Source organism: Rhipicephalus sanguineus, chromosome 4 (genome assembly GCF_013339695.2).
Source record: "Rhipicephalus sanguineus isolate Rsan-2018 chromosome 4, BIME_Rsan_1.4, whole genome shotgun sequence".
Classification (NCBI taxonomy): Eukaryota; Metazoa; Arthropoda; class Arachnida; order Ixodida; family Ixodidae; genus Rhipicephalus; species Rhipicephalus sanguineus.
The window spans coordinates 146,519,780-146,663,958 of NC_051179.1; the positions used below are offsets into that span (position 1 = coordinate 146,519,780).

The following is a 144,179-nucleotide window of genomic DNA, read 5'->3' on the forward strand; positions in this document are numbered from 1 at the left end:
AGTTGATGCAGCACATGACGTCTGAAATACCACTGTCAGTAGATGGAGCACAAGGGATTGCAAGAATGTCATCCTGCATTGAAAAATAAAAGGCATTGTGAGTGCGTACTGCATATGCACCTCGCACTACAGTGCAAACACAATGGTAAACGTGTGTTCGCTATTTATTGTGTCCTTGTGTGTTCGCGCACTAATACAACATGAATACACACAAACTTCCTCATACCCGTTCACTACAGTATATCGCTCATTAATGTCCTGTACACAGCAGAAAATTGTGTGGTAGTGTAATGACATGCATAATCAGTTGCGCAGGGAACAAACGGCAAAGGGAACAAAGCTGACGCTATGGGCGCTACTGGTCTCCCTGTGCATTAGAAAAAGAAGGCGCACACAGTGGTGCAGCTTTTCTACAGCTGCTTCTGTTTTACGAGCTGGAAAAATTGTTTATATGGAGCACCTACTAGCTATGTGATCAACCTAGGCGAACTATTGAGCTGTAATAACTTTCATATACGCAACGAATGAAACCAACAGACAATTAAAAAGTAATAACTTCTTTATTAAGCGATGGAAGGTTGATTTAATTGGCTGTTAGATTCATTTGGCTCTGTCTAACAAAGAAACTAGCCCTCGAACAACTACTCTCCTTCAATACCAATTATAGTTGTGTTTGATTGGTAGTACATATGTGTATGCAAGTATTCGGAATCTCGAATACGAGTCGAATATTTCCGTTATATATTAATTCCGCATATTGGACTAAAAAAAATGCGAAATCGCGCTTTTCCGAATATTCGGACAAATTCCAACAAAAGAACACTTTTCAGTGCTACGCATTCTTGTTTTTCAAGTAAGACATCACTAACACGTAATCGTTGTAAGCCTAATAAGGTTAAAACGTAATTGCGACGAATCGCGAACCAAGATTATACCCTGTCGTAGTAACTGGCCGTATGCCTACCGTTTGGCGCATGCCGCGATCACGATTTGTCGCGGAAAGATTAACCGCGCCCCTCAACTCGTGATATGGCCGACGCCACGGAAAAGGTCTTTCGTCCTTTGGGAAAGCGAAAGGACTATCAATAAGTCTGACTTCAGCGCCAATTCACGCGGCAACGCCGTTACAGATAAACACCGGAAAGCACGAAAAACGCGATTACGGCGATCTATGCACTTTCCAGTACGGCACAGCCCTATCACCATAAGAAAATGAAGCCATCTGCCACAGCGCTGTTGTATGCGTGCTGCACGGCTTCAATAGGTGACGAGCCAAACGCACCTGGCTGCCACCTTCTTTCGTTGTGATGAACCGCGAAGTGCGCGTCCATCGCGGAAACTAAAACAGCTGGGCTTCGCGGCGTTGACCCAACAAGATACTTTCCACACCCGCGGCACCTGCGCTCTGATAGGAGAGGAGCGGGTACGAGAATATTCTACAACATGGGATCGGCAACATGAGGCCCGCGGGGCAGTATTATGTGGCCCCCGACACAACGTCAGGATCTCTTCCCCCTCCTCTTTTCACCACCTATCTAAAGGCCGACATGGCAGTTTTGACCTCAAATGGGGTTAGAGGGGTTAGACAAGAAGAAAAATTGCTGCAGTTGGCATTACAACGATCGTTTGTAAATTGCAACCTGAGGAGATGCGTGCTAAACACAAACGTGAATTTTATTCCAGTTTTGTACAACATTATTGTTTGTTCCACAAATTTTTTCGCTTTGACTGCAAACCGTCCATAAAGCTGAGTCCATGGGCCGTCAAAATAAGTTGCCGGTGTTGCGCCGCGCGCTTTAGAGGCCGAAATGGGAGGATCAACCGGTTGGAAAACTCGAAACTGCACGTGTCAAAGTTCATGATGAATGTGTGTTTGTGCATGTGGGAAGCGACACCCGAAACAGCACAACGCGGAGAAAACACGAACAAGCAGCGGCAGCGAGTGTTTCGTTTACTTAAGTTTTTTTTTTTTTTTTTTTTCAGATTTTTCCTGTTAAGTGTGCAGCTTAACACCGGCGTTATGAGTCCCCAAGCAGGCCAGCTGTCGACCCTGTTGTATTATAAAACCTAGGTAGGTGTCCCGCCGCACTGTACGAGCTCAGGCATGCACATTCACTTACATCCGAGTATTACACACGCGCTTTGTGATAGTGACAAAATGGCTGTGCGCAGCGGTCTACAGCCAAATGAAACAGGAAACGCGTAACAGCCGCTACTCGACACCGCGGACGGCGCACTTTCGACGCTGAAACGTTTCGCTTCACGAAGACAGAACAAGGCGCGGATTCGAAGCGCGGCCGGCGCAACAGCAAACAACGAAAGGACGAGAGTTAAGGCTCTGTTATACTCCGACGTCCGACGCGAGCGCCCGCGAGGACGTTGCGTTTCGTCACGCCGAGCTGGCGACGCTACGCCAGGCGCAAATCAGTCTCCGCTACAGTCGAGCTGGCTCCAACGCGCCGGTGCGATCACATCTAGAGGAGCGCATGCGCAGTAAAGCGAAGAACGCCCGCGCCACCTGTCAGGAACCGACGAAACAGCCCGCGAAGCAGGCTCCTGTACATGCGAGTCTGGCGCGTCTGGCGCGAAATGCAGCAGGATCTATTCTGCGCCGAGCGACGCCCGAGCGCGCCAGCAGCCGTCAGCCGCGTCGGCGGTGAGCCGACGCCGGACTATAGAGGGCTGTTTTTTGCTGACGTAACGTCGCCGTGACGCGCGCGCTCGCTCGTCGACGTTACGCTGGAGTATATCAGAGCCTTTAAGAACAGCGAGTGCTGCGCCTGCGCTATGTTCGTCGCAGGCGGCAGCAGCCGCGGCCGCCAAGCTTCCATGTTCCATTTAGCAGTGAACCGCTCAGTACATACAATGACACCTGGCACAAACGTTAAGCACAGCAACATAAAAGAAGAAACAGGTACTCGCCTGGAACATTCGTGATGACAAGATCCCATACCGCCAACAATGGCGTCACAATGGCACGGCTGAATCTCGACGTATTTATTTTCGACAGCGTACAGCCACTTTCCCTGAGAATACGCATGGCTAACGCACAATGTAGGGCAACATCTTAGATCACACCACGCGCATATCAATCACAGCTGCGCAACATATAAATTAACACATCGCTGCACGCGAACAAAAACCAAACTATACCGCACGACGACGCACAACCTCAGCCAAGCGCGAACGGAGCATAGCGCGGCCGGCGCGGCTTCCAGGCTAAGAGCACCCCACGTGATTCTACGCGCCATCACGTGAATACCAATCGTTTTCATCGCCAGGAGCGCTAGGAGCAAAGGAGGGAGCGCGCAGCCTTGGCTTCCGAGATGGACGGTGCGCTATCTCGGAGGCGATGGCATAGTTTGCAAGAATGGCAGACTGGGCTTGTTGGTTAAGCAAATTTGAAGTGTAAGGCGCGGCAACGACAACGGACAGTACATACATACTTGTGACAGCGCGTGATGGGCATATAAACTGTGATGTTTTCGAAATAAACATTGTTGAAAGTGGCGCTCTGTGTGCGTACCTTCACTTCAAATACGATGTCATAGCGTGATAGCGTGCGTAGTTCTCGCTCTCTCCCGTAGTTGCCGTAGTCTTCGTCTTTTCTCACTCTTGAGCGGTGGGATGGGAGTTCGCAGTGCGTTCGTCGTGCCGTGCATTCAGGCATCATTGGTTTTACAGCATATGACTTGCACTTACTGTCATGCCGTAAGTTTTACGAGCATGCGCGGTCATGCACGCGCTGCGCTACATCGGTGCAGCATGTGAGACGGCATGTACACATGCATGGAGTTCGCGGTGTCCTAGAAACTCTCTCATTCAAAGGTGTGCGCACGAGGGGAGCAGGGGGAAGGGGGGGAGGGAGAGGGGCAGCCGCGTTCCAAAGTAATCTGTAAGCGGGAGCCGATTCTGCCCCATACATTTACTCTGTCGAACCTCTCACGTCATCTTTAATGCGCAGGGTTACGGCTGCGCATGCTCTTCGACAATAATGGCAACCGAGGACCTTCGACGTTGAATTCAAAGCACAATTTACTTCCTACCTTTATCCCCGGTGGCCGTAGAGAGAAGCACGCCATCGCTTCATTTTCATTTTTGCATCCATGGTTGAGCTTGTTTTGTTCCTTTTGGACTCGACAAAGAGGAAGGGGGAGGGGGGTTGCTGCGGTGAGACATGCCTCCACCCTCCCCCCCCCCCCCCCCCCCCCCCCAGATGGAGGACTCTGAGCACGCCTATGTTCTCATCTTCCTCGTTCGGTAGCAAGGTGCTAACATTATTGCTACTCATGTGTGTCCCCTTAAAGTGACATTGATTTCCTTCCGGATCTTGCTTTCCTTTTCCAAGTGCTTCTGTGCGGAAATCAATAACGCGGAGAAATTGTGCGGCCAGTTCTTGGCATGGTATGTGGAACCGATAATGATTTCCCTGCAGGTTTCCCTTGCATGGATGAGTGATACGAATTCGAGTGTCAAAGAGTTAGCTTCCATAATGTTTACGTTAGGTGGCTAATAGTACCGCAAGGCTAGTGTCATTGTGTCCCATCTTGTTTAATGAAATTCAGTGAGGCCTCGGCTTACTCTAATGTTTGTGGACGAAAAATTCATAACACAGATACATTTCCCAATGCACGCGCTTAAACAAGTGGGTCGTGAAACTATATGCATCAGTGTGTCATGTATGTATATTTATGTATGTTAGCATTGCGTGCTCTATATTGTATACATTCCACATGTACAATTGTACTATATTATCCTATATCTTGGTATGTTCAAAGTAATTCTTTTTTGTCTATCTTATTGGCTAAGTGAACAAGTAATTAAAGGTGTTCATACCGCAACTTGTAAACAGTGTTCATGCCGGCAGAAAGTTTTCTGTCCCACTTACAGCTTTATACCCAGAAATGCTTTGTAATGAATTCAACTTTTGTTTTAAATTGTTTCTACATTTGTATAGGTGCTGGCAATAGCTGGTATAAATGTTCATGCGGTTGGCATATATTGTGGAATATATGAAACGGTAGGGCACACCTGGAGCCTGTGCTAAAAAAATTGTTTGCTGATTTTCTTATACATTTACTCTAATCTTGTAGTATTTTGTGAAGCAATGATACTTCGTCGTTTGTCTATGTGAAAATAAAATATCACGAGAACTAACATTGTGCCAATAGCTCCACCATTTCCTTGTTTCTGTAATGTCACTGACATCGTAACCTTAGAAAAGGCAGTACAACAACAGACGCATGATGTGTGTGTATGTGTGGGGGGTGGGGGTGGGGCGGGGGGAAGGGCCCCCGAAACAGCACAATGCAGAGAAAACACGAACAAGCAGCGGCAGCGAGTGTTTCGTTTACGTAATTTTTTTTGTATTTTTCTTGTTTCGTGTGCAGCTTAACACGGGCGTTATGAGGCCCCAAGTAGCCCAACTGCCGACCCTGTTGCATTATATAACCTAGGCAGGTGTCCCGCCGCATTGTACGAGCTCAGGCAGAGATTCACTTACATCCGAGTATTACACACGCGCTTTGAGGTATAGTGACAAAATGGCTGTGCGCAGCGGTCCACAGCCAGGTGTAACATGAAGCGCGTAACAGCCGCTGCCCGACACCGCGGACGGCGCACTTTCGACGCTGAAACGATTCGCTTCACGAAGGCAGAGATCAAGGCGCGGATTCGAAGCGCGGCCGTCGCGACAGCAAACAACGAAAGGACGAAAGAGTTCAGAACAACGGGTGTTGCGCCTGCGCGAAATTCGTCGCAGGCGGAAGCGGCCGCCAAGCTTCCCTGTTACATTTAGCAGTGAACCGCTCCGTACAGTACATACAATGACATCTCACGCAAGACACAAACGCTAACCACAACAACATAAAAGAGAAAGCAGGTCCTCGCCTGGAACATTCGTGATGATAAGATCCCATACCGCCAACAATGGCGTCACAATGGCACGGCTGAATCTCGACGTATCCATTTTCGACAGCGTACAGCCACTTTCGCTAAGAAGACGCATGGCTAACGCACAACGTAGGGGCGACATCTTAGATTACACCACGCGCATATCAATCACAGCTGCACAACATATAAGTTAACACATCGCTGTACGCGAACGAAAACCAAACTATACCGCACGACGACGCACAACCACAGCCAAGCGAGAACGAAGCACAGCGCGGCCGGCGCGGCTTCTCCTGGCCGTCCTGGCTTCCAGGCTAAGAGCACCCCACGTGATTCTACGAGCTATTCTACGAGCTATCACGTGACTGCCACCTGTTTTCATCGCCAGGAGCGCTAGGAGCAAAGGAAGCAGCGCACAGCCTTGGCCGCCTTGGCTTCCGAGATGGAAGTTGCGCCATGGTTGCGCTATCTCGGAGGTGATGGCATAGTTTGTTAGAATGGCAGACTGGGCGTGTTGGTTTAGCATATTTGAAGTGTAAGGCGCGGTAACGACAACGGACAGTACGCACACGCTCGTGGCAGCGCGTGATGGGCATATAAACTGTGCTGTTTTCGAAGTAAACATTGTTGAAAGTGGCGCTCTGTGTGTGTACATTACACTTCAAATACGATGTCATAGCGTGCGTAGTTCTCGCTCCCTCCCGCAGTCGCCGTAGTCTTCGTCTTTTCTCACCCTTGAGCAGTGGGATGGGAGTTGGCAGTGCGTGCGCCGTGCCGTTCATTCAGCCATCATTGGGTTTACAGCATATGACTTGCACTTATTGTCATGCCGTAAGTTTTACGAGCATGCGCGGTCATGCACGCGCTGCGCTAAATCGGCGCAGCATGTGAGGCGACATGTATACATGCATGAAGTTCGTGGTGTCCTAGGAACTCTCTTATGCAAAGGTGAGCGCAGGGAGGGGGGGGGGTGCGGCCGCTTTCTCAAGTACTCTGTAAGGGGGCGCCACTTCTGCCCCATACATTTACTCTGTCGAACCTCTCGCGTCATCTTTAATGCGCAGGGTTATGGCTGCACATGCTCTTCGACAACGATGTCAACCGAGGACCTTCGATGGTGAATACGAAGCACAATTTACCTCCTACCTTTACCCCCGGTGGCCGTCGGGAGAAGCACGTCATCGATTCATTTTCATTTTTGCATCCATGGCTCATCCATGGTTGATCTTGTTTTGTTCCTTTCGGACTCGACAAAGTGTAAAAGGGGGGGGGGTGCTGCAGTGAGACTTGCCCCTCCCCCCCTGATGGAGAAATCTGAGCACGCCTATGTTCTAATTTTCCTCGTTCGGTAGCGAGGTGCTAACGTTATTGTTACTCATGTGTGTTCCCTTAAGGGGACATTGATTTCCTTCCGAGTCTTTGCTTACCTTTTCCAAGTGGTTTTGTGCGGAATGAAGGTGGAGAAATTGTGCGGCCAGTTTTTGGCATCGTATATGGAACCGATAATGATTTCCCTGCAGGTTTCCCTTGCATGGATGAGTAGTAATAATTCGGGTGTCGAAGTGTTAGCTTCCGTAATGTTTACATTAGCTGGCTAATTAGTACGACAAGGCAAGTGTCATTGTGTCCCATCTTGTTTAATGGACCTCAGTGAGGCCTCGGCTTACTCTAATGTTTGTGGACGAAAAATTCATATCACAGATACATTTTCCACTGCACGCGCGTAAACAAATGGGTCGTGCAACTTTATGCATCAGTGTGTAATGTATGCATATTTATGTATGTTAGCATTGCGTGCTCTATATTGTATACATTCCACATGTACAATTGTACTATATTAGCCTATATCTTGGTCTATTCAAAGTAATTCTTTTTTGTCCGTCTTATTGGCTAAGCGAACAATTAAAAGTGTTCATACTGAAACTTGTAAAAAGTGTTCATGTCGGCGGGATGTTTTCAGTCCCACTTACAGCTTTATACCCAGAAAGTTTTTGTAATGAAGTCAACTTTTGTTCTAAATTGCTTCTACATTTGTATACGTGCCCTTGTATAAATGTTCATGCGGTTGATATGTATAGTGGAAAATATGAAACGGTAGGGCACACCTCGAGCCTGTGCAAAAAAAAAGTGTTTGCTGATTTTCTTGCACAATTTCTCGAGTCATGTAGTATTTTGTGAAGCAATGATACTTCGTCATTTGTCTATGGTATAGTATGGTAAACTTTATTAAGGTCCTGCAGGGCGTGTGTCAACACGCAGCGGGCCGCTCCCACGTAGGGACCGTATGTGAAAATAAAATATCACGAGAATTAACATTGCGCCAATGGCTCCACCATTTCCTTGTTTCCGTAATGTCACTGACATCGTAACCTTAGAAAAGGCAGTACAACAACAGACGCATTATGCAATGCACGCGATTTTAATATGCATGCATGGATGCAGCTTAGTGCTTCAATGTGTACCCTTCACTTCTTCCATTAACACCCTTATGAAAGATATTAACACCCTTTTTCTGCGCACACCCTTCTCTTAGGGTGTATATAAAGAAAATTACACCATCTCCCGCTAAAGGGGACCATGAGGCGATGCGAAGCCGGAGCACTTGCACGATCGCGTTCCGCTGGCGTTCGTTGGGCATGCTACCGACCGCGCGTCGTGGAACGCGAAGAGGGACGCTACGCGCGTCGTATCTTCCATCTAGCCTGGCCGTTAATTCTCGCAGGGTGAGCGGGGAACGCGGTCGACAGGCGGGCGAGAGGGGGGCAGAGTGGGAGAGGAGAGAGAAGCGGAGGGGACGCGCATGCGCTCGAGCTCATCGCGGCGTTGCGCAGGAGAGAATTTCGGCATGTCTATCCCCCGTTTCAGAGGGAATGTGGAGAGGGGAAGGGGAGAGGGAAAGTGGAGAGGGGATGGGGAGAGGGAAAGTGGAGAGGGGATGGGAGAGGGTGAGTGGAGAGGAGGTGTGTGGAGAGGGTATGCGCATGCGCAGTAAGGGTGGTCACGCCGCACACCACCACCACCACCACCGGATTGAGCTCCGCCTTAAGATACTTCGCATCTAAAAAAGGGTGTTGTGCAATGGAAAAAAGGGTGTTAATGTCATTAACACCCTTTTTACACCCTTAAGGGTGTAAAAATGTTATGTGTGTACACAACCGTATGCGGGGCACCATGTATTGATAGGCACCGCATCCTGACTTGCCGTGTAGTACCAGTGGGAGGCTTCTGCTCTATGTGATTAAAGAACAAACATCAACAGCGTACGTGTGAACTTGATGTGGACTATAATACGTTGACCTGAATCCCACCGATCTGTAAGTATCAACCCGGCTGATCTGCAATACCTCTTTAGTTATCCCATTCCAATTATTCCGTGGCACACCGTCGTGTTCGCCGCACCCGCGTCAGCAGTGCTGATGTACAAGTCCGCAGACTATATCTAAGCACGCTCAAAGACAGTAGGAGCACATATTCAGCAACGCCGGCGAAGAAGAGCGGCACCGTGCCTCTACCGGCTTCTTGCAAACGGCATCCCTAGGCCTTTCCGAGGAGCACGGCTATGCAATAAACATCAGCTGGTGATCACAATATCCATCTCCTTTGCAACTTTATCGTCAGTGTTTTAGACTCAAATAGAAAATAGCTATCCGCGGCGTATTACGGTGCGATGTGGTTACAACGAACAAGACTGCTCGCAGTCCCGATCTCCGACGCGCTCGTACTCGCAGTGCACCGGCGGCCGCACGTTGGTTCCGCCCGCCTCGTATCACGGCTCGCCTTCGCGCTAGTTTTACAGCGATTGGCGCACGGAGCGAAAGATTTCATTCGAACTGTACTTTTCTCTAACAAGCATAATTTTCACTCAAACTCAATCTTTGCGACACTTGTTTCACCTTCTCCGGCGATGCACTCACACCGACCGCCGGTCAGCTCGGTGCCGAGAACGTAGCGAAGCCCTTTTCTTATCGCTCCGAAGTTGTAGCAGGTGACTCTCCGGGAAGAAACCACGGATGATCACAGCAGCTTGCTTTTGTTACCGCTGACAGTGTTCTTCGGATATCTCGTGGTTCGGCCTATTGAAGCGAGGCATCCGCAACGTCCGCGATCGGAGTCTTGCGCTCGTATGAGAACGGCCGCTCGGTGATGGAACTAACACCTGAGATCACGTCCGCTGTGCGCGGACGGCGCGACATGAAGTTGCCATCGGCGCATATGCAGACAAAGCAGCTAGTATATCGGCGTACACGTGGCTGTTGGCAGAACAAGCTTGTTACACTCGGTTGTCTCCAGGGCCACTACACAACCTACGCCCACAATTTAAAAAAAATCGGCAAGGCGGCATTTCAGCAATTTTTTTTAACCAAGCACTCACGTTCACAGACTGCTTTTCTCGCTCGTTGTACTTTTGTCGCTTTCAGTTCCAGTGAAAGTGTGTCGGCTGACGGTGAACAATGAGGCACGACATTACCATACTAAACTAAAAAAAAACAACATTTGTGAAGTTCGCGTACCTTCGCTGAAATTAGGAGCGGCACTCGGGCATCAGATGCATCACATCCTATAGGTGGAGCGGCCCGACAGGAAGCCTACCCTGTTGTGAGAAAAGAGCTCTTTATCCTCGATATACCGGGAGACCCTGTTGTGTACCACACGCTCACCTTCCCCCGCTTGTCTGATCGGGATTCTGCAGGACCAAAGAAAGTTCATTTCACCTTCACTGAGACATCGGCGGACAAAAGCCGCCAAAGCAGGGAGCTTGGAGCCAAGTGGTAAATAACTTTCGAACGGTGGTTGACAACACGTGATACAAAACTCCCCACGTAGTAAAATTCGACTGTAACGTCTTTTTACTACATTCCTTAGAGGTGGTAGTTAAAGTATGACATGCACCTCCTTTTACTCACAGAGGACGTAGTTATTTTAAAAGCGAGGGCGTTTTCAGAGTTTATAACCCTCGAAAGCCGCAATATCAGCTAACTTCTGCTTACAGTGTGGATTTCCGCAGGTACAGGCGCCCTTCCTTGGTCCAAATCTCCGCCAACGACTGCTGCTTAGCCTCTCCGCGGTCTTTACTTATGGATCCCCTAGCAGGGGATGCCGCGACTGCGCCCAGAAAAAAAAAATGCCGGACGCGCCTGGTGTCACCGGAGCACAGAGCATTATGAATATCCCCAATTGCATATTTCAGAAAAATTCCGTCTTCATGAAAAATTGAATTCCTAACATGACAATCGCGGGATGGTCCTTTTGCTGGGCCGTTCTGGAGGCTGACGAACGCTGGAAAGAACATGGAAGACGCCATGGCGATTCAGCCCGAAAAGAGCGTTGCGGGAACGGCCGCTACCTATAATAAAACTGAACGCTTACGTTAGGAGGGAGCAGTGCGCAATGCGAAAGGAAGGAAGGAAATCAGTAGGCCAGCCGCGCCCACTCCAAGCTTCTCTTGCTCCCATTTTTCAGTTGGGGCAAGGGCTCCTGCATTTTGTGTCTCCGACGCGAAGGCGCTGCGCCGGCGGCCGTCTCCGCATCTCGCCTTCTCCGGTTTGTCGCAGTGATCAACTTCATAACACATCAGCGCCACCACACTACCAATAGGCAAGTGCTGCCGCGTGAGAGGGCTCGCTCCATTCTTATTGCCTGTACTTTTTTTCCCCATTTTGTCCACATACGGACGCGACCCGCCGAAATTCGCCTACAAATATGCACTTGCATGCGTAAACTCCTTGGGTTCTGCTGAAAGGCCGGTAATAAAGAAATAAGAACCGCCGGCCATGCAGCCTTTTGCATTGCTTTTGCACATGTTCCCCTCAGGCATAATCAATCTAGCCAACGTGAAATTCTCTACAGTCTGTATTTAAGTACCGCTAACGGCGGTCGCGCTTTGCCAGATCGATCTGTGCAGTATTCTGGAGTATCCGCGCCGCGGTGGTGGCGCGACTTGGGCATGCTGCATTTAACTTTATTTTCATGCATTCTTCAATCCCTGCGGCACACTCAGAGAATAGAGTTATTTATCCCACGTAATGACTGAATAGACTCACTTCTGCAGTATGAGGAATTCACGCGTAAGACTAAGGCGTGGAAATAAATGTGGCGTGTTGCGGTGGGTGGGGTCTTATAGCTTGCCGCAGGCACGCAGACACGAATAGAAATATGTGGAAGAGATGGCTCTTTGCACAAACATAAAGTGGTAAAGTTCACCTAGAAAGTTGCATACGGCATCGAACACTTGTGCATTCGTTCCTCGAAATGTGCGCTTCTATAGGATTGCTTTTCCCGTACTACGCTTCTGCAGTGCTGCGCGAAAATAACAAAGAGCGGTACAGCGCTAAAGCTTTTATTTTTTGCTGCAAATATATTTTCAGGATGAGGGAAACGCTATAAAACCGTAAAATCTGACGTAGTCGCTGGCTGGCTGCAAATTCTTTTTTTTTTTGCCGATGCTGCAATCTCTCCACTTTTTCTTTCATATAGTGTGATAATGTAAGGTGAATGAGCGCATTGCGAAGGCACTTGATATATCTTCGAAAATGTACGTATAAATAGGCCGTTAACCTAAAAAGCACTCCAATGAAACGGCGCGTGGTTGACTCACCGCGTTATAGAAAAAGCCGCACGTTTTCCGCTGTGTATTCTATGAAAGGAATCATTTGAGAGTAGAGTAGAGTAGAGTAGAGTAGAGTAGAGTAGAGTAGAGTAGAGTAGAGTAGAGTAGATAGATAGATAGATAGATAGATAGATAGATAGATAGATAGATAGATAGATAGATAGATAGATAGATAGATAGATAGATAGATAGATAGATAGATAGATAGATAGATAGATAGATAGATAGATAGTTAGATAGATAGATAGATAGATAGATAGATAGATAGATAGATAGATAGATAGATAGATAGAGACCCGCTGCAGTGGTCTAGTGGTTATGGTGCTCGACTGCTGACCCGAAGGTCGCCGGATCGAATGCCGATCGTGGCGGCCGAATTTAGATGGAAGCGAAATGCTTGAGGTCCATATACTTAGATATGGGTGCACGTTAATGAACACCAAATGGTCAAAATTTCTGGAGCCCTCCAGTACAGCGCCCCTGATAATCATATCGCGGGTTTGGGACTTTAAATATCACATATTATATTGAAATAATAATGATCGTTGCTGCTTAATGTGCCAAAAGTAATATTGTTGTATTATAGGTAGATACATAGATAGTGGCAGCAAGTTGGGCAAATGCTAAATTATGCCAGTAAGCAATAATGGGTACATGAAAGTTGTAAATAACTATCTGCTTACTCCCAAAATTAAACAAAATATTCACAAAAATCATTTTAAATAATATAAGAGATACACTTCCCAGTAACCAACCTTGACAGCAAGCTGATTTTTAGTAAGGCTACTCCAGAATGGATCATATCTATGCGCTTGATGAAATAGCGATAGGCAGTCGGCGTCTCCGTGCCGGTTACCGCTCTTGTAGCGTACTGTGAAGTCGAACTCCTGCAAACGCAAAGCCCATCGCGCCAGTCGTCGAGATGGGTCTCGGAGGCCTACCAACCAGCATAGAGAATGATGGTCGGTGATTCGCGAGAAGCGACGACCGTAGATGTATGGGCGAAACTTGTGCACGGCGAAAACAACTGCGAGACACTCCTGTTCTGTGACTGTGTAATTTTGCTCTGGCGTACTGCTTCGTACTGCATCTAGACTGCATCACTGCAACTCAGCCGTTCTCAACGCTACGCCATCACCACCTCTCGTGACGGCGACAAAACCTGGCCGCCTCTCAAAGCTAGTTTGCAAACTGAAAATAATCTAAAAACGTCGGTTTCACTTGCAGAATGGCAATTCCCACTCTCGAAGGCAACAAGGGCGCACACGCAGCGCTCTCGTGCAGCTCGTTCCTCTGCTTTCTCATATTACAGATAAATAAATGGACAGATTACTGATACTTACATTGCACGTCTGAAGATTTTTAACGCGATAGCGTTAAACAGCTCGTATCGCAGAAATTCCGCTGTCGGCGTCGGCACCGTTGGTTGTGAGCGAAAAATCATCATCGTGTCCGTGACCGAAAAATCGAAAAAAAAAAATCACAGCATATCCACGTGGTGAATGATGATGAGTGGGGCGAAGCTCCGGAGGGAATCATTGGTAAACCGTGAATCTTCTGTGTAACGCCCCATCAATCATCACATAAAGAGTGAGAAACACTGTGTGTATATTACAAACATCAAACTTGTATTTTTCTTAATTATGTGATGCTTGGCTTGCGTTGTCCCTTCATTATCACGGCTTTATGGTCCGTGAAATGAAGGGATAGCGGTTCCTGTACGGGTTGCAATTGGAAATTTGAAAATACCACGTCTATACACGTCCCTCGGATGGTCGTTGGTTTCATATGATCAAAGGACGTGCACGTGAGAGCATGTTTGGCTGCCATATGTTGTATTAACCACTCATTGTTCTTTTCGGCAATATCGACATTCAGGTCACCAACTAACAAAAATGGTATAGTCTTGTACTTGTCATAATTACACAATGCCGTGTCAATGAATGTCTTGGTATTCCCACTCGACAAACTGGGTGCAAGGTACATGGTCATGATGATGCATTCATCAAAATCGATGGCAGCATATTCACAGTTGCGGCTCTGTGGCCTTGGTAGGAGTTTCATATTTTGTGCCTTTTCTGTTTGTTTGACGTAAACGGCCACACCACCTGCAGCACGCTCTGCATCATCTATGCACACGACTGGAACAGATCCTTTGATATACGGTCTTTTGGCGTTCCACGTCTCGGTATGACAGAGAACGTCCACCGCAGTAAGTATGGGGTCCCGTTCCACGTCGTCTACAAGCTTGACATATTGTCTTCGGGCGTCGTTAAAAACACGAGACGTAGTAAAGAAGAAAGAAAGCCACACAGGCGAACACGCACGAGTCTCACTCGTCAACGTCTTCTTCTTCTACTGGATACCAGAACGCGCGCTCCTCACGAACTAGAGGTGGCTACTACAAAAAACAAACAAACAAACGGAGGATGGACAGACCCACAGCATAAGGAGCTTCGGCCCTAAAAGCTGCAAATAAAATAAATAATAAAAATGTTCGGTCCGAGTGAGAATCGAACCCAGGTCGTCTGCGTGGCAAGTAGGTGTTCTACCACACAGCCACGCCTCTGCTTTGAGCTGCACTGAAAGTAACTTTAATGCTTCCCAAAAATACGCGTCCTGTATACAGGTGTCACAGTACGAGATGTAATATCGCAGTAATATTGCGTGGTACAAGCGTACGTTGCCATCGGGCGTCACACCATGTCAATATCCTAACGACTTGGTGGTTTAAAGACAGCCACCCATTACAAAAGGCACACACATTACTGCGCGTATTGCCTTAAGGCCACGTAGTGGGTGCATCGCAACTTCGAAAAAGTTTCTGGTTTAAAGCATGCTACCCATTACATAAGGCACACACCTTAGTGCGCGCATTCTGTTAAACACTCGTAGTGTTCGAAGTGCGCGCTAGGGGCAGGATATCGCTATCGTTTCAACTCCTAAAGGCGAAGCTCAAGCGGCCCCCATTTACCAAATCGGTAAAAACAATGCCGCCAGAAACAAGTAAATATTAACATTTCTCGCCGCAAGTGCGCCAGTGACATTTGCTTCATGGCTTTGAGTACATTGTACGTCGTGACCGCGGTGAAATTGAATGCAAAATATCGTAGCTACGTGATGATATAACCATTAGTTCTTCGCGCGTGTGTGCATAGTCTATGCGAAAAAGCCCATAGATTAATCGTGCCGCTCGCTGGCGTTCCGGCATGAGCACTGCTCTTCGGCAAGGAAAAACACGGTGGGCGGAGCCTATCTTCGCCGTGGGCGTCTGTCAATCAAACTGATTGACACCCGAACTCGGGTACAAACTCATTGATTCTGTAAAGGCCCCAGTTACACTCGTGACTGTCATCGTGCCGGTGTGCCTGTCAAGCATTTCATGCGGTGGACGCTAAGCAGCAGCTTCTTTGCATATAAAATAATTTGGTCCGCTTGCACTACTTGTGCAAGGCTGGAGCCATCGGAGGAGCTTGTGATCGCCTAGCTTCTTCCAGCTTTTTACGTGGCTCGTCTACTCAGCCAGCTCGGCCTGCTTCGGAGTGAAGATCACGTTACTTCGGTCTCAATTTTGATGCTAATAATTAGGTAGGCCTTAATTAGCATGATGTTGAAGAACCATGTCTTAAGAGCGAATGTTTTATAATTGCGGCAATAATTACTCAGTTTTAATCAGCAACGTTTTAATGAGCATGGGACGAATTAGCTCAATACCAATTAGCGCGATCGTAATGAGTAGGGTCCCAATTAGCTCGGCTTTTATTAGTGCCCCATAATTAGCATCGCGATAATAAGCATGGTCTTAATTCAGTCAGTCTTAACTTTACACGGCTTCATCAGCATGGTCTTAGCGTTCCGGTCGAAGTCCTAAAATGATGATCGCGGGATGGCCCTTTTGCTGGGCCGTTCTAGAGGCTGACGAACGCTGGAAAGAACATAGGAGACGCCATGCCGATGCAGGCCGAAAAGAGCGTTGCGAGAACGGCCGCTACCTATAATAAAACTGAACGGTTGCGTTAGGAGGGAGCAGTGCGCAATGCGAAAGGAAGGAAGGAAATCAGTAGGCCAGCCGCGCCCACTCCAAGCTTCTCTTGCTCCCATTTTTCAGTTAGGGCCAGGGCTCCTGCATTTTTTGTCTCCGGCGCGAACGGGCTGCGCCGTCTCCGCTTCTCGCCTTCTCCGGTTTGTCGCAGTGATCTACGCCATAAGGCACCAGCGCCACCACTTATCCAAGAGGCAAGTGCCGCCGCGTGAGACTGCTCGCGGGCTGCTTGTCTCCATTCTTATTGCCTGTAATTTTTCCCCATTTTGTCTACATACGAACGCTAGCCGGCCACATTCGTCTACAAATATGCACTTGCATGCGTAAACTCCTTGGGTTCTGCTGAAAGGCCGGCAATAAAGAAATAAGAACCGCCGGCCATGCAGCCTTTTGCATTGCTTTTGCACATGTTCCCCACAGGCATAATCAATCTAGCCAACGGGAAATTCTCTACAGTCTGTTCTTAATTACCGCTATCGGCGGTCGCGCTTTGCCAGATCGCTCTGCGTATAATTCCGGAGTATCCGCGCCGCGGTGGTGGCGCAACTTGGGCATGCTGCATTTAACTTTATTTTCATGCATTCTTCAATGGCTGCGGCACACTCAGACAACAGAGTTATTTATCCCACGTAATGGCTGAATAGACTCATTTCTGCAGTATGAGGAATTCACGCGTAAGACTAAGGCGTGGAAATGAATGTGGCGTGTTGCGGTGGGTGGGGTCTTATAAGCTTGCCGCAGGCACGCAGACACGAATAGTAATATGTGAAAGAGATGGCTCTTTGCACAAACATTAAGTAGTAAAGTTCACCTAGAAAGTTGTATACGGCATCGAAAACTTGTGCATCCGTTCCTCGAAATCTCACAATAACGCGCATCTATAGGATTGCTTTTCCCGTACTACGCTTCTGCAGTGCTGCGCGAAAATGACAAAGCGCGGTACAGCACTAATTTTTTTTTTTAAATTTTTGCTGCAAATATGTTTTCAGGATGAGGGAAACGCGTTGAAACCGTAAAAGTTGACGTAGCTTGTCGCTGGCTGGCTGTAAATTCTCCTTTTTTTGCCGGTGCTGCAATCTCTACACCTTTTTTTTTCCCATATAGTGTGATAATGTGAGATGAATGAGCGCATTGCGAAGGCAGTAAATATGTTTTCGAAAATGTACGTATAAATAGTTCGTCAACCTAAAAAGCAGTGCAATGAAACGGTGCGTTGTTCACTGACCGCGTCATAGCAAAAGCCGCACGTTTTCCGCTGTGTATTCTATGAAATGGATCATTTGAGAGTAGATAGATAGATAGATAGATAGATAGATAGATAGATAGATAGATAGATAGATAGATAGATAGATAGATAGATAGATAGATAGATAGATAGATAGATAGATAGATAGATAGATAGATAGATAGATAGATAGATAGATAGATAGATAGATAGATAGATACCCGCTACGATGGTCTAGTGGTTATGGTGCTCGACTGTTGACCCGAAGGTTGCGGGATCGAATGCTGGTCGTGGCGGCCGAATTTAGATGGAAGCGAAATGCTTGAGGTCCATATACTTAGATATGGGTGCACGTTAATGAACACCAGATTGTCAAAATTTCTGGAGCTCTCCACTACGGCGTCTGATTATGATATCGCGGGTTTGGGACTTGAAATCCCAGATAATGTTATTGGAATAATAATAATCGTTGCTGCTTAATTTCCCCCAAAAAATGATTGCTGTATTATAGATAGATACATAGATAGCGCCAGCAAGTTGGGCAAACGCTAAATTATACCAGTAAACAATAATGGGTACATGAAAGTTTTCAATAACTCTCCGCTTACTCCCAAAATTAAACAAAATATTCACAAAAATAATTTTAAATAATATAAGAGATACACGTCCCTTTATTCAACTTTGAAAGCAAACTGATTTTTAGTAAGGCTACTCCAGAATGGACCATATCCATGCGCTAGATGAAACAGTAAAAATCCTGCATCTTGCAACAAACCCTTTTGCAATAGCTTTCATAGAATACAAAAAAAACACATTCGACTGAGTAGAGATACCAAGTGTTAGAAGCATTGCGTCGCCAACAAATACATATTACAAGAGTGGACACCCTCGCTAATATCTACAAAGAGTGAATGTACCAAGAGTGGACGTACAGTGCCGGTGAAAATAATACAGACCACGGGAGTGCGTGGCAGACTAATGGCAGACAGCACCGAGGCGCCTTCTCACGGCTGCTTGAGAATCTCTAGAGCGCGCACTGCGCACGCGCATCCTTGTTTACCTGCCGGCCGGCTCGTTCGCTCGCGTCAAGTGCTCGCGCGACGGAAAGCCAGAGAAATCGCAAGATGCCACTTCTGCAGTGGCCACGGAAGCACCGAGCAATGATATCGTGACGAAAATGCGTAACTTGTACTGGCAGTGCTCGGAGCGCGCCGCACTCTACGCTTCGTTCCCAGACGCTCCGCAGCGTGGAAAATACACTCTGCGTCAGTTTGTCTCAAATCGACATGTGGGATAAGATTACCGAGCAGCTTCCTATGCATGCTGCAATTTTCTTGTGGTGCTCGGTGCAACTATCCTGTGCCCATTCATAAGTGCTATGAAAGAAATAACTTGGCATCGACTGGTTTGTAGCACAAACCTACAAGAAAATCCCACATGGGGAAACAATGAAAAAGGAAATTCTTGAAAGCTGACGAAAAATTCGTCCAGACCAGGACGATTTTTCGCCAAGTAGAGAAGTTTTCTTTGAGGCAAATCGCTCGTGGCTTCCGCGGCGACTGCAGCAGCAGCACCTAGCGCTTAATCTGGCGTTCTGCAGGGCGCGCACTTGAAGCGAGCGAACGAGAATGCCGGCAGGTAAACAAGGATGCGCGTGCGCAGTGCGTCCTCTAGAGCTTCGCAAGCAGCCGTGAGAAGGCGCCTCGGTGCTGTCTGCCACGCCCTCCCGTGGTCTGTGAAATTTTGACCTCCACTTTACGTGGATAGCACGTTTCGTGCACGATATTGAGGAGCCAATTGAGCACCATGCGTCTCTTAACCGCGTTCTTCACTTCGTTGCATTGTAGCTCACCAGTGATGAGCTGTGGGGTTTCCCCAGTTTCGACGCCACTTACGTTGGTGTCTGGTGCTCTTGGGTTCTCTTCTTCATTTTGAGTCGCCTAGTGGTGCCTAGTGAGGTCTGCCGAATCTTCATGGCACATGCCTGCTATTTCCGTAGCACATCCCTGCCGGGTGTTTCTGTTGCGTAGGTGCCTCGGTGTCTCGCGACTAGGGAACTGTTCGTAGAGGTGTGATATGGCCATACTTCTTACTATTCTCAGGGTCAACAGCCACGTCAACCACTTAGTGCAGTTTGCCAGCTCCCGTCTGAGCCTATAGTCTGGGCTGTCCCCCCTTTTTTTAAATTTGAAGGCAAAGACCATTCTTACGGTGTAGGTGTCAGAGGCGCTTCTTACGGCAGCAAGCAATAAGACACAACTGGAACGGGTCAAAAACGTATATTCTGACGCAAAAATGCACAAACTACATAAATACGAGGTGCAGATAGAGAATGAATAAGCGAGGCGTATTTAGAAATTAGTTCAAGCATACGCCGCGCTAACACGCTGGGGCTGTTACGATCGGCAAGGTGCACGTGAAGTTCGATGTTCACGTGCACCTCAAACAACCTGATCTACTGCATTGAGTTTGCCACCTGTAAAAAACAGTACATAGGCGAAACTGGACAACCAATTCATGTAAGACTGAACGGCCACTGCGCAGACACAAAGCACAACTTACCAAAAGCAGTAGCTAGCCATTTCAATCAACAAGACCACAATTTTGATCAAGCCAAACTTTACATTCTACAAACAAACTTCCGGTCACCACGTGAGAGGAAATACATGGAATCGTATTTGATACACAAATTTCAATCCCTACACCCATCAGGAATAAATCTAGCACGTGGTAATTTGGAATCATTAAAAGGCATAGCATGATTCCTATAATACTAAGAGACATGAAGTACGCTCAGCTTTCAAAAACCTTAACCTATTCGCAAAATAAAATCCCGACCAGCTCCCATAATACACTATCAATATTCTTTTTTAATATCTCTTAACCTTGCATGTATAAATGTGCACATACGTGTAGATATTATACTCTTAAGATGTTTTCATTTTCTAGTGAATCCGAACCACGGTTTCCTTTCCCCTTTCCGCGCTCCAAAGGCCGCTTCTGGCCAGCATTGTCACAGCGCTCGTCTTCTCAGGAAGTTCTACGAGTCTTATTGCGATTGTTCCCCCCCCCGGCCGCCCCTCCTTCCTTTCTCCTTTTTTTTTCTTTCCCTCGTAGTTGACGGACGCCCCATTTTTGGAAGCCACCGACGACACTGGATGCATATGCCAGCCACTTACTTCACCCATTAAGCAGGAGCTTTTCAGGCAACCCTTTCAATATCACTTAAAGTACGCAGGCGGAATTTTAAACGTACGCCGCCCGAATACCTTTTTTTTTTAGCTGCCTTCCCCACTACCTTCTTTTGCTCCTTGGCGGACATTTAAACGTAAGCCGCCCCGTTTTGCTCCCCGCCTGTAGTTTCCTTCCTCACCACCTTCTGCAGCTGTTTGTGATGGCTGCACTCGCCCTCTCGCTTGGTTGTAACCCCCCCCCCCGTTTTCTTTTTTTTTTTTGCAGCTTCCTTTAACTCTGACATGGCAGACCCGAACGTGTTTGCAAACTCTCTTGAAATGTGGCAAGGGCTACACTTCTCTACTTTCCAGGCAGAAATTACCAACAGCAACAGACGCGCCACCGCTGGACATGACGTCATCACTAACCCCATAAAACTAACACGCCAGGGATGACAAGGCGCCTTTGACAAAGATAGGTCCCCTATCGAAACGTCGGCCAGCCTGATCTGAGGCGCTTTCTCCTGTTTTGAAACCTATATTTTATTTCCAGTTATTCCTTTCTTTCCTTAGCCTTCATTTTCAGACGCGAGGTGGCGTCTGTGAAGGCGCGTGCCCGTGACGCATTCCAATATCGGTTCGACGCTGTCTCACGTCCACTGCGTAGAATCCTACGTAGACTCTCTATGATGCTATCTAGAATGGGAACACAGCCAACCGTCCAATCGCAGACAATAAAGACAGATTTACAGCCGCACTGCGAGCCACTCAAACGCACGTCCCTAGTCACATAGACAAGTAGAGGTACACTAGAAAAGGTAGTAAACTAGACAACTAGTACGCGAGTTTCCTTGGACAGGGAGTGATACATTGCCCTCTTGCAGGTGGAACGAAGCTTCGTAGTTCCGGTGGGCCCCGCTGGATTGAGCGCTGCGTTCGATCCGGCGCAACGGTGCTTCTACTTAGGAAATTTTCAAGGATATGCTGTCGACCACCTCGCGTGACCTCCAATACTAAATTTTCTTGCGGATTCCGCTGCACTCCGGGAAGCTCGGAAGAGACGCATTGGACTTACGCAGAAGCCGGATACCGCGATGCACTTGGACGAGCGATTATTAGCTTTGCTGAAAGGCTGCTAATAAAGAAAATTTAGATATGCCAAATGTCTAGTTTCAGGAACATTTCTTTCTAAGCATGAACTACTACAATATATTCAACCTAGGCAACCTGAAACTGTCTGTACTTTGCCACTAATTGCTGCTGAACGCTGTGCCAAGCCTCCGTTTTCAGGTTTAAGATAGAAAGAATGGCTGCTTGCTGGCATAGTTGGTTCATTGAAACACAGTGTGAAGAGCGCTGACTTTTAAGCTGTTTATTCCACTGACGATACCAGGTATATGTGCATACGAAGAGCCAGCGAATAAGGAAAATAAACAAAAGTAAAAGATATAATAATTGGAATGAAATGCACAGGGTGATATCTACATGGTCTTAATCATCAACTTTCTAGAAACCTTACATAGCTCACCTTAGGTCAATGCAATCGATGGCATGCTGAAACATCTCTCCCCCACACGAGCAACCTCTACAGCCTCAACTCTTTACCTGGCGCAGTGCTTTTTTTGTGGCGATAAACAATGCCGTTTTTTTTTCAAACTCAGGCTTGCAAGGCCTGTGCTCCTTGTGCTCCTTTAGCCTGGGATTTATGCATCTGGCTGTCTGCCCTATGTATTCGCCCCGCCAGACAACGGCATGCGATATACAGCGCCCTCGTCACGAGACACAAAACAATTTTGCTGTCGCATGCTGCACGAATTCTCTTCTTTGCTTTGGCACGGGTACGCTTTCTTACAATGGACGGAAACTTTTGTTGGAGCCAAAAACACGACATCAATACCTGCACGTTTTCCAAGCTCATTCAGGCTATGGGATGTCTTGTGAATATGCGGGATAACGGCTGTCTTCTTGCGTGCATCGAAACTTGCCACATCATTCTTGTCACCCTGCCGGAGTCCTTAGATTTTTTGCAGCAAGCCTTCAGCCACAGAGACCACAAGGGCTTCAGGGTATCCCTCCTGAGACAGCCGCCTATATTCAAGTGCTAGGTTTTCCTGGAGCATAGGCTCGCACGACTTTCATAGCGGATTAGTGAAACATTACTCAAGAATGCTACACTTCAGAGGTTTGGAGTGGGCAGACACAGCGGGTAATAAAGCTTTTCTTGCTCTGGGTTCATTCGGTCTCTGTCGTCGTCCTTTCCCGATTTGCACGCTGTTGTGACGTGGTTTATTGACGCGCCTTCAGGGAAAGTCGACAGACGTCAAGAATAGAGCGTCGGAGCGCGGCGGGCGTCAAGTAGCCAAAATCCGCGCACGCGCAAGATCGTGTTCCGTGCTACTGTTGACACTGCGGCTTGCTTGCTTGCTTGCTTGCTTGCTTGCTTGCTTGCTTGCTTGCTTGTGCCCGTTTGTTGGCTCTTACCCACTACGGGGGATCGGCCATGAAACCGGCGGTTAATTTAATAATATTTTTTAAAGAATGAGGAATAAATCAATTGCCGCAGGAATAAACGAAATTTTAAGAATGACTAGTCGATATGGAATAAGGAAGAGAATAATACCACAATATGAGAAACAATTACCGAATGAATGAAAGGAATTCTGGAGTATCAAATTTTGTTAAGGAATAAGTTAACAGGGAATTCTTCGTGTCTCACTGAGAAATTCGCATAGGGCTGAGCAGACGTTCCCGTTGCTGAAGCCAAGAGAAGACGCCCCAAGGGAAAGAATATTTTGAGAATTCAGATTAATTCTTAAGTTTCTGAATAAAATTTCGAAATGCTTTTTTCTATGCCTAATGAATCGACGGCAGGTAAGCAAGAAATGATCAATGTTTTCAGATTCCTGACAAAAATAGCGCATAGGAGATGGCACCAGACCAGACCTGTATAAATAAAAATTAAGTGGGGGTATCCGGCATCGCAATTTTGTAATAGCCACTTCCAGTCTTCGAGTGGGACACCATTTATTATTCCAGCCGAATGAAAGATGACCATATTCGGGAACTGGTAATTTCATACTTTTGGCATCTTGAGTTAGAGAATACTTCCGAAATCTCGAATCAGTAATAAAAGCTGTATCAGGTACAATGGACAAAATAGGACCACCCAGAGACCACCGCGCGAGAGTGTCTGCCATCTCGTTTATTAGTATGCCACAATGACCTGGGACCCATACCAATCGCACGGTGCTCAAATTTTTTGGGATTAAGGAAGTGAATGCATTTAGAACGGGAGACTCAGAAGCAGTAGAAGATAAAGATGTACATACTGTCAGCGAATCAGTAACTATAACAACTGATGACTCATTTACTGGTAGTTTTCGAAGGGCTAATATAATTGCGAGGAGCTCAGCTTCGAATATGGGAGTATAATCTGGGAGGCGCAAGGAGTACGACCATGATAAAGCCTCTGAAAATATGCCCACTCCCGCTTTCTCTTCGCATATGGATGCATCAGTGGCAATTATGTTATTTATGCCCAATCGAAGTAAATGATCCTCTAACAATCCTATTAAATATCTAGAAGGTAAAAGTTTGGCATTAGACGGGAAGATATCATCAAATTCAATTTTTGCTATGGTCGATGATTTATCGTTTGCTACGATGTCGCGTATGTTAACATTTAATGATTCTAGTTGGTCCTGTACGAACAAAACTTGTGGTTTATATATTCGAGATCAAGGCTCATTAAAAACCGTTGACGATTCAGCTACGAATATAAACTGTACTCGACTTTGTGAGGACGCAAAAATTTTTAAATATGTTTTGACGGTGAGAATGCGGAATCTGCAAACTAGAGTGGGGATTCGGGCTTCTAGGTATAGAATACTGTTTGCTGTAAATTTTGGTACCCCTAGACAACTTCGAAGGGCCTCTCGCTCTATGAGAACCAGGGGATGAAACTTGTATGCAGGCCCCCCTGAGTATAGTATGCAACCAAACTCTAAAATTGGTCGAACATACATCCGATAAATCATAAGTAGCTTGTCTCTGCGTAGCCCAGAAGGGTGGTGACCAAGCTTGCGTAACATCCCAACAGCGCGTGTTGCCTTACATTTGACGTGCTCAATGTGTTTGCGCCAGCTGAGTTTTTCATCATAAAAAACTCCTAAATATTTGACACAGTCATTTTGGGGAATTACTTCTTGGCGATACTGAAGGGAAATTCTAACTGGAGCATTCAATGGAAAAACAATCAAGGAACTTTTGCTAACGTTTAGAGTCATTCGAATTTGTTCAAACCAGAATTCTAAACTTCCCAAGTATGATTGTAATACTGCATACAGTGAATGAATATCACCTGCCGAAGCAAAGAATGCAATGTCGTCTGCATATACATAAACTGTAACGTTATTGTTGAAAGGAATTGAGCTTAATAGAATATTGAATAAAACAGGGGAAAGAACTGACCCTTGAGGGACCCCTCTACATTGATCATATTTTGAGGATGATAAGCCACGTTGGGAACAATAAAATTTCCTACCGTTTAGGAACTCATACAACCAATTGATAATATATCCCGGAAAATTCAAGTTTTTTAAGGAATTGAGCAAAATGACATGTTCGACACTGTCGTACGCCTTAGCCAAATCTAGAGTGACTAATGCTGCCAATTGCCGCTTGTGGCGAGCAAGCTTAATACGTCCCTCTAAATCTACATGTGCATGTCATATGGAGTATCCAGGTCTAAATCCTATCTGACATGGGCTCAATAACGAGTTATCTGCAATAAATTTAATGATTCTAATGTATAATACTCTTTCAATTAATTTAATGACATGCGAAGTTAATGCTATAGGTCTTATATTATCAATATGCATACCTGCTCCTTGTTTCTTAAGCAAGGGAATTATTTTTGCCAGTCTCCAGTCTGGAGGGATCCAACCATTTCCAAGTGAGTGATTTACAAGATTAAGAAGGTTCTGAGGAGACACATCAAATAATATTTTTAACATGCCTGACGTAATACCGTCAGGACCGGGGGTTGAATTCGGGAGTAACTGAACAGCATGCGCCAGTTCTTCTATGGTTACGTCAATGAAATCATTCACATCTAAAGGTTTTTGGAATTTTGTTTGTAATTGAGAGGCAAATCGCTGTTTTAGTCCCAATGCAATATCATCTAATAAATCAGCCAATTCTTTTGGGGTTGGAACAACTGATTCTACGTTAATAGGAGAAGGAATAGCCTTACGAGATCTAAGAAATCTAAAAAGAGCTTGTTTATTCTTGCTTTTAGATAGAAAAGTATAACGATTTTCGTCATGTTTAGCTTTAGCTTCGGAAACAATTCTCTTAAATTTAGCTTTGGCATATTTATAATTACTCCAATTAGTAGGATTCTGGTTAATTAAAAGTTTTTTCCATGCAGCCTTTCTGCGCCTGTACTCTCGATCACAATCAGAATTCCACCATGCACTTACAGACTTTCCATTTGTGGAAGGTTTCGTAAACTGTGATTTTTTCATAGTGCTTTTTAAAACAGAACACAAACTCATGGCTGTAATTTCATTTTCAGTGTTAGAGAGGATAGCGTTGACTGTAAGCTTTTTTTAAATTGTGAGTAATTTACAAAAGTGTGCGATTGACATTCCGTTGGGACCAAGGGGATATTAATGTCAATAACTACGGGACGGTGATCGCTGTTTGTTGCAGCATCAACCACAGCCCAAGAAGAGATAAAAAGGCTTGAGCTGGCGAATGATAAGTCTAAAACAGATCTCGTATTACATCGAATAAATGTAGCTACTTTAGAATTTAAACAAGTATAATTGTTTTTACTTATCCAGTTCCACAATAATTTACCGGGAGAGTCTGTGCGGTAACCCCAAGAGACGTGATGCGAGTTAAAGTCTCCTGCAAAAAATGTGTTTGGTCTACAAAAGCTCTGAGTGATGTCAAGAATACCTTCATCTTGTACGCCAATCGGAAAGTAGCTGTTAACAATAGAAAGTCGAGCACAGCCTGGTATAGCTAATTCCAATACCAAAACTTCGTGTTCGCCCGATATTGACTGATAAGCAACTTTCGCTTTATGACAAAATTTTGCCGATATAAAACACGCTAATCCTCCACCTCTAGAGTTCATGTCCAAACGAAAACATTTATAATTCTGTAAATGAAAATTATGATCCGATGACAGCCAAGTTTCTTGTAACAAAATTACGTGAGGGGACTGTTGGGAGATAAGGTATAGTAAATCTGTGGTAGCAGACAGTATAGACCGGCAGTTCCACTGAAGAACCTTAAGAAGACCTATTTTGATGATAGGCAAGCAGCCGCAACTGCTTGATCCAAAATACTATCTTTTAAAAAATCATTCTTGTTCAAGGGTTCCTTCACACACTTTTTTGATTTAGAATTAGAAATCTGATTCTTGTTTGAGGGTGACCTATTGCGTTTAGGAAGTCTAGCATCCATATCCATATCCTGAATCTCTTGTGAGCTAGACTCAGACAGACATTCTTGGTCAGTGCTTTGGGTATTAGAAGGTCGTTTTTCCTTATGTCTGGCAGCATCTGATTGAAACGCAGAGGAAGAATGAATTACACTGAAAGGATTCTGCATACTTTTGGCTAACTGTTCCGAAAACCCATTCAACTGCATGGATATTACTTGAGCCAGAGTTTCTGATAAATTCAATAGGAGTTTTTCTAGGGACTTTTCCACTGCTTTTTCTACGATTGAAGTAATGGACTGTGCCACTGATGTATCCATAGCAAGAGGCTGACGGGCTGTAACTCCTGCATATCCTTGGGTCCTGCTCTGAACTTCAGCTAGAGCTTCTCTGCGCGAACATCGCCTTCTATCAATGACTTCGAGAACCTGCATTTCTTTAGCCCTAGCAGGACAATCGGGGTGGTCGGCCGGGCGATTAGTTTGGCATAGGCAGCATGTCTGGATATCAGATTTGCAGTCGTCAACACTATGTTCAGACCCACATATACGGCATCTGACATTAGAGCGACACCCGTTAGAGCTGTGACCATATCGCCAGCATTTGCTACATTGCAGAGGTCGTGGAGCAAGGGGTTCAACCCTGTAGATTAGGGGCCATGCCTTTATCTCTGATGGACGCGATGTTCCTGCAAATGTAGCGATAACTGTCTCGGTGGGAATCCGCACATTATTGGATTGCCTGTTACAACGGTAGACTGACACTACCCCTGCATCTGCAAAAATATCCAAGATTTCCGCCGGCGTTAGACTAGCATCAACTCCACGGACTAGACCTTTGCAACAAGCAAGGTGGGGAGGAATGAAGCAGCTCACCGGATGATTGGCAAAAGAGGTACACTTTAGAAGATCTTGAATACAGGCCTGGTCTGGTGAGCAGCAAAGAATACCGCCGCGACCAAACTGCCGGACCTCAGTAATCTGGAGAAAGTGAGGGGTCACCGTGCGAAGCTCGGTCTGGATGGCCTTGGGGTTCTTCATCCGAATAGCTCCACCATTCGTCGGCACCAAAGCAACGGGAACGCTGTTGATTCCGCTACGCAGAAAGAGCTCCAAGGGTACATCCTGAGAGGGAATAGATGCAGACCAGAGGGAAGCCCTCTGGCCTGGCGATGAGACCGACATCAAGAAAAACCTGAAGCTACAATGAAATGCGCGAAAAACTCAAAGCAGGCAATAACCACCCAAGAAATATTAAAATAACCGCCGGTTACAGAACCTATAAAGCCCCCGTAAGCGACTTCACCAACGTTCCGCTGACTGAGCGCAAGCACGAGCAAGCTGCTTGCTTGCTCGTGCGCTTCGTCGTCGTCCTTTCTTCACTGCACAATGTGTTTAAATGCCCCCATTTTACGCTTATAAGCTGTAGTTATGAAATGCATGCTCTATCGCAGCCTCTCGTGCATATCAACTGCCTTGGATAGAAAAAAAAGAGAGCTTAACAAGCATTTGGAGTGATGTGTTAAACCATTACGATTACAAATTGAATAGTCTGGAAAACATCACCGTACACGCTTGTGTACGCACAGCATTCACGTTCTCGTAGATTTGCGAAAACCCTCGATAAATAAAAGCAGCTTACTCGGGAACTTTTTATTATAACTCTTTATAATAATAATAATAGCAGTGGTGTATTTTGATTCCTTACGTTACTGGTGCTGTTATCTCAATTAGAAGACAATATTCGTCGTCCGCATTATGTATGGTGTAGCTGTCACGTTGAACTTGGCACAAGTAACGTACCTATTTATGTTTCACCTATTCTAAATGCGAAGCATTTCTTAGCGAACCTTTGGCACATGGGCGTTTCTATCTACGTATCTATCTATCTATCTATCTATCTATCTATCTATCTATCTATCTATCTATCTATCTATCTATCTATCTATCTATCTATCTATCTATCTATCTATCTATCTATCTATCTATCTATCTATCTATCTATCTATCTATCTATCTATCTATCTAGCCCCCTACGTCAAGGGGCTCTCAGGATCGTCTGCTTAACTTGTTGCAGACGAACATTGGCATAAGAGGGTAGGGGGATTTGACGAATATGACTATCGGGTCATGACATGAATGACGTGAAAACTCTGTCCTGCACGTCGTCGAACCCTTTCCTCCAGACACGTGTGGCACATACCCGTTTACCACGGGCCGCGGTGAACGGGTATGCGCCACAGGTGATTGACAGCGTATACCTACCCAGGAACGGCGAGAATAGACATAAATGCGAGAGTGTTAAGAAAAACCGACATCGGCAGCGTTGACCCAACGAATGGACACAATGCAAATTAGTATCCCAGCAGGAATCGAATCCAAGCATTCTGCGTGGCAATCAGGTATTCTACCACAGAGCCACAACAGGTCTGTAAACTGGCAGTGAAAAACACCCTGTGCAGGCGTAATGTCGGTGCAACGTCAATTGCGGTATGGTGCTTGCTATCTAGTTTTACAAGAAAGCAATAAACACTATGTGATACTCCTACGATGTGTATATCATATATTATATGTCATATCAGATTAACGTCTGTGGTTCCAGTGTTGGCTCCGCTTTTATAGCAGACTAATCAACATTACATTTGTATTCCTATGATTCAGCAAGCTATATTGAAGCATTGCTAGACTCCGGAGGAATACATTAACGAAAGTTACGTATGATATTCACATCATCGCAGCGTAAAGTGCACTTACTCCGCCAGAACGACGCAGTGTCCTCTTCACTTCTTATGATGCTTGACGATGGCCTCATGGTGACCGAGGATGATGCCAGATTGATTGACAGCCACTTTGTAGACCAGGCTACGTACGCCACATACGCCCAGGTAGTCTACGAATATGACAAGCGCCATCCACTGCTGTTGGTCTACGTAGCCTTATCCAGGCCTACGAGCCTCGACGGCCTATAGCTCACGAAAGCGAAGAGTGACTTCAGATTAAGACGTGTCGTCTGCTCTATCGACAGACAATTTGTCGACGAAATGACCGAGGCATCCATTATTTCTAACAGCTGTGCTATTCCTTATACTTCACTGCACATGGACCCCTCGTCACCGCGATCACGACCGGACCCGATAAAAAGTCATGACGAGCTGCTGGTGCTCACTCATCACGGTGATGATGACCTTGTTCAAGAACTGTCAAGAACTTCTTCCACACATGTACACGGGTTCGTGAGACTTGCGTGCGTTCTCCATCATAAGGGACAAGTATAAGCACTACATATCAGCTTATACCGCTTCTGGTGTTGGTATAATACCCACGTTGCCATTGGCAGCGTTACGCAACTGTAAATAACTGGTTACATAACACATATGCGGCTCTTCAACATATGTGTGTGCGCATCAAATTTATAGAAATCTTTAGCGTCATTTTGTAACGTTTCGCTCAGTAAAAAAATTACGCCACAGTCACCTTCCAGCCGAATGCTTCGCATAACATCGACTGCCATCGTACGTAGAATGTGCGTTTTTTTTCATATTTGCGGGACAAGAAACGTTATGTAGGCGAGAAGTGTTAATTGCAAGGGCTCGTTTTCTTTGTTATACACAATATTAATGGGAACTTACAGACAATAATGCCAAGGCATTATTGTCTGTTAGTTCTCATTAATGTTATGTAGGCGAGCAATTCAAAATATGGTGTATCATAAGCATTAAATGCTGTGACCGAAAGACGATGTTGAGCACAAGATTTTGTTCCTGGCTCTAACGCAGCCTACCTTCCCACGTTTTCAGAATTGCATAAAATTAGCCTTCCGAGCAACAGTGTACTGTTGCTGGACCATAACTAACAAAGACTGAGAGATGTAGCGAAGAAGCTATGATGGCAGCTAATGCATCATCAAAAAATATGCCTATTGTATGTACACCAGGTGGAAGTCGGTTCCGATCTACACACATGCGAGGCGATAACAGACAGAAAAGCTAGTTTATCGGACCAAGGCTCATGCGCATTCGTCGTCACAGTGGGGTTCATAATGCGATCAAAACAACACGAATTACATTGTGAAAGCTGTTAAAACGGTCAACATTGGATGTCACAGTGAAGGGAATGGGAAGGTGCGATAGAGCTTGATTTTCATTACTCGTCGCCGAGCAAACCGCGATGGTCGCGCAAGAAACGCCGAAGCTAAGCGCCAACAAAGGGAGACTTGAAAAAGAGAAGTACGATGCAGCCTGATGAAGCACGGGCACAATATTCGCAGTTTCGACAGCGTTCGCGAAATGAAGCTGACTGGATTCTTTCACGTATTCAATTGCAGCATTCATATTGATGTTGTAATAGGCCTCTGAGCACTATGTACACCAATCTTACCCCGCTTTTCGCGTTTTTTATTTGTTCTTTCAACACCAGCACAATAAACTTCGCATGTCGCATACGGCAGGATGTAGAGCACTTGTAGCGAAATAAAACCCGAGCCTACGAAGCAGCATGTGCGCTACGAGCCGAAATAGATTACATGTTACCGTGCCTTATGTCACGAACACTCTTTCGTCCATGAATTTCTGCGTGGCATTGTATTTGAAGCACCTGCGATGCCAGCTGACTCGTAGACGAAAGGCGAAAGCTAACAACCCACGCCGAGCCATTTCCAACTGTGCAACGCGCCGACCGAGAGGAGAGGGCAGCACCATAGCAATTTACATAACAGCAGTCGCCGCAAATACCTCTGCTCACTCAGTAAATGCGGACTGCTCTGTGCACACATCACTAAACGCATCGAAGACTGACGTGCACTTGATCACACCATGCCTGACATCAAAGGAAAAGTGGCCATCATAATTGGTATGTTCTCGTAATGATTTGTACATAAGGAATTACTAACCTATCATTTTAGAAGATAGCTCCGTAGCCTGCCGAGTCTGCTTTGCGGGAAATCTGACGGCAACCAAAGCACACAAGGCGTCCCTTGACACCCTTTACTGAAGAAGTCATGGTCTCGTGAGACGTTTTAAAATTATGAAGCATTGTTGTTAAAACCTATCATTATCCATTGATCTCGCAATGAAACCTGGAGAAGCGGGTGGATATTGCAGGCAATGATAAAGCAATCGCGTCTGGTAATTCCAGTGCATCTAACTGGCCCCATTTTATGCTTATGTGCTGCATTTAAAAAAATTCATGGTCTATCATAACCTCTCCTGCATATCGCCAGCATTGAATAGCAACTATCAGAGCCTAACAAGTTTTTGGAGTCATGTGTTTCACCATTATAATTACAAATTGTAGAGTCTGCAAAACGTCACCGTACACGCTTGCCAACGCACGGCATTCATGTTCTCGTACATTTGCGCAAACTCTCGATAAATGAAAGTAACTGAAGCAGGAACTTTTTTGCTAGGGCTGTTTTCCCTTCCTTGCACAAGGAACTTTTAGATGCGAAGCATCTGATGGCGGAGTTCAAACCGGTGGTGTGCGGCGTGACCACCATCACTGCGCTTGCGCAAACCCTCTCCACTTCCCCTTTTCCCCTCCCCTCTCCATTTCGCTTCCCTCTTCTCCCTCTTCACTTCTTCTCTCCCCTCGCCCTCTCCACTTCTCCTCTGAAACGCAGGCTCCACATACCGAAACGCTGCTTCGCATCGCCTCATGGTTGCCTTTAGCGGCAGATGGTGTGATTTTTTTACAACTTTTTATAGTAATAGTAGTAGTAATGATGATGATAATAGCAGCAGTAGTGCAATTTTTATTTTACATGTTACTGCTGGTGTTATCTCAATTACAAGGCAGTATTCGCCGTCCGCATTATGTATGGTGTGGCTACCACGTTGAACTTCGCGCAAGTAACCTAACTATCTATTAATGAGAACTAACAGACAATAACGCCAAGGAAAGTATAGGGGTGTTATCTGTAGTACTTAGAATATAAATGTGAAGAAAGTAAAGTGGACTAAAAGATAACTTGCCGCCGGCAGGGACCGAACCTGTGACCTTCGAATAACGCGTCCGATGCTCTACCACTGACTAACGGCGGCGGTCATCCTCCCGTCCACTTTGTGGGGTATATATGTTGATTTAAACCTAGGAGTGTTAGTCAGCGCCAATCACAGCCATGGCGGCGAGTGTGGAACACTGTTTTTTTGCCTCTTGGCGTCACGTAGCACGTGATCTTTTTACGAGCTGGCAGCTGACCAATAATCCCTCGCATACTACCTGAAGGCATTAAGTCTTCCAGGACGAGACCGTCGCTATGAATGAAGGAAAGGCGATGATTTTTTTAAGGGCTCGTTTTCTTGTTAGACACAACATTAATGAGAACTAACAGACAATAACGCCAAGAAAAGTATAGGGGTGTTATCTGTAGAATTTAGAATATAAATGTGAAGAAAGTAAAGTGGACGAAAAGATAACTTGTCGGTCCCTGCCGGCGGCAAGTTATCTTTTCGTCCACTTTACTTTCTTCACATTTATATTCTAAATACTACAGATAGCACCCCCATACTTTCTTTGGCGTTATTGTGTGTTAGTTCTCATTGATATTGTGTCTAACAAAGAAAACTAGCTATCTATGTTTCGCGTATTTTTCATATTTACGGGACATGAAACGTTATGTGGGCGAGTAATGCCAGATGTGGTATACCATAAGCATGAAATGCTTTGAGCAAAAGACGATGTTCCACACAAGATTTTCTTGCTTGCTCAAACGCAGCCTACGTTCCCACGTTTTCACAATTGCATAAATTACCCTTCTGAACAATAGTGTAACCTATATGACAGAGCTAACAAAGTCTCGAAAACATAGTGAAGAAGCTATCATAGCTAATGTATGATCAAAAATGATGTTTATTGTATGTACACCAGGTGGAAATCGGTTTCGATCTACACACATGCGAGGCGAGAACACACAGAAAAACTCGTTTGTCAGACCAAGGCTCATTCGACGGGGGTTAACACAGTGGGGTTCATGATGCAACCGAAACAACACGTATTATAATGCGAAAGCTGTAAAAATGTTCAACGTTGAATGTCACAGTGAAGGGAATGTCAGAGTGGGATAGAATTTGATTTTCACGATATATTCTTCAGTTTCCTTACAGTTACAAAATGTAAAACGAAATGAGAGATAGGAGTGAGAAATTGACGGGCATGTTTCAATGAAATTTCGAATCCCGCAAGACAGCCTCAGTAGAAAACGGCGGGCGGAAAGCTGTGTGTGAATTGCACAGGGCGATCAATGAAAACACGGTGCGCAGAAAAATAAACAGCATCTGTTACAAAACAGTTCTTACTCGTATGATGGTCGAGCAGTATCTGGCAGCAGAGCGGGGGGGGGGGGGGGTGAGAGTTTCGTCTGAGCAAAGGTGTGATGTTGATGGTATAGGACATAGTAATGTCTACCCTAAGAACGCGCCGGCACGTCTAAGTTTAAAAGTGTGGAGCAAGAGACCGCCCCTGAGACGGAAAACTTACAATGCAACTTACAATGCAAAACTACTTTGTTAAGCGGAATCACACGTTCCAACTGCTGGTGGCAAGTTGCAACCTTACGTGAGAAAAGCCGGAGGCACATTGCAGTTGGATGGAAGATGGAATACCTCGTGTCAATCAAAGCAGCGGTGCTTGTGTTGTACCTCACTTTGAGGTTTTTACATCAATTGCCAAAACATGAGGTACAAGACATTTTCAGCGGAGGATTGTAGGCAGTGAGGTAAGAGTTGCTGCAAACAGCGAACGCCTCGCGGTTGAGTCGGCGACGAGCCAACCGCGATGTTCGCCCAAGATAGGCCGAAACTAAGCGCCAGCGAACCGAAGACTTGAACAACAGAAGTGACATATAGCCTGATGAAGGACGGGTATAAGCTGCGCTACTGCGACAGTGTTCGCGAACTGGAGCTAGCTGGATTTTAACGCGAAACTGTTTTATGCCGGGGCCCACCAAGACTTTCATGACGTATTTCCGTCACGGAAGCACGTCAGCAAAATGAACGCCATCAGTTGGCAAAGAAACAAACCATAACAAAAAGTTCCGTTGAGGGAGTCGAACCCATGACCTCTCGGTCAGCGACGGTGGCTGGCGGGCATTTAGCCCACTGAGCGACCGCCAAACACATTACAGAGGACTCATGAACACGCCTTTTATCTTTCGCATTTTCTTCTCATAGTGCTCTTCGATGGATGGATGAACATCCACTTTGTAACGCGGTAGTGACATCTGTGCCAGCAGGCTCGAAAAAAAAAAGAAAACGCGCGGTTGCTCCGACCATCCCATTAGGCGGGTTTCCAATACAAGTTTAATTTTGTCAACGATTTAACACACTGTGAAGTGGCGCCTTTAGCCAAAGCCTCGCTCATAGCATCCATCCATATTGAAAAATAGCTTTCCGACACTCGCCTGGCTGTCGCACCGCGTTCCCCGCTCGCCCTGTGAGAAGTAACGGCCAGGCTAGAGGGAACACATGACGCGCGTAGCGTTTGTCTTCGCATTTCACGACGCTTTCAAGGAGTGCATATCGAGTATCAGTGTTACTTAGGTGCTTGTTGATGCCAGCATCGCGCGGGATTCATCATATGCGGTGTCCACGTACATGTTAAGAGCTTCAACTATCGCAAGAGCTAAATCATGATCACGGGCGTTAGTCGTCGTTACGGAGATGTTCCACTAGGCGTCAACGTGAGTGCGATGCGTCCACATCCAGCGGTTCCATATCTGCCAAACAGTAGACATTGTAGAAGCTCTGATATATCAGTGCACTATAAATAATGAACTACTCTTGTGGCGACACATTTCGCTTTCGTGTTATACCAATTCCTATGATGGAGGGTTTAACCAACCATCTTTTTTCATCTATTTAATCACACACGTTATTAGTTGTTGTAATTGTAATGTAACACATTATTAGATGTTGTAACAGGCCTTACAGCACTTTGTACAACAACCTTACCCTGCTTTTCGCATTCTTGTTTGGTGTTAAAAACGAACCCAATACACTTCGCATGTCGCATACGGCAGGATGTAGGGTAGTATGGTCGAAATAAAACCTGAGCCTACAGAGCAGCACGAGCGCGTAGAGCGGAAATCGATTAAATGTTGCTGTTCCTTCAGTCACCACCACTGTATCGTCCATAAATTTCTGCTTAGCTTTATATTTGTAACACTTGTGACTCGTAAACGAAAGTCGAAAGCTAACAACGCACGCCGAGCCATTTCCAACTGTGCAACGCGCTGACGAAGAGGAGAGGGCAGCACCTTAGCACATTATATAACAGCAGTCGCCACAAATACCTCTACTCACTAAGTAAATGTGCACTGCTCAGTGGACACATTACTAAAACGCATCGACGACTGACGTGCACTTGGCCACACCATGGCTGACTTAAAAGGAAAAGTGGCCATCATAAATGGTATGTTCTCGTAATAACCTGTACATAAGGAATTACTAACCTATCATTTTAGAAGATAGCTGCGTAGCGTGGCGAGCGTGCATTGCGGGAATTCTGACGGTAACCAAAGCACACAAGGCATCCTTTGGCACCCTTTACTGATCAAGTCATAGTCTGCTGAGACGTTATAAAAATGTCGCGTTTTGCCATAAAACCTATCACTATCCTTTGATCTCGCAATCAAACCTAAAGAAGCGGGTGGACATTTCAGCCAATGATAAAGCGGTCGCAGCCTTATGTCTATTCTCACAAAAATTTTCAACTATCTTGATCGTTAGAGTTGCAGCGAGATATTGAAAAAGCGTAGCATTTCAGACATGCGTGGTTTTCGGGCTCATCTAGAGTTAAGATCCCCGTAGATGTATTCGTATTAACTGTTGGCCTGCTTATAAACGCATTGTAGCTTTATGTAGGCGTAGCTTTCGCACAAAAAAATGCTTACCTTAACGACAACGTCCGACAGATGATGGGAATCTTCTCGTGCTTGTGTGTATCTCTCACATCCGCCTTGCTGTCTGGATTTCTGTCCGGCATTTTGCTGTTTCACACTATGCTCTCTCTTTGCGTCCCGTAGGTGCCTCGGCAGGCATTGGCGAAAGCACGGCAAAGCATTTTGCCTCCCTCGGCTGCTGGCTCACTCTGTTTGCACGGAACGCAGATAATCTAGAAAAGGCAGCAGAGGCTTGCTGCGCATTGGGCCTTCCTCGAGACAAGGCAAGTACTTTTTGGCGCCCAAACTAAGGTTTGTGGAAGCAGGTGGCGAAACGAAGCAATAGCAACAGTGGACACCAGTTCTCAGCAATTCGAATATGAACTTTCGTTGATCTTAGCAAAACCGCGACTTGTGACCTTTAGGTAAAGAAAATAAAGCAGGTGAATTATGAAAACAAGATTACAGGTGTCCCTTATAAAGTGTACAACCATTCTTCGGGAAGTTCGCATAGCCCACAGTTTGCTTATAAACACGGAAATACAGAAAAATAGGTATTAAAGTGGGTAAGTAACGAAAGAGGATTTCCAATCGCTGTTCGCCCTTCGAGGCAAGATATATTCTAATTTATAGCCTGTTAAGTGTGACGCGTAATACAAGGCAATTGGCAACCCGCAATTCCCAGGTGCCAGTGTTCTGTTCTACAATACAGAGGCACCATCAAAGGTCATTTTTAAGGTATTCGGCGCAACTTGGCATCCGCTCGAAAACACACTCACATACAAACACGCATCCACTCATGAACACACCCCACACACATGTGTGGGTGCGTGTGTGTATGTTAGTGTGTTTTCGAGTGAATGCGAAGTTGCGCCGAATATCTTCAAAATGACAAGTGACCAACTAGCCCAACCACTAGTCATTTTAACCATCAAAGGATCCACAGGGGACTTAGTAAAGAAAAAAAAAGTGCATCGGCGCACGTTACTACACTAACAGCACAAGCAAGAAAGTTTTGCCGGAAGGGCGAGGAATTTTGAATGATGGCTACACACTCGAATATTATCCTCTTCGCTACCCGCGTCCACGTTCGTGGATATGACTTCTGAAAGGGCCAGTAAAAAGGTTCCGACTTTTTTTACACCTCCCAAACAAGCTCGCCTATTCGTGCTCACAGCCGCGGCGACCACATTTTGTGAATATTACAGCGCTGCGCGCCTCGTAGACTCTCCATATCGAGAGAGAGAGAGTTCCAGTGCACCTCTCCAGCGCCTGTTCAATCCTCCTCGAACACGAATTGATGTAGTCTTGCTAATGCGCAACATTACGTTGCACCAACTTCGTGGATTGGTCCGCTACACTACGAAACAGCGCCCTGGCCCTGCGGTGATGCGGGTTTGGCCGCGAATTTACCGCGCTTCATCACCGCATCGCTGAGGAGACCCTAGAGCCGCTCTGACACGAGCGCCACGTCGAGGTAGCCTTGCTCGATCGTTGGCAGGGTGCCGATGGGGTAATCGCTGACGTGATCCCTGACGTCATGTTACGTAGACGAAGTTGGCGTAGTCCCGACAGCGGGTTACGCCTATCCCTTTTGGCTGCCCAGAAGGAAGGGAAGGCCGAGCGAGAAGCCAAAACTAGCCGAAGAGGGTAGTTCTAAATTGAAGAAGTGTAGACAGCTAGGCCATTTGGTATGGATCCACGGAAGTAAGCAGCGCGAAAAGAAAGACAACGCACACAGGGAGGAAAGACGAGAAAAAGCGCTGACTTTTACCTAAGCTTCTTTAATGAGGAGTAAAACACATATACATCACACCGCGCAACAATGCATGCGCAAAGAAAATCTTCAGACCCTTTCTTTTCCTTTCCTCATTCAAAAACTAAAGCACATACTTGGCACATGTCTCATGTTGTTCCAAGATATGAAATTTGCTTGTCATGTAGTGTCACCGACGCCTGACTGACTGACACATGCTTGCGACAGTTTAGAGATGTGGGCGGCCTCAACAAGTTCACGTGCCTTCTGGCTTGAAAGCACGTATATATATATATATATATATATATATATACGTTCAACATAACGGTCATGAACGAGCAGTAATCTCCCGCAGACTCACATTTTGCCCCACTACTGGCCGATACAATCAGTCTACCTTACTACAAGACCTTGATAACTTCCCACGGAATCTTCGCCTAGAGGAATACTTTTTCGACAAACCCCGGAGAGAAACCACTACCATAATACCCTCCAGTTCAAGGCAACAGTGGACACCAAGCTCTCAGCGGGAGAAGCACCTAGATACCTACATAGAAGCCGTCGAAAAAGCATACTTCGGGAATATAACACACACAGACCGGCATCAGCTAAAAATCTCTCAAGAAAGGAGTATGACTCACTTAAGGCACTCAGTGAACGAACGGATATCGTCATAAAACCAGCGGATAAAGGGGAGGGATTGTAATATTAAATAAATCGGACTATATCCAAGAGGGCACCCGCCAATTAACTAACACCTATTTCTACAAACCACTTTATAAAGACCCAACCCTGGAACATCAAGCAATAATAAACACCGCACTCCATGATCTCGTGGAGCTCGGAGAGTTAGATCCTAAAATTTCTAAGGCCCTTACCGTAGCACGTGCTACACCAGGACGGTTTTATATGATTCCGAAAATACACAAGAAAGGAAACCCCGGCAGACCAATTATTTCGGGAAGAGGTACCCTCACCGAACCAATATCAAGCTACATAGACTCCCTAATTAAGGACATTCCGCCTACACACTCCTCCTACCTACGTGATACCAACCACTTCATGCGGATCATCAACGATATAAAAATCCCTGATGGTGCCTTTCTTGTAACTCTTGATGTAACTTCCCTTTACACCAATATTCCCCATAAAGACGGCATCAAAACATTAGTAGAGTCCTATAGTGAGCACAAATGTGATGACTCGCCAAGTCCAACAGTAACTGAAACCCTTGCGAAGCTGGTACTTCAACTCAATAGCTTTGAGTTTCATAACCAATACTATCTAGAAATAAATGGCACTGCTATGGGGACTCGAATGGCACCCAACTACGCTAATATTTTTATGAATTATCTTCAAACTAAGTTTCTGTCAACCCAGAAAATTAAGCCCCTTCTTTACAAACGCTTCTTAGATGATATTTTTGTCATTTGGACGGATACACAAGAGAACTTAATTAATTTTATAGAATCCTTCAACAAAGCTCATCATGACATAACTTTCACTCACACATACTCAAGAACTGAAATCAATTTCCTCGACGTCCACGTAAAAGTAAAAGACGGGTCCTTGACTAGTACCAGGGGCGTAGCCAGAAATTTTTTTCGGGGGGGTTCAACCATACTTTATGTATGTTCGTGCGTGCGTTTGTATGTGTGCGTGCCTATATACGCAAGCAAAACTGAAAAATTTCGGGGGGGGGGCCCAACCCCCCCCCCCCTTGACTACGCCCCTGACTAGTACCGTTTACAAAAAGCCTACAGACAGGCAGCAGTACCTTCACTTCGATAGTTGCCACCCTCGTCACTGCAAGACGAGCATCCCGTACTCGCAGGCCCACCGATTCAGGAGAATTTGCCTTTCTACACTCTTCCGGGACTTTTACTAAGATTTTTTAGTTGACTGCCTTTAAGCGCTTATCCCTTCTTGTGAAGCTTCCTTCCCTCACAGGCTTCAGGAGCAAATGTGGAGGGGGGGCGCCGAGGACGTGAGGAGTGACAATGGGCTGGAGGAATGCACCCCTGTTGTGTTGGGGCTTCAAAGCATTGGAACTAGTGACTACGGGAATGTACCTCACCTGGACGATCTTTGTATATCAGCGTAGTTTTTGTTCTCTTTCTTTTTTTTTTTTTCTTTTTTCAAGAAAGACGTGTGTATCGTAGGCCAAAGTATGTGCACGTTGGGTGTTGACGACTTTTTTTTTCCTCTTCTTCCTTTTTTTTTTCAAGAAACACGTGTTATTAGTATGTCAGTCAAAGTATGTGCACAAGCGTACTCGCGACTCTTTTTCGTCAGGTTTCTTACTTCTCTCTCTCTTCCCTTTTTTTTCTGTATGTACTTTTTCTTAACCTTTTTCTCTCTCTCTCCGCTCGGAGAGCGATGATATAAAAGCGCATCTAAGCCTGGTCAATTTCATCCTGATGAAGATCGGTCTCCGATCTAAACATCGACAAATAAACAGTTTTTTAGAAGCGTATACCATTTTCCTAATTATTTTACGGCAACCTTCATAATCTACGTATATATATATATATATATATATATATATATATATATATATATATATATATATATATATATATATATATATATATATATATATATATATATATATATATATATATATATATATATATATATATATATAATTTCGGCCTTTCGTATTTCACCATGAAATCAATGTACAAATCTCATATTTAATAATTGTTATGGCTGCCACGGTGATATTTATTCATGTCATTCACCGAATATTATATATATGCTTGTTGTTTGTTAACGGCAATTGAGCACTCTTTTCTATTGTTTTCTTTTGCGCAACAATCAATCTTATCATTGCACGACCATTACTCTGTCAGAAATCGCTCAGAGCCATCCACAAATTATTTCAGCTCTAGCGCCATTCTTCCTATATTCATCAGTATTTTCCTTCTTCGTGTTTTGCAGGTGCTTGTTGTGCCCGGAGACATCACGTTCTCAAAAGACTGCGAAAATGTTGTGCAGAAGACAGTGAATCACTTCGGCAAAATCGATATTCTAGTGAGTCAGTCTTCCGCGAATGATTATTAAATTTCACAAATTATGCGTTGTCTTCATATCTAAACCCAAAAAGGGCTACGAATATTGCAATGAGTAGGCCAAAAGTAAACATCTGCCCTTACGAAGGTTTATAAAATTTTTTTTTGCTCAACATATGAAATTCCTAAGCAAAATGAGCTATTGATCCACGGTATCAAATGGTAACTCTGTTTATCTCTTACATGTCTTGATAATGTATTTGCTGAACCATGTACTTATGTTTTCTTTTGATAATGTTGCAGTGATTTTTGTATACGTGTGTAATATATATGCGACGCGATCTTTGTTTACTGGTTATGTTTTCGTTCCCCCTCTACGTCTTATCTCTATGGGTTTAGTTAATCGGTAAGTAAATAAATAAATAAATAAATAAATAAATAAATAAATAATGTAAGCATTCTATGCATACTTGAGGTTCGGTTGCTGGAATTGTGTGTTTCCTAATATACCTCATTGTATAAAGATACGAAACATGTCATCCGCAACGCAACGAAACGCAGCCACACTGTACCCGTTTAAGAACTTCAAATATTCCACTTCAAACTGAACTCCCTTTGACGTTTCCCTCGTTAAGTTTTGGCGCAAAACGAGCATAATTTTTTTATGGTCTAGTAAAATGAAGCGACTAGCCCACTGAGGTGTTTTTTTGGATGAACACAGCTTCTGAAGCAAACTGAACTAATTTTCGGCAAGGTTGTTAGATCATTACGACAGAAAATATGCTTGGGCAATAAAGGTTGGTCCGTTGGTCCAATACATTTCTCAGTTGCAAATTAAATGCTGAGATATTTTTCTTTCGCATAATACTGTGATCTTTTCACTGCGCAGCAACTTCATTGTTATCAAAAAGTGAAAAAAAAAGAAACACGATTACATTTTGTGGCACCTTACTCTTATAAGTTTGCAGAAAGTACTGCTGTGCTGAAAATTCCTTTCAGGCGGATACACTTCCTTATCTGACCGGCTGCGCTTCATAAAGTGCAAGACGTTTCGGAAGGTAGCTAGTCAGAACTTACCTTATGGAGGCACCCTTCGAATAGGCGTTTGTATTTGCTGCGCAAGCAGTCGGCGTCATCGAGCCATCTAGTTACGCGCTCCTCATAGACGAACACAAGGCGTGCAAACATGGACACAACCCAATTCGATGTTTGTCCCGTCACCCATTCTCATAATCCACCATTATGATGCAACGTTTGCCAACGTAATGGTGGATATTGTAGTGGACATGGCGGATACAAGGTGGATGGTGTTCCGTGCCTCACTGAAGGCCCAATGCATCCGGCTTAAGCCGTACCCCAACCCCCTGGGCAAACGCGAAACCTAAGAGCAGTCGTTCACAGCAACAGCTGCGGACGGTAAGTCTGCGTCGGTAAGGAGACGTGTGCCGTGTACACCTATCGATGTGAACAACTGTTCTTTTTCAGTCCCATTTCAGAGTAGTCAGTTGGAGCCAGAGGTAGTGATTCCTCACTTGCTTGAAGGGGGAAAAACATCACCAACTATAGGCGTGCGCACAGGGGGGGGGGGGGGGCGGCCGCCCCCCTAATCATCTAAGAGGCGGGGCGCAAAATCTGTCCCGTACATTGATTAGAAGGGTGGGGGGGGGCGCTGCGACGACCATTTGCCCCCCCTAATGGGGAACCCTGCGCACGCCTATGTCAACAACTGTGCGTTCACTATGTCCGCTACATTATCCACCGCTACGATAAAAGACATTCCACCATTACGGTGGACTATGGTGCTGGACGATCGACATATCTTAAATAGAGAAGGGAAGAGAACAACACGGCATGAACGCTGTTCATTTTCGAATGTTCTTATTGCCCAAAAAATGGCGTTTGTGTTGCTTAGTTATTTTATGTCCGTGTTGGCACACGTTTTGTTTTTCATGGTGAATCCTTATCAAATAGTTAAATTATGTGTAGTTCCAGCTAGTTGGATGAGTAAAATCTTGATGTTTGCCGCACAGAATTTTTTTACACTTGACATATCCTGACGAGGGCGGTGATTCGGGCTAATTGGTTGTTAATTATCGTGAAAAGAGAACATAGAGAACGGACGAATCCAAAGAGACCTACGAGCGCTCACTTCCAACTGGCTTACATTTCCGAGAAACACAAAACCTATAGCGCTGGCATCATTACAGCATGCGCAGAAATCCGCTTTTTTTGGCAGGATAGAACATTGAAGGGTTGATTACACAGTATCACAAAGTTTGTCTACCATGTCAGCTTTCATTATCTCACGTGTAATCTCTTCCCGGATTCTGTTAACGGAACACGACTAGAGAAACATGAAAACGCACCTACATTGATGAGGTAAATCGCATTGCTTATATTTTTCTACATTGCACTTGTGCTCAGATAGTCTAGAATTGACGCACGTGCCCGTCTGACCTACGTATCGATAATGACACAAGATTTCCAGTGCCCGTTGCAACATATTTGCAGTTCGGTTCAGCGACTGCGCAAAAGTTAGAAGAGATGAAAGTTAGATTATGGAAGCCGACATGATAGACAAACTTAATGACCGTTGTGTAAGCACCACTTCAATTTTCGCAGCGAAGCACATGTGGGTCTCAGCTTGTCGGCGTGTCATGTCGTCGTCACGGTCCATCATGAGTGGGTATGAGCCACGGAAATTGGGCAAATCCCACGACTCACCTCCGGTATATTACGAGAGTAAGGTTCGTCGTTGCTGCCTAAAATATTACATTTGGCTTAGCAGCGATATCAGAATCCCTGACGAAATTTACCAAGACGCTCAAGTTTCAGTTCTAAAACCAGACACAAAACCGTGAATCTCTACGGTAAAGTTATCTATTTGGAACGCCACTTCTTGAATCATACCTGTTAAGTGATGGTGCTTTACTCATCCCCGGTCCACTAAAAATGTAGAAGGCAACAGTTAGAGCAACAATGCCGACAATGTTAGTGTAGCTGAACCACCCTTCCCTACATGACGAAGGAAACAGAAATCGGGCATGTAGGAATGAACAATAAGAAGAAGGTTAAGAAGCACCTTAGGGAAAGCTGCATTCCGGTGCAGTTTTCCGACGACGTTAGTGGAGCTGAAACACCCTTCAACACATGCTTCACTCCTCCCCAGTTTTTTCTTCTTGTAAATAAAAGGAAATTCCGCGCACGCTGCGATTCCGTTCTCCTCGTGGTGTCACTGCTATAAATTGTGTGTTTCAGGGACAAATTCACCAGTTGGAAGCCAGCGCTCGTATGTCCCTTTGTGTTCGTCGGTTGTGTATACGCTGTTTTTACGATCTTCATATGCCGACAATCACCCCATGTTTGTTTTCGCATGAAAAACGGATGAGCCAAAACAAACTAAAGGAAGCAGACTTGCGATTTTCGGGCAGAAATGACAAGAAGTAGTGTGCAATCAGAGATAAACAGGCGAATGTGTGCATAGCCAGTAGTCTTAGCGCGGCGAGCGTAGAGTGGCGGTTATAAAGTACAGATAATAACATTGCCTGCTGCAGCCAGAGAGTTTCTCTTTTACAGGTGAACAATGCTGGAATTCTCGTTAGAGGATCTCTTCAAAGCGCTTCACTGGAAGATTTTGACAAAGCTTGGAAGACTAACTTTCGCGGTCCCCTCTGCCTGATGAAAAACGCTATACCCTACTTACGTCAAACCAAAGGTACGCTTTCTGTTGCATTATTCCATCTGCGAATACTCTATATGCGTGGAAAAAAAACTTTATCGTGGTCCTTTAGGTCGCGCTAGTGTCCGAGCCCGAAGCGGGTCGCTCCAACGTTGGGACTGAAAGGCATGACCTTTCGGCCGCTTCGCGGCTTTGTTGGGCTGCCCATAGCTGTTCTTTTAATGCGAGACTGCCTAGAGGGGCATCCCGCAGATCTTCGTAGTTGTCCTTGTCGCTGCGTATCGCGGAGTAACGCCAGAGCATATCACCAATATCTGTGCATTTTTAGGAGTCAAGACCTGTGGATAAATATTGTGCATTATACCAGGGGTGCCTCCACAAATACAGTGTTTACGAGCGCGGTGCGAAACGTGTGAGCGACGCTGCCATGCCTTACACCACCGCAGCCACGCCTGAAGCTGTGAGCGGACAATATAGAACAATTGAATAAATTATGCATATCGTGAAAGACTGGCGCAGTTGTTCACACTTGCCAATGACATAATAGAAAAAAAAGTCACAGTTTCGCCGCAACGCCGAAGCGATGAATGCGATAGCAACAAATTGGAATGTAACGCGAAGAACAGAAACCACCTCGAAATTTCCAGCACGTCGCTCGAGCGCAAAGGACGCACGAAAAGAACACACACAGGACGAGCGCGAACTATCATGCGTCACAGCTCGACACCTGAAGCGCACTTCTCACACATAAAGCAGGACTCACGAAACGATTGAACACGTACACACAGGACGAGCGCGCACTAACTGTCACAGTTGCTACTTCTGTATGAACAGCGCGCTCCTTTCGCACACGCGGCCGCTGCAGCGAGCGAAGTTACCTTCGTACGCTCTGTGACTTCATTGTGGACATCGCGGGGAAAGCACAAGACAGACCCCGCTCCACCGCCCCGCCCCCCCCCCGCCCGTCCTCTTCTTTCCTTGATAAGCGCACGAATGCGACCACGCCATGTAGGGTGAAGAGAAACGGCGTTCGCCAAAGCGGGGCGAGCTGGCCGACGCCTTTAAGTGCGCCCGTTGCGCTCCTAGCGCCATCTCGCTGGCAATGAAGAAACGCTTACAAGCGCCTGCCGTCTCTGAGTACTGCGGTAAAGGGTGTGTATATAACGCTCGCCGTTAGCCACCTGTACGATCTGCGCTCTGTGGCATTGTGGTTAGAGCCACGCGCTGCGGATTGAGAAGGCGGTGGTTCGATTCCGCGCTTCGGAAGCTCTTTTCGGAATTATTTTTCTTTGGGATTTTCATATATTTATTCGTAGTTATACATATACGCAGCATGACGGCGGCGACGGCGACGGCAAAAACCAGCCGATACTGTCCATATAATTGCTATCGCAATAAAAATATAAAAACAATAATAAAGCGAAAGTAACTAGCGGACCGCTCGATAGATGTATTCGCTCTCGACTACAAGCTCTGTAGCGTTACACCCCATATGCCATGCTGTCCGTCTAGAACACCGGTTAGGGTATGCCGCTCAACCTGCTTACGAGGGGCTCAGCATAGTATCCGAAGGCTACCCATCGCGTTATGCGACCGATTGGGATGGCACTTCTTTTTTCGCGCCCCCTAGAACTAATTCTCAGGAGAAAGCATCTATGAAAGCGCTGAAGCTACATTTAAAGTTTAGTACATTGTGCGCAAAAATGGATAAAAATAAACATAAGAGATTTTTTACAAGCAGGTCTGGGAGAAAAAGTATACAGGAACGATACACAAGAAGTAATTGCTAAAAATTCTTATGTTTAGCCTCTTGTGCGAAAGGAAGCGTTTTGTTTCTTTGACCCTGAGTTGGCCTCGCATAGGCAAATCTATTATGTGTGTGTGTGTGTGTGTGTGTGTGTGTGTGTGTGTGTGTGTGTGTGTGTGTGTGTGTGTGTGTGTGTGTGTGTGTGTGTGTGTGCGTGCGTGCGTGCGTGCGTGCGTACACACACAAACATATCATACTGTCACGATCAATAGCCGACAGTACGACACAGGACAAAGAAGCGAGCAGCACGAGCTGAGCTGTGGGCTTTCTGAGGAAGACGACATTGAGGCGTCTGCTGTTTTTGTTATCTGAATACAGACTTGTCTTTCCTCGTCGCAACGTGGTCCTGTATCTCGTTACTTCCGCGTTGCGACACTGGTGGAGGTGCTGGACTTCTACATCTGATGCTCGGGACTCCTCCACGACCCGGCACTTCAAGTCCGACACCGGAACCTGTTCCTGCAGTGGATACTCCTGTCCACCGCTACAGTCGCCGACAGCGAGGCCTCAGTCCCGAGGCAATCCCCCTGGAACCTCTCCAGCCAAGGACTCCCTCTGCAGAAATGGCAACTGGCGGCGCTTCACAGGTGACCGTTGAGCAGCCTCGGATTCCCGAGACGTTCCACGGCGAGGTTTATGAAGACGTCGAGGATTGGTTAGACCAGTATGAGCGAGTCGCCAAGGCAAACCATTGGACCGTCGAACAGAAGCTCGCGCGCGTCTACTTTGCTCTAGCGGGCAGCGCTCGCACGTGGTATGAGAACCGCGAGGCCACATTGTCTTCTTCGGATGCATTTCGGCAGCAGCTTCGCAGCACCTTCGCAAACAACGACCGCCGCGATTCGGCTCGGCAACTCATCGAGTCTCGTATACAGAAACCGAATGAGAGTGTCGCCATGTTTGCGGAGGACATGACCCGCCTATTTCGACGAGCTGATCCTGAGATGCCTGAAGCCAAGAAACTACGACACTTGATGCGAGGCGTCAAAGAACAACTGTTTGCCGGTCTTCTTCGCAACCCGCCGACAACCGTTGCGGAATTTGTCCAAGAGGCTACAACTATCGAGCGAGCACTACAGCAACGGTGCCGCTATTACGACCGACCAAACAACGCCTCGATAAGCGTCTCTGCTCTGACGGCCGGCAGTGGGGTTTCTCTACGTGAGCGAATTCGCGAGGTTGTTCGTGAAGAAATCCGAAACCTCCTTGTGCCTCCACAAGAACCTGCAATGGCTTCGGTTGCAGAATTCGTACGACATGAGATCAGGCAAGCATTTTCTTTGCCCGAATCGCTACCAGACCAGCGATCGGTTAACTATGCCTCGGCCGTCCGTCGTCCAACGCCAGTGTCGCACAACTCGTCTCCTCTGGCTCATCCTTGCAACGAGCCGGTGATCCCATCCCACATTCCACCGCCGCACGACCCGGTGATTCCAGCGTACATTACACCGCCGCCGCCACCGACTCCACAGCTTAATGCGCATACGAAAACGTCGCCGTTCTACCCTCCGCCAACATCTGCAGCCTGGTCGCAAAGGATGGCCACCAGTCGACCATTTGTTCGTAAGACGGACTTGTGGCGCACCGTCGACCGCCGTCCACTTTGTTTCCATTGCGGAGAAGCCGGCCATGTTTACCGCATTTGCACTCACCGTGACCAGAGATCTCATACTTTTTGCCGCCCTTTCCACGTCCTCGTTTTGACAACCGCCGCGACAGCAACATGCACCCGCAAGCAGAGCCATTCGGTCCGTATCGCCGACCCCGCTCTCCGTCACCTGCGCCGAGCTCTTCGCCGCACCGTCGTAGTTACGCCGACGCTGCCCGGGGCAGATCCCCCAGCCCTCCTCCGGGAAAATAACAGCAGCGACCTTTGAGGGGAAAGTTGCCGCCCGTCGAGACGCTACAACACCCCCAACCGTACGATACGAGGATACGACGGACGATGCGACGTCGCCGACCCCGAAGTAAATCGTAAGCGCCGACCTAGCTGTTTACATAGACGGACGCCCAGTGACAGCGCTGGTGGATACTGGTGCGGATTTCTCAATTATAAGCCGGAAGCTCGCCGACTGCCTCAAAAAAGTTAAGACTTCATGGACGGGGCCCAACATCAAAACCGCGGGTGGTCAACTTATGACGCCGACCGGCAAATGTACCGCCAGAATTAACATCGGTAATTCGGCTTTCGTTGCCACGTTCGTCATTTTGTCGGAGTGCTGCAACGACCTGATCTTAGGATGGATTTCCTGTCTGAATACGGCGCCGTTATAGACATTCCGGACAGGTCGGTTACATTTTGGATGGCCCCAGATTTTTGATATACGCCGTGCAGATCAGCCACGTAAACATCTGCGCGTCTTCGACGACGACGTGACCATCGCTCCGCGGTCAAGCGCTCTCGTGGCTGTAACATGCGACTTACTAGGCAAGTACGACAAAATCGCCGAGCAAATCCCAACATTGCTATTCAGCCATGGCCTATCCATTGCAAGAGGCGTCATAAGCGTAAATTGCGGACACACGCAAGTTCTAGTAACAAACTTCAGCCCTGAGCGACGACATCTTGCGAGAGGTATGGCAGTGGCGTACGTGAAGGAGCTCACCGAGGTCGCAAGCTGCTTGACTGTGGAGCAAGACGATCACACCGGCCTGCTGCCCGCACCTCTATCCGTCGATGTTGGCCCAAGTTTGCTGCCTACGCAGAAGGAAAGCCTCCTGGACCTTATAAATCAGTTTCAGGATTGTTTCTCTTCGACGTCCAGAGTTCGTCAAACGCCTTTGACGAAACATCGCATCATTACGGATGAAACGGCCAGACCCATACGGCAAAACCCGTACCGAGTAGCTCCGCGGGAACGTGAAGCCATAGAAAGTCAGGTGCGAAAGATGCTTCAGGATGACGTCATTCAGCCGTCGAAGAGTCCTTGGGCATCGCCGGTGGTATTGGTGAAGAAAAAAGACGGCACCTTACGTTTCTGCGTGGACTATCGCAAGCTCAATCAGGTTACGAAAAAAGACGTTTACCCGCTACCTCGTGTAGACGAATCCCTCGATCGACTACGGCATGCACGTTATTTCTCGTCGATGGATTTAAGGAGCGGGTATTGGCAGATAGAAGTCGACGAACGAGATCGAGAAAAAACAGCATTCGTGACACCCGATGGCCTTTATGAATTTAAGGTATTCCTTTCGGCTTATGCTCCGCACCAGCAACATTTCAGCGGCTCATGGGCACCGTACTATCAGGCCTCAAGTGGCAAACGTGCCTGGTATATTTGGACGATGTGATTGTATTTTCTGCCACATTTGACGAGCACTTCAAGCGACTACACGCGGTATTCCAAGCGATACGATCTGCTGGACTAACGCTTAAACCAGAAAAATGTCACTTTGGCTTCGAAGAGCTTCTGTTTCTGGGGCATCTTGTCAGCAGTGAAGGTGCGCGGCCTGACCCCGACAAAATAGCTGCCGTTACAAGTTTTCCCGCACCATCTGACAAAAAAGGAGTCAGACGATTTTTAGGGCTGCGCGCCTATTACCGACGCTTCATTCAGAACTTTTCACGCATTGCCTCACCGTTGACACGTCTCACCAGAGAAGACGTCACATTCGTCTGGGGTGAAGAGCAGCAGGAAGCGTTCAACGAGCTGCGGCAACGCCTCCAAAAGCCGCCAGTCCTCGGACACTTTGACAATGACGCTGCGACAGCGGTCCACACCGACGCCAGCAATGTCGGCTTAGGAGCCGTGCTCGTGCAGTGGCAAGATGGCGCCGAACGAGTAATTGCTTATGCGAGCAGGACCCTCTCCCGCACGGAAGAGAATTATTCCACCACTGAAAAAGAGTGTCTTGCGGTGGTGTGGGCTGTTATAAAGTTTCGCCCATACTTGTACGGCCGCCCGTTTAAAGTTGTCAGCGACCATCATTCCCTCTGTTGGTTGACGAACTTAAAAGACCCATCAGGACGATTGGAGCGCTGGAGCCTTAAGCTTCAAGAATTCGATATGGATATTGTGTACAAATCAGGGAAGCGACATACGGATGCCGATTGCCTTTCTCGCGCGCCACTTTAACATGCAAATGCTGAAGATGACGACGACGCGGCCTTTGTCGGGGTTGTCAACACGACTACAATCGCACAGCAGCAACGCGACGACCCGGAACTGCAATGCATTATTGGTTTCTCGGAGGGACGCACATCCGCTGTGCCAAAGCTCTTCGCAAGAGGAGTAGCATCATTTTGCTTGAGAAACGACGTCCTATACAAGGTGAACTTTTCGCCGAACGGAAACACCTACTTACTCGTCGTTCCAACACCACTGAGGAGAGAAGTACTACAGGCGTGCCATGATGAAGCAACATCCGGTCATCTGGGTTACACATGAACGCTATGCCGATTGAGACAAAAGTACTGCTGGCCAAGACTAACGGCAACCGTTCAAGAGTACGTTCGGACTTGCCTTGAATGCCAGCGTAGGAAAGTGCCAGCCGTCAAACCAGCAGGGCTCCTCCATCCGATTGATGTACCGGAAACTCCATTCGCTCAAGTCGGAATGGAACCAACAAACAGAAGCGGCACTTATGCAGGAACTCCGGCGAAGCAGTGAGGCGCCTCGCCGATGCCGGCTTCTTGCCGACAACGTCGTTAGGCCTTTACGAGGAGCACGGCTGAGTTGAACGACCGCTGGCGATCACAACATGCGTCTCCTGTGCAGTTTAGACGTCCGCTGTCCGCGACGTCTTACGTGATGTAGATATATGTATACCTACAATGACGAGACGGCGCGCAGGCACGGTTCTTTCACCGTGCTCGTAAGTCGCTCGCTGTACACCGCCGGCCGCTCGTCGATTCGTTTCGGCGCTCATCCTTCACGCTAGATGTTTGACAACAGTTGTCGCATGAAGAGAAAGACACAGATTGAACTGTACTTTATTCCAGGCGACATTCTCTGTGAAACAAATTCTACGCAACGTTTCTTTCACCTACACCGGCAACGAACTCGCACCGGCCGCCGGTCGGCTTGGTGCCGACGACGTAGCGAAGCCTACTTCATATCGCTTCGTAGTTGTAGCCGGTGACTCTGTGGGAATACAATCGCTGACGAACCGCTTACTTTTGTTAGCGCTGGCAGTGTTCTTCGCAGTTCTTCCTAATCCGGCACGTTGAAGCGAGAGATCCGCGGTGTCCGGACTAGAAGGCTTGCACTTGTTTGGGTCCGGCAGCTCGACAGGGAAGAAACGTGGGTGAGCGCGCTCGCTCGCTGTGTGCGCCGGCGCGAGCTGAACTTGACTCTCATAACTGCTTCTATTCGTTGTACTAGTGCTTCGCTTTCACTCTGGCGTGTAAGCCATGTAACTCGTAATCGTGCTAGCCGACAGGGCCGAGAAGTGCAGCGCGGCAGCGGGCGATCGGCGCGCAGTTACACCCCCCGTTGGTCCCCTTCTTGCCGGGCGTTTGCGCACGACACGCACTGTCTCGCATTTAAACCCTGTTGGACGAACCGTTGATCCTTTGGTTTAACGACTGCCGTTAGTCCAATTTTGCCCAGTTTCGGCTTAGAGTGTACAATCGACGTCACCGACCAGTTTACTACGAGCCGGGAGAGAGAGTTTGGGTCTGGACCCCAGTTCGCCGTCGTGGCCTCTCAGAGAAGCTATTACGGCGGTACTTTGGGCCGTATAAAGTCCTCCGACGTCTCACTGATGTTAACTATGAGGTTGTTCCCGACAGTCCACATAGCTCAAGGCGTCAAAAGCATGCACCAGAGGTTGTTCACGTGGTTCGGATGAAGCCCTATTTGTGCGAATGAACTCATGGGCTGCCAGTGAGTACAAACCCTGCTGCCGTGACGATGAAGCATCGGGACGATGCTTCCTTGGAAGGGAAGCTGTCACGATCAATAGCCGACAGGACGACAGAGGACAAAGAAGCGAGCAGCACGAGCTGCAGCTGTGGGCTTTCTGAGGAAGACGACGTTGAGGCGTTTGCTCTTTTTGTTATCTGAATACAGACTTGTCTTTCCTCGTCGCAACGTGGTCCTGTATCTCGTTATTTCCGCGTTGCGACAATATTAAGGATATCATAGTTGAAATCAAGAAGAAATGGATATGGGCCGGGCACGTAGCACGTCGGCAGGATAACCGGTGGTCATTAAGGGTAACTGACTGGATTCCAAGAGATGGCAAACGCGGGAGGGGGAGACAGAAAATTAGGTGGGTAGATGAAATTAAATTTGTAGGTATAACGTGGCAGCAGAATGCACAAAACCGGGTTGATTGGCGGAACATGGGAGGGGCCTTTGCGTTGACAGGCTGATTATATATATATATATATATATATATATATATATATATTGTCACGAGCGGAGAAGGGCAGCAAACGACGAAGACGAAGTGCTGAGCGGAACGCGCTTGGACTGCAGCAGCGTTGTATGCTTTTACTGTCAAATACACCCTGTGTATATAGTTTCTTCCCCGTAACATCTTTGGTGGAGGTGCCGGGGTACGACTCGCTATAAAGCACCAGGAACTAGATCTTCGCAGCGGACGGCGCGTTGCAGCTGCCACGATGACGGACCAAGCGACCCAGTGTGAACAAGATCCGTCAGGCCCACAGCCGATCGTTGTGGTGCACCCCCGTGATCCTGGCACGTTCAACGGCACAAGTGGCGTGGACGTCCATGACTGGCTGGCTCTGTATGAGCGCGTCAGCAGCAGCAACCACTGGGACCCAACGCTGATGCTGGCCAACATCCTCTTCTACTTACGTGGCACTGCAAAACTCTGGTATGAGACGCATGAAGAAGAGTTGACAAGTTGGGATGTCTGCAAGCAAAAATTACGCGATTTATTTGGGAAGCCTATCGGACGACAAGCAGCTGCAAGGAAAGAGCTCGCAACTCGTGTCCAGACTTCCACAGAGCCTTACATCGCGTACATCCAGGACGTGTTGGCTTTGTGCCGCAAGATAGACAAGGACATGCCTGAAGAGGACAAGGTCGGACACATACTAAAGGGAATTGCCGACGACGCCTTTAATTTTCTGCTGTGCAAGGATTGCTCGACTGTGGAGTCAGTCATTGCAGAATGTCGTCGCTTCGAACAGGCAAAAAGTAGGCGCATCATTCACCGGTTTGACCGTCTTCCCAACACGGCGGCTACGTCCTCCTGCGAGGATTTACCCACGCTACATCAACCAGCAGCTCCGGAAAACGTCACCAGGATTGTCCGTCGCGAACTCGAGGCTATGGCTCCTGTTCCTGTTATGTCCAACGACAACACTACCGGAAACAATCTCGCTACTGTTTCATTAATACAGGCCGTGGTCCGCCAAGAGATCGCGAATATGGGCATTTCACCAAACCTTCAAAGTGCCAATGCTACTCCCAACTCGGCTTCTCCAGTCGTTGCTGCTGCTACTCCGACCCTCCCCTCCGCGCCGCGACGAAACCCAGCCGAATGGCGTACACCTGATGATCGGCCCATATGTTTCACGTGCCATCGGATAGGACACATAGCCCGCCATTGCCGCAGCCGTTGGACCTCATCACCTCGACCAAGCTTCTACAATTGGGGATCCCGCTCCGAACGTGCGCCATATGCTCCGACCTTTCGCGCTGAGACAAGTGCGGAACGTTTTTCGGAACATCGAACCAGCCGATCGCCATCGCCCCAGCGTCGCCAGTCCCGCTCGCCCCAACCTCGCCGCTCTCGGTCTCCCTTTGACCGCCACTCGGGAAACTAGCCGGTGCAGCTCCGGAGGTGACGCTGCATACACGACGTGGACTGAAAAACCTCTTGTTACTCCGGACAAGCGACGTAACCTTCTTGAAATTCTCGTTGATGGTTTACCTGTGACTGCTCTTATAGATACCGGTGCACAAATATCTGTCATGAGCTCAAACCTCCGCCGCCGCCTCCAAAAAGTTCTGACGCCCGCGATTGCTCCTACCGTCCGTATAGCCGATGGGAGTACTCCTGATGTACTAGGAATGTGTACTGCGCAGATCACAATTTCTGATCATCACACGTCAGTTCTGTTTGCTGTACTAGAAAATTGCCCTCATAACCTCATCCTTGGTATTGACTTTCTTACCACACGCGCTGCGCTTATCGACTGCTCTGCAGGACTTCTTCGGCTAGAACTCCCTTCGTTCTCAGATACCGCTCCTGCCGGCCCACCTCGTCTACGATCCCTCGAGTTCCTTCGACTTCCGCCGCAAGCCGCAGTTCAAGTCCAGCTCTCGCCATTCCCACCAGTACCCGATGGTGATTATGTTGCTGTCCCGATTCCCGACGTCGCTATGACGCGCAATGTCACGCTGCCCAACACGGTGGTGACAGTTACAGCCAATCAAACTTCTTTTCCCGTCCTCAATTTTGGCTTCTCGACGCAAGTTCTTCCTCGCGGCATGTCACTTGCACATCTGACACCACTGGCCGACCATACAGTTTCCGCTTTGACCACAGATGCGCCACCAGATTTTTCAATGCCGTCATTCGCTTCACGTTCCTCTTGCGACCGCTTCACGCCAATGATATCCGAAGAGCTCACTTCAGAGCAAGTCTCTGCTCTCCGCCGCCTCCTCGTCTCCTGCCAGGACATCTTTGACTTCGGCGACCGTAATTTGGGCCAGACATCCGTGGTCACCCATCGCATTGATACCGGTGATGCTCGACCCATTCACAGACGGCCATATCGTGTGTCAGCACCGGAGCGTGTTATTATACAACGGGAGGTAGATAAAATGCTTCATAAGGGCATAATCGAACCCTCTTCCAGTCCCTGGTCCTCCCCTGTTGTCCTTGTTAAAAAGAAGGACAATAGGTGGATATTCTGTGTTGGCTACCGCCATCTCAACCATATTACCAAGAAAGATTTGTATCCTCTCCCGCGTATCGACGACGCACTCGAGTGCTTGCACGGCGCCAGATATTTCTCGTCAATCGACCTGCGCTCAGGGTACTGGCAGATCGCTGTGGACGATCAAGACAGAGAGAAGACTGCCTTCGTGACCCCTGATGGACTTTATCAGTTTAAGGTGATGCCGTTTGGCTTGTGTAATGCTCCCGCGACTTTCGAACGCATGATGGACTCTCTCCTTCGCGGCATGAAGTGGTCCATCTGTCTTTGCTACCTGGGCGATGTTATTGTTTTTTCCACCACCTTCGAAGACCACCTTACTCGCCTGTCCACAGTGCTTGATGTTTTCCGACGCGCTAACCTTCAACTTAACTCGTCTAAGTGTCACTTTGGACAACCCCAAATCTGCGTACTCGGCCATCTTGTTGACGCTGCGGGCGTGCAACCAGACCCTGGGAAAGTCCGAGCAGTTCGAGATTTCCCCACTCCCCGCTCGGCCAAGGACGTCCGCAGTTTTCTTGGACTGTGCTCCTACTTCCGTCGCTTTGTCCAGAACTTCGCCGACGTGGCCCGTCCTCTGACCTGCCTACTGAAAAAGGACGTCGCGTTCACTTGGGGCCAACAACAAGCGCACGCTTTCTCATCCCTCGTTATCCTCACCAACCCGCCAGTTCTCGCACACTTCGACCCTTCTGCCACTACGGAGCTTCGTACCGATGCCAGTGGCCACGGTATAGGCGCAGTGCTTGCAGAACAGCAACAGGGCATGCACCGCGTCGTCGCGTACGCAAGCCGCCTTTTGTCGCCATCGGAACAAAATTATTCGATCACCGAACGAGAGTGCTTAGCTCTCGTCTGGGCTATCACGAAATTCCGACCGTACCTTTATGGCAGACACTTCACGGTTATTACAGACCACCATGCGCTGTGCTGGCTCTCCTCGCTCAAGGACCCCACGGGACGCCTCGGTCGCTGGGCGCTACGCTTACAGGAGTACACCTTTTCGGTATCCTACAAATCTGGACAACTTCACAAGGATGCCGACTGCTTGTCTCGGCACCCAGTCGATCCCCCTGAAACGACGGAAGATGATCATGAAGCACTCGTTCTCTCCATTACAGACTTCGTCAACATGGCTGCTGAGCAACGCCGCGACTCGTCCTTGCGGCCTATTATAGATGGTCTACAATCTTCACAGCCTGACCGCTCCCTCCAGATGTTCGTTCTTCGCAACGACATCTTGCACCGCTACAACGCCCGCCCTGACGGTGCTGAGCTTCTGCTCGTTGTTCCTGCGCATCTCCGCTCGGATGTTTTGGCCCAGCTTCATGATGCACCCACCGCCGGCCATCTAGGGGTGTCACGCACGTATGACCGCATTCGGCGGCGCTTCTTTTGGCCTGGCCTCTACCGTTCTGTGCGACAGTACGTTGCGGCGTGCGACCTCTGTCAGAGGCGCAAGACACCTGCGCTATTGCCTGCTGGCAGTCTTCAGCCCATTGAAGTCCCAGATGAGCCATTTTTCCGAGTCGGCCTCGACCTTCTTGGACCTTTTCCCGTGTCGGCGACCGGTAACAGGTGGATTGCCGTCGCTACCGACTACGCAACGCGGTATGCCGTCACACGGGCACTCCCTACCAGCTGCGCTACTGATGTAGCCGATTTCATTCTTCATGACATCATTCTGCGTCATGGTGCTCCTCGTCAGTTGATCACGGACCGCGGCCGCTGCTTCCTATCTAAAGTTGTCGACGAGCTCCTGCGATCCTGCTCGACCCACCACAAGTTCACTACAGCGTACCACCCACAAACGAACGGCCTCACCGAACGCCTGAACCGTACCCTGACAGACATGCTTGCAATGTACGTCTCTGAGGACCACCGCGATTGGGACATCAGCCTACCTTTTGTAACCTTCGCATACAACTCTTCGCGCCACGACACAGCTGGATTTTCACCTTTTTACCTGTTGTTTGGCTACGACCCGCCTTTACCCATGGACACCTTGTTGCATTCTGACACCGACTCATCGACTGCCTATGCTCGTGATGCGCTGGCTCGTGCTGACATCGCCCGCCAGGTCACCCGGGATCGTTTATGCGCCTCGCAGGTTAACCAAAATTGTGGTTATGATCGCCGACACCACGACGTGCAGCACTCTCCGGGGTCACTGGTCTTGCTGTGGTTACCATCACGACGTGTTGGTCTATGCGAAAAACTGATGTCCCGTTATGTTGGCCCTTACCGCGTCATACGAAAGGTCACTAGCGTGACCTATGAGATCGCTCCACTCAATCCTCTGTCAGCGACAGCTGCAACCATGAGCGATATAGTTCATGTCTCGCGACTTAAACCGTACCACTCTCGCCCCGAGAACTGATCGCACCAGGACGGTGCTTCTGCCGCCGGCGGGTAATGTCATGAGCGGAGAAGGGCAGCAAACGACGAAGACGAAGTGCTGAGAGGAACGCGCTTGGACTGCAGCAGCGTTGTATGCTTTTACTGTCAAATACACCCTGTGTATATAGTTTCTTCCCCGTAACAATATATATATATATATATATATATATATATATATATATATATATATATATATATATATATATATATATATATATATATATATATATATATATATATATATATGCGTGCATAAAAGATTACTTAAAGGACATGAATGCGCATGGCACGTTAAGGGCACAGGAACGTTAAAGAGCCGGGACTTTCATTAAGCCCAAAAATGATTGTGTTGAATTTGTGGATGTGATATGATCCCCGAACGTCCCTGTCAAGCAAAAACCCTGACTGTAGAATTGTAGCTTTAAGAGGCTTCACCAGCGCGAGCTCCCATAGAGAATAGATGCGCATTTTGAGAAGCCCTAGCGTGCCCAAATTTGGTCAGATTTAAACTGGGTTTTCAGCACTGCATTCACTTTTAGTATATCGAGGAAATGTTGCGGACAGATATTTTTCTCGGGCTTTCCATTTTTTTACAAACGAGATGCAAATACCTATAAAAATTGTATATTTTAACGTCTCGCTCTTTCTTGTTGCCTCCCGAAGAAAATAGCCTAATTATCTATATTTCTGCCGCAACATTTCCTCCCTTTTTATTTCCTTATTGTTATGATATAATAGCTATGCATGTCAACCCTCTGGTTTCCATTTTACAGGCTTTGAAAGTGCTGTGTGTATTTTCAATGTAGATTTAAAATTCGCGCCAAATTTAATAGGTGCGACGTGGCTCCACCTGGTATCGCCTATATTCCGCAATCCTACACTCTACCACCAGCCTTTCATATGGCTGTATTCGTGCGCTGCGTAGAAAAGTAAGGGACTTGCTGAGTGAGCTTAAAACAGGCTTCGGTATTTTTTTATCGTTTTTTGTGGGGGGAGGGGGGCTGTGCTGCCTCTTTTCCTCCCGAGCGTGTTCCCCACGACAATGAAGTGGAATGCGAGGCTAATGCAGGTGTGTGACCCAAACACAAATCAGCGTTTCTTCGGCGTCGGCATCGCGACAATGTGTTGGCTACCAGCACTTCATATAGCAGGGTGCCGAGAGGTCCTTGGTGTTCAGGAAACTGCCCCTTGTCCATAGCTAACCGTCCTATTGACCGGCCACAGGAATTTACTGCGGTTGCAAGAGGGACAGCGGAGGCTTCTTCAGCAGAGACTAGCCAAGAGGCTCGTGTGCTTTCGCTCAGTTCTGTCGGTCAGATGCGCGACATCGTGGCTGTTTAGAAAACTCATAGGCAAGCAGGCAAATCTGGATTTTAGGATGCAATAGCGAGATCGTCTGCCGCGAACAGCTTCTTCAAGGCACCAAATACGCATGCGTAGATCAGAACACGCTTTGTTCATTGGAAAGAAAACATTATGGGATGTTGAGCGGCCACTGTCAAGTGTGTGACTCGACACATGCTCGTCCACCTTAGATGTAATTTCTAAACAGTTTTATACTTGATTTTGTATCCTTGATAAACATTATCCTCGCGTTTTATATATATATATATATATATATATATATATATATATATATATATATATATATATATATATATATATATATATATATATATATATATATATATATATGTATATTCATTCCACGCATTACTACGAATCTTTTTTGTGCCACCGAACATTACGTTTTTGTACACACAGAGTTTAAATTAATTTGTTTTCTTCAATTCGAAAACAGGGAACCGGTGTATAAATGAACGCCTAAGGGAACACCAGCTGTCGATAAAGAACGGACCACCACGAAAAGAAGAGACATTTGCGTCAGTGATACTTCCATAAGATTGCATGATAATGAAAGCTAATTTCTTCGCATGCGCGTAGATGAATTTGTGGTTTGTGTGGCATAAATATGCGTTTTATTTTCAATAAAATCCAGTCGCGAGTCTGCGCCCGTCCTCGTTCACTTCCTTGCCCGTGTTTCCTTTGCGCAGCACATTGTTTAACCGACTCGCCCCGCAGCATGCTTGCTGATTCCATCTCTCGTGCGTGTTCCACGCGACAGTGTTGTGGTATGCGTGGCTAATGCAGGCGTGTCGCCCAAACACAATGCAGTGTTTCTACGGCGTCTCGACAGCGTTTCGGCTACCAGCTCTTTCTCTAAGCAGTTGTCGACAGATACTCGGTGCTCAGAGATTGTTCCCTACCCGTAGCTAATCGTCCTATTTGGCACCCGCAGGGATCTGATGTGGTGGCAAAACTAACAGCGGCGGCACCTGCAGCAGAGACTTGAGTGTTTTTGCTGCCTTGAGCAGGTAAATGGATAAAAAAGCGCGATCGGCTACCGCGAACTGGTACTTCCAGGCGCCAACGGCACATGCGTAGATCAGAACAAGCTTTGTTTTTTGGAAAGAAAACATTCACTGACAAGTGTATGAGTCGACACGTACTGTTTTCACAACGTAGCGACTTGGGGTGATAGCGCTGGGACATTCCTCGGGAACTGACCCCGTTTTCGCGTTCGACCACCTTCGATGTAATTGTTAAACATTATCCTCGCTTGTATGTAGCGAACTTTTTTCCGTTCGCCAACTTAAATTTCCAAACGCTAGCCTAAAGCCTGCTGTATGTAATATATAAATCTGGGAGAAGCGCACAATATAACAAACATAATAAAACAGCAGAAGCGTACAAATCTTTTATTTTGAATTTTCTTACAACGGTAATGTTCTCAAAGTAGCCGTTCCATCTAATCATCTAAGTTGTCGAGATGGCAAAGAAGCAGATCAAAGTGTCTCCGAGAGAAAACGACGTAAGCCGTGCCCGAAAAAAAAGGATTTTTTTTACGAAAGTTGCTTTTTACGGCATAGTGAGTTCTGAATCGCGATAAAAGGGTTCTGCGTAAAAATAATAAATGTAGTACTTTTTAATTACATTTTATTTAGGAAGTCGGAGGGGGCACCGGAACAAATCTGATGTCAACGTTTGTTGCTCTGCGTGTTCGAGCAAGAGTTCACCCTGCGTCTCAACCAGTTTGTTCACAAAGATGGCGGCCACGGTGACGTCAATGCGAGCTATGTATTCCATAGCCTCTGACGATAAGCGGCAGAGAGCTGTGAAGAGAGGTCACTACCCATTGTTTGGGTTACTGCGGGAGCGGTGTGGCGATACGGAGAAGTTGGAGGAAATGGCTTACACCGCAACGGTACGAGGAGGCCAAAGCGGCAAAACCCCTCCATTGCATTTGCTACGGATATGCTGGCGGAAAACATAGGGGCGTTCACCCTTTGTTGAGGCATTCCCGGGCAAGTTTCAAACATCACTTCTTTTCGCGCGCGGAATGACCTTTTCGCACGCTTTCACGACCTGGTGAGATTTACACGCCCAGAGTGTACTCTAACTTACCTCCTTTTTGTGGTGTGTAAGTGCTGAAATCTAGGGAAACAAAAAGCTCAAATCTGAGTTGCTTTGGAGCTGGTGAGCCCTCTTAATCTTGCTGAAGGATTGACCCCGGGAAGCGCTACGTGTTTTGATAAAGATAGGTTAGGAAGGGAAGACGCGTGTGCCGTATGAATTATGATTGTTGAAACGCAGCCGGAAGCTGGCTTCGGTTTGGCCTATGTACTGCTGGTTACAAACAGAACACTCCAGAAGGTATATTACATTGGGCGTGTCACAGCAAAAGTTGCCGCTTATTTTGAGGCTGAAACCTGAGGAGGTGCCGTGAGCTGAAAGTGAGGTCGTCATTTGCGCACATATTTTGCAGCGTGATTTTTTACACGGGTGACAGCCTGAATGTACTGGTTTAGTAACTTTAGAAGATGTGATATGTCATGCAAAATTTTTAGAGCGTCTGTAGACTACTTTTGGTGGAGTTGGGAATATTGCTCGGAGACGCTGACTTTGCATGGGGATATTATGATTTTGTTTGTAGAATACAACCTACTCTTGGTACCGAGGCCGAATGTGTAAGGACAAGGTTAGTTTCATGTGTCGTGGAAGTCTTTTTTGGTGCCTCTAAAAGGGTTTTGCGCTTGACATCGTTAGCCTTTGCGAAAGCGTCGTCAACTAAGCAAGCTGGGTACTCCTGTTTAACTAAAGATTCTCTCAGGGAAGAGCAGTTCTTGTGTTAGTCGGACTCGTCTGTGAATGTACGTTTGAAGCGGAGTGACTGATTATACGGGTTGCCAGCTTTCCAGTGTTTTAAATGTCTTCCCCGAAAATGCAGATACTGTTGCCTGTCTGTAGGCTTCTTGAAAAGTGTATTTGTTAATTTGTCGTTCCGTAAAATTACAGGGATATCTAGGAAATCTGCACGTTCCTCTGAGAACAAATGTGTGAAAGATATGGAATTGTAAACGTTGTTGAACGCTGCTATAAATGAAAGTAATGCATCTTCGCCGTGCTCCCAAATTAGGAAGATGTCATCGATGTATTGTTTATAAAAAAGTGGTGTTAGTGTTTGGCGGCTTAAAAATTCTTTCTCCAGCACACCCATGAACTGGGGCCAATCTTCGTTCCCATAGATGTCCCGTTGACCTGTATGAAATGTTCATTGTTGAATTAAAAATTATTATAGTGGAGAATCAACTTCAGTAATCTAGTTAATTTTGCGCCATCAATGGAGTGGTCAGAGCGCAAATGCTCATATTCCTGACGAACAGCTCGGATTCCATCCTCGTGGGGAATGTTGGTGTAAAGTGAACGCACATCTAAGACACCAAGAGGGATCCTTCAGGAACAGTTAAGTCAGCAATGTCGCGTAAGAAATGGCCAGAGTCTTTGCTGTAGGAGGGAAAAGTTTGCGGAATATAACTAATGAGGTCATCAACAAAGCAGGAAATCTTTTCAGTTACGGAACCAATAGCCGACACTATTGGTCTCCCGGGGTCGCCTGCCTTGTGAATTTTTGGCAGCAGATAGAACCTTCCTGCTACAGGACTTAGCGGGAGCAAGAAAGACATGTCTTTATCAGTTATTTTTTTATCTACCACGAGTTGTTCGATTTCTTCTTTTATAACGAATTTAAATTCAATGCTGCGGTCATTTTCCAAGCATCTGTCGAAGGCATCGTCACGCAGCTGCCTGTAACCCTCACATATGTAGTCCTCTGGATTCATAAGGACAATCGCGCTTCCTTTGTCAGCTTGTTTGATGGCAATATCTGCATTGTTGGCCATGCAATTTGTTGGCTCACTTTCTTTAGTGGAAATGTTGCTCTTAAACGGTTGCTGTTTTTTGTAAATTTCAAGTAAATCACGCTGGAATGCTTCTATATATAAATCTAGGCATCTGTCGCGTTGAACTGGGGGCGTCCATCGCTTATTAGAAAACGAAGGAGAATTATCGGACGTGGGCTTATTATCGAAAAATCCACGAAGCCTCATGTTGCGGGCGAAGTTATCTATATCTTGTAGGAACTGAAATTCGTTATATCCACCAGAGGCAGGGCAAAAATTAAGACCACGTGATAACACAGATTTCTCTTCATCTGACAAAGAACGGTTGGAAAGGTTTACAATGTTATCCTCGGGTGTCCTACAGGGGCCTTGCGACGTGGCCCGCGACGCGACAGTCGTTGGAGAGGTCGGCACAAGCACATTACCATGGATAAATTTGTTCATCTTATCCTTAGCAATCTCATCTTGCATCTGTAGGCGATATGCCCCGAGTAGTACTATTTCTCCTGTTGATAATTATGATAGGGAAAGCAACTGCAATTCAGTGTCAGACAAAAATTTTCCAGAGCGCTCATAGTGATTGAAGACGATGCGGGTCAAGTCCAAGGACGCTTTTTTAGTGCATCAGCCTATTTTGCTTGGAAATCGGCGATAATATATATATATATATATATACATATATATATATATATATGTGTGTGTGTGTGTGTGTGTGTGTGTGTGTGTGTGCGCGTGTGTGCGTGCGTGCGTGCGTGCGTGTGTGTGTGTGTGTGTGTGTGTACTGTAATCAAGCCCGTGCACACTACCCTGTGTCCACTGCCTTTATTGCGATATATATATATTTCTTGAAGCTCTTCCTGGATTCGGTTGTGCCATAGGTGCTCACGTGAAGCGGACGCAAAAAGGTAGAGCTGTGCGAATAGCAAAATTTTGCGTGCGAAGCGAATTCGAATATTTAAGCGAGAGTGCGAATCGAATCGAATATTTTTAGAATATTTCTCGAACATTTTTCTAATACTTCGAAGCGAAACTGCAGAAAAAGAACTTGGAGAGGGTACATAAGATTATTCTCATGAGATTTCAACATGACAGTGTTTCTTTTCGTTAGGTTGATGAAGCGCTGGTGCGCTGGTGTTTCATAGTTGCCTTATCAAGAATGAGACAATGTAGAGGCCGAATTGCATTTATGTACATGATTTGGTGCAACCAAAGTTGCCGAGAGCACTTTACCCGTGATAGGAAAACATGCCATTTCCTCAGCCTCTCCTCCTCTTTCAACTTCTGTGGAAGCTCAACTGATGTGGCGGGCAAGGGTGTGCTCTCTTCAAGTCCAGAATTCCAAATCTGCCTCGTAGACGTCGACATATAAGAACATCTGAAATTTTGAATGATAAAAAGCTTCGGCGTCCAAGTTTTCGGACTTCCTGCCCAAATTTAAGTCCAAAACAACATTATTTGAGCCCCCACCTCTGCCACATCTTTCATCTCCATGTTACACAGCGTTTTCTTGAGTTCATACATTTGCGACCGTAGCGCAGCTTGAAAGGCAGCTTTGCCGCAATACGAATTCGTGATGAGGTGAAGCAAATTGAAAATCTAGGGACCGCTTTCAATCGGACGTTGACTGTGTCTTGCCTAAGTCCGACCGTAACGGAGCTCAAAAGACAGCTTTGCCGCAATACGAAAATCAATACTGAAATACTGAAAATCTGAAGGGGTCACTTTCAATTAGACGTTGACTGTATTTGTCTTTGGGAAGTTCGAATAGCAAAATTCCAGTGCGAATCGAATCGATTAGCAAACACTATTAGAAAAATATTCGAAATTTAGAATATTTGCATACCCCTACTTTATTGCCAACGTTGCGGCCGGGGACCGGCCTTCGGAGTGTATATTCAGAGCACTCTGATAATGTCCAGAAGTCTGGTGGACGTGCCCGGCTGTTCCGCATACGATAATATAAGCAAGAGCTGCACGTGTATGCTGGTGATGACATTTTTGGTAGGCAAGTCACAAATGAACCGTATCGGAACACTTCGCAGCACCGGCAGCTCGGATGTCGTAGGCATCGGATTGTCGTGACCGTTACACATTCGGTGCTTCCGGTTTTTGCGTACGTTAAACGAGGCTGGTGGGACACCGGCTGTGTTCTCGCTCATGAATAGGAATGGTTTCGAGCCCTTTTTTGTCATTTTTTGTTATGTGGTCTAAGATGGCTTATTTGTAGGCACAGTATTGATATATGACGTTGAAAGGCTCTCTGGAAGCGTTTCCTTCTTTGAATATCTCTCCAGTTTAATATATTGTGTCTTGAGTGAGACATATTGAATTTGTCTTCGCTTCAGTTCACTCGCTTTGAAAAGTCTTTCTCTACGCCGCGACGGTGCTTCCGATATTTGTAGTTGACCTTGTTTGTGTTCTTGTTGCTTAAATTGGTCGGTTCGCTTTTGCTGGCCTGGGAAAAACCATGTGGCGTAGAGCGATCAGGACGTGCTCACATCGCGCTCCGCTTCTTGAAACGGTTTCATGCGGGAATTTCAGCCAAGCCCACCTAAAAAGTCCATCTCCTTTTCCGTGAAGTTGCTAGGATGCGACGAACACCAAAATCTGAGACCTGGACCCGCTTCACGAGAGGCTATCAACATTGGAAGAAATGAGGCGCACAGACGCAGCTCACATAATCGGCTTCGGTCGGCGGCGCGGGGACGCTCGAATGGACGGGCTGTGGCGACGAGTGTGTGTGCGTGGCCTGGCTAACAACCATACAGCGGACTTTTTCGGCCATTATTTGACCAATTCAGAAGCCAATGGTCAGCGACATTTACATCACTTTCGGAATGGGGCCGCCTCGCGCAGCGGAAAACGGAGGTCGGTCCAGTACCCTGTTTCTGCTGTGCATTCATAATGACGCCCAACAATTCTTCGCCCACATGGGAGTTGACGAAGAACTTCCCGGCCCATCTAGGTAGTCGGAGAATCATCCAAACTACGCGAGTAGCGTCTCGCAACAGGTGGAATCAAGTAACGAAACGTGGGTGTCCAGCGACGCGTCTCTCGATAACGAGAAAGACGACGACGCGGGTCTCCCTTGTACGTGGACGGAGGAAGGCTGGCACACCGTTCTTTCACGGAGACTAAAAAGGAACAGTGAAAAAAAGCCAGAAAGAGCCCCAGAAGGGAATAGAGAAGGAAATTGAAGGGTCACCCAGCAACCCGCCCGTCTACGCAGCAGGGGCGAGTCAAGCCAAGCGGCATTTCCGGCGTAGAAAACGCCGCGGCCCACCGCTCCTCCCCATGGAAGACCCAAAGGCTATTCTGAGACCTCACAATGTCGTCACAGTCAAAGCTCTACTCGGATCGGAGCTCTCTAAGGCAGTAATAGAGGCATGACCGCACACTTTTGGAGGGGACAGCTTTTTGCGGCGGCTCCACCCCGGATCGACCCTTGTAAAATGCCCACGCCACACAAGGAAGTGGCAGGCAGGCTGAGAGAGATCAGCCAATTAAATATCAGAGGACAGATACACCCCTTCAACGCGTATGCAGCTGACCCATAGGGTGCCCTGCGAGGGATCATTCACGGACTGCCATCCGGCACCACTCAGGCCGACCTCAGGGCAAACCTAGAAATACGGAAAGAAACAAGGGGCGACGATAGATAGAGGCAGGATGCCTGCTCTTCGAAGTCAGCAATAGTAACTGTTACGGGCGATTTACTCCCCGGGTGCGTCTATTTCATGGGTGCAGAGGTGATCTTTTACCCACACAAGCATACCGCACAAGTTCGCAAGGTCTATCGGTCAAGTGGACACCAAACCGATGTGTGCCCAACCCCAAACGCCAACGTGTACTCCAAGTGTGGGATATGATCTTAATCAAGGACACGAATGTGCCATGAAAAGCGCAATATGCGGTGAGTAGCACGCGACGGGAGACAGATCATGCAAGAGGAAACTGAAAAAAATCACAGCACATCCACGGAGTGAATGATGATGAGTGGGCGAAGCTGCGGAGGTTCATCGGTAAACCGTGAATCTTCCGTGAATTCTGTATAGTGCATCATCACCGACGTGAGATCGGGCGCGTTTATATTAAAGGTTCGATGAGTTGCAGCTCACTTCGATGACTTGCAGCTCACTTTATTTTACATGTACGCTGTGAATTTTCATTGTTTAGAAAACCATTGCTTTAGAAAACATCTGGCGTCTTTCGTTAAGCAGCTGGCGTCTTTTCGTTTTGCTTCAGAAACATCTGGCGTTCTTTCGTTTTGCTTTTACAAAACATCTGGCGTCTTTCGTTGGTTTATTTCATCAATCAACGGCGTTTTGAACAATATTGTTATTGTTTAATCACGCACAGGAGAAATCTCACCAGGCACTACCTTGGAGGTAAACAATGGCTGCTAATGGGAATGAGAGACAGAAGAAGTCGGCTTTTAGCTAACACTTACACTTCTACTTCTACTAACGTTTCCTACTGGAACATGCCAATGGCTGCTAATGGGGAATGAGAGACAGAAGAATTCGGCTTTTAGTTAACGCGCACGCTGCGAATTTTTTGTTGTTCAACAACGCACAGGAAAAATCTCCCACCGGCACCACCTTGGAGGTCAAACCGTAAGACTGGTTACGCACTACGACTACTACGACTACGACTACGAGGGACGAACGGGTACCGCCTTAAGGAGCTTCGCCCCTAAAACGTGGCTCCCCGAATATCACGAGTGAAGATGCCGCGAAGAAAAACAGAATGGACCGACGCGGAGATGGGATTTCCCAACTTGAGCAACAACAGCAGAAACCTCCTCGCTGGGTCAGCTCGGACCGAGAAGAAGCGGCAGAGATACAGATCCAGACCGCGGTCAAGATCATGATCAAGGACCCAGCAAACACGAATAACATGAGCATGTCTGCGGATACCCCTGGCAAAAACAAACTTCAAGAAAACATGAAGTAGCAGCGGTGAGAAAAGCTCCGCCCATGCAGGAAAAGAATAGGAAGAAGTAGCAGCTGCTGGCATGACTCTGAGCAAGATTCCGTATTTTGAGAGCTAAAACATATTTAAAGCTATATGAGTCCATTCTAAGACGCTTGCAATTCCTCTTTTTTACTGAATCGAGCGCTTGTTTCTATGAGCACCGGTCCCGTCTCTATAAACCTCAGGTTTTGTTTGTTCAAACATGAATGGACACATTAAACGTTAATATCTCCGACATCATTCCATCAGAGAAACACATACCCCATGTAAAAATAGAACTCGACGACAACCTTCTAGCAAATGCCAAACTGTTGCCCTCCAAGTATTTAATTTGCGTATTAATAAGATCACCTCTTACAATTAGGATTGTAATTGCAGCAGATGCATCCATGAATGATAAGAGAACAGGTGTGGGTATCTGCTCTCAGTCATTATCCTGGTCATATTCTTTACGCCTTCAAGATTATACTCCTATATTTGAAGCGGAGTTAACGGCAGTTACTTTAACCTTTCGAAAACTTCCAGCAAGTCATTCGACAGCGTTATAATGACTGATTCGTTATCTGTGTGTTCATCCCTCACTTCTACTTCGTAGTCAGCTATTCTAAACACATTCAGATCACTAATCCCCATAAATTTTCGCCTAGTGAGGCTTGCATGGGTTCAAGGTCATCGTAGTATAATTGTACTCGAGATGGCTGACTAACTCGCGAGAGTATCCTTTGATGGGCCAATTTTGTCACTTATGCCTCTTACAGCTTATGTAAGAGTGGCGAGGTTCAGAAAATTTTCTATTCTTGAGGATTCAGAAAAAATTAAAATACACAATTCAGAATATTCGCACTTACATTTTTCATGGAATAAGAAAAGGTGCCCCACACGTCAGTTCGAAGTATTCATCACTAAATTAAGATGCCGTATTCCACCGCATAATTTTTACTTAAACAGGTCTGGTCTGGCACCACTCCCTTTGTGTCCCAGCTGTAAGGAAGCCGCAGATATCGCCCATTATCTACTAAGATTTCGCCGTTCAAAAATTAAGAGAAAATTCCTCCGAATTTTTTTTCAAAAAATTAGGATTGACAATAAGTATTCCCTCCTTTGGGGCTACTTCGTTGGAATTTAGTAACAGGAACGTCTGCGGGGCCCTCTGCGAACTTCTGGGTGACACACTGAGATTACCTTGCTAATTCATTGTTTCTCCATTTATTGTTTCTCATCCCCCCCAAACAAAATCCTATTTATTTCTTTATTTCCTTTTCTCGTATCACCACAATCCCCTTATTATATTCGAAAAAAGCCGCTTTTTCCTTTCCTTGTATTTTGCTGAATGTTCCATTTTACTTTAACCGTCGGCTTCTTGGCCTATCCCCCGTTGTGGGTCTGAGCCAAATGCAAGGAACAATCGATCAGCAAACAACCAACCAAGCAACAAAACAAGGTGAGCTGGGCAGGTCCAGTGTCTTCCAATGCCCCTATAAGTAATAGTCATCAGCATAGAAAAATTTTAGAGGAGAACAAAACAATGACACAAGAAATTAAACAGCTTAGACATCAAATGGCCGCGGAACGCGCACAATATAAACTGGTAATCTAATCAATGGAAAGGCAATTTGAAAATGCAATTAAAAATGACAAAACTGATGGTCAGTAGGCAACCCCACGAGGGCACGAAACAGGCGCGAGAGCGTTCAACCGACATAGAGGAAACCGCAGGGACGAGCGAAGGTATGGGCGAAGCAATTTTCATTACCCAATCGCAAAGCGGCGAAATAATCAAGCAAGTGCAGATCCAGGTTCACGAAAACAGGGAAGGCATCTCTAATTTCGATAAATGTTTAGCCGCTTTCATGACAGAAATTTAAACGTTTGACGGAGAACTCAAAATTCAGGAGCAGTATGTTAACGAAGCCGTGGAGTCTTGCAGAGGGCACTAAACAAACGTGCCCTCTCCACCCCAGTTAGTGACAAACCATTGAAAGCGGACCGCGGCAACGCGGACACGACCATGCAGCACGGCCAAAAATAGTACGAGAAGTGCAGAACCATTAGAGGTTTAGCACTGGAACTGTCGCACTTTTCACAAGCGCGCCCAGCACTAAAGAATTACATCAAATCGGCACCGCTTCAGCCAGACAGAATATGCCTGCAGGAAGTTCGGCGCAAGATGGTCGAACTGCAAGGATAATACTATCTACATAATCCAAATTAGCCCCCCGTAGCCTCGCTGCTTAGCGAAAGTATTGCAGCAAGGGTGGATCATATAGAAAGTCCGCAGATAAATCATCAAATAATCAGTCTCCATCATCTGAAGAGAGGCAGCGTGAAAATGGTGATATTAAGTTTATACAGTCCTCCTAAAGATAAAAAATGTCACAGTTTCGCCGCAAGGGCGAAACAATGAATGCGATAGCAGGAAATTCATGCTATACGAAGTGAGGTTCGCCAATGGATACTTTCAGTTTGAACAGCGCTCCTGTTGCAAAGGCGGCCGAAGCAGCGAAGGAAACCAGCGTGCTTGAAGTGTCGAGCTGTGACACTTGATAGTTCGCGCTCATCTTCTGTTTGTTCGTTTAGCGGCGTCCCATGACCTCAAGTGACTTTCATACGCTCCGTAACGTGAGCGCGGACATCACGGTCATAGCTTTAAACATTCATCTTCCCCTCACCACGAGAAAACCGCGCGAGCAGACAGCGGAAGGGCAAGGTTCTCCCTGCGCAAATATTAGAAGAAGCGAGCGAGCTCGCCGACGACTTTTAAATGCGCCCGTCGCGCTGCTAGCGCCATCTCGCTGTTAATGAAGAAACGTTTATTATCGCTTCCCGTCTCTGAGTCCGTCCAGCGGTAAAGAGTGTGTACATATAACGCTCGCCGTTAGCTACGTGGAGGATCTGCGTTTCGTGGCGTAGTGGATAGCGCCACTCGCTGCGGAGCAAGAGGTCCCTGGTTCGATTCCGGAAGCATTTTTGTTTCTTGAATTAACGTTCTTTGGGGCTTTTATATATATATACTTATACATATACGGTGCATGACGGCGGTGACGGCGACGGCAAAATCGAGCCGAGACTGTCCATATAATTGCTATCGCAATAAAACGAGGACTTCGTAGAACTCCTTACAGAGGTCGTTAGAATTCCAGGGGCGAGACACAGACTTGTGGTGTTGGGTGACCTTAACGCATCCAGCACCACTTGGGGTTATTCGAGGGCCTCCCCCAAACGAACGTGTCTCCAACACGCCAGACCTGAACTAGGGCTGAGTTTAATTACTCTCACCACCACGCCTACGAGGCTGCGGTAACAGCGTAAGCCGAGACACGTTGCCAGATCTCCCGTTCACACGTAACATTATGGACACTAACTGGACAAACCTCGAAGAAAACCTATGCAGTGATCACTAGCATTTCCCTGTCGACTCCAAAACTACGCAGGGTCAAAGGAGACGTGGTGATCACTGACTGGGAAAGGTTCCGACGACGCGATCCGCCACCCGACTCCGTACCGGAACCGTTTGGGAATTGGTCAGAATACATAATATCAGCACACAAACATCTAAACGCTTCGCAAGAAGAGCAGAGACGCCTGCTGTAGACAGGCACCAGCTCCACCGGTGGGAGAGCAGGCGGCGTTTACTGAAAAAGTAGAAAGGCTAGCGACTTAATGGCAACGTTCTCTACAGAATCGCTGCTTTTGCAGAAGAGGCGCATCAATGCGCTAGCAAAATCGCAACCGATGGATAGATCAGCTCGCTACAGAACATTCTGAGCACTGCAAAAACTTGGGTCATCCTGAGGAACGTGCTCAGCCCGGCAAAATCAAAATCGGCGATGAGCAGAACATTACAAAGAATGACACACCAGTTTGCGGATACGGATGATGAATTAATATAAGCGCTTAAACACAGACACACAGGAGACGATACCGATAGTTCCAGGATTCAAATGAACTACACGGGTGCAAAAAACGAGAGACTCGACGCCACAATAACCAAGTAAGAGGTCTTTTAGGCGTTCAGGCAGCCAAGAGAAATACTGGTCCTCGTGCAGATCAAAATACAAATGCCATGATCAGGAGCGTCACTGATAAGGTCAAAGAGGTACTGACAAACCATTTTAATGACAACTATTGGCTCAAAGGGAAGATACCCGACGAATAGAAAGAAGCCAAATTATCACGATACCAAAACCCGGGAAGAAGCCATCCCTGCACGTACGCAAACCCATATCTTTGCCGTCATGCATGGGGAAGCTTTTTGAACAGGTTATTCACTATCTTGTCGAAAACTTCATAGAGCCCAACGGCCTTCTCCCCGCCACTATACTGGGTTTCCGTAGCGGCGTCTCCACTGAAGACGCGTTCCTTCTATTACAATAGTATATTCTGAGCTCCATACCCAAGGGAGGAGAACATCTAATACTAGCCCTGGAACCAAAAGAAGCATTTGACAATATCCTATCAGAATTAAACGACATTGTATGTGGGGAAAACACCTTCAATTACCTAAAGGCTTTCTTCACAGCGAGGAGAGCTACTATAAGTGTGTCGCAAGTCACGTCGGAGCCTTTACAGATGGCAAACAAAGGTACTATTCAAGGAGCTTTCAGCTCTCCCCTGCTCTTTCATATCGCCATGATAGGATTCTCGCGAGCCCTGCATGACGTACCACAGTTCCCATACGCCCTACATGCGGTGATATCACCGTATGGGCAATGCGTGAATCCTTGGCTAGCAAAGAGCGGACACTTCAGGAGGTTGCAGCAGCAGTTCAAAATTTCGCTAGGGCCAGTGGGTTCAGTTATGCCCCAGAAAATTTGAAATTATCAGGGCACGTGGAAAGCAATACAAAAGTGATGGAAACAGATATATATATATATATATATATATATATATATATATATATATATATATATATATATATATATATATATATATATACAGAGATTGAAGGAGCGAAAATTCACGAGGTAACCACCGCACAAATTCTGGGTTTCTGGGTTCGGAGTAATGAAGAGCAAACCACACAATAAACATATTAAACTCAGCTATGAAACAAGTCGCGCGAGTGGTACATAGAATAACATATCACTAAAAGTGAATGCAGAAAGACGACACAGTTAGATTAGTACAGGCTCTCGTACTCAGCAAGACAACAAACAGTTTTTTCACGCGTTAAACAAATCTGAACAAGAAAACATCGAGTGCACAATCAGAACTGCCTACAAAGTGGCCCTAGGGTTACCGGTGAGCACACCAACCGAAACGCTACTAGAAGTCGGTATATATGACACATACCTTGAGCTAAAGACAGGAGCACTGACCACGCAGAGAAATCGTCTAAGTCAGACGAAAGCGAGGAGAGAGATATTCGCTAGGGTGGGCTTCCTACCATTTCATACTCCCACAACCTGGACGAGGTTCTAGTAGAAATCCCGAAACCTGTTCGCTGCAAGATCTCGATCGCTCCCCTGCCCAAGAACATGTACATAAATACAAACAAAAAGCTCATAGACGAAAGAGTGCGGTGGCTCCATAAAGCATTAAAAAACAAAAATCTTTTGTATGTGGAGTCTTCTAGATATAACTTTAAATGGTCTGTTGCAACAGTACTTAGCAGCAAGAGTAGAATGACGACATGTGCATCCCTGTGCACGTCCTTGATCGCCAAGGCGGAGTGCTTTGCCATCGCCCTTGCGATCAAACAGCAAGAACCAAGGGAGGAACCACTGACGATTATCACTGTGACTCGCAGGTTGCGTGCCGTTTTTTTAAAGGCTGCCTCCCGATGCAAATAAGCAAATTCCTAGGCGGAAGACTCAAAAACAAATACAGACTTTTGGTGTCAATGACACACAGGCCTGGACGGGAACGAGAGCGCAGACGCTCTTGCTCGAGGGTTCAAAAACAGAGCAGAGCCTTGACCGCACTTTCAACCCCCCGAAACACTACCGGATGGAACTAACAAGGAGCAGAACGAGCCACGCAGAATGGCCCCTCGCGAAATTCTTGCTGCGCCCCCAACAAATCATTAGAAGGGGGGGGACACGATTGACCTGCGTAGGATTCAAACGGGGGTCTTTGCCAATCTACAAAAATGAAGGAACATTTTTGCAACGCTGTATGGGCCTGCCTGTCAGTGATGTGGTGGTTCGCCATTGCTATATCACATTTCGCGGGGATGCCTAAACTGACCACCAAATTTAGATACCTTTTTAGGTCAGCATAAACTCTCTATTACTTTCGAGCAATGGATGCACAGCTCGCCAGCTCTGATCCGGAGCTACAGCTTGCGCTCCTGAATCATGTCAGGCAGGCGGCAGTAGCCAGTGGAGCTCTGGACTTGGGGCCCCACCCATCGAGCTCATAACCCCTTATCCTAAGCCCTCGTGAATAAAGGTGTTTCGTTTGCTGGCCTTGCTGCTGATGGTGCTGCAGAACTTGCTGATGTTCATCGCAGGTTGAGTGTACATTGTTGGTGGTCTCAGTATGGTTTATTGATGGAGCGTGAGCATGCTCCTTGTCAACCCAAGTAATTGCTGCCCTTTCGATTTTATTGCTGGAGCTGACGCTAAATGCTGAATCTATATCGCTTCGACGTTCAGGTGGTTGAGCACTGCACGTTGCTGCAACATACAGGGCTTGACCTTATTCTAATTCCGCATCTTTGTCTACTTGCGAAATGGCTGAAATAAACCCTTCTAATGCATGAAACTGTGCGAAAGAGGCGTCGTTTGGTCGATTATGCCCCGATTCATCAGCTCATCTTTCGCGAACGTAGCGAGCTTGTGAGGCAGTGCGATTAGCATTAGGAGTAGCTGAAGAGCCGCTCGATGGAAAACCAGACGTTGGGCCGCGTATACGAGGCGAAGACGTCCACTGACGACCAGAGTCGTATAATGCAGCGAACCTGGAGAAAATTCCAATTTTGTTCAGAAGGGAAGCCTGGCGGAAGGTTGGGTTTCTTGGAAAAAGAACCTGGACTGTGATGACTGAGTTGAAATTGCTCCGGATGCTTTGTTATAAGTGGCCCTTCATTATACTTTAAACAGGGTGATCATTTCTTCCCCTATTTTTTTCCGAGATTCATCGTTTTGCAAGATCTGCGTCAGATAGAATCGAAATGCCTAATCGGTGACGTCTTCGCTGAAGTTCCCAACCATGTTCCCTTCCAACCATGATGGAGGGGTATCGTGGCGTTTGAAGCGGTGGAACCAGTCCTCTAGGCCTGCATCAACCGCTGATCCTGCGTTCTTCGGGATGTCACGTTCTGCCGATGGTGCTGCCATGAAGCTGGTAACTCTGTACAGCTATGATCTCCTTAGATGGTCCGTATACGGCCAGGGCGTCTTGTTGGGAACTGCGGTGTTGATGTGCTGGTGATGGAGTGACTGCCAGGTCTTCATTCTCCACTTCTGTGACGCCATGAATGAGAGACGCGCTGTGATTCGGCCGCCGCCGTGCTTTTATTCCATTTCGCGCGCACTTTTTCCTTGTCGGCTTCTCCTACCATCGCTTGTGACGTCATATATATATATTGTTACGAGTCAGGAGGCGTTTATTGAGAACGCTCAGCGGCAGAGCACTGGATGGGGTGAGGCTACGGAAGCAGCAACAAAGTCCTCGTCGTCGTCTTCTCCTATCACTCCTCTTTCTCGCTCCAGAGGCGCCGCTACAATATATAAATATATATCTTCGATGACATCCTCCGAAGAAGGCTGGACCGCCAGCCGGAACTGTTAGGATAAAATAAATATTTGTTTTGTGTCCTATTATGTAATACGAAGTTTTATATACATATATATATATATATATATATATATATATATATATATATATATATATATATATATATATATATATATATATATATATATATGTGTGTGTGTGTGTGTGTGTGTGTGTGTGTGTGTGTGTGTGTGTCTGTGTGTTCTGCGCACGCCAGTACGTATGTCAATAATCTGCTCTCTGTTGCAGCTACGAGGTGTTATTGATAACATTTTGCTCCGGTGACAAATATGTATTGTGGCTACAGATTTTCTTATTTGCGCAAACGCGCACGCGCGTATTCCCCGTTTTCTTATCCTATCACGCGTCCTGTTCACACACGCGCTTTTATCAATCGCTTGTCAGCCAATAACAGTGCTGTGGTACGTCATTGTTCCTTTTATATTATGTTACCGGTGCATGTGTACATCACTCCGACGAAGGCCCGCTCCCACGGCCGAAACAGCAGATCTTTATGCGCGATGTTTCCTGTGTGCTTGATTGTTTTAACACGAAAGTGCTTTATGCCGGGGTCCCGCCAGGACTTCAGTGACGTATTTCCGTCACGGAAATGACGTCGAAAAAATTTACACGATCAGATGGCAAAAAAAAAAGAGTTCCGTCAACGGGCATCGAACCCACCACCGCTCGGTCGGCAACAACAGAGGCCGGGCACGCTATCCACTGCGCCACGGTCACAGACTCTAGAGGCTTTACAAACGCGCCTTTTATATCTACCACTCTCCCGGTCGGCGGGGTGGTGTTGCCCTCTGGGAGCGGTAAAGTAAAGGAATCCGCCATTATTGTGACCTCCGCATTAGCACGGCTGCAACGCGATACACGTCCGTCCCATTCGGCGCGTTTTTAATAGAAGTTCAATTTTGTCAATGCCTTAACACACCGCAAGGTGGCGATCTTAGCCCAAGCGTCGTAAAAGCATCGGCCTCGCTCATATCATCACGCTAATCCATACCAAAAAAAATCACAGCATATCCACGGAGTGAATGATGATGAGTGGGCGAAGCTGCGGAGGTTCATCGGTAAACCGTGAATGTTCCGTGAATTCTGCCCAGTACATCATCACCGACGTGAGATCGGGCGCGTTTATACTAAAGGTTCGATGAGTTATGACGACTTGCAGCTCACTTTAATTTTACATGTACGCTGTGAATTTTCATTGTTTAGAAAACCATTGCTTTAGAAAACATCTGGCGTCTTTCGTTAAGCAGCTGGCGTCTTTTCGTTTTGCTTTAGAAACATCTGGCGTTCTTTCGTTTTGCTTTTACAAAACATCTGGCGTCTTTCGTTGGTTTATTTCATCAATCAACGGCGTTTTGAACAAAATTTTTATTGTTTAATCACGCACAGGAGAAATCTCACCAGGCACTACCTTGGAGGTAAACAATGGCTGCTAATGGGAATGAGAGACAGAAGAAGTCGGCTTTTAGCTAACACTTACACTTCTACTTCTACTAACGTTTTCCTACTGAACATGCCAATGGCTGCTAATGGGGAATGAGAGACAGAAGAATTCGGCTTTTAGTTAACGCGCACGCTGCGAATTTTTGATTGTTCAACAACGCACAGGAAAAATCTCCCACCGGCACCACCTTGGAGGTTAAAGCGTAAGACTGGTTACGGACTACGACTACTACGACTACAACTACGAGGGACGAACGGGTGCCGCCTTAAGGAGCTTCGCCCCTAAAATAGCTCTGCGACGCGCGCCTGCGTCACTTGGATGTAACACCGCGTTCCCCGCTCACGCGCTCGCCCCGAGAAAAATCGCGGCCGGGCTACCGGGGCGGCACGACGCGCTTTGCGTTTGCCTCTAGTCCGGCCGTGGTGTTCAATCCCATTTTGACATGCCGCAGGATGGCGACCAAGTTCTGCGTCCAATATGCGACGCTCTTCTGCCTATCACACCTCGTTCTCTGATTACGTCTTCACCGTTAACTACTACAGCTACCATAAGGGTTTGTTTAATCATTTAACATGGACTTGAGTCGTCGAAATGGAGATGTACCACCAATCATCAAAGTGGGTGCATTCACGGTAAACGGTGCTATAGCTGCCAGACATCAATATACATTGTACAAACTCTTATATCAATGTAGAGTAAACATTCAGTTATTTCTGTAAGGGCACGCTTTACTTTCGTGTTATTCCGATTCCTATGACGGAGGGATCAACCATCTTTTTAACATTTACCGCCAAGTCCTGTGTTTGCGCTACGTTATCCGTGTTTGTGTGTGTGTGTGTGCGTGCGTGCGCAGGTTCGTAGCCAGGGGTCCTAGGGGCCCGGGCTCGCCTGCCGCCCCCCCTCCCTCCCTGAAATTTTGATGGAGGGTGGCGTTTCACCGTAAATACATAATGAAAATAGGTGTTCTCAAATAGTTCCTTCAGCAAGTGCCCTCCGCCCCCCCACCCCCACAGAAAAATATTCCTGGTTACGGACCTGTTGCCGGCCGCAGAATGCACGTCAAACAGAAAAGCCACTCATCTCGAATGTAGGAGCCGACGTCGCTCAGCGGCACCGTGTGCTCGCCCTCTGGGCATAGCGCACGTCTTTGCGTGCATCCACTGCGTCACTGGCGGAAAGAAGACTGTCGCTTGGCAGCAAAAACCAAAACTCAAACAAATGATAAGTTTAGATTAAACTGGTGCTATGAATTGTAGGATAGCACTTCTTATCCACAGTAATATTTTCGTTTTATATATCAAATAAGAAAACTCATACATTATGATTCAGGGAAATGTTAAGTTCGGGAATCGCTTATTCCACGTCGTTTGTCACACAGCGTACTAAAAGATAAAGCATCTAACTCGAGAAAACAACAAGTGCCCATAAACAAGTGCTAAAATTATCACTTTCTGCTTATAAATAACGCGAGCTAACGAAATTTTACGCATATCTTGGAAGGCGTGCGGTAAATTAAAGTACGGTAACTTTTATACTGCACAGCAGTCGGACTGTATTATGCTATTCTCTAGATGTATCACGTGAGTATTCACACATTCAAACGCGCACATTACCTTTTTGTACCGTGTGATTATTTTCCCCTCGGTCTAGCCAGGTGTTATACAGTGGGCAATAATTCATACATATTCCTGAATGTTATCGTCCACTATATACGCAACTATACTGCTAATGAGATTTATAACTGATCTGTAATCGGATTGTGCGCGTGACGTGTATAGGGAGCACTCCGGAACGCACCGTTGCGCTCAAATAAGTAACTTCGCAGCACTTCGAATAACCACCGATTTCAACTCGGAGTCGCGTCGCTGCACCGCACAGCCACTAGAAAAGTGATGTGTAGCCAAAAACGAAGATCACAGTATTCCACCACAGCACCTACGAAAAACATTCAGCACTGCGGGACCATCGGACTGCTACGGATAACGGTGGCGCGGCGGTAGATAGCGGTGCATGGTGGCGTTCGTGGCGCTGCTGGCGCCAGCGCACTGCAGCCGTGAAGTTGGCTTTTCCTCAAATGGATGCTTTTTGCGCACGTGAGCGCGCTTGGCGAATGGGGGCGCGAGCGGCGAGTTCTGTAAAACGCGAAACTGTGCTCCCCCAGGGGAACATGTACGGTAACTCTAAAACCACTCTCCTCTTAGTGCCCTCTAGGGAGTAGTAAAATAATTATTGCGTATTGAGGCGTTAAAATGGAACCCTGGCCTCCTCTATGCAGCGGCCGAACACACTAACGAATAAGCATATGGAAAAAATTTTACCTGCGCTGCAGGTTTGACCCGGATTCCATGCTCCGAAGGAAAGCGTGTAAGCCACTACGCTACATAGCCACGCTTGCAAAACATGAATACAACATCTGAACCATATAAATACCTTGCATTCAAGGAATTGATTACATTTCGAATCGCCACTATCATGATCTTAACGTTCGAGAGGCAACTGCAAAAAGGGACCTGCTCAAGTATTTATTTTTCATGGAACATCTGAATGAAATATATCAAGCTACCGAAACGGCCGCGAATGCACCATGAGCGTGGCATGTAAGTCATGACATACATGGCATGCATGTCATAGTTTTCATGTTACCACCAGTTATTCATGTTCTTCATACAGTCACATCGCGCAATACCAATTTTGGTGCATATCAATCTAGCGAAACGACCACGAGTGCGCCATGAGCATGGCATGTAAATCATGTCGACAAATTCATGCATGTCATTATTATCAATGTACCACCTTTCATTTACGTTTGTCATACAGTGGCGTCGCGCAATACCAATTTTGGTGTATACCAAGCTAGCGAAACGGCCGGGAATGCACAATGAGCGCGGCATGTAAATCATGACACATAACCTGCATATCATGATTTCCATGTTACCAACTCTCATTTACGTTCGTCATGCAGTCGCGTCGCGCAATACCAATTTTGGTGTATGTCAAGCAAGCGAAAGGGCACGAGTGCGTCATGAGCATGACATGTAAATAATGTCGTGCATGTCATGCATGTCATGATTGTCATGTTACCACGTCTCATTTACCTTCGTCATACAGTCGCTTTACGCAATACCAATTTTTCTGTACATCGTGCTAGCGAAGCGGCCGCGAATGCATCATGAGCGTGGCAATTAAATCATGACATACATGACATGCATGTCATGGTTTTCAACTTACCAACTGTCATTCATGTTCTTCATACAGTCACATCGCGCAATACCAATTCTGGTGTATATCAATCTACTGAAACTGCCGCTAGCGCATCATGAGCGTGGCATGTAAATCAGGTCGTACATGACTTGCATGTCATGATTTTCGTGCTACCACGTTTTACGTTGGTCATACAGTCGTGTCGCATAACACCAATTTTGGTGTATATCACCCAAGCGAAACGGACGGGAATGCACCATGAGCGTGGCATGTAAATCATAACATACATGTCATGGATGTCATGGTTTTCATGCTACCACCTGTTATTCATGTTCTTCATAAAGTCACATCGCACAGTACCAATTTTGGTGTATATCGATCTAGCGAAACGGCCGCGAGTGCGCCATGAGCATGGCATCTAAATCATGTCATACATGACATGCATATCATGATTTTCATGTTACCACGTGTTAGTTATGTTCGTCATACAGAAATGTCTCGTCATACCAGTTTTCGTATGCATCCCTTCATTTAAACGGCCGCGAGCGCCCCGAGACCATGTCATGTAAATCATGCTGCACATGACATGCGCGTCATGATTTGCATGTTAGGACCTGTCATTATGTTCGTCATGAACTCTTGCCACGCCGGGCCAATTTTGGTATATATGAAATCAACGGAACGGCCGCAAGAGCCCAAAGGCCGTGGAATGTAAATCATGCTGTTCGTGACATGCGTGTCATGATTTTCATGATATAACCTGTCATTTATGTTCGTGATAAGGCCATGTTATGACACACTAGTTTTGGTATACATCCGATTAACGGAACGGCCAGGAGAGCACAAAGTCGTAGGCGGCTAGATAGATAGATAGATAGATAGATAGATAGATAGATAGATAGATAGATAGATAGATAGATAGATAGATAGATAGATAGATAGATAGATAGATAGATAGATAGATAGATAGATAGATAGATAGATACGCTCAAAGTCGCAGAAGTTCGCTAACAAATGCTTCGCATTTAAGAAGCATCCTTAACTTGATGCATCATATTCAATCCTCAGTTTTATGCGTGTCTTCAAGATCTATAGGGCTGCTTTCGCGTGATCCAGTAAATCTTTTTCTGCTGTATGTGTGCTTTTGTTAGCGATCTAACGATCTTTTCCACTTGTTTTCGTCCTTAATTGTATTGTCTTGTTTGCATTGTGTTACACTGTCTTTTGTAATTACTTTTACAAATGTGCAGGACATGTACATACACCACCCGCCTCGGCTAATATGCTCCTCGAGCGAATGCGGCTAATCAAGAACTATAATAGATAAATCAATAATGTAATAAGAAACGACGTAGGGCCTTCATATTTTAATAAACCACAGCTTATATTGCCCTAGGAAAGATCCCTTCCCTGCAGCGAATTTGTGTTTAGTCAAAGCTGTACCAACCGCCACACCAGATTGGGTGGTCAAGCAGCTTCGCAGAGTGGAATTGGTGGTTTGTTTTTCATGCATTGACAAAAGCGTGCGCTGATGAAACAAATACGCTATGTGTGGACAGGTTTCGCTGCGCTAAATTTCGCAACGTCTCTGAAAACAACAATGAGTCATCAAAACCTCTGTTTGTTCCCATCTGAGCACACTAAATATACATATCTATTTGTTCCCATCTGAGAGCACTGCATATACATATATATCTATATGTGTGTTACATTTTTTTGCATTGCAGGCAACGTCGTGAACATTTCTAGCGTCAATGCGTTGACTGCGGTGAGTGAAACGTGAAACATTTTCGCAGGTCTTTTAATAGCGGCGCTGTTTATACCAGCCGACACCTGCGCCGCCGCAGCTACGTTTCGTTTCGCGGCACAGCTGCGGAGGAAGTTGCCCGGCGTATTTCCGCACTGCATAAGAACAGAGAACGCAGCGGTGCGCCCTGGTTGCCTGATACCAAAGTTGCAATAGCGTAATAGTGCCTGCTGTTGGCGGAACGTGCTCAGTGCTGGTAGTTTCAGGCCGAAATGTTCGGTTGAAGTTTGCTCTGAGTGCTTACTTTTTTCGTGTGTACAAGCATACTGGCAATTTTTTTCTGCAAGCTGTAACGGTCAGCTGAGTACGGCACGAAGAAGTCTTGCTGCCTTTAAAAGCATTGATGCTATTCCAGCCCCTAAGCGCAATAGGAAAAAAAGCAGGAGGCACGGAAAGCAAAAGGGACCGTAGGAACGAGCGTTAGTGTCCCTTTTTATTTCCCTGTCTGTATGTTGTCTTTTTATTTCACATACGAGCTGGAAATGAATCACAGTTCAATATTGCAGCTAGCCCAGCACTCTGCTTTCAATACACTTCTTAAAATCTGCACAAACTATTGCCGATAAACCTTCTAGGAATGTTTGTGCCGCATCTTACTTCTAGTGCTCACGCAAGCATCTGACAAGTCAGTCTGTTACTACTGGAGCACCTACTACTAATAATCACCATCTTCATTTTGAGCAACGGACAACTTTGTGACTTCCCTCAACAGACTCAACGCAACATTCCCTACGGCGTCACTAAGGCAGCTCTGGAGCATCTGACACGATGCGCCGCACTAGGTGAGTGTACTCGAACAGACGGTGCAAAGGCAGCAGAGCGCGTGGTATATCTGAGTCACAGACCAAATACACCTGTGTACGGTTAGTGTGCCTGTGAGAAAATGCCCCTAAACTTCTTTTCGCGAAACCTACTTTATACAGAACTACAGCCGATGACTGCGTGAGTCGAATAGAGCAGCCAATGTCGCGACCGCCGTGACATATGCCCGCCGGTGTTCAAATAGCGATGCATGCCCTCAATTGAAAAACGCAGGCATGCCCGGTAGCAGTGTTGGACACTTCGTACTAATTTACTTAGAGTTTTTCTAAAACGTTTCGCCGCATTGCTGAAGTTCGTGTTTCTTAAGGCAGTCTTATTAGAACTTAACTTTATAAAACGGAGGCTGTGCATGGCAAGGGCGTGTCTTTGACAGACAAGACAGTACATCTTTTGCGCAGCGCACGAAATTGACAAGGTACACAAGAGAAGAGGACGGGACAAGCGCGGGTGCGCGCCTTCGTTTGAGCAAACGTCCATCATCACTCGCCATCATAATCAACGCACACGTGAGATTTCAGAGGCGTACCACATGGCTAAGTGCGATAGTGTTTGTATAAGTCAGCCATCAATCTCATGATCGGAACAAGAAATCCTTTTAATTGATCGGGTGTAATCTTGCGTGGCACGTGTGTTTCTGTATATATATATATTTGTTTTTTCAAATAAAATATTTCAGTTGAAGATCAGCGCTTGTCCCGTCCTTCTCTTGTGTACCTTGTCAATTTCGTGCGCTGTGCAAAAGATGGATAAGTTCCAACTCGGCCGCCTATCAATCCTAAGAGAGTACAGGAATCACAGTAATTGTATTAGTTCTGTGGTCTGGTAATTTAGTAATCATAAGCGAGTGACTTCAGGTGAATTAAAATACTGATTACTTTCGCAATTAGCTTTGACTAAGACATAGTATGACCCTTTCCCTTGTCATATGAAATTCACCAAACAATGTAAGAAAAATCTATAGCACAGGTTACTCAGTGTGCCAGACCTCATGCAACGAATCGAGGAAGGCAGGCCCACAGAAAAGCCGCGTAGCATCCGGACTCAAAGCCTGGAATAACGTCGCCGTTAGGCCACGGCGGTTGAATTTCCAGGCAAGGGGATCGACGACGGCTCCGCGATTTGATGACAGCTCAGCAACGAGGGTCCATTTAATTCACTCTGCAATGCCTAAACTGCTGCATGCGGGTGCCGTCTGGGCGCCGTCGTCGTGCAGGGGACGTTTTAGCAAGTGCAGCAGCCACGCGACGACGAAACTAATACGATAGTGCAGATGTCCTGCAAGCCTTCTTCTATGTTCGAATGTCTCGCACGTTCGAACCGTTGTGATTCGCGCAATTAGGCGCCACTCCAGCTGTTTGGCATTTGCAACCATCTCCACTAGCATAAGAAGTTCAATGAAGGTCTTGCTGGACGCTGTTAAAAGAGACACGAATGCGGTCGGCTTTGTCGTCTGCTGCGGTTCCAGCCATCCTTTGCGGCGCGGACTCGGCACGACGTCACCTAAAGGCCCAGGGAATTCGTGAAATAGTCTTGCACGACAGCTCCACGTTTTCGAAATGAATACAGAGGTGAACCCCAGGGTTGTCAGGTTTGGCTACTTTGCGCCAATTTAGCTACTTTCTTAGGCCGGTGGCGGCAGAAAAATATGAATGAATGAATGAACGAACGAACGAACGAATGAATGAATGAATGAATGTTCTTTATTGCGCACATTATCTTATACAAATTTCGCACAAACTGTATGGTCCCACAGCAAAAGAGTAGTGCGGGTCTCATTTAGTAATATACATGACAGAAACTATAATAATTATACCGGAAGTAAACAGACGTAGGAAATGAAAAATAACATCATGCAAGAAATAACGTTTGGCTGTTAGCAGGGGTCAAGTGAAATGGAATAAACATAGGGAAAAAGAAAGAACATGACTTGTAGTAAACACAAGAAAAGTTGGGTGAAACTGGTGCACACATCTGCAAAAGTAAACTTGCAGAAACAAGTATGCATAATAGTTCCCTTCAACAGGTTAAAAAAGAGAACAAGGATATTACAACACTTTGCAAAGAAAACGCAAAAACATAAAGAACAAATTATGCACAAACTTAAAAAAATCTAAACCCAAAATACCAGTCAACTGAAGAAGCAGAGAAAACTGCATCAAAATAATAATTTTCCAGTGATCCCGACAACTTCTAGGCGTTCTATATCTCATGCGGTATGCCATTTCAAACTTTCACTCCTGCATATTTTTTGCTACAGGCGTTATCGTCGGTGGTATAATAAACTAATTAAAAGTTAGCTTCCTTCTTAGGCGTCGGGCGGTACAAGTAATAAAATCGTAAATGGTCAGTTGTTGCTTAAAACACTGTTAATACATTTAGCTAATCTTAGCTCCCGCACGAAAAGAAAAAGTAAGCTTTTCAACCTAGAAAACAACAGAAACTGGGTTCCTAGTATCGCGAGAAAGTTATCGTACGTGTAGTTCATTATTGCAGCCGTCGCACTGGCTGAAGCTAAGAGCTATACGCCAGATCCGCATGATTCTACTCAGTACAAAATGTGGGAGTTTAAAAAAAGTAAAATACTAAAATGCGCCGAATTGGCGCGTCAAAATATTCGCGAGCTTGCAAGAGGACAATATCATGGCTACTTTCTCGTTCCCTCAATTTGAACAAAATTATTATTTCGTGACATCGCAGCCGCTAGCGTACCACTATGCAGTGTAAAAAAATTGGCGACTAAGCCCTGTTTCCGGCCCCCAAAATGGAATTATGCACTAGACCCTTTTCATAATCCGCAAGTTTGCTTCCCTGCACAGCTTATTCGCCCATTGAATCGCGGCACCTGCCGTGCTTCAAGTGGAGACGGGATCCTAGTTGCACGTGCTGCTTGTCTATTATGTGTGTTTATGTCAAGAGAGCCGAGTCCGCATTTTCTAGGTCATAGCGGAAGGAAACTGCGCAGATCCGGCGGGGTTGATGTAACTCTTCCGAACTTTTGGCAAATCAAAGTCGACGAGAGAGACCGAGAGAAGATTGCCTTCCTAACACCAGACAGCCTCTTCGAGTTCAAGGTCATGCCCTCCGGTCTTTGCTCGGCACCTGAGACTTTCCAACGCGTTTTGGATAGAGTACTGGCAGGCGTCAAGTGGCAAACTTCCCTCGTGTACTTGGACGACGTCGTCGTGTTTGCCTGAACCTTCCACGAGCACCTCCGCCGCCTTGAGTCTGTACTTAAAGCAATCAAAACCTCCGGACTCAGCCTGAAGCCAGAAAAGCGCTGCTTAGCGTACAAGCAGCTCTTTTTCTTCGGCCACGTGATTAGCAAATCTGGAGTTCATCCCAACCGACGCAAAACAGCTGCCATCGCTGCCTTCCCGCCGCCCACCGACAAGGCCGTATGCTGATTTCTGAGCTTGTGCGCCTACTACAGGCGTTTCGTCAAAGGAGTTTTACGAATCGACGAGCCGCTGGCGCACCTCACGAAAACCGACGTGCAATTTAAGAGGGGATTGGCACAAGTCAAGGAATTTTAAGAACTGAAACGACGCTTGCAGACGCCGCCGATACTTGCGCACTTCGACGAATGCGCCGACACGGAAATCCACACCGACGCAAGTAGCGTAGGTCTAGAAGCCGTCCTAGTGCAGAGGACTGACGGAGTAGAAAGGGTTGTCAGTTATGGTAGACGGTGGCTAAGGCGGAAGCCAACTGTTCCACAAAAGAAAAGGAGTGCCTTTCCATCATCTGGGCTACATCAAAGTTTCGCCCCAATCATTACGGCAGGCCTTTCAAAGGTATGAGCGACCACCGCGCCTGGTGTTGGCTAGCTAACTTGAAAGACCCTTCAGCTCGCCTCGCACGGTGGAGTCTGCGACTTTAGGAATTCGACATTACCGTCGTTTACAAGTCCGGACGAAAGCACTCCGACGCCGACTGCCTGTCCCGCACCCCCGTTGACTCACCGCCACATGACGACCAGGATGGTGACTACTTCTTGGGAATCTTAAGTGCTGATGACTTCGATGACCAACAGCGAACCGACCCGAAACACAAGGGTCTTGTGGAATACCTCGAGGGCAAGGCCGCTGTTGGACTCCGGGCCAACTACCTCTTTGTAGTACTTTGAGCATTACGTCCAGAAGTTCTGGAAGCTATACACGACGACCCGACGGCTGAACACCTCGGTGTTTCCCGTACGCTCGCGGGAATACAAGAAAAATACTATTGGCCTCGCCTCACTTCCAACGTCACCCACTACGTGAAGACTTGCCGACACTGTCAGCGACGAAGACACCGCTGAAAAAGCCAGCTGGACTTATTCAGCCGATCGAGCCACCTCGCCGGCCGTTCCATCAAATCGACATGGATTTACTGGGGCCGTTCCCGACGTTGAATTCCGGAAAGAAATGGATCGTCGTAGGTACCGACAACCTGACCCGCTACGCGGAGACAAGGGCCCTGCCCAAAGTCAGTGCCGCCAAGGTAGCCAAGTTCTTCGTTGAACTTGGCTGTATCGTAACAAGATCACCTTCGTAACTAAGGCGATCGATCTTTGGACACAGGCAGACCAGCCACCGCCGGACCACCGCCTACCACCCACAGACCAATGGCCTCACCGAGCGCCTAAATAAGACCATCGCCGACATGCTGGCCATGTACGTCGATCTCGAACACAAGACGTGCGATGCGATCCTTCCATGCGTGTCCGTGGCATACAACACGGCCGTTCAAGAAACAACCCAGATGACGCCATACAAGTTGATATACGGAAGGAACCCGGCAACGACTCTCGATGCCATGCAACCCAACGTCACCGGCGAAGAAAACCTCGACGTCACTATTTACCTATAACGTGCCGAAGAAGCGCGACAGCTCGCCCGCCAACGCATCAAGAATCAGCAGATGACCGACAGCCACCGTTACAGTCTTCGACGACGCTTCGTGGAATACCAGCACGGCGACCATGTTTGGGTCTGGACGCCAATACGCCCCCGTGGACTCAGTCAAAAACTTCTTCGGCGTTACTTCGGGCCATACAAGGTGCTTCGACGTCTCGGCGCTTTAGACTACGAGATCATCCCGGACGTCGTTACGAACTCCTAGCGACGCCGCGCACGACCTGAAGTCGTCCGTGTCGTGCGCCTTAAGCCGTTTTTTACGCGTTAGCGAACCTGTGGGGTCTACTTATTGCTTTGCTATTGTAAATTATTTGTGTATGCACTTGTCTTTTCTCTGTTCTATGTTGTGTCACAAGGATCGGGGCGATGCTTTTTCAGAGGGGGGCAATGCCATGCGCGCTTCATTGCTATGTTTGTGTAACTGGTCCGTTGCACGTGTGATCGCTTTCTTGCGCGAGCCGCGCCAGAATTTCTATGAACATTCAGACGGTAGTAGACAATTTTATCAAGATTGCGCCCATGACGCGAACAGTCAAGTATATTCTGGAACTAACGCGGCCACCGCCGACAAGGCTCGATTGTTCGATGCCGAATGTATAAAATGCTGGCGCGCCTTGCGCGGTTCAGTTTATCCACGGCCAGCGCTCTGTTCGCCGCCATCAGTGTGCAGTTTGTATTGCTATAGTTCGACTTTCCCTTGCCCGGCCACAAGTGCGCCCCAAAAAATTACACCATCTCCTACTAAAGGGAACCATCAGGGGAGGGGAAGCTGCATTGGGGTGCACACCAGTTTTCCGTTTATGTTCACTCGGCGTTTCGGTTAGTGTGTGCGGTTTGTATTTAGTCTTTGTGTTATCATTACATAGCGAGCCCTGCGCTGCTGCTGCTCCGCGACGACCTCGATCTCGGCAGAGGTTGGAGTGCTGCTGCAGCTGGCGCCGACGTTGATGTTACAACTCATCTGAACGGGAGCGAAGCGAGAATGACGGAAGCCAACCGAGCGTACGCACTTATATACACATGTAATGGGGGAAGGAGAGGCTAGTGTGGCTTACAGGCAGCATTTGGCTGCGGCGCGGCTGCATCACGTGGGAGAACAGGCTGCTCCGCGGCTGCAGCGCGGGGGAGAAGAGGAGAGAAGGCGACCGAACACCTGCGTAAAGGAGGAGAGTGGGAGAGAGAGTAGGCGCATGCGCAGTGGAGCGCGGACGCCACCGGGTCAAGCTCGCTGATAACATGCTTCGCATGTAATAGTTTCATCTTGGACACACCGACTGCTGCCTTCGTCGACGTCACAACTCCAAAACAATATTCTCGTACACTGTAGCGTTGTTGGCGACCAAGGCTTCAGCGGCCACGGCAAACTTGCTTTGTTTTCGATTTACTCAGCGCATGCGAATTATAATCGCGTTCAAACGACCAGGGTCAAAGCAGCGACAAGCAGTCGCTTCGTTTTCCTCGCGTGCCTTCACAACTGCGTCGTCGCCACCATTGATATTGCATAACCGGGCCAGGTTTATTCCATAGAGTTTCCTAAAGTACCTAGGGAGGAGTCTGGAGCTGTGATCGTTCAGCCACCATGGGAATGATCGGTAGTACAGAGATTTGCCTAGTCTTCGTGTTTGCGGGCTTCGAACGCACTTGTGGCTTTGTTTATTGTTGTGTTTTGTTTTTTTTTCGGATAAAAAAATGGATCGTTGTGAACTTCGTGACCACACTTGAATTGGTGAGCCTAAAAAGGTTAAAGTGGTGAAGTTGAACTGCTGACTTTTGCTGAACTTCGTTTTGCGACAAAGCGGATGCAGGCGACGTGGAGCCAAACGGAGCCGTTTGGCTCCGTTTAGACAAATCCGTGTATTACCCATCATTCCCATGCTGGCTGAAGCGCCATGCGCTGCAGCTCCCATAGACACTAGCGCTAGAGTTCCCTCTAGTAAGTATTGTAGGAAGCTCTATAGTTCATTCAGCAGCAAATGCGGTACTCAGCAGTTTCTTTTCTACTCTGGACGGAGGACGCGCGCGTGCGTTCAGAAGTGAGTGGACACAATGATCGTGTCTTTAGCGTCATGGAAGCTGTTAAAGATAAGGAGCATCAGCCGCGCTCCGAATGCTGGCATAAAACTCACTTGCTACATTGGCATGACGAACAAATGTTCATCTGCGCGAGCTGCCCCTCAGCAAGTGCTCGTAATGCAAAGGATAGGTGGTTAGCCTCTGTCACACGTCAATTCCGGCTTCGTGTTCTGAGCGAACGACTGTTATTAACGGAGGATATACCCGTGATCAACCACAAACCGTTGACCAAGCAACCTACATGGCGCGTCAGGGACATAAATGCACAAGTACACCTTTTTGCTCGTCTTTTGGAAAAAATTGGGGGACCCTTAAGCTTCGCCTTTAAGAGTTGAATGCGATAGCGAAATCCGGCCCCTAGTGCGCACTTCAACCACTAAGTGCACACTTATTAATGTGTATTGTTACACACACACGCACACAGACACACACACGCGCGCGCGCGAATGGTACAGGTTTTTGATATAAAGCAAGAGTCGCATGACCTCCAAGATACACGCCGCGCGCCCGCCATCTCGGAGGCCATGAAGATTCGAGACATATTTCTCACAATGCCTCACGGATGGCAGCACATTATCTAGCGTTTGCTGTTTGCTTGATCAGCGCCTCATCTAGAAAGCCGGCGTTGGCTTGATACGCTTTCCACTAGATGGACATAGTTGTCCATTTTTAGAGCTCTCTGAAAGTTCGTGTGTTTAGCGGCGATGGCTGCACTACTCCGGCCTCTTTCGACGTAGTTTCACGGCCTCGCCAATGCGCCTACAAATCGCCGAATGGGCTCGTTTTCGTCGTGACACCTGCTGAACAAAATGCGGTAAGGAGACTTGTTCCACTAAATGGCATTTATCTAGTGTTTTTTTTTTTTCTGAAGCTGCTGCAAGTAATATCGTGGCTTTGTGGTAGGACACCTGCTTGCCGCGCGAACGGCCCGGGTTCGATCCTCAATGGGACCAAAGATATTATTTTCATTTTATTTGCTTCTTTCTCGATTTTTCGGTCACGGACGATTTTTCGCTCACAACCAGCGGTGCCGACACCGTCGTCGTCGTCGACGCCGACACCGGAATTTCTGTGACACGAGCTCTCTAACGCTATCGCGTTAAAATGAGCATGCGCGACGCTAACTTTGTCTCCCTCATTTTTTGCATTATGTGATATTCTTGTGTTTCGCACGCCAAAAAATTACCTGGTTTTGTGATTTCGTACGCCCATTTCATGTAATAAATTCAATTTACAGTGCGCCGCTGTAGATTCTCCTTTTGCCCGTTTCTGCGCTGCACTACTCATCATTGATAGAACACAAACGAATCAAAGCAGCAACCCTCCTAAGCAATACAGAGCCACAACGAAAACTCGCAAGAGAAAAACGAACGATATACCCCAGCGCTAGGTTCAACCTCACGCGTTCTACCCCTTCCACTGTAACGTCAGAAATGTCAGCATTGCGCAGAAGGCACAAATTTTCACTGCATGAGCACAAATTTTCACTGCATGAGAATGGTGATCGATTGTATTTGGCCTAGATACGAAGGTGTACAGTCGCGATCGCAAGTTTGGAGACCATGCGATCGCGTGGCAGTGTGCATGCGCGCGCCATCTAACGGCTCGTTGCCTGCAGTGGAGAGTCTCGCAGTGCGCATGCGCGGCCACTCTACTCACTGGCCTGCTCGCTCGCTTGCTGCACGAAGGCTCGCGGGCCGATTATCGGAATCTGTGGCTGCCGCCACCAGTAGTGCTTTATCACGAAGCAGCGGCGCGGCAGTCTGGAACTCCTTGGTTCGATCTCGGTGCTGTTTCCAAACAACATAAAATTGAAAGGTTTTCGGCGCAGATCGTTATCGCTGGCAGAATATCAAGATCGAAAGAGCACGAGCCGTTCACTCGACTATGCTCATCATATCATCGCGTCTCCCTATAGTGGCGAACAAATACGCTCTTTGAAAAGTCTCCAAGAGCGAAAGGTATTCACTGCATTTCACGTCTTGCCGGTTAGCCTTCTGCAAGAATGCCGCCACGAGTGCCGGTCGAAGAAAGAAAGCGAATAGCAGTTATTTCTCGAGGGCCTACCACAGCGCCAGATCTGCAATGTGTTAAGGAGGTCTCGGAGGGCGCGTATATAACAAATATAAAGTACTCGCTTTTACAAGCGTCGCGAAATGTTGCCTTCTCGGCAGACGTCTCAACTCCCGTTGCTAGGAGACACTGCCAGTTATCGCGAAAGGGCCGAGTTTGGGCCGTGGCTGCTGTGCCGTCAGCATTACTGGCGGAAGCGATCGCTAATTCCGATAATCGGCCCGCGCGCCGGCGTGCAGCAAGCGAGCAAGCAGGCCTTCGAGATAGAATGGCCGCGCATGCGTACTGCGAGACTCTCGACTGCAGGCAACGAGCTGTTAGATGGCGCGCGCATGCACACTGCCACGCGATTGCGTGATCTCGAAACTTATGATCGCTACTGTACAACGAATCAAATGAAGTCTTTGTGTTTCAGACTTTAAGCTTCGACACTGCAAGCTCTGAGGCCCGCATAGAAGACGTTTTTGCAAGACTGCCTCACACTGTCGCCATCAATACACTCTAGTGATTGTTGTAAAACGTTGCCCAAAATTGGTCTAATATATGGCTTTTCCCGTTTCAGAAAACGCTCCTTATGGTGTACGTGTTAACACGATCAGGTAAGAGCGATGTGCTGTCCGCCATTGAATTCGCGTATACAACGCTGTAGTGGTTCAAGGCATCGATAATGAGAACAAGAAGGAAACAAACATAAATATAACAAGAATGTTCCCCATAAAGCGCACTGTGCTAATCGGCGTCAAGGCTAGTACTTCGTTGGTAACTTGCTGAGAAGCGTCCTCAAGGCTATAAAGTGTCATTAGCAGGATAAGAATATATGTATAAGCTGAGCAACGGGAAATACAGAACTATTGCACTACTGAGCGGGAAAGTGTAGGTCTCGTTTGGGCTACCGCAATATTCGTTCGCAATAGTCATCCGCTCGCAATGGTCACAGACGTACATACATGCACTCTGCTGGCTACGAACACCTGTACTCTACAGGGATACTTGCCCGTTGGGCATTATGATTAGAGGAGTACATCTTGTCGGTATTACACGTTCTCTGTAGTCCAAAAATCTGGCAAGTTGCTTTAGAAACGTCGCTTTTCTACAGCGCACCGCCACCCGTGCAGGCACGTGCCCCTCAGGATGCCTGAAGCACCTAGAGGAGTGGTATTTCCCCGGCATGTAATGGCTTGTAAGCATGGAGCTGCACAATTCAATGTTCTTCACTTCACGAAAGGAAACTGGAAAACCGACAAAGTTGACCATTTCCAGGAGTGAGGTTGCAGTGAAAGGGTTACAAAAGCGAAAAGTTTGATCGGGCAGAACCATTTTGCTTATAGAAAAAGAACGCTAAGAAATCAGTGATATTCGAATGAAGTTGCATGAAATTCCAGCGAAAAAAAGCGTACACAATTTCCTCCTGCAGGCAGCCTATGATTTCGTGATGATTTCCGTTTTGGGCCAGACCTCACATTGCTCTGGAGGATATGTGAGATTTTAGGGAGAATGAGAAACAAAGTGACAAGCCCATTTACTATTTTTTTTCTATGCAGCCCTGGGTATATCAAAACGTTCTTTGCGCGGGGGCCTGGCGTCAGCGCAGAGGGATACCTGGAGGTACGCACTTGAAGTGGTATTCTATGACAAAGAGATGAAAAATTTGTAAACACTGGCTCTCGCTGGAGCCGATAGTTTCGACAAGCGGACTTGTCTTCTACCAGAAGGCAAGACCCCTTTCCTTTCCTGTCAAGGCAATTGAAGGCCAGCTCGCGCACACGCTGCCCAGCCTAGCCATTTTCAAAGCCTCCATAATTTCTTGATAGGAAAAAAATTGATTATCTCTGTGATGATTGTACGCAAAATGTGCATGGGTTACTTGATGATACTGACTGTTTGTTTATGTTATCTTTTGTTCATCATTGTCCCTTATTTCTATCGTTTTGCACTGCGCAAGCTAGCATATTGTAAGTCAGCGCTGTTTGTACTTCCTTTTCGTTTGCGCTCCGTCCTTTGCGCTGTTATCTTTCCGTTACTTCGCACCAACACGCCCAAGCATCCACTTTATCTTTATGTAAAATACCTGAGTACTTGCTGTACATTGCAGGTGCAAAGGAGAGCCTACGGCCAGTGTGTTCTGGTGCGCTTTTTTATTACCCATGCTGAAAACACCCAGAAAAAGTTAAGGCATAAGTTAGAGCTGCCCATCTCTTCGTTTGCTTTTCCGGCCGGAACGGGTCTCGCAATGGCTAATTTTTAGGCCAGTTGGCCGCCCTCCGCTTCACTAACGGCCGACTGAGAACCAAGAAGGTGCACAGCTGCCGCGACCGTAGTAGAGGCGTCGTCTCATATTAGCCAGATCGCGTCTGCTTGCTGTCTGAATCATCACTTTACCGGGGTAACGCAGCCACGAGCACCTTCAAGAGTTTGAGCGCGTGACATATCGACCATTTGCTAACCAACTCCTCGGTGCACACCTGGATACCGCGTTGAGCCACTCTGCCATCGACAAACTTCCTCACTGGCCCTTACTATTGCTCCTACTGCTTGAGGTTATGATAAAGCAGTGGAAGAGTGAGTTAAATAGACTATCGCTAGCTAGCCTGGCGCCGTGCCTTCTTGCCGCTACAACCAGCCAATTAAAACATCTAGGATGCCGCGGGACCATTTTCCATAGAGATTTATTTCATGTGTATTATTTATGAGGTCCACGAAAATGAAGGTGGACGAAAGAACAACCACTCGCTCTTGGAATATAAATAAACACATCCTCCGCCTTAGGTATACGGCCCACAACAGATCGAGCTACGGCAGCGCTGCATCCCTGCCCCTTTTTTGCGTACTTGTTTTTAAGCATGTGTAACGTCTGCATTGTTCGCCAGCGCAGCTGACAGCCATGGTACCGCATGTGGTGTGTCCTTGTTGCCTGGTGGCCTAAAGTACTGCTTCACATTTACGAGGTGGCGGTTAACGAACGAAACACGGCTTATGATGGTTAGCGCAAACGGAACACGGACGGAGAGAAGAAAACGACGACACAAGCGCTAAATAGCTTGCTAAACAAAATCCTCAAGTTGCTGTAGCCAGGACCGTCGCTACGAAATGAAGCAAAAGAAGTTCATCCATTCAGAGGCCCTGATGATCAAAGAATGAAGCGCGCCCTGAGAGCAAGGAGCTGGTTGCAACTTCTCGATGTCGCGATGAGTGGGTGAACAAAAAAAAACGGACTCTGAAAGCACGCGCAGAAAACAGTAATCACATGAGGGATTGTCTCCCAAGCTACGCGACTCCGGGTAAACGCAGTATACTCCACGTCTGGTCAATAGGAGTTGAAATAGTAAACTTTTTTTTTGTTCAGCTCGTGACTTCTTTTCACTTCGACCAGAGTCCTTCAATGCTTTTCTGGTCACGAAACTTCTCCCGTAACGCTATGGGGAAAGGTTCCTATGTCGCTGCAACTGCCGCGCGGCGGCGCTAGGTGCGCGCGGAGGGCATTCCGGCCTTCGGATACAAAACAGATCGGATACAAAACAGTTAGCTGCCAGCATTACTTCGAATAAAACTACAATTTGTTGCTATCGCTTTCATTGCTTCGCCCTTGCGGTGAAACTGTGACTTTTTTTGAATGCGGCCGTGTGAAAATCCAGCGGCGTAGATGCTTGACAGTAAATAGCGTGATCGGCGCTGGCTCAACTCTCAACTCGCAACTGCAGTTTGCGAGTTGGTGGGTTTGTAAGGCTTGCGCTCTGTCACAAGTTTAAGTAAATATCCAGTGCCTCAAAGATGCTCTCGCGCCCCATTACCTGAAATAAGGAACCGCGCTGGAACAACATATGCAGGTATAATTGCTGCGTCGGCACGATTGGATCCATCGCAGCCTTCAAATTTTCAAAAAAATTACATCATCTCCCGCTAAAGGGGACCATGAGGCGATGCGAAGCCGGAGCACTTGCACGATCGCGTTCCGTTCGCGTTCGCTGGGCATGCTACCGACCTCGCGTCGTGGAAAGCAAAGAGGAACACTACGCGCGTAGTGTCTTCCCTCTAGCCTGGCCGTTAATTCTCACAGAGTGCGGGGAACGTCGACAGGCGCGTGAGAGGGAGGCAGCGTAGGAGAGAAGAGAGAGGAGGAGCTGAAGCGCATGCGCTGGCCCTCATCGCGGCGCTGCGCAGGAGAGAATTTCAGCATGTCGAGCCCGCATTTCAGAGGAGCCAACCGAGACAAGCGCTGGACTGAACGCACGAACCGCTCTACTATTTGAAGGAGAGGAGACTAGAGGAGAAGAGTAGCTTATGTGCCGTGAGAGCAGAAGCGAGAACGCAGGACAAGCGCAACCAGGTCCTGGTAGTGAAGTGGAGAGAGTAACGCGCAGATATAGAGAGGGAAGCAGGAGAGTCGCGCATGCGTAGTTTGAGTGCGGACAACAATGCTGCGTGCGGATAACCACGCCGCGTTACATACCCCCGAGCAAGAGATACTTCGCATCTGAAATGCACGAATGTAAGTTTTTCACACACGTATGAAACCACATTGTATTTCGGGTGAAGCATGAGTGATAGTTATGATTGTGAAGTATTAGTGGTGAAATATTTGTGGTAGGAACATTGAGGTTTGGTGCAAGATAAACCCTTGCCTCGAACCGGCACAAATCCATCCGAGCGCAGCGCCCGCGCACGGGTGGCCGCGCGTTGAAAGTGGCGACTCTAGCGGCACCTGCTGGTCCTGCATAAAACTGCGGCCGGAGTTTCGTGACCAGAAAAGCGTTGAAGGATACAGCTTCGAAATCAAAATCTCTTAGTACTCTGACTGCATTTCATTATCCGTAACGTATGATCTGCATTTAAGGATTGCCTAAAGCGCTCAGTGAAAACACACGCGAATGACGGAGTTCCATGCTTTTCTTGTATCTTTCCTGTCAGGGCCTGGCGACATATTCAAACGATAAACACGCCCTTGGACGAATTGGCACACCGGAGGAAGTTGCCCGCTCCATCGCCTTCCTGGCATCTGACGACGCAGCGTTTGTCACGGGGATCACGATGCCCGTCGACGGCGGACTGCTCCTTCTATCCAGCATCTCGAATGCCCCCAAAATCCTGGATGCTCAGAAGGCTGCTTGAGATGGGTAGAACGTGGCCTTCTGTGGCGTTGCCCATATAACCAGGCTCCTCGGAAGGGTGAAAGTAAGGTCCCGGCAACCCTGAAAACGTTTGGTGTCTCTGAGTGAAATAATTTTCTTGATTCACGCTCTTCAAAATCGCCGGTTCACATGGCTTTTGCCCCATGTAACTAAACAGAGGGGTCTATACCATACCGTTTTGCATTGGGCGAACACTTACTGCTGCAAAAAATTATTTATAGCAGTAACGCCCGATTTAGTTAAATAAACGACGCACGCTGAATGTTGCTCCATCTTTCACATTTTACGCATGAAGGCAAAATAAAGATTATGCATTCTGCCACTCGTCGTCTTAGTTATTGTGGCTTTCATTTTCCCAGAATGGGTTAAGAAATAATGGAAGAAAACACTGTGTTTCAGCGTATCATACCTTTGACCTGCCTCACACTGTCTGTATTCTTCAAAATTTGAAGGGGAGGTTTCTTCACTATGAGAATAAAAAATACAGAAGATGCCTAAACTTTCTCAGAATGTGAAGGCGAAACTCTACTCGGACACACAGTGGTGTGGAATGAAGCCCTGAGCACACGCCGCGACATATGGACACCGTGCATTGCAGTTTCGAGAGTACCACAGCAGCGCAAGAACGCACATTAGCAGAAGCAGATAAATTGGTCCAGGCCCCGACTGGAAGCGAGAGCGACTCGCCCAACTCCCCTCATTCCGGACCGCGCATGCTGGCAGGGCCAGCGCGGTAGCAGCGATGTGGAGCACGAGTCTCACCCATAGAGGATTAACCGAGGCCTCCACTGAAGAGGAGGCGCGGATCTCAGCCTTATTCATGGCCCTCTTGCGTTTCTGCTCAAGCGAACAGCGCAAAGAGCAGGTGGATGAAGTAGACGCGCAGCTCGGGCGCTTACAGACCGACAGGCAAAGAGCTTTATTCTGATCCTGAGGAACTGCGTAGTGACGCCCCTTTTTGGGGGAATGCGTAACAGTCGCGGGCCGCTCCCACGTAGGGACCGGAAGATCGTGGGCTTTGGCCCTCTGGCAGGCTTTCTGGACAGCCCGAAGTTGAACCGAGAGGTCGCCGCTTCTAAGGGGTTCCTCGCAGTCCTCTTCTTTGTTGAACTCTGCGTCACGTAACGCAGGACATTGCCAGAAGATACGAGGTAATGGGCAATACACTACAGTAAGGTGGCTATTTGGGCAAGTTGGTTCCTTATTCTTCTGTGTTCGTGTGTGTTTGCGCTCTGGTAAGGTAAATGAGCAATACGCCTCTCCGCAGTCCGGATAATGCGGTTCGATGTTCGGCGACAAATGATTGAACCTGCCGCTCGAAGGGAAGGACCCCGTCTGGAGCATCCGGAAGGCCGATGATTGCGGTCGAGTAAGTTTCGGATGAGGAAGTGGAAAAGCCCTTCGAGAGAGATGATAATGAGTCATGACCTCGTGGAATGTGAGTAGCGAGTCCTTGTACCTTCTGGCGTCCCCGCCTGCGAGTCCACCGGGACCACGCGGTGAGCAATACCTCGCGCACTGTCATGGGTAAACTCACTGACGTTGAGGACATCGTGATATACGTTTGCCCCATTTAGACAGGGAACCATGTTATGATGTGAAACGCGCTACACCCCTCACACCCGAGGATGGCCGCTGCCTCCCGCGAGATGCATTCCCCAGGCGAAATCACTAGCTGCGGGAGGCGTGTCTGTAAAGACATTAAGACGCGAAGGATCCTTCATTGCTTTGACGATAACGATTAGCTCAGCCACTGTGGCCGAAAGCTGGAGTGTGCCACTATGATCGACCGAGACCACTGCGAAGCGATCCGAACGCCCGTACTGGGCTGCATCGACAAAGCAAGCGAGATCCGGACTGTTTACAACTGATTTCAAGAAAGAACGAGCCCGAATTATGCGGCGTCCTACGTTCTATTGGGGTGGAAATTTCTTGAAAGTGGAGCTACCAAAACGTTCCTCTGATGGAGCGTGGTAGAGTCACTATACGCTGGTTAGTATCCGTAGGGCCGCAGCCTATAGAATCCAGGATGCGCCTACGAGCCCGCGAGGACGACTGTCGCACGACCTCAGACATCTGCTCGGTCTCGATCAGCTCCGAGAGGGAGTTATGCGTGCCCACTTGTGGTGCTGGTGTCGATAGGCAAGCCTGGAACTCGGTTTATGGTTTTGTGCATTAGTGCATAACTTCTGCCTGCTCCATTTAAGACCAGTGCAACGCCGAAGCGACATAATTATTGTGGCTCATGAGAAAGGTATGATAGAGCCGAAGGAGATTGCTCTCGCTCAGCCGACCCCGGCGGTTCGAGACCCTATGAGCCTAAGAACGTTCTCCGTCTTCGAGGTGATGCGGGCTATAGTGCGTGAAATGCCCCCCTTAGACTCAAGCAGGAGCCCGAGGACCCGGATGGAGTCCACCCTGGCGACTTTCTGGCCATCCTCAGCAGAGATCCTCTGACCATGGCCCTATGCATCCCAAGCCAGCAAAACGACGCGAGCATTGCTACTGTTCTTAAAATCGACCTGTTTAAGCGACCGCTTGTAGGCATTCAATGGACAGGCGCATATGTACCATGAGAGTGTCTTCTTCCCTCTTCTTTCTTTCTTTCTTTTAATCCCTTCATCCCTTCCCCCCAGTGTAGGGTAGCAAACCGGACGCGCGTATGGTTAACCTCCCTGCCTTTCATTCATTTCCTTCCTCCTCCTCCGCATGTACAAAGCTACGGGAATCTGTTCTAAAGGAGTGATGTTTCTCAGCCCTTGTCGGGGGCTCTGTACAGTATTAACTGCGACTTGGCTGATGACAGGCTCAGGCCCGAACCGACTAGAAAGTTCTACTTGATGTCTGGTGCCTGTTGAAGCGCCTGCTCTACCCCGGCGTCGGACCCTACCACGCACCACACGGTGACGTCGTTCGCGTAGACAGCATCGTTAATAACGCGCATCGTAGCGAGTCGCTCCGAGAGGCCCTTCACTTCATTAGGGGAGGGTAGATGAGAGATGACTGGCCCATGTGGGACCTCACACGAACTTGAAACTAACATTGAAGACAAGGGCAGAAAAAAAAACATGGCTGATCCCTACGTCATAGGAACCAGTATTCTCAATGCCCATAGACTGTCACGCCACCAAGCGGATGTGAGGAGGAGGGTTAGCAGACAAAAAAATTGGCCGTGTATCTGCGTGCTTCGCTGCAAATGTCGTCTAAAGACGATAGAAGAGGCGCTGCGTGAGATATGGATGCCATCTGGCAATACGTCGGGAAACATGAGTGCTGTGTTGCGGGCTGGTAGTCCCGGCGCAGCGGCAGGCGAAGACCGGCGGTGACCAACGCGACCCGTGGGGACGCCGGCCAGCCCAAACAGGCTGTTTGGCGCGATGCGCCGAAGGAGAAGAAACGTCCGCACTCAACGAGTACTCTCCACAAACTCTCTTACTTACACGTCGCCTGGGTAAAACAGGAATGCCAGAGCGGCGCCCCCTGTCATTCGTACAATGCAATACTGAACCGAAACCGAAACACAGCATGAGCTTGTGCAGAGGGCACGGAGGAAGACAAGTTTCAGTGCAGTCGCATTTTCAGCGCACCTTAAGAAACTAGGGTTGTAACATTGTAGGGCGAGTAGGGCCAGAAGGACCGTCACGACGAAAACCTGCCTCCTCAGTCGTATTCGCCTGGAACGTTGGTGTGGCTTCGCGTTCCCGCCTCCGCTCCTGGCCTTTCCACAAAGCTACTGCCTAAGTACGAAGGCCCCTACCGCGTCCTACGTCAAGCATCCCCAATTAACTATATGATTGAGCCTGTTCAATCATCTACGGACCGCCGTCGTCGCGGCCGCGAGACTGTTCACGTCGATCGACTGAAGCCGCATTATGACCCACCAGTTGTACCTGTTCCTTAGGTCGCCAGGATAGCTCCTTTTCCGCGGGGGAGTGATTTGTAACATGGTAGGGCGCAGACAAGAACGCCTGCGAAAGAAGAAGACGAAGACGGTTGTTGTTGGCGCTCGCGCTTGCTCGGCTTGGACCGCTGATCGCTTCAGCGTTACTGTCTGAACGTTAAACGCATACCATCAAGGTCTTTAAAATTGCGTATCTATGTATTTTCTATTAAACGAACACACCACCTAATACTTACCTAATGATGTTACGCCTCAGATATGCCTAATATTTACTTTTTGATCGACAACGTTCACTAGTATGAACAGCCATACCAGTTCAAGATGGGTGGGCGGTAAGCAAGTGGTTCAACTTTGGCCGGGTGGCTGAATCGAGGGACGTGCCGACAAACAGAAAGACAGACAGACAGACCAAAATTTAGGCGTTTAGGTTCCCCAAGAAAGACTATCGTCTTTAAAAGTAAACGGGCAGCCGCTCCCTAGTTCGGCTGTGCTAGCCCGATTGTGAGCGCGTTGGTTGGAACGAAACACTACGACTTTACATGTTCCGTGAATGAATAAAGAAAGAATCCGTGAACAAACCGGGCCGTCCATGACAAGATAAGCTTAATTCTTTTTGGCGAGACGCGAAGTTTTCGTGAATATACGTGGCGAAGCACCGTGGGCAAGTCGTGCTCCCAATGATGGCACATAGCGTACACATTTGAGCTCCGCGAAGTTCTTTGTGGCCACGCAGATTAGTTAAGTGTTAGTGTTTGTCTCTTTATGTCGAAATTCGCGCTATTTCGCTTCTCTATAGTATCTGTCGGTGTTTTTGTACTGTATGAAGCCCATAACATTATACGCGGCGTGTCGCGTGAGCTCACGATGTCCTCTTCTATAAATAAATAATATCAGGGCCTTTGTAATAAATAGGTGACACACTGAAGTAAAGCGCCTTATATATTGTCAGAAAATTACACCATCTCCCGCTAAAGGGGACCATGAGGCGATGCGAAGCCGGAACACTTGCACGATCGCTTTCCGTTGGCGTTCGTTGGGCATGCTACCGACCTCGCGTCGTGGAACGCGAAGAGGGACGCTACGCGCGTCGTATCTTCTATCTAACCTGGCCGTAAATTCTCACAGGGCGAGCGGGGAACGCGGTCGACAGGCGGGCGAGAGGGGGCAGCGTAGGAGAGGAGAGAAGGGGAGGTGACGCGCATGCGCTCGAGCTCATCGCGGCGTTGCGCAGGAGAGAATTTCGGCATGTCTAGCCCGCGTTTCAGAGGGAGAGTGGAAAGGGGTAGGGGAGATGGTGAGTGGAGAGGAGGTGTGCGGAGATGGTGTGCGCATGCGCAGTAACGGTGGTCACGCCGCACACCACCACCACCACCGGATTGAGCTCCGCCTTAAGATACTTCGCATCTAAAAGAGGTGTATGAATCTTGCGAGCGACCATTCATTCATTTCGGGCTGCGCTCGCTCCACGGCTATCGTGAATTACGACCAAGTACCGCCCCGTTGCGGGCTCAGTCTTCTTGAGCTGACGCATTCCGCCGGATATTAAACGTGATTGATTGATTGATGGACTATGTGTATATCTACGTAAGTGGACCGCAGCTGGCGAAATTTGATCGGCAGCCCCGCTCTCAACGTCGTCCAATTCACCCGTGCGTTGCTTCCATAGTCAGCGCTGCCCTGCATGTTTTTTACTTTGTTGACAGGCGGCAGCACAGTGCAAGCAAAGTGTTCTCTGAGCCAGGACGCGGAGAAGGCGAGGCCGCTCTCGTCGGAGGAAATGCTCTAGACTGATGTTGACAGTGATGTTCAAAGAGACCATGCACCTTGACCACGAGGATTTTTCACAGGATATTGAATGCTGAGAAATCATCGATAGCGACAGCGTCTATTCTTTTTAACGTGCTTTGCTGGTTAACCATCTGTACGGCAAGCTTTCCGCACTTGTAAGTCACTTTGACTGTACTTGTTGTACGATAGTGTTGAGTTCAAAGTTATAGAATAATTTTTCTGATACGATGTACGTAGCGTAACTTTTGTGGCCGCATGTTGCCAACAAGCTCGACGAGCGGAAGTGAAACGTGCAATCGGGTCCACTAGCCGCGCCTCTGAGTTCCCAAATGAACTTGACCATTGCCGTCCGACTGGCTTCGTTGTTCAGAAAAGCTTGAGTGTGCATTCGTTTCCAGGTGCTCGTCAAACCTGCGACATACGAGAGAAGTGAACTGTTCACTCCGCGTTCTGCACCGCACGAGTTATGATGACGAAGCAGCATGTTTAGAAGCCATCGTCACGTTAAACATGCAGTCCCGTGCAGCAACGATGGCGTTATTCGCTAGTGATCTATTACTACGTCAAATCCGACAGGCAGGCACGGTATGTATACATGAAGTGCCGTTCATTTGATACGTTTTTTGTGGTGCTCACATGATTTCGTAGAGCATCGTTGATGCAAGCTAACGGAACCAAAATATAACTTCTAACACCGCAGAAGATAATGAGGTAACAAGCATGTCGCACTTTCCATTGCTTTGGCAAGTATTTTGGTCTCATATCCACTTAGTGCAGTTCATGACCTCAACCGGTGAAAGTGGCACGAGCCGTGCTTACGCACGTCCTATCTTTTCCTATGCTAACGAACGGTTTGACCCTCCTCCTGGCGCCATATTGAATCGCACAGCGCGCCACCTGCAGTTCGTGTGCATTGCGAATAACACGAAAGTTAAACATGTCTTCACATAACTAGTGCTTATTGTGTAGTGATATATTGGAGCTTGTACAATGTCTATTTGTGTTTGGCAGCTATACCACGGTTTGACGTGGATGCACCCACGTTGACGCCTAGTGGCATCCCTTCATCGCGATGACTAGCATCCATTGTCATGGTTTAACCTTTGCGGTAGCTGAGGTTGTTAACGATACCTGGACACATTGTATCGTGAATCCCGCGCCGAGATGACATAAACACGCACATAATAAACACTGGTACTTGATATGCAGTTCAAAGCGTCGTCAATAAGGATTGGAACGGTGTGGTGTGAGCTCCCGAGTTATAGGGTAACCTGCGCCCCTGCTCTTGCATACACTACCACACTACGCTTCAGCAACACGAAAGGCAGAGGTTCGTAGCTTGAGCCGCAAACGCATGCAGGCGTTCCACGTCCCGCTTCCCTTTGTCTCGCTCCATCCAGGCAGGAGATCGTTGTCTTTCTGCAGCGTTTTTTGTGGCACTTTTGTTAGTCGGCGCTATCACACTCGACGGAGTAGGCGGCGAAACACCTTTGGTGCATTATGAAGCCGCACTACTTCGACGAGCCGCCACACGCTAACACGAAGCGGAAGGCAAAGAACGTAACTGCGTCTGTCTAGGGCGACTCTGCGATGGTAGCGCGGCCAGTATTTTTCGCTATCATCGAGACGTTTTAACCATGACCTGAGAGATTGCGCGCCAGCGTGCAATTTCCGAGGCGATGCTTTAACTGCGTCGTCGCAGAATCGCTCTCTATCGGCGCTAGTATGTCATGCCGCGCTCACAGACGGCGGCACCACCCCGCACCGCCTAACCCGGGCAACAGTTTTGTCGTTCTCCTTCGTTAGCGTCTATGTTATCAGCGTCATATCCCTGACGGAAATACGTCACTGAGGTCTTGGTGGACCTCGGCACAAAACACTTTCGTGTTAAAAGTCGCACGTACTGTATGTTGACGCCGTATGCTCGGTGACCAGCCACGGGGAACCTATTACCGCAGCCACTGTCAAAACAACCTCAGCCTAAGAGACAGGAGATGATTTCATCTCAATCCAGGGGATGAATTATATCTTGAGCTATTCTCAATGGGCGCTCACGAACTTCATGACGGTCTGTGTTGGACCTATCGTGGGCAACATCCTCAAAAATTACTACGGCAACAATAAAGGATACAACTTGTATGGGTGCTCGCTCACCCGGAAAATCCGGGGATTGACTTGACCTACCTGTAGCCCGAGGTTCGACCTGCAGGTGCTCCCCTCCACTCTGGATTTCACGCAGGAAGGGATCACCAGGCATAACGAAATTGCCGCTTATTATAGAGAGAATCGAAAAACATACGCGACCCTGCATACAGACCTAATAAGGCAACATGCGACAATCTGGAAGCAAATCCAAACAGATTTAATTTCCAGCCATCATCGGCTGTCGAAAATTTACCTAGAAGAAATGCAACCAACTGCCGAAACCAACTGCCAAACAACTGCCGACGAAGGCTGCTCATAATCACATTATCTGGGGTCCTGCGAGACGCATCAGAGTTGCGCACACGGCGCAGTGTCACGTAGGGACCGGCAAGTCAAGCCTTCATACCACCCCGGGACGGGGACCACCTCGGACCAAATGCGACCGCGCGAAGCTGAGCCCATTTGCCAGCAGAGAGCACAGGGCTCCGAACTGCGAGCTCGCGCAGCCGAGACATCTCGCCAGCCGAAATCCGACGGCTCCGAATTGCGACCTCGCATAGCCTAGGCGATTCGCCAACGGAGAGCCCTTGCATCCAAACTGCAAGTTCGCGAAGCTCAGGCAACTCACCAGCGCAGATCCGAGAGCTCCGAACTACAAACTCGCGAACCTGAGGCAATTCTCCAGCGTAGAGTCCACGGCTCCGGGTCACGAGCTCGCGAAGCGGAGGGAACTAGCCAGCGGAGATGCGACGGCTCCGAACTGCGAGCTCGTAAGCTGAGGCCTCGCGAAGCTGAGGCGATTCGCGAGTGGAGGTCCGACGCCTCCGAACTGCGACATCGCAAAGCGGAGGAGATTCGCGAGTGGAGTTCTGATGGCTCGTAAGTGCGACCTCGCGGAGCTAAGGCGATTCGCAAGCGCAGATCCAACGCCTCCTCACTGCGACATCGCCAAGGGGAGAAGTTTCGCGAGCGTAGTTCCGACGGCTCCAAACTGCGGCCACGCGAAGCGGAGGCGATTCGCAGGCGGAGATCCAACGCCTCCCAGCTGTGACATCGCGAAGCGGAGGAGATTCGCGAGCGGAGTTCCGACGGCTCCGAACAGCGACCTCCCGAAGCTCAGGCGATTCGCAAGCGGAGATCCGTCGCCTCCGAACTGCGACATGGCGAAGCGGAGAAGATTCGCGAGCGGAGTTCCGACGATTCGGAACTACGACCTCGCGAAGCTGAGACGATTCGCAAGCGGAGATTCGACGCCTCCCTACTGCGACATCGCGAAGCGGAGGAGATTCGCGAGCGGAGTTCCGACGGCTCAGAACTGCGACCTCGAGAAGCTAAGGCGATTCGCAAGCGGAGATCCGATGGTTCTGAACTGTGACCTTGCGAAGCTGAGGCGATTCGCAAGCGGAGTCCGACGGCTTGAAACTGCGACCTCGCGAAGCTGAGGCGAATCGCAAGCCTCATTTTGCGAATCGCCTCAAAGGAACGTTATGGTAGTAGGGCGTCATTTCAGGTATTACGGGGTTCGAAGCATTATTTCGACTGAGTTTACGAAATGTTCTTGTTACAACGTTTCTCATTTTTTTTCAAATTCTGCTAAAGGCCGTTATTTCCTGCTTTGATAAGAGTTGGTGCGAGCGTATATGGGTTGTGATTGCGGTTGTTAGTTGTTTTATCTATATTTGGCTATGACCCATTTCGATTTTCACCAGTTCTAGATAGGCGCTCAGGAGAACGTTTGTCATGCTGACTTGTTGCATCGACCAAGGTTTGTCATAGCGGGAGCGAGAGAAAGCGTTATGCCTTTTTGGGTTATTTCAGTCTTTATATACATTTGTGTTGTTTTGTGAAGTTCGTGCCTGATTCGTTTCCAGCAACCTTTAATAAAGTGGCACTGTACGCTGCAAGCCAGGAACAGCAATCACAGAATGGCGGTCAATCTTCCTTTGGACGAGGACTTGGCCCGACAGACGTGCTCAGGTTAGAGCGTCTTCCTGCAGCATTTTCTTGCTGACGGGATGACCAGGCCGTAAGGCTTCCGGCGATCTTCGGGTACTCGACGTCGGTGGGTGTTGGTCGGGCTCCAGGACACTACTTGGAGTGCGGCTTTAGTGGTTGTGTGTCGAGCTGGTTTGTGCGTCTTCAGTGGTTGTGGTCTACACACAGAGACGATCGAGCTCGTTGTGCGGTTTCCTTCATTAACGGGAGTTCGCTTTTTCGATTTGGTCCACCGAACTGACCCAGGGGTACCGCAGGTTGCACCAACATGGATTGACCAACCAGGTTCTCTTCCGATTTTTTCTCCGAAGAGGAGGACCTTCAGGGTTTGAACCATCATGGCAAATCCTAAGAAACTGGGGTGAAGTCCGTCAGCGGCCAGAAAGCGACGAGGCGGAAGCGATTGACTGATTATGATGATGATTAGTCGGGTATTATGGGCCATTTGTGGCCAAAGAGCACCATGTCTTTTATGTGGTGTTAGCATGACCAATGATTACGAATGATACAATTGTGTCTGTATAGAGGCCTAAAATCACGCGCTATAAATAAGCGTAAAAGATGTGTATACAGTATAAAATTATGGCAGTGACTCCCGGTGTGGTCTATGGGTGTGGGATGAATGACGAGTGAGAATGGTATCTACAAGTGAGAGGCGGGAGAACAGCACGAATGCTTCCTCAAGACTTTTGAGCCCAAAGGCCGGGATGCAGGTGCTTCCTTTGATAGAAACCCCAGCAACAGCCTCAGTCGTGAGGCCGCGCTACGGAGCGCCTTGAAAAATAACGTTGAAATTATGTACATCTTTCAGACATTCAAAGAGGCGCTGATATTGAAGAAGGGGTTCTCTGCCAACTAACATAACAGGATGGAGTGGGAACTGCAGTTATGTAGATGAAAAATGCCTTTTCCTGAGCGCGTCTAGTTCCGTGCATTGTAGTAGGGTGTGAAGTACAGTTAAAGTCCAACTCCGGCGATTTTTTGGCCATGTCAAAGTAATGGTGCTTTTATATTCCTGAGACGCTCCTGTCACGGGTCCGATAGCAGAAACACTCGGCAAATTGGAGAATAATTTAATAAGTAAAAAAGCGCAACACCGAAACCGAAACCCACCGAGCATACTGTCTTCGCGTGACGTATAAGTTGGTTACAAAACCGGAAATCATGCAAGGCATGCCGGTCCCGCCAGCGCGTAGTATGAAAGCTGCGAAAGCGGCGAAGAGCAGACGCTCATTTGAAAGGTGACTCCGTCGGAAATCTTTTGTGTGACTGACCAGGGGCGTAGCCAGAAATTTTTTTCGGGGGGGGGTTCAACCATACTTTATGTATGTTCGTGCGTGCGTTTGTATGTGCGCGTGTATATATACGCAAGCAAAACTGAAAAATTTCGGGGGGGGTTTGAACTTCCCCAACCCCCCCCCCCTGGCTACGCCCCTGTGACTGACCGTGTCACGTGCACAAGCTGAGCTGTCGGAAAATGACAGCTGCGATTCCGACGCATTTGGAGGCCTACTGTAATGGCCATTCCTCTTCGAAGAAGTGGAACTCGCATGTTTAGCTCTTTGCTTGCCTGGTTGCACATTCCACCGCCAGATGGCACGACCTGTCCAGGGAGCTCAAGTTTATGGGGCCGTGATCGGGTAAAATGCTATCGCTGAGAAGTTCGCGGACTAACTAAAGCTTCTTAATATTGCTATGGGAAGAGTGCATAAGTTTGGCAATAGCGGCGTTCAACATCGCGTTGGTACGGCCGAAGAAATGTAATATAAGCCAGGTATGAGCCACCTTTCGCACCATTAGGTTACGTTGTTTCGCACGATGCGAAGCTCACCGTATACCGATATAGGCCCGGTCACGGTGCACCCTGTATATGCAACGGGATGTGTTTCCGTGGTGTTCACGCATGTGCATTCTTTATCCGGTACGGTATTACGTACTTTCCGCGCGGTAAACCGGCATTGCTAGCTAAAACACTAATACAGAGACGCAGGGTAATCGTTAGGTGCGAGTGTTTCGTGACTGCCAACGGGGAATCGTGTGCAGCCCACAACGCGACACCACTTGCCACCCATCGCACGCACTACCACAAGGAACTGAAATTCACACGCCCAGCCAACGAAGCGCTCGCCAAACACTCGCGATTGTTGCCTTGCGCGATAGCAGACGCTCTAGGGGCCCCTCGGTTCCGTCACTTCCGCTTAACAAAAATGACGTCACGCACCCAATGTTGCCAATAATTTTGGGAAGCGAAGTGAGGAGAGTCGGGGCAATCAATAAAATTCATTTGCAATGAATCTGCGTGTGTCTCCAGCTTGCAATTTGGCATATATAACGGGAACGTGAAAAAGGAACGTACCAGCGAATTTTATTGCGATCCATGGACCTCGAAAAATCGCCGGAGTTGGCCTTTAAGGCATCACCACAGTAGTCGCACTAAGGTGGATCGCCTCCGGACAAAAAAGGGATGAATGTGTACTGTATGTGTGGCCAATCCTGAATCTGCAGAGTGTAACTTCTGTGTGGCGTGACTTTGATACTGGCGTCCAGTTACCTATTTGGGGCTTGATAACATGCAGTTTATTTTGTTCGTTCCTACCCCATGTGCTCTGCCAAAAGGCCCTGAGCTTTCTTTTGAGGAATGCTTTTAAGTCTATTGGAGGGATCCGCTAACACGTTGCCTTGTATCTCGCGGTGCCCTTGCACCAAGCACACTACGACATGTTGTTTAAGTGAGTAGATCGCGCATAAATTATACCTAGACAAGGACCGGATTTAAGTGTTCTGTCATAGTTTTTAAAGCTTTCACTACACTTAATGAATTCGTGTATATCACTGCCTTTTGTAGTTTTGATTGTTTTATGTGTTTAACTGCCGCGAGTATTGCGTAAGCTTCTGCTGTGAAGATACTTGTATCAGGGTGCAGAATACCGGAATCCGAAAAGGATGGACCAACGGCTGCGTACGACACATAAGTGTTAGACTTTGAGGCATCTGTAAAGAATTCAGGGTTTGTTTGGGTGCTTGTATTGTAATTCGAGGAAGTGTGCACGGATATGTGCAAGTGGCGCGTGCTTGGTAACTTCGACGAAAGAAACATCGCAATCTATAAGCTGCCACTGACACGGCGGGAGATAGGCAGCGGGAGCCATTAGACAGTGTTCGAGAAGTGGCACAACCATTTCTTCAGCCAGGCCCCACACACGAGGTGAGTACGGCTGTCTCATCGAAGGACGGTTGTGAAAAAGTTCAGAAGCAGAAAACTCATTCATTGTAGTGTGTGAGGAGTGTTCCTTGTTTGCGGTCACCTTGATGAAATATACAAAAGCTGTAGCGACCACTCGTTCGATTCGACGTAGGGGCTTTCCACGGGGCTGGTGCGAAAGGCGCCCGTAGATAGCCGAATGCCTAGATGGTGGACAAGTTCAAGCATCTTTAGGGCGCTTGGTGTCGCAGACTGGTAGATTGTTGCCCCGTAGTATGGGCGAGTGCGTTATACAAATTCATCAGACCCTTCTTGTCACTACCCTACGCAGCGCGTGACAACACTTTTAGCAGATTCATTGATATTAGGCATTTGCTTTTGAAATGTTTATTGTGCGATACGAATGTCAGCTTATTATTCAAGATTAAGCCTAAGAACTTGTGCTCCGTCTTCACGGGGAGATGTTGGCTATGCAGGTCAATATCTGGGTCAGGATGAAGGCCTCTCTTTCGAGAGAACAGGACACAGGTGCTTTTTTGGGAATTAAGCCTGAAACCATTCTCGTTTGCCCATTTAGAGATCTTGTTCAAACCTAGCTGCACCTGCCGCTCACACATGGAAAGGTTGCACGATCTAAAACCAACCTGCACATCGTGGACATATATGCAATAAAACATATTTCGTGGTATGCAAAGACGCAAGGAATTCATTTTGATAATAAAGAGTGTACAGCTAAGTACACCACCCTGGGGCACTCCAGTTTCTTGAAGGAATGGTATTGATAGGATCATTTCCTACTCGGACACGGAACGTACGATCCGACATGTAGCCCTTTATTATATCAAGCGTTCTACCACGTACACCAAGGTGGGACAGGTCTCTTAATATTTCAAAGCGCCATGTGGCATCGTAAGCCTTTTCCATATCGAGGAACACAGAAAGAAAGAACTCCTTGTGGACAAATGCATCACGGATTTGTGCCTCGATATGTAACAGGTGGTCGGTGGTGGATCTACCCTCACGAAATCCGCACTGGTATGGATCAAGCGATTTGTTTGCTTCCAGTAAATGTATAACTCGATGGTTTATCATCTTTTTGAAACGTTTACACAGGCAGCTTGTTAGTGCGATGGGCCTGTTAGTGCGATGAGGATGGATCCTTCTCGTGTTTAAGTATAGGAATGACAATGGCCTCTTTCCAAGACGAGGGGATTTCGCAGGAAAACCAGATAGCATTGTACGAGGAAAGTAAGGTTCTTTGCGTTTCGGCAGGTAGGTTTTTCAACATGTCATATGCCACACGGTCAGAACCTCCGGCGGAATTACTGCAGCTGTTAAGCGATTTCCGCTCTAGTTTTTGTTTTTCTATTCTTGTTTTGAACCGTTGGAAGACTTCAGAGTAATGCGCGGAACTGGACACTTGTTCGAAGTGTGCGACGAGGAAGTTTGCCTGGTTTTCCAAGGTGTAGCCTTGTGTCTTTACTAGAGGAAGTCAATGTGCTTGCCGCCCTGCTACCCTACTAACCATGTTCCAGACTTTAGCTTCCTGTGTATATGAGTTGATCCCCGTTAAAAACTTCTCCCAACTTTCTCTTCTTGCCTGTTGGCGCGTTCTCCTGCCTTGAGATTTTATGTTCTTAAAACTGTCAAGATTCTCGGCTGTCGGAGAGTCCCGAAGCAACCTCCATGCTTTGTTTTGTTTTTTGCGCGCCTTCCGCCATTCATTGTTCCACCATGGGACAAGGAATTGGTCAATTCCTTGTCCCAGAAAAGGAATTGGTCAATTAGACAACCGCGGGCATCGCAGCCAGAGTCACCCCATGGACTGCTATGTGCACGGAAGCCCCCAAGAACCAGATAGGGTTCTCGAAGTTCATCTATTAAGGACTCGAATTCTTGTTTTTGAACGTGGTAGTGTGGAGGTATGTAGAGAGAGCAAATGGTGACGAATTTGTTCAAAAGAATCACTCGAACAGCCACTGCCTCTAGGGACGTTTGGAGTGGTAAATGTGTGCACGCTATTCTTTGAATAACTATAACAGCTACACTACCGGATGACGCCACGGCGCATTGCTTTAAGTGTGTTTCATGTACGCACAGCACTTTTGGTGTATGTTTGTGTAATAGCTCTTGGATGTCGTCGAGATTTCTAGGGAGTCCTCTGATGTTGTATTGTATGATTTGTGTTGCCATAATGGAAGTAAGGTAGTGTTGTGTGTACGAAAAGCAAGTGGCTGATGTTTAAGTGGGAAGTTAGAACTCAAGTAGCAGGGCCGTCGTTGGGACCCGTTATCGGTTTTTTAGTTTTCTTAGCGCGCTCCAGAGAGCTACGCCGGTCTTTCGGCACCAGGGGTGCCGACGTCGTGTCGGTTGCCCCTTGCGAGGCATTGGATGTCCGCACGCGCGAGCTGGCATTTCGGGTTTAGAGCCTCGAATGGTGAGACGAGGCCTTGAGATCCGACGACACTGAGGTCGCCGGTCCCTGTTCGCGAGTTGGCGGAGTAGTCTGAACTGCTGCTGCCTTGGGGGCAGGCGCCACCGCCAACGGCGTGCTCTGCGCAGGCCGAAAGAGTGGCGGAGGCCGGTGCGACCTTGCCCCCCGGCTCGCCGCATCAGCGTTGGGTGTAGTGTGAAAAGGCGAGCACCTGTTACGGGCTTCCATAAATGAGATGTTTTCTTTGACCTTGAGAGTGATAATGTCCTTTTCTTTTTTCCAGTTCGGACAGGACCGCGAGTAGGCTGCGTGGTCGCCTTCACAATTGACGCAGTGAAGTGTGCTCGTACAGTTATCAAAGGGGTGGCCTTGTCCTCCACATCTTGCTCATGTTTGCTGACCACTGCAGTTCTGCGAACTGTGGCCATTCGCTGGAATTTGAAACATCGTCTTGGATTTGGTATGTGCGGACGGACGGCTAGTTTGATGTACCCGGTTTCAATGGCTTGTGTTCGAATGCTTGATGCAAAAGATAATACTAGATGTTTGGTGGGAATTTCTTTCTTTGTTATCACGTCTAATGGTGATACGTTTCACACTGGTCACGTTTTTATCTTTCTATCCTTCTAACAGTTCATCTTCGCACAATTCAAGGAGATCTGCTTCTGACACGAATCCGCGTGAGCTGTTCATTGATCTATGCTGGGAGACAGATATTGGAGTGTTGCCGAATGTGACAAGGCTGCCAAGTTTTAAATGCGAAGCATTTCTTAGCAAACTTCTGCGCCTTTGAGCGTATCTATCTATCTATCTATCTATCTATCTATCTATCTATCTATCTATCTATCTATCTATCTATCTATCTATCTAGCCGCCTACGACTTTGTGCTCTCCTGGTCGCTTGGTTAATCGAATGTACAACAAAGTTGGTATGGTGTAACATGACTGTATGACGAACATACATGACAAGTCATAACATGAAAATCATGAGAAGCATGTAGTGTACAGCATGATTTACATGCCACGCTCATGGTGCGCTGGCGGCCGTTTCGCTAGCTTGATATACACCAAAATTGGTATCTTGTGACGTGACTGTGTAACGAACATAAATAACACGAGTTAACGTGAAAATCATGACACGCATGTCATGTACAGCATGACTTACGTGCCGCGCTCATGGGGCGCTGGCGGCCGTTTCGCTAGCTTGATATACACCAAAATTGGTATCTTGTGACGTGACTGTGTAACGAACATAAATATTTCATATTGTTGTCTTTCGGGCAGCTCCAGCAGAAGGTCTCCACTGGCCATTTTGGTCACCTTATATCCCGGTCCAAAGACTTCCGTCAATGACTTTGCTACGACAAACGGGGAAATGTATCTTACTCTCTTCTCTAAATTTTCACTGTGTATGACGTGGAATTTCGGATCGGTTGTTCGAGGTCGGCAAAAGGAGGTTAGCTCGTCGGTGCGTACCCTCTTTTGAGGGTAACGATCGAGTAGACGTGGAAATGCAGGTGTTTCCTTAGTAAGCATGTGTATTTCGGCAGCAGTGGCGGCCACCCACCATGGAGTCCAACTAGGGGACGCTGCAGCACTTAACATGTAAGGCTGCAGAAGCCAGCCGTACAATGCCGCTATAACCTAATATTACATGTCCAAATGAGTGGAATGGGTTTCAAACATGAGAGAATGCCTCAGACAGGCAGGCCTAGCGTATGAATAGGGGGACCTATTTTTGTCAAAGGCGCCTTGTCATCCTTGGCGTGTTAGTTTTAAAGGGTTAGTGATGACGTCATGTCCAGCGGTGGCGCTTGTCACTCTTGGTAATTTTTGCCTGGAAAGAGAAAACAGGAGAGATGAGTGTAGCCCCTGCCACATCATTTCAAGAAAGCTTGCAACGGCGTTCCGGCCCCTCATCTCGGAAGTAGGGGGAGCTGCAAAGAAGAAAAAGAAAAAAGGAATAAAAAGGAGATGAAAAATGGAAAAGGAGGGGGGGGGGCGGTCTACCAAAGTGACAGCCGTAGAAGGCTCGACAAAAAAAAGAGGGGAGTATGGAAGCAAGTTGGAAAGGCTGCAGAAGGGCTGCGCGTCTAGCATTCACATAGTGCTGCAGAAGATGGTGGGGCAAGCGGGCGGTGTACTTTTGAAGCCCACACGTGCTTAATTCCACTCCGTTCCTATTCAACTCCGTGTATCCATCTGTCGGCTCCCTTCTTGACCTTGGATGTCCAACAGAGGACCCGTATACACGGTTAACGCGCACCGCCTACGAAAATGGGGAAGTAACACAAGAGATTAGAAGACGGAAGCGATCGACTGAACTCGTAGTGAGGTACATCACCTTTCTGGGCCGATGGTACGGCACATTTTCTTGATGATTTCGTTGAACTTGAAGGCTTCAGTTTGTTAAACCACCTGACGCCGTGGTCGGTCCAGTTCGCGGTTTGTGTGGCGTGGTAGCACACAGGATACAATCAGCCTTTGGAGCTCCGGACGGACCAGCAGGGTATTTTTATCTCGCCGGCACATACGTAGGACGCTTCCTTGCCGCCGAACTTCAGCTCGCGTGTCCCATCGTGGAAAACGAGCATCCTTACGGCTCTCAGAATTGCTCGCTGTTTACTTTCAGTGGACGCTTCTGTTAGGCTGCATCATGTGCATAATGTCTGTTTCTCATCGGGTTCTATAAATCGGCGCGTCAGCTCTTTACCAGCGCTGTTCCGTAACGCAAGACACGCCATATATGCGGAGTCTCAACAAGGACTTGTATTTCTGACATGCTGGGATTACATTTGAGAAAACAAGAACATAACCTATGCACCTCTGTCCCATCAAGACCACCTTCGCGCACGCATTTTGTTTAGCTTTTCTTTGTGCTCACCCAAACATCGTTTGATATTTGCTCTTGTTCAGGTGCCTGCGCGCTGTGATAACATCTTAAGGGGCTCACGGAGCTTTGTGCCGGCAGAAACCACAAACTACTTGACCAAAAAGATCCTGCATAATGCGGACATCTTATTGAGGTTCAACATCATCATTGCTTTGTATATCCTGTTGTGAGGGCTAGGCGGGCTAGGCATGAAGGCTGAGAGGCGTTGTGAACGAGAAGAACGCGCTTTATTCGAACATGATGAAAACGTGCCGACCGCGCCGATGGCGGGAGCGAGATTGAAACGAGTCCCGGCCCTCGCTTGGGCCTGGAGTTGATCTGCCGTAATGGCGCCGCAGGTGGCGCTACTGATTAGATAGTCCGCTACGCTACCGCGCACGTGGGCGCTCACATCCGGCCCCCCTTTGTTTGACCAAGTCCCATTGGTCTAGGAAAGGAGCACTACTTGGTGGCTTCACTGCGAGAGAGAATAGTCCTTCAAGCGCTTGGGTGGGCTCCTTTGGCGATGGGGTCGCGATGAGGGTACCGCTGGAGGCAAAAGTGCAGGGCCAATGGAAACTGGTGGCTGAGACAACTCATTGCCAACACTGGGAGAGCCAGATGAGTCACACAAAGGCAACTCTTGGGTTTTTACAATGTAAGGCTCGACATAAGGTGGCACGTAGTTCTTGAGTTGAGAGACGTGCACTATCCTGTCTTGGAGTCGATCACGAGGACCTTGACCAGTTACGCGGCTAACGACAAACGTAACGGGTGTTTTCTGGTCGGTGATTTGGTATATTCCCTTGAATTTGGGTGCCAACTTTCCAGTTCCATCTGCTACAGGCTCTTGGCGGCGCACCCAGACGAAGTGGCCGACTTAGAAGGAGTGGTCTCGATGGGACTGATCATATGCTGTCTTCCGTTTCCCTTGTGCTTCCTCGGTATTGCTTGCTGCTACGGCCCGGTTCTGAGACAGCGTTAGGAGACGGTCTTGTAGGGTCCTGGCTGTGGCGGGACGGTGGCGTTGATATGGGAGCTTGGGGACGTATCCATAAAGTAGTTCAAATAAAGAGAAACAGCTGCTGGCGCTGTAGCTTGTGTTGATGGCAAAAGCAGCTTCTTCGAGCTTGCTTTCCCAGGAGGTCTGGTCAGTTGGACACAGCTTACGAAGAACGGAGACTAAAGTCCCATGCTTCTCTCTACAAGACCATTGCTGGCTGCGCGGTATGCAAGCGAATAATGAATCTCAGCACCGTGCATGTGCATGAAGTGCTTAAACTGGTGAGATTCAAAGGCTGCTCCATGGTCAGACATGCAGTCATCAGGACAACCAAAGCGGAAGAACACCGACAGTAAATGTGCTATAACTTCCTTAGCTGATGTTGAAGTTACAGCCGCTGGGACAATGAAACGCGTGGCAAAGTCAATGACATTCAAAATGTACTTCTTTCCTGAAGCAGCCGGCATTGTGATGTGATCAAGGGCAATTAAGGCAAAAGGAACATCCGACACTGCATGAGACCCATTTTGCCAATACTTTTAGATATTGGGCGGTTGTTGCTTTGGCAGATCTGGCATGCTGTGACGTAGTGGGTCACTGAAGACGTAAGGTTTGGCCACCACTATCGTTCTCTCACTTTGGTCAGTGTCCGGGTTACATCCATGTGGCCTCCACCGTCATGAACAACTTCCAGGACAGCCTGGCGCATCTTTGCTGGCACTACAATAGCTTGAGAACCTGAAGTCGCGTCACTACGGTACAGGATGTCATCAATTATGGCAAGGTCATGGTCCCACGATTCTGAAGATGACAGAGAGCGACGAAGGTCCTGGCACTCTTTGTCTTCTGCTTGCATAGCTGCGAGTGACTGTGTCTGATGGAGGACTGCTGCAGATAATCGTGACAGCATGTCAGCAACCACGTTTTGACGGCCTGGATGGTGCTGCACAGTGAAGTCGAACTCTGTAAGGTCCATCAACATGGTCGTAAAACGACGTGAAGGCCTGATGTTGGCTGTTAAGCATGCAACGGTCCAGTTGTCAGTCAACAGGCAAAATTTCTTGCCGAGCAAGTAGTGTCGGAACTTGATCGTAACCGCCCAGTGGACACCAATACACTCCCAAACGTTGCTATGCAACTTCTTCTCTGCGGCAGTGAGTGCACGACTCGCATATTCGATGACAGTTTCTTTTCCACAGTGTTTCTGAGAGAGCACAGCACCAATTGCGGTTCCTGAGGCATCTGTTGTGACTGTGGTTTGGGCGTCTGGATCAAAATGGCCCAGTACAGGTGCCTCTGTTAATGCTGTGCGGATTCGCTGAAAGGCTTCATTGCAGTCGCTGGTCCAGGCAAACTCCTCAGACCGTATGAGACTCTGCAACGGTGCTGCTATCCGAGAGAAATTCTTCACAAATCGGCGATAGAAGTTTGCTGTCTGGAGCCATGCAAAACTGCTTTGCTGTTTGCAGGCTGTGGGATTTTCATGATGGCTTCGACTTTGGCAGGGTCAGGCTGCTTGCCGTGTTTGCTCAAAATGAATCCGAGAAACCTGATAGACTTCAAAGCAAACTTGCACTTGTCAAGTGAAACCTTGAATCCACTGGCAAGGAGTGCACCAAGTACTTCGTCAAGTAGCCTTGCAAACTCGTCAAAAGTTGGCGCAAAAACCAGAACATCATCCAAGTACACCCGCACACCGCACTTTGGGCAATGGGGCTGCAGGTTGGCAAAAATTGACTGCATGGCCCGCTGGAAAGTGGCAGGTGCGTTCTTCAGCCCAAATGGCATGCGAGTCCACATAAAGGTGCCATAGTGGGTAACAAAAGCAGTTTTTGCTTGGTCTTCCTTGCGAAAGCGAACTTGCCAGTAAGCGAGCTTTAGGTCAATGCAGGCGAAGTACTGTGACCCAGCAATGTCATCCATGATGTCATCCGCATGTGGAAGTGGCTGCACGACGCTCACAGTCATCTTGTTTAGGGGCACATAGTTAACACAAAGGAGCTTCTTGCTAACTCGGCTGACAACCACTGCGGGGAATGCCCAAGGTCCTAAGGCTGGAAGAATGATGCCTTGCTGAAGGAGTGTGCTTGTTTGAGCCTCAAGGAAACGACGGTCTGCAGCAGAGTAACGGTAAGGGGATCGACTGTATGGCACAGCATCGGGAAGAAGGTCGATTGAGTGTTCAACACCCTCGTACAGACCTAAGTCACCCTCTTCACGAGCGAATACTTCAGCGTGCTTCGATAGAATGCTCGTGATTTCCCGTTGTTGATGTGCTGGCAGATGGCTACCGACCTGAGCGGCAGGCAAGGATGGGTCAATGCAAACCTTTATTGTTGAAGAAGCACCTTGCCTGCATTCAGAAGACGGGCCGTTGGTGTTTGAAACCTCATGTTGGCAAGATAGTGCTAACCACGGGGGTTCAGCTGGGCCTGGGAGTGGCATTCGCTGGAGGCCTGCTGAGCTGTGGTGTCCAGGTGCATGGTTATTGAAAGATGACCCCTGGATCATAACAGCGTTCGACATCCTGGGCAACAGTCGCTCATGGCACTGCACACTTGTTCCTGTGGTGGAATGACGAATTTCAGTTGGCATGGGTGGCTGGAACACCAACTGTGCGTGACTGACAGCAAACCAGTCTTCCCCCAATATAAATGGCACGGCATTGTTATCGAGGGCGGCGGCTTCCACCAAACCGGTAATGGGTCCCACAGAGATCTTCAAGCAGATAGCACCAGCAGGAGCCACTGTCGTTCCTCCAACGACAACTAGAGGAGGTCTGGTCCAGGGCAGGAGGGGCAAAGATCTGACAAGGTGACGAGAAACAAGTGTTACCTTGGAACCACTGTCTGGAAATGCGTCCACTTGGCCGATTCCAGCAATTGTGGCGTTTACAAGGGCGCATTGGACCAGTGATCCATCAAGGGTCTCGGAAAGGGTGCTGTGAAGAGCTGGCGAAGGATGCGTTGTAGACTGTGTGGCAGTAGCTCTGGATGGGCACTTTGAAGCTAGATGTCCTTTTTGGCGGCATTGAAAACACACGGCTTCGGCCAAGTTCTGGCCGGAACGGTAGGCAGGAGCGCCATGCCTCGTAGAGATGGTCAGGTACCGAGCCTCTTGTTGGTCTGGTGGTAGGGCTGCGCTTCACTGCGGCTGTCTTGTTTTGTCTGGTACCGCCTGAACATTCGTGCCCTCTTCACTGTGGCGGGGCACCTGTGGGCTTGGCATTGCTAGTTTGGTGCTTGAATACCCTGGGCGCGGGAGTCGACGAGACAAGTGGCTCAATGTTTGGTCAAGCTGCGTTACGATGTCCATATAGGCGGCGACGGTTTCTGGGCGTTGTGCTGCTATAGTAGTGGCCAGGTTCCCGTCGGAAATGCCCTGAAGGGCGTACTCTATGCGCTGAGTGTCGATAAGAGTGACTGGGCCTTCCGAAATGAGCTTCAACTTCGCCAGAGAGTAGTGGACCAGGTTTTCTCCGTGCGCTTGCACGCGACAAGTAACAGCTTGTTGCCACTGTAGCAAGGTTTGCTTGGCGCTGAATTGATCCAAGAAAGCTTGCCTGAAGGCTTCCCAGGTGGGACACTGACGGCCAATGACTGCTTTCCAATCCACGGCTGCTCCACGGAGCTTTCCCAGAGCGACGGCGAGTACGGTTGAAGGCTCCCACGAAGCTAGGTTTCGGGTTCGTTCCAACTCTTCAATCCAGTGGGACGCTGAAGTGCTGCCGTCTCCATTGAATGTAGGAAGCGATGCGGGCAGGTCTGGAAGAGTCGTGACCTGAACTGGCGCTGCAGCGCGTTGTGACACGTGAAGGAGCTGTTGAAGTAAACCTGTCAGAAACTCGGTACTTTGGGCTGCATCGAAGCTCGAAGGAAGCGGCGTAGTGTTCGGGCGCTGGCTGGGCGCTGAGGAGTCTGGGGAAGGCAACAAAGGCGTCGTTGAGCGGTTTTGGGCTATATCGGCGAGGAGACGATTGAGCACTTCTTCCTTCGGCCCCGTAGCGTCCAGGTTTCGGCGAACCAACTCTTCACGGAGGAAGTCTGCTGTAAAGCCGGCGAGATCCTCAGGCGTAGCCTCGCTCCAGTTCACAAGCGGCATGGCGTTCACAACAAAAGCACAAGAGTCACGAGAGACGAAAAAGGCGGGCAGGTCAAGCTGTTTCGGCTCTGCAGGCGAGTTACTTCATCGGGCGGGTGGGCGTCAGCACGACGGTCGGCGAAACAAAAGGCAAAGGCACGAAATGACTCGAACGAAGCGGCCGAGAGGCGTATCGGACGGCGGACGCTACACAAAGGACGGAGCGCTGTGCGGCCAGTCCGGCGGATCACTTCACGAGGCGGGCAAAAGGCGACGTTCCAGGCATGGTTCGGAGTCGACTGCGCCAGTTGTGAGGGCTAGGCGGGCTAGGCATGAAGGCTGAGAGGCGTTGTGAACGAGAAGAACGCGCTTTATTCGAACATGATGAAAACGTGCCGACCGCGCCGATGGCGGAAGCGAGATTAAAACGAGTCCCGGCCCTCGCTTGGGCCTGGAGTTGATCTGCCGTAATGGCGCCGCAGGTGGCGCTACTGATTAGATAGGCCGCTACGCTACCGCGCACGTGGGCGCTCACGCTGTATAGACCATTCTTTTGCCTGCTCTAGGCATTACATCACCTAACAATCACTGTCTCTTCTTTTTACACCAGAGCTGTCATGGTTTGCCGTGTGTCGCAAATAGAACATTGTCATTATCATGTACCGGCTCCACCCTTATCATCATCAAGGCGCTCAAAGAGCAAGAGGAACAATACTTCTCCTTCGCGCGAGCATGCAATGAATATGCTACAGATGGCTATGCTATTCGTGGTTTTGCCTGCGTTACGCCAAGCTACGACACCATACAACAGGCCGGGCCCATAAGTGCTCGGCACTTTAAAGACCGACTGTGAGCGTAACATTTGCCGTTTGAAGCTATCCTAGAATTCCACAGCGGATACATTTGTTAACTGCCCACTACGCCATAATTATTCCTTTTGCGAATCAACGACAGGCCCACTATGCTTCCGTAAGGCAACACGTGAACCTACGCAGATGCTCACTCTGTTGAGGCTCAGCTGATGATGATCATGGTGCGTGGGCGGTTTGTAATGGGTCGGCCTCTAAAACAGCTACTAGTTGCGCAATTCACATGTTTTGAAGCCTGGCGCGATTCTACGCTTCTGCCACGTAATATTTACAGGAGCTAAGGCGACTCCTTCCACTACATAACATTCATATAGTCAACAAGGCTTGTTGCTGAGCTAGTTGGTTCATAACTTGAGGAAAAAACTGTAATGAAGCAAAGAAGACGGGGACGAAGCGAAGACACAAACAGACAGACACGGGCGCCAACTTCCAACTGTTTATTATCAGAAACCGCGCCGATTTATATACGCTGCCGAACAAGGTAATCCCATAACAGACACTGAGACATCGCAGAACTAACAATTCATCATGAGCCATAAATACAGAGACAAGGCATGCGCCGGAACTGCACTAACGCGATCGAACTATGAAAACATGCCAGCACCTATGAACACGTGCCAACCCTAGTGAGAGGCAAAATGAATATCCCAGATTCTAAACTCTACATGTCTAAATGCTATCTTTCAAAAAGATAGCTTCTTTCTCGCTTAGATCGAGTGATGGGGCACTAACGCACTGGCTACTTCCCTCTTTATTAGAAACGCTTCAATTGTCTCCCTTTCATTGCGGCTGTTTGCTCTCCTAAGAAACGTGGTTTGGCTGAAGTGTGGCGCACAACCACAGCGCTTGCAGTCTTCGTGTCTTCGTGTCCTCGCTTCGTCCCCGTCTTCTTTGCGTCATTACAGTTTTTTCCTCAATTCATATAGTGTTTGTTTTCGGTTGTGCCGGCGAGGAGTACAGTAGCCTCGAAACGGTGTGTTTTCACCGCTCTCTCTCTCTCTCTCCACCGCGTGTCCAACCCTCCGACCGCTGCCGCTCGTGTGTGCGGACTCCCGAGTTTTGCACTGCGTGGTGCGTGAGAGGTCAGCTTGTTTCCATTTTTCGACGCGCTGAGCAATTGTGCTGCCGCAAATCGAAATGTCGGACGAGAACAGGTCGACCAGCTACCACTGCGCTGTGTTTGGCTGTGGCAACAGCTACAGTAGCGTAAGACTGCCAGCCGAGGCATGCGAAGTGCACAATCCTTTTAACTGACTTCGCTTCTCTTAGGTGGCACGCCTTCTCCCGCAAATAGTATATATTATATGTGGTGTCTGCACTTATGGTCACTTTTTCATGTCACCACACGTGCTCGCGATTGTGCTTGGGTGCTAGTGATGCAGAACTATCGATGGTACTATCGATACTATCGATAGCTGAGTCACTATCGAACTATCGATGGTAAAAAATACTATCGATAGCGCTATCGATAGTAAAGAACTCGATGGTACTATCGATAGTATAAAATCAACAGCACGAACTCATTGCAGAATAAACTTGGATCCCCGCACGCGTGGTACATAGGGGAACGGAAGAGCAGACTGAAGGGCAAGAAAGTTGATATGCTTGTGTTCTTCACTTGAGTGCTTTGCTGACACATGATCATAAAGTCAAGCTATTCAGCTGTAGCGGTAAGGAAGGCGTTACGTGTACTGGAACTGTGCGGCTTCAAATTTATATTGCATTTGATGATTTCAAAATAAATAAAAATAACATGAACTAAGTTGTTTAACTGTAACGTGTAACTATAGTCGGGTACAACTTTAGAAAAAAGGAGAGGCCCCGCCCATATGACCGAAGCGCGGCAGCCGATTGCCTCCGCGGCAAAGAAATAGTCCCGCTTTAAAAAAATTGTGGTTCTAAATCGCGTAATTCCCGGTACGTATAATACTTTCGTACCTTGATGACTGGTTTGATAGAGCTGTCGTGATGGGAATGCAACAGCACATGCCGGATCGCGAGAGAAAAATAACCCCGTGCCTTCTACAACGCTGCGCGTCGTCTGCTCTCCAAATTCGTTGCAAGGGACAAAAGTAGAAAGGGCAGCGTTTCATGGTTTTTGCGCTCGTTTACATGTACACGGATAATTTACTACTCGTTTCCCGAGCCTAAAATTAATCAGTTGCTGTTTAACAAATACTTAAAGGCACAATGCACTTATCGAAACCATTACAAACCTGGGGCGAGAAGACGACCGAGGCAGGAAAGGTAAAAGAAAGCTTCGTTCATCGTTTTAAATAAATACATGGATGCTTGTCTCCTGGTTTTAAATAGCAAAATATTTCTGCTTTTTTTTAGTTTTATGCTTTCACAAACTTATTTTCAAGAATGTGATGCATCTTATTTTCTTTTTCTTTCACGTTTTTTTTTTTCCTTTTGCAAACCTGCGATCTCACGAGATTTCGCACGGCGTTCAGCGCGAGTTTTCCGCCATGGAGCCCAGCGAGGTGACATCGGAAAGCGATTCTTTGTTGCCGAACGAGCCTTGTGTTGCCTCGATGTCCACACCACCAAGGAGCGTCGGCAAGAACAAGAGCGGCCACATCCTCAACAGCGATTCACGGAACATGATCTTCCACTGCTACACGTACTGGCGCAACTGGGAGCCCGAACGCAGCGTGGAGGACACGAGCAAGTTTGTCGCCGAGATGCACGGTGTCAGCGAAAGCACAGTCTTCAAGGTGAGGAGAGAGGCCAAGGCTTCGTCTTCTTCGGGCGGCAATCTCTCGACGCCCTCGCGAAAGCGCCCACAAATGCGGAGAAGAGAAGACGCAGCACGAAATATGACAGCTTCACGTTGTGCGCGCTGAGGTCATGTGTGCACGATTTCTTTCGCCGCAACGAGATGCCGACGGTCGAGAAGATAACCAACGAGTTCTCGAACCGTATGGATCTCCCGTCACTGAAGCGCTGTATACTGTGCGGCGCCTGCTTGCCGAGATCGGCTTCAAGTACGAGAAGAGGTGCCGCAACTCGCTGCTTATCGACCGCGACGACATCGTCGAGTGGCGGAATCGCTACCTTCGTGACGTGGAGCCCTACCGGGCGGAAGGCCGAAAGATCTTCTTCCTGGACGAGACATGGGTGACGGCGGGACACACTCAGTTGATCGTATGGACAGACACCGTGCTGCAGAAGCGCGGACGCCTGTACGCTCGCGCAAATGGCCTTTAAACGGGTCTGAAACAACCCTCTGGGAAAGGCCAGCGCCTGATCGTCACGCACATCGGCAGTGAAGATGGGTTCGTAGACGGCTGCTTGGATGTATTCCGAGGGCGAAAAACAGGCGATTACCACGAAGAAATGGACGGCAATCGCTTCGAGGGATGGTTCGGCGACGTGCTGCAGAAGTTGCCAGCTGGTAGTGTCATTGTTTTGGACAATGCATCTTACCACTCCCGGCGAGAAGAGAAATTGCCGACGACGTCCTGGAAGAAGGAAAACATACAAGAGTGGCTGAATAGCAAGGACATCGCCTACAGCGCGACGTTAGTGAAGAGGCAGCTGCTTGAGTTGGTGGCATCTGTGAAGCCACTCTTTCTCAGCTACATCATAGACAACGCAGCTGCAAGGGCCGGTTGCGTTGTGCTCAGGCTCCCGCCGTACCACTGCGAATTCAATCCCATTGAGCTCGTGTGGGCAAAGGTGAAAAATGGTATCCCTGCGGACAACCGAGACTTTAAGCTGTGCACTGTTGAAGACATCTTGAGGGAAAAAATCAAGAACGTAACGGCGGAAGACTGGAGGAAGAAGATCCGGCATGTGATGGAACTGGAAGCCAAGTTCCGAGTTGACACGTCTGGAAGTGGCCATGTCCAGCCCATCGTCATCCAACTGGGGGAAGATGACACTGAAGAAAGCGACTCTGACTGCGAGCTGTCCGGCATTGAGCCCCTCGAGGAAGCTTAACGGCTACCTTTTAATTAAATAACAGCCCTTATCAGGGCTACCTAAATGTTGCCGGTGGGGATGTTGTGTTCAGTCATCCACCCCGTGACCCCTCAAATAAGTAGGCAGTTCATTTGACGGCGTATTGCTTTTAATGGAAGTTCAATTCTGAAAGAGCAACGTCCTGCACACCTTTTGCTCAATTTAACTACTGGCATGGAAACATGCTGAAATGCTGGCAAATCGAAATGCAAACATAATTATTAACCCTGAAAAACCATGTGGCGCCCAAGATCCTCATCCAGGCAGCCACTGTCCAGCTTGACAGGCCCGTTGATGAGATAGCTGCAGTCAACGCGAAATTGACAACCACTGTTAACAGCTAGCACGCCACAACACATTAATGTGGTTTCATTGTTTGGGTATCTAGCTCATGCAAGTAAGGAACAATTATAAAACATCATTACTTTAGTGAAGCCCAAACTGCTCATTCGTGCAGCCATTGCCATGTTGTGGCGCCCTATGGTGAAGTAGCAGCAGCCGAGGCGAAGTTGACTGCCAATGTTGGCAGGGCGTATGTTGAAACGAAAACAAAAGTGGCTACGTTGGAACCACCGAGAAGCTTTACATGCCCCTAAAGGCCAATCAATGCAGCCAAGCAATAACGGGGACACACCGTCGGCCCAGTTTACTCCATAGCATAGTCACTGTTAATTTCACTAAGCTGCTTCAAAAAATAATATCAAAGCAAGCCCAGTGCCGTGCCCCTGTTGCCCATTTCCAGGTAGTTGTGCCACCCTTAGTGTTCTTTATAGCCTGTTCAGATGAATAATGCCAATGCAAGCACTGCGAGAAGCAATTGTAAGCTTCAGGTCTGCCGAGGCAGTCATGTTGGAGCCATCGACAAGCTTTACATGCCCCTAAAGGCCAATAAATGCAGCCAAGCAATAACAGGAACACACCGTCCGCTCAGTTTACTCTACAGCACAGTCACAGTTAATTTCATTAAGCCACTTTAACACATAATAGCAATGCAAGCCCAGTGGAGTGCTCCTGTTGCCCGTTTCCAGGTAGTTGTACCGCTCCTATTGTTGTTGACAGCCTGTTGAGATGAATAATGCCAATGTGAGAAGGCCCAAGGTAATCACTGAGGCAGCAGCCACCGTCGAGCTTGAGGGGCCGAGTGGTCAAATAACGATAGTCAGGGCACGCTTGAAAGACACCGTTAGCAGTCTTGCACTACAAACCACAGTCACGTCATAGCCATTGTTGGTAAAATAGCAGTAGTCAACTCCAAATTGAGAGCAACTGTTCGCAGCTCGCATGCCAAAGCACAGTCATGTGGTTGCACTGTTTATTTTGGTTATCTGGCTGAGGCAAGTAATGAAAATAAGAACAATTATAAAACATAATTTGCTTAGTGACGTCCATAATACTCAATTCGGCAGGCACCGTTGATCTTTACGGGCCCCATGGTACTTAATTGCAGTAATTGGGCGTACGCTTGAAAGGCACTGTTAGCATTCTGCACTTCAAATCATATAAATGTAGTAGCCATTGTTTAATTTGTTTATCTGACTGGACAAGTAATGCAAACACAAGCACAATTATTAACCCTGAATAACTCTGCTAGCATTTTGTGCTTTTTTTTTGGTACTGAAAAATGCCGAGTAAAGTTAGATGTTTTACTGAGGTACTTTGGCCATCGAACAAGCCCTAGGCAAAGTGACAGTCAGATTCAGACAATGAAATTGGTGAAGTAATAAATGGTGAAAGTTGCAAAAGCTCTCGGTACACTACTTTACTGTGCTCCATTCACTGAAAAATGCCTTTATAACGATGATAGTGTCAGACAGGAAATGACAGCCCACTGCACAATATTATTCGTATTGAAAATGTGTACCACCATATGTGATGGGCAGTGAAACCTGTTTACGAAGACTGGAAGCATGAAAAATGCAACAATATAGCAAGGTGCCGTTTCACAATATGGCACCCTTTCATGTGCACTTCTGAAGAGCTGCCGCATGCACTGATGCATAAACACATGAACAAGGGTAATAAGTGAAATTAGTGGGCAATCCACGGGATTCTTTTAAGATAATGTAGCTCTGTAAGCTTCTTTGTTGTCACAGCTGATAGACCTATCTTTTTTTGCACGTTGGTTAGTCACATTGTGGCAACAACGCAAGAAGCAAGGACAGAAAAATAGGAGAAAACAAAGCAAATAGGCAGACTGAGAAGACAAGGTGGACGAGAGAGAAAGGCTTTAGTGAAGTCGAAGAGGTCAGTCGCGCTATTCAGAGGACTTGGTGCTTTGAATGAGATGACTATGAGTTTAGGAAATTCTGAAAAAAAAAAGACGCAGCTGAAAGACAATTTACAAAAACAAACGCTAACATAAAATAAAAAGACAGAGAAAGGAATGAACACAAGCACGCACAGAAGCACGCACATATTTACACATGCGCACAAACGTAAGCGTGAGAACTAAGAAAATCTCAAATATAAAGGAATGGGGGAGATAAAAAATATAAACAAACGCCAGAAAAAACGCACACACATTTACAGACAGGTGTGCGTAGAGGTATCATGAGTCGGTTCACAAGCTGATATATGTCCACGTTGTCAAATGTTTTTTTTTTTTCGTCTTTTGCACCGTTGCCTGAGCGGTCATAGGAATTTTTAGTGGCAACATATCACGAGAATGGAAAAGCAGCTCAGAGCTTTGTCATGGGAAAGCATAGCGAGCTCTGGCAGCACACCTCATACGTGATTGTGTCACAGCTGGCATTCTACAGCTGGCGCGCGGTGAGCAATGAGAACTACAGAACGACGCGAATTTACGCCAAGTTCCCTTTTGAAGGCAGCGGTTTAACGGTCATAATTGGTTCGACTTGGTTCTGGGGCGAACAAACATCTGACCGTTGCTAATTCAACCACATTCCCTCAAGCAGCGCGTGTTAGGAGAGCAATCAATCGACGTTGCTACACAACACAGGAACAACGCAGCCATACCCTCGGCTATCTTATAACACTACTGCTAACAATCGTTCGCGCTGAGCTGGCAGAAACGAATTTTTGCGTGGGAGGTCGCTTCCACAAATGTATTCCGTTGATGAACTCGTAGGTTTGTTCCATCCGCGTACACTTTTCTCATTTCTCTCGAGAATGCTTCTGCTCGATCACCTCACCACGTCCGACGGAAAACACAGCGACACGGTACACGAGCACAACCACCGCTCACAGTAGGCACCACACAGCGCACTTTGGCAAACTTCCCTCGACATAACTTCACTTCGGAGCAAAACAAAACACCATGGAACGAACACACACTATGTTTGCTTGCAGCGGTGTGTCGCCGCCGCGTCCCGTTTTTCAGACGAAGCGAAGCGCAGCGTCACCGATGCTCGGTGCAGTCTTCCTTCGCCGGATAATGGCTCAGAACAAACACACGCAGTACAAATGGTGCATCGTAAGCTCGCAATAATATTTCCGGCATGACAGGCCACCAAAAACAGCTTAGGAATTCACTCTGACGAGGCATGCTCACAGCTGACGCGACTCGGCCGAGTTCGAAGCGCGGGCGGCCATCTTCTCCTTGAGCGGAGTCACCGGCCGTCCGGCTCGTGACGTCAGTCTAGAGTGCGCGCCCATTGGCGGAAGTGCGTGTGCATCCGCCTTTGAGGTGCAAATGCCGCTTTTTTCTAAAGTTGTACCCGACTATAGTTGCTTTCGGATGTGATTTTATTGATTTATTGATGGACATATTCCGCCATTTTCGCTGCGTAAATAATTTATTTCTTTCGTCAAGACTTGGTCATAAATTAAGCGAAGCTGATAGTAGGCTATCGCAAATCTTTGGCAATATGGCCGGCCCGCAACAGCATCATTATTCACATCACTATCGATAGTATTGTCACGTGGTTGTGACGGTGAAGAATGCTGCAGCGAGACTGGGAAATAATAATAATAATAATAATTGTTGGGGTTTAACGTCCCAAAACCAATATATGATTATGAGAGACGCCGTAGCGAAGGTCCCCGGCAATTTCGACCACCTGGGGTTCTTTAGCGTGCACCTAAATCTAAGTACACGGGCCTCCAGCATTTTCGCCTCCATCAAAAATGCGGCCGCCGCGGCCGGGACTCGATCCCGCGACCTGCGAGTCAGCAGTCGAGACTTGGAAATACGGAGCTGTTTATTTGGGCGATCTTGTGCCCAGAAAATCAAAACTCATAATACAAGCGATACAGGCTGCGCATTGATAGCGGCAAGAACAGTTGTCGGTCGTCGAGTAATCTGATCATCGGTGGAACGCGACGTCTTTTATACATCAGTCATTGAACCTTCCAGCGTTATCGCTGGTGCTCGCGTAAGCTCTCGAATAAACCGCGTCCGGCGCGTAATCTTGACAGAATGATCTCAAACAATAATAATAATAATATCTGGGGTTTAACGTCCCAAAACAACGATATGATTATGAGAGACGCCGTAGTGGAGGGCTCCGGAAATTTCGACCACCTGGGGTTCTTTAACGTGCACCTAAATCTAAGTACACGGGCCTCAAACATTTTCACCTCCATCGAAAATGCAGCCGCCGCGGCCGGGATTCGATCCCGCGACCTTCGGGTCAGCAGTCGAGTGCCATAACCACTAGACCACCGTGGCGGGGCAGATCTCAAACAATCGTGAAGCTTTTAAAACATTACTGCGCAGTCTGCGTCAAACGTTCCTAACAGTCTTTGTGGGTGAAACCCGAATACATCAAAATAAAACAATAAACACGCGTAGCAGTAATATCGCTGGTAATGTTAACCATGGTACTACCGATTGCACTATCGATAGTTTGTCGACAATAGTACTATCGATAGTTTGTCTACACTATCGATAATTTCAAAAAAACTATCGATGCTATCGATAGTCAATTTACCGATAGTTCTGCATCACTATTGGGTGCTGGTACACTTTACCATCTGCACCAAAGAGAACCAATGTCAAGGCTGACGATTAATACACAAAATGTTTGGCCAAGAGCTGTTGTCTCATAACATCAACCTCTGTGAATTTTATGCTACAGCACATGATTTACATTGCCTGCGGCTAGAAAATGTTCCATCTTAGTGCGTGCAATTTCGAGATTATCGAATTAGCACTTTCCAATCTAAATGACAGAAAGGCCCGCATGACATGTGTGCTTTGGCGCAGGTACGCGTCTTTGACTTTTCTTCGAGAGCACGTTCTTTCTTGACTTGTCAATTTTGTGACGATACCAGGGGTAGCGTTATGACAACCGCACTTGTCTTTTTTCGCGCCGCCGTCTGGGTGTCGTGAATAATCGGCCCAGGTTCGTTAAAGCCAGGTCGTTACCTGGACACGTGCTCTCGTCGTAATGCTTCTCAAATACTCGCCACCAAAAAAACTGACGATAATGTTACCAAAAAACGGGCGCCCTTTCGGCGTATCGCTAGTGGCGGCGGCTGGCGCCGAAGTGAACTTACGCCATGTCATGCTTCCAGATGTTCAACAGACTTATTTTCATTTTATCATCCTCTTGTTTGTACGCCGTAGTTTTAGCTCATCCGTCGTACATATGTTTCTTATCCTGTGCAACGATCAGAGGCCACAAGCTTTTACATACGACGACGACACGAATGAACACAAACATCGGTGCTAGTGCTCCCTTCGTTCCGTGAACTTTGTATTGCAACGTGCCAAACGGAACCAAATGGTCTGTTAGGGATTAGAGTTATGTTGAACTTGAATAATCATGGCAGAGAAACCCGAGAGTCATCCTAAACACTAATGAGCGCACCTAGCGTGCAGCCAGACAGTGGCCTACGTGTTCGCTCGTTTCCATTTACGTTTCGCCGACTACTTCAAGAGTTCTTCCTATAAGTTAACGCTATTTCATAGTGCATATTCCAAAAACCACACAAGGGCAGCTATAAGAAAACAAACAAAGCAATTGCCAATTTACAGACGTTGCTTAATTAAGAACTACATTGGCATTCTACTCATCATCGGCGCTGCTGCGGGAACGTCTCGTCGGCCGCCGCTGCTTGCTGTTTCAGCCATTTTGAAGCTGACAGCTAAGCGATTATTTGCCAGCGCATTAACACTCGTGAATCGTTGCTCTGTTTTGCCCGTGTACCACGGCGCCTTAACACTCGCGAATCGTTGCTCTGTTTTGCCCGTGTACCACGAAGAACAGCAATACCTTGTGAATTGAGCGTATACGCTGCATACACCGCCGCCGAACCCCACACACTAGAAGGGCGGTGAAACATCGCAGACGCTAGACGGCGCTGCAGCGGTGGAGAGCTTTAAAAACGGCAGCCTCCTTGTGAAATTGGTGTATAGCGCTGCTCTGTGGTGGAACACCTGCTTGCCATGCAGACGACCTGGGTTCGATTCTCACTCAAACCAAAAAAATTTTTATCATTCACTTTATCTGCATCTTTCAAGATTTTTCGTTCACGGAAAAGATGCTTTTTTGCTCAAAACCAAAGGCGCGGACATCGGAGTTTATGCGAAATGAGCTCCTTAAACCTTTCAGCCACATATTATTTATTTTAGAAGTAAGCAACCGGTTTTTGATTTTGAGGTGTGCACGATGAGGGTAGACCAAAAAATCTTTGCTCACACTTTTCAATGAAGAGTAATTAATGTCGGAATTAATTTAAATAATAATTATTATTTACATAATATATCCAATATTTTTCTTAATTTATTGCTTCAACAGTTATTCAGATGGGATAGCATAATGTCCAATAGCCAACATTCCAATTTTCGACGCAAAACTAAAATGAATGCTATATCTCTGAATGGTGAAAGAAGGTGCCTAAACGAAATGCGCGATATATACCTAATATTTCCTTTTGATAAACATTTTTTAAGATTGCACATTGTTCAAATTAAGTTCTGAACTTTAAAGTACGATTTCTTCGCCAATCCCCCAGAGTGAGTATGTGCCATAGTATCGAAGGAAAAACAAGCAAACAAACAAATATGCGAAGAGCATGACCGCTTCTGTACTTTTCCTTGTACTTTCTCTCTTCACACGTGACCTCACTTTGTCGTACGTACTGGCTTGGCACCATATGTAGAGCAGATGGTAAATATGAGCTCTGGGAAAAGAACAACGTTTTATCTTTACTTAGTGACCTAGAAAATTGGTGATTCCGTTTAAAATCACTGGGCCTGAAAGGGTTAACGTTATCGCGTTAAAAATTGTTGGCTGTCTCTTCTCTCCCGCCTTTTATACTCCCGAATTTTATCCGACGCACTTCTCCTCACGCTTTCGCGAAAATCAGTCCAGTGCAGTTGTCGCAGCTTAAAAAAAAAGAAAGGAAAAAGCTTCGGTGCCATGCATGTGCCACTGAGGCAGGAGTAATTATTGAGATGAATATTGCCAGACGCGCTCCTTTCTATTTTTATGTTACCGGCCCCTTACACGTATACTGCCTTGCGCTAACCGCGCCAAAATGTCTGGGAACATTCCAGATTATTCAAGGATCATCTGTTAGGCTTGAACGCGCAAACGCGAACAGCTGAGTCTATGCTGGAACAAACGGGGCCACCAGCGATAAGGCTCGAATGCTCGATGCCGCGTTTATAAAGGCCGACGCGCCTTACCGCAGATCACATTATCGACGGCCGGCGCTCTGTTCGCCACGCGTGTATCGCTTGTAGTTCGGCTTCTCCTTTACCGCGCCTAGGTCCGCCCAAATTAAAAGTCACATTTTTATTTACCCGAATGTCGCCTTTTTGGCCATCGCGACCATGTGACATCTTTGGTGGAAGTGCTGAGTAGTGACACCAGTGCCTCTCGCCGTATTCAAGCGAGCACTGGCGTCGTTTTTCTTGCGCAATGGCGTTCGGCAAAAGAAGAACTTCTTTTGAAGAGCCAAGTACAGCGATGAGCGCTGTTAGGGTGAACACGCTTGCGCGTGCCCGATGGGGCCGTCGGCACTGTCAGCGCCGCGTAACAGCCATTATTCGAAGCATTGCTCATGCAGAGCGCTTGCTCTGCGATACACTCACCCCCGTATTCTTAAACGCACCTTCACTGAACGCTTCGCCTCGACTTCACCAAGTCAAGGCGAAGCCCCCTCCTCCACTCAAGGAGCCGCTGGGTTTCAAGAACGCTCCTTGAGCAGTCCTCCGCCAAGGGGCTGCTCGAGAAACCGTCCTTCACTTGAGTTACGCAAAACGCACCTCGTAGCGAGGGTATACAATAAAATGTTACAATGAATGCAAGAAAAGTCGTTAAAACGCTTGCGGAGGGCTTAAAAAGGATCAAATATTTAAATGCATGAATGGTTCAAACTTACAAGCGGTATTCGAAGCATTTTCAGCTAGTTTCGACAGCAAGTGACGGTATTTTAGCCAAGCCGCGCCAGAACCGAATCCGCTGAGATTACATGCCGTCACATGCCCGGTGGTCGTGCGATTGCTACCCCGCTCTTTTTTCCCGTGTTGTGAGCGCGTAGATTTTGTGTTGTTGTCTATTGGGCACTTTGTGCTCTCTTTGTATTACCGTGGTGTCTGACAGTGCAATGAGTGCGAGCAACCAAGGTTTGTGTATACGGCAGAAGAATGCGAGCTGCTTCGGAACGACCTGCCGGCCTGCCATCGACCTGCCGGCCAATGGGCCCGTCGTTGGCACTTGTAGTGGCGGCAGCCTCGCATATGGCGACACGGCTCCCCAACCCCTACGACAGCGATGGAGCACACACCAGCCAGCCGGTGCTGTCTTTACCGCCGGCACGCATCTTCGAGAGCATGGTGACTGGCAGTGAAGACACCGTGGAAGAGCTGCTCGGTGAGGAAGAAATGGCAAAGCCTGGCAGCATGTCGCAGCTGTTGTGCTGCGCTATGTCAGAATGTACGTATACTGAACATGATGTGTTATATTTCAGTGATATTCAGTTCCGTGACTAATTTTTTTTCGTTCAGCGAATCGGGAACGCAGGAACACACAACAGACGAAGGAAGAGTGCGGTGTGGTTCTTTTTTTTGTTCGTTGCCTGTCCCTGGGCTCCCAGTTTGCTGAACGAAAAATGAATTACCAACTAGCCTACCTTTGGATCCTCCCGTGACTAATGCAACTGTCGAAATGATTTCTGTTTTACTAGAATTTACATGTCCGTAATTATTTTTTATATCTTTAGTAATACTCTCAATCCCGTCAGGAACTTTTCCAGTAGTGGGTTCAAAACTGTGTGCAGTCATTATGCATGCACACAAAAGCCTATACGAAATAATAACCCTAATTACTTCCCATAGATAGCATACCGGGCTGTTGACAGAAAGTAATGCTGTGTAAACAGAGTGATATCACCCGAACTATTCTAATGTACTTTTGTGTGGCTTAGCATGCACTTGCACGGCATGTTTCACATCATGGCTAGCTTGCTGGCCAGCACACCTTTGGGCGTGTAATTCAACTTTGTTCTTTTTGTGCAGATACCCTTTGCCCAGCACCACGCCCCGGGGAGCGAAAGGCTGACTTGCCCAAAAGCCAGTACATTTCAGCTGCGAGAGACAAAACTCGCCAGGCAACTCAACATTGTGCTGCCATTGAAGCACTGGTTCATGAAGCCCGCAGGGGCGTCTGCGCGAGCAGGCGTTTGGTGTGTAGCGACACCACGGACCCGAGCTAACGGGGGGGGTTTCGACCCCCTCCCACGCCTAGCCGTACGTGGCATTGCCGTGTCCGGGGAAAAGGGGATCCTGGGGGTTGAGCCGACGCCGGGTGATTGGACCTTTAAGGCCCCCCGGCTGAGGCAACACACCCCTTTGGCCCCGGCTTCACGTAGACGGCACCCCTGGGCTGACCCACCCAGGGGAAATCGGCAGTCGCCTCTTCCTATCTCTCTCTCTCCCATGTCTTCGTCTTTCTCTCCCACTTTTAGCCTTTCCTGTCTCCTCTTCACTTCTTTTTACTTCCGTTCTTCATGGCGGCAAGGGTTAACCTTGTGTAGTTGCCCAACCTCGGGTAGTTATATTTGGTTATTGCGGCGATGTATGGCTGGCGACTCCAAGTGTTTTACCTTGTAGCGTCCCCTTGTTGGGCTCGGTGGTGGGTGGCCACCATCGCCGCCGAACATCTAACGCTCCGCATGGCAAAATCTTTTCCCCCTCCCAACGATCGGTCCCTGAAAAGGAACCGCACCGATGAAAGCTCCAAAAGAACCCGAACTGATTGTGACCACTTTCCTCGCTTTCTGATCATACACTCTCTTGCAGATAAGGACTCGGTTGCGGCACTGTCTGTTTTCCTGATCGCGAGAACCCTTGAAAACCTGGTAGGCAAAAAGTATGACGCTAAGAAACTCTCATCTGGTGATCTTCTGGTTGAAGTGACCCAGAAAGAGCACTCAGACACCCTCCTGAAACAGAAGCAGTTTGCTCACTTAAATGTGTCTATCACCCCTCACCGCAGCCTGAACTCTGTCCAAGGCGTCATTTCACAACGTGACCTAATGCGAGAAACCGAAACTGACCTCCTCGAAGGCTTCCGAGAGCAAGGTGTAGTCGCCATCCGTCGGATCACCATCAGGCGGAATGGTGAAGAGGTGGTGACGCCCCACATCATATTGACGTTTAATCGCTCCACCCTGCCCGAATCAGTGAAAGCGGCGTTCATTCACTGTAAAGTCCGCCCCTATATACCGAACCCTAGAAGGTGCTTCAAGTGCCAGAAGTATGGACACGGTTCTAACACATGTCGTGGAAAACTCACATGCGCGAAGTGTGGTGCCCACGAGCACCCTACCGAGAACTGTACCACTACACAAGCTGAGTGCCCTAACTGTCACGGGTCCCATGCCGCGTATTCTCGTACATGTGAGACGTTCAAACGGGAAAAGCAAATAATACAGTTGAAAGTGACAGAAAACATCACATTTTCTGAAGCCCGGAAGAAGCTCTCTCTTCTCTCCGGAAGATCGTACGCTGACGCAGCGCGCCGGGGGGCAGGGCGGCGTCTAGTTACGGTGGCCACACAGTACAGCTTTGCTGATGCGTGCCCACCACAGCCCCCCACCAAGCAGCCCCCGGCTGCACCAACCTTCAAAGTCCCGGAGGTCAGTTTCTCACAGACCTCAGGGACGACACCCACAAATGAAAGGGATCCTGTCCCTCTTGACACACCTCCATCAGCCTCCGCGTCTCCACCGGAAGCAATGGAGGTGACACCTGGATCCCCAGCATCTCTGACGCTGACGGCATCCCCCAAAGTGAGGCGGAGCTCATTAGACCGCCTCAAAGGAAAGAAACATCCCCCAGTCCAGCCGCCTCACAAAGGCGGTGAGGTCTGAATAAGTCGCTCCCCTCTCCTCACCCCCCCCCAAAAAAATGGCTGCCGAGACTATCATTCACTGGAACTGCCGAGGACTACTTAAGAACCTAGACGACATCTATGAAATACTTGCCGAACATCAACCCAACATACTTTGCTTGCAGGAAACGCACTTAAACCCAACACACACAAACTTTCTGAAAAGATATGTGGTATACCGAAAGGACAGGCAAGGCACTGCCCATTCGTCTGGCGGTGTCGCTATCGTGGTGCAGAAAGCAGTGCCGTGTCAAAGCCTCAATATACTTACTGATTTAGAGGCAGTTGCAATACGAACCCTAATTTTTGGTCGAATAATAACTGTGTGCTCGCTATATATCCCCCCGGACTACCACCTCTCTGTTGAGGAATTTGAAAAACTCATCGACCAGCTTCCGCATCCATTCCTGTTGGTTGGAGATTTTAATGCGCACCATCCTCTATGGGGATGTAGACGAACTGATTCCCGAGGTTCGTTAATCGAAAACTACCTCCTGTCGTCTGGCTCCTGTATATTTAATAAAAAAGAGCCAACGTACTTTTAATGTAGCGCACAACTCATACACAGCAATAGATCTTGCAATCGGCTCGCCCTCACTCTTGGCAACCACCGAGTGGGCTGCTATTCGAAACCTCTACGGAAGTGATCATTTTCCTGTTTGTTTGAAAAACACAGGAAACACAAATCCCATAGCAAACGCTATCAGGTTTAGAGAGCAGGGTGCTGACTGGATGAAATTTCGAGAACTTTCAAAATTGTCGCGCTCATCAATTGAAAACCTAGATATTGATGCATGCCAAGCCTTGATCACACTACATATTATACAGGCTGCAGAGCAATCCATGCCACAGACATCTAACAAGACACGAAACAAACGAAGACCATGGTGGAACGCGGAATGCCAAAAATGCCCGTGATAATCAAAACAAAGCATGGTCGAAATTCCGCAGGTATCCTACAGCTGACAACTTATATGATTTCAAGTGTGCCAAAGCAAACGGCAGGCGTATCCGACGTGAATCTAAACGGCAGAGCTGGCAGTCATTTCTCTCCTCAGTTAACTCCTACACTGATACGCATAGAGTGTACAACAGAGTTAGAGCTCTTCAAGGACAGAGTACCCATCCAGTGCCTCTTGTGAGTACCGCTGGTGATACACTGGAACACCAAGCAGAAGCCATAGGCCAACATTTTGAGTATATCTTCAGCTCAGCACATTATACAGACTCATTTAAGCGACACAAGCTTGCTGAGGAACGTAAACCTATCCGTGACAGAAGGCCAACCGCAGGAGGGTACAATAGCCCATTTACTATAGAGGAATTAAAGGCGGCTCTGAGAACATGTGGCAACTCAGCAGCAGGCCCAGACAGGATTACGTATGGCATGCTGAAACACATACATGAAGACACACTTGACACCATCCTCTTTCTGTTCAACAACGTATGGTCCTCTGGGCGTCTACCCAAAGCCTGGAAAGAGGCCGTTATCATACCCATCCTTAAACAAGGAAAAGAAGCCACACTTGCTGCCAGTTACAGGCCTATTGCGTTAACTAGCTGCTTGCGCAAGGTATTTGAAAAAATGATTAATCGCCGCCTTGTGTATTACCTAGAATTTAATGGCCTTCTTGACCAACGTCAAGCTGGATTTAGGTCTGGCCGGTCGACAACTGATCAGCTCGTAGCCTTCGAGTCTTATGTCAGGGACGCCTTCATTCACAAGCAACACTGCCTCTCTGTATTCTTTGACCTGGAGAAAGCTTACGACACCACATGGCGTTACGGGATTCTCCGTGATCTGCATTCTCTTGGAGTGTCAGGAAACATGCTCAACACTATTGAAAGTTACCTCTCTGAACGTACTTTCGTGGTTCGTGTTGGTAACGTCTTATCAAAGCGATTTACGCAGGAAAATGGTGTTCCCCAAGGTGGTGTTCTTAGTTGCACGCTCTTCATTGTTAAAATGAATTCCCTAAGTAGTGTACTGCCCAAAACAATCTCTTACTCAGTATATGTGGACGATGTTCAGATCAGCTTCAAATCGTGCAACCTGGCCATCTGTGAACGTCAAATTCAGTTGGCAGTAAATAAACTTTCAAGCTGGGCCGACAGAAACGGTTTTAAATTTAACTGTGGGAAAACTGTCTGCTTACTTTTCTCTAAACTACGTGGCATTAGGCCAGCCCCCAACATTTCAATACATGGACAAACCATAGCCGTTAAGAAAGACCACAAATTCCTAGGTGTTGTGGTTGATGAGAAGTTGACCTTTGTTACACATATCAAGCAGCTGCGATTAAAATGCTTGAAAGCTTTAAACTTACTCAAGATTCTTTCGCATCAGTCATGGGGTACGGATCGTGACTGTCTGCTGAACCTACTGAGCAGTGTAGTGCAATCACGTATTGATTACGGTTCGGTGGTGTACGAATCAGCGTCGAGATCTGCACTAAAGATGCTTGACCCAGTGCACCACCTTGGGCTTCGTCTGGCCACTGGCGCCTTCAGAACCAGCCCGGTAGCTAGCCTCTATGTTGAGGCGGACCGATGGTCATTAGAACGACGAAGACAGTTTACAAGCATCACTTACGCCACTAAGGTGCTCTCCCATGCTGACCACCCATGTCGCGAGCTATTGCAGCACACATCAAATGCCCACCTGTTTTCGAGGCGACCATCAGCTATGCCACCGTATCCTATCCGGGTGGCTTCACACCTTGAAAGCCTGAGCATACCAGTTGCCAATCTCCAACTAAGCTCTCATAAGGACACTGTGGCCCCGTGGGAAATACAGGCTGTCAACTGTGACATGTCATTCTTAGAGGTAGGGAAGCATGGCCCCCAGGTTGCAATAAGCCAACACTTCATGTACTTACAGGCAAAATACAGGTGTGCTGAGTACTACACAGATGCTTCCAAGTCCTCTGCAGTCGCATGTGCAGCACACGGTCCCGAGTTCTCTCAATCTGAAACAATGAATGAACATACCAGCATATTTACGGCAGAATGCCATGGCATACTACTAGCTGTAAGGCACATCCTAAAGAAGAAAGAACCAGCCTCCGTCATATACACAGACTCCCTCAGTGCGGTTACTGCGTTGTCCTCCGGTCAGATAAGCAAAAATCCAGTTATGAACTCTCTTCTAAAATGCATCATGGCTGCTCACAAATCCAAGCTTAAAATTACGCTCTGCTGGATACCGGGACACTGCAACATAGCTGGAAATGAGGCAGCGGACCAACTTGCGAAGTCAGCTGCACTCCGCAGTTCAGTAGACATAGATGTCTTGCCGTATGAGGACCTGAGGCCACACATCAGAAAGAAAATTCGTAGGCAATGGCAAGAAGAATGGAACGCGGCAAGCGAAAACAAACTGCACACAATAAAACCGATAGTCGGACGATACGCTACCGAAAGACGTAACAGACACCAGGAGGTTGCTCTGTGCAGGCTTAGGATCGGCCACACACACGCGACACACTCACATCTTTTAAATAAATCCCCAGCACCGAACTGTGCAAAATGTGGTGATCCGCTGTCCGTCGTTCATGTCTTAATCATGTGTCCGTGGCTCGAACCAGAAAGGAGACGTCACTTCCCAGATATGTTCACATCCCACATACCATCACACCCATCCCTTTTTCTTGGTGACGAGCCCATGTTCCCCCGAAAAAGTGTTTTTAACTTCTTAGCTAGCGTAGGCTTCTTACGTTCCATTTCATACTCTCACTAATCTCAGCCTTCTCTCAATCTTGAGGGAATCACTGAGATCTCTAGTTCAGACGTCATGCAGTACGCACTCCTTGTCCTGACAAGGACTGCTGCCGAGGCTGCGTGACTTCGTAAAGCCCACAGCTTGTGCCCGCTTTGAAACTCATCGCACACAATCTTTTCCTTTAATTATTTTAGGCCCTATACACCACAGTTTTATTTTATTCGTCACCTTGAGTACCACACCTTTTACTTCAGTCGACCAATAACCCTGTGTTTGGCGCTCTTTGGCCTGAGTTGCCCTTGCGCCACTAAAACCTACCATCATCATCACTGGTTCATGAAGGACAGTCTCTTTTTCGTAAGTTGTTTGTCTTGCATGTTTCCATGTACGTTGAGGAGCTGTCCCCATCTGTTATTATTATCAAGGTGTTTGTGTGGTGTCATTGTTGCATGCAACTAGCACCTGTTATTCATTTTCGCAATCACACTATGAAGAGAGTAATTTCCAATGTTGTGTGTTAGCGTAGAAGCATGAAAACACACAAGTAAGTGTGCTTGTACCGAAAAGCTACCATGGTAAAAGGCCTTTCTGATTTCATAGCATACCGGTAGGGTACCAGTTCTGTTTCTTTTGTGTATGCAGACACTACCAATATCGCACCATGGCCAGCTGTTGAAGTCTCGGCTCAACCAGGAGCTATGGGCCTGCCGACATCTACAGTGCAGGCGCCTTCGGTCATAAAGACCAGCTGCACGCTGCTCCAGTAGTGCTGGAGACATGTGGTCTCTCATGTTAGATTGTGTGACTAACATGTAGCAGGCGTTTAGCAGATAAGTTGTTTCTCCACTTCATCGAAGTGGTTTGTTACTGCTGATGTTCATGTAGCTAGTACACTAAAACTAAATTTCCTATGACTCCGGTAGCCATGCAGTATGATGTACTTTTATCTAAGAAGTTATATATAAAATCAGGCCACCATTTGACGTTAGATAAGTGTGATTTACATATTTTGTAGACCTCAGAGAAAGATCCTGGATATACAGTTATTTCAAATGAAATGCTTCACAGGTACGCTGCAGGAAAGCGTTAGTATGTGCTGCCATCGCAACGCTGAGGTTAGAATGAATGGTATTCAAGGTTATATCTGCAAGTAACACTGGCCAGCTGTTACACTTTCATTTTACTTACTGGCCTGAGTTGCATAATGAAGCCACAAGTGCCTTCCACGTGCGTAGCTGATTTGTGGTAGCTGTATGAATACGATGCGTGCATGTCTGTGCATTTATACTCGTACCAACTTGTAACAGTGATACCAACACCGCTTACGTGAGTGAACTTTCTCAACCCTTATGCAATATTTTTTTGTTATGTGTGCAGACATGTCATTCGTGTCAACCCTGTCAGCAACGGAAGGTGCTGCCTCTACAGTATTGCATGCAGTGCCACAATGAATGACAGACACCCCTGCAAGTGGCACTGCACGCGCTCACTCAGTGCCTGCTGAAGGGAGCAACAAGCAACGAACAACGCCGACATCTGCTCCGTAGGGAAACGGGAACGCTTTGGCTGGCGCAGATGCACCTCTGCCATCGAGATCGGCACGAAGCCGCACAGCAGCGGTAGAGCGGGTGCTCGCCCCAGAAGTTGCTGCCCGAATGTAGGCACTAAAAATGATGAGCGACGCAAAGCGGAGCTGCATGCCGTGGTGCTGCGTTTGCGTAGGCAGCAGCTGTCCCAGCAACGACAGCTTCACAGTATGTGAATGAAGCAGCAGCAGGAGCTCCATAAAAATCATGTGCGGCTTCTGGAGCAGCAGCACGAGCAGCGAAAGTGGCGATTTGATATGGAGCGCCAGAAGCACCAGCAGCACGCAGAAAGCCAGCAGGCGGAAAAATAAATGATTCGTTGTCTCTCACACACATTGTTTTTATGTGCAAGACGTACGCCACACCTCTTGTGAAGGATAAAAATACGCTGGAAATTGGCAAGCATGGAAAGGAAACCTAAAACAGGACCAAAGTATGTACATGAAGGACGTGTTAGACATGTCGTCTGTCAAACCAGAAATCCTGATTAACATTCAATGGCATTCCACCTTGTTACGCGAGAGAGTGCTGAAAAGTTCCTCGCTTTGCACAGACAGCGTACAGTGACAGCTTTGAAAGCGCACAGTTATTCAAAGTAATTCCTTCTCAAGCGGATGTCCCTTCTGCATTGTTGTTTAACCTTTAATAGTTACCTAAAAGGAACCCTTGCTCTAAGCCATCAAAACAGGGGTGTCTCAGCATGTCTCATAAAAACGTCGTCGTAATGTTTCTTCAAGACATCATTATGACATCTTCAACCATACGGTAGTTGTAAAAGACCAGGTCACGCGAATATGATCGATGCAGGGCCACTTTGGAACATAAGGCCTGAGTTTGGCAGCCACAACTCGGGACATATATGAGTGTTCATTGCCGACTGTTCCAACATTTCTGCACCCAATTCTGACATGCTCCCAGAAGATTCCCAGGAACTGGGCTGTATATTTGGTAGGTATTCGCCTATTTTTAAGAATCGGCTTGTACACAGCACAGCTTGTTGCCGGATTTTTTGACATTGTTGGGAGGCCTCTTGCGATTCATGTTCAATAGCAAAATATCGTCTTAAAACGACGGAGCCCGCTTTTGAATGAGCTGTAAGGACACGTTCGCCAATGT

General features: G+C 47.7%; 2 protein-coding genes across 2 annotated transcripts; both read left to right on the top strand.

Moving 5' to 3' along the window:
- The first annotated feature begins 32,206 nt into the window (after positions 1–32,206).
- Positions 32,207–98,172, top strand: LOC119391696 (uncharacterized oxidoreductase TM_0325-like). Its single transcript, XM_037659356.1, has 7 exons — positions 32,207–32,243; positions 37,414–37,553; positions 41,969–42,061; positions 45,616–45,754; positions 54,449–54,525; positions 55,689–55,796; positions 97,972–98,172. The coding sequence occupies exons 1-7, from the start codon at positions 32,207–32,209 to the stop codon at positions 98,170–98,172; spliced, it is 795 nt and encodes a 264-aa protein (XP_037515284.1).
- A 27,651-nt stretch (positions 98,173–125,823) lies between these two features.
- Positions 125,824–126,429, top strand: LOC119391697 (uncharacterized). Its single transcript, XM_037659357.1, has one exon. The coding sequence runs from the start codon at positions 125,824–125,826 to the stop codon at positions 126,427–126,429; it is 606 nt and encodes a 201-aa protein (XP_037515285.1).
- The last annotated feature ends 17,750 nt before the right edge of the window (positions 126,430–144,179 follow it).

Excerpts from the sequence above, each read along its gene's own strand:
- LOC119391697 (XM_037659357.1), top strand. The coding sequence starts at position 125,824 with ATGGACGGCAATCGCTTCGAGGGATGGTTCGGCGACGTGCTGCAGAAG.
- LOC119391696 (XM_037659356.1), top strand. The coding sequence starts at position 32,207 with ATGCCTGACATCAAAGGAAAAGTGGCCATCATAATTG. Across the intron at positions 37,554-41,968 it reads TGGGCCTTCCTCGAGACAAG|GTGCTTGTTGTGCCCGGAGA; the intron begins GCAAGTACTTTT and ends CGTGTTTTGCAG. Across the intron at positions 54,526-55,688 it reads ACATGCCTGAAGAGGACAAG|ATACCGCTCCTGCCGGCCCA; the intron begins GTCGGACACATA and ends CTTCGTTCTCAG.